The 132,863-nt window shown below is 44.7% G+C and overlaps 7 protein-coding genes across 10 annotated transcripts; 5 read left to right on the plus strand and 2 right to left on the minus strand.

Moving 5' to 3' along the window:
• Positions 1–14,679: 14,679 nt before the first annotated feature.
• Positions 14,680–15,476, plus strand: LOC139532940 (octapeptide-repeat protein T2-like). The gene is made up of 2 exons (XM_071331090.1): positions 14,680–14,689; positions 14,917–15,476. Exons 1-2 carry the CDS (start codon positions 14,680–14,682, stop codon positions 15,474–15,476), a joined length of 570 nt encoding a protein of 189 aa, XP_071187191.1.
• A 22,701-nt stretch (positions 15,477–38,177) lies between these two features.
• On the plus strand, positions 38,178–41,463 carry LOC139532179 (frizzled-7-like). Of its 2 annotated transcripts, none has more exons than XM_071329436.1 (2): positions 38,178–38,536; positions 38,866–41,463. In XM_071329436.1, the coding sequence occupies exon 2, from the start codon at positions 38,878–38,880 to the stop codon at positions 40,555–40,557; it is 1,680 nt and encodes a 559-aa protein (XP_071185537.1). In that variant the 5' UTR covers positions 38,178–38,536; positions 38,866–38,877; the 3' UTR covers positions 40,558–41,463. The 2 variants fall into 2 exon arrangements, with proteins under 2 accessions (XP_071185537.1, XP_071185536.1); XM_071329435.1 differs by having other exon boundaries at positions 38,179–38,536; positions 38,761–41,463.
• Positions 41,464–43,390: 1,927 nt separating this feature from the next.
• Positions 43,391–46,893, minus strand: LOC139532181 (small ubiquitin-related modifier 1-like). Its single transcript, XM_071329437.1, has 5 exons — positions 46,728–46,893; positions 46,040–46,114; positions 44,953–45,030; positions 44,753–44,824; positions 43,391–44,475 (listed from the first exon to the last, which is right to left on the minus strand). Exons 1-5 carry the CDS (start codon positions 46,737–46,739, stop codon positions 44,407–44,409), a joined length of 306 nt encoding a protein of 101 aa, XP_071185538.1. The 5' UTR covers positions 46,740–46,893; the 3' UTR covers positions 43,391–44,406.
• Positions 46,894–50,076: 3,183 nt separating this feature from the next.
• Positions 50,077–68,264, plus strand: LOC139532187 (mitogen-activated protein kinase kinase kinase 2-like). The gene is made up of 15 exons (XM_071329474.1): positions 50,077–50,457; positions 54,076–54,154; positions 54,379–54,497; positions 54,620–54,760; positions 59,258–59,371; positions 59,778–59,874; positions 60,107–60,237; positions 60,845–60,924; positions 61,054–61,214; positions 61,364–61,576; positions 61,790–61,938; positions 62,013–62,144; positions 62,363–62,492; positions 62,762–62,939; positions 63,887–68,264. The coding sequence occupies exons 2-15, from the start codon at positions 54,103–54,105 to the stop codon at positions 64,104–64,106; spliced, it is 1,917 nt and encodes a 638-aa protein (XP_071185575.1). The 5' UTR covers positions 50,077–50,457; positions 54,076–54,102; the 3' UTR covers positions 64,107–68,264.
• Positions 68,265–71,737: 3,473 nt separating this feature from the next.
• On the plus strand, positions 71,738–87,492 carry LOC139532188 (sterol 26-hydroxylase, mitochondrial-like). 3 transcript variants are annotated; one of them, XM_071329475.1, is made up of 9 exons: positions 71,738–72,033; positions 74,347–74,537; positions 77,731–77,930; positions 78,161–78,358; positions 78,700–78,863; positions 82,915–83,081; positions 85,830–85,911; positions 86,086–86,292; positions 86,693–87,492. In XM_071329475.1, the coding sequence occupies exons 1-9, from the start codon at positions 71,767–71,769 to the stop codon at positions 86,807–86,809; spliced, it is 1,593 nt and encodes a 530-aa protein (XP_071185576.1). In that variant the 5' UTR covers positions 71,738–71,766; the 3' UTR covers positions 86,810–87,492. The 3 variants fall into 3 exon arrangements, 2 of the variants coding, with proteins under 2 accessions (XP_071185576.1, XP_071185577.1); XR_011666520.1 differs by lacking the exon at positions 85,830–85,911; XM_071329476.1 differs by lacking the exon at positions 78,700–78,863 and having other exon boundaries at positions 78,161–78,354.
• Positions 87,493–88,058: 566 nt separating this feature from the next.
• LOC139532191 (transmembrane protein 198-like) lies at positions 88,059–106,026 on the plus strand. Its single transcript, XM_071329493.1, has 5 exons — positions 88,059–88,450; positions 100,476–100,766; positions 101,276–101,860; positions 102,622–102,827; positions 103,069–106,026. The coding sequence occupies exons 2-5, from the start codon at positions 100,601–100,603 to the stop codon at positions 103,231–103,233; spliced, it is 1,122 nt and encodes a 373-aa protein (XP_071185594.1). The 5' UTR covers positions 88,059–88,450; positions 100,476–100,600; the 3' UTR covers positions 103,234–106,026.
• Positions 105,702–112,335, minus strand: LOC139532189 (desmin-like). Its single transcript, XM_071329477.1, has 9 exons — positions 111,443–112,335; positions 110,152–110,212; positions 109,673–109,768; positions 108,479–108,640; positions 108,113–108,238; positions 107,575–107,795; positions 106,991–107,034; positions 106,566–106,654; positions 105,702–106,239 (listed from the first exon to the last, which is right to left on the minus strand). The coding sequence occupies exons 1-9, from the start codon at positions 112,051–112,053 to the stop codon at positions 106,198–106,200; spliced, it is 1,452 nt and encodes a 483-aa protein (XP_071185578.1). The 5' UTR covers positions 112,054–112,335; the 3' UTR covers positions 105,702–106,197.
• Between the last annotated feature and the right edge of the window lie 20,528 nt (positions 112,336–132,863).

A 132,863-nucleotide genomic window follows, 5' to 3' on the forward strand; every position in this document is an offset into this window, starting at 1 on the left:
CTTCCCTGCTAGAGCTGCCCCGGTCAACTGTAAGTGTTGTTATTGGGAAGTGGAAACGTCTAGGAGCAACAACGGTTCAGCCACGCTGTGGTAGGCCACACAAGCTCACAGAACGGGACTGCCGAGTGCTGAAGCACGTAGAAATCTGTCCTCAGTTGCAACACTCACTACCGAGTTCCAAACTGCCTCTGGAAGCAACGTCAGCACAATAACTGTTCGTTGGGAGCTTCATGAAATGGGTTTCCATGGCCGAGCTGCCGCACACAAGCCTAAGATCACCATGCGCAATCCCAAGTGCCGGCTGGTGGGGTGTAAAGCTCGCCACCATTGGACTCTGGAGCAGTGGAAACATGTTCTCTGGAGTGATGAGTCACGCACGCTTCACCATCTGGCAGTCCGACGGACTAATCTGTGTTTGGCGGATGCCATGAGAACGCTATCTGCCGCAATGCATAGTGGCAACTGTAAAGTTTGGTGGAGGAGGAATAATGGTCTGGGGCTGTTTTTCATGGTTCGGGCCCCTTAGTTCCAGTGAAGGGAAATCTTAACGCTGCAGCATACAATGACATTCTAGATGATTCTGTGCTTCCAACTTTGTGGCAACAGTTTGGAGAAAGGCCTTTCCTGTTTCAGCATGACAATGTCCCTGTGCTCAAAGCGAGGTCCATACAGAAATTATTTGTTGAGATCGGTGTGGAAGAACTTGACTGGCCTGCACAGAGCCCTGACCTCAACACCATCGAACACCTTTGGGATGAATTGGAACGCCGATTGCAAGCCAGCCCTAATGCTCGCGACTGAATGGACGCAAGTCCCTGCAGCAATGTTCCAACATCTAGTGGAAAGCCTTCCCAGTAGAGTGGATTTTGGAATGAGATGTTCGACGAGCAGGTGTCCACATACTTTTGGTCATGTAGTGTATATTGTTGTAAATGGCTTTTGTCCTTCCTGTCATCCTCCCCTTTTCTCTCATGAACTTAGAAAGACTTTTGTAGCATGGCAACCGTGTTGTTTTGTGAAGTTACTACATTCCTAAGAGGCTCCTCCAGTCGTACAGACTCCATCCATTATCATCCCACTGACCGTCTCTCCTCTAAGACTGCAAGCCTGGACCTCCTGAAGACTGGCTGCTGCAGGGCCTCAGCTGGTATGTAATCTACCACTACCCCATGTTTTAACTCTAGTATACTGTAAAACAAACTGAAGACACAGGACTGGGCTGGCACAAGACGGAATGTATGTGTGTGTGTGTGCATCTTTGTGTGTGTGAGAGAGCTAGAGGGGGGAGAGAAAGGCGTGCGTGCGTGCGTCGTGTGTTCGCGTGCGTTGTGTGTGTGTGCACATCTGTGTGTGTGTGAGACATAGATAGCGAGAGAGCAGAGAGAAAGGTGTGCGTGCGTGGGGGGGGTGGTAAAAGTTGCATAACCGTGTAAAATAAGACATGTCCAGGTGATGAACAACTCTGACTTCCTCTTCTGTCATAATCCCATTTCACAACACTATCCCCACTGGCTGGCTCTCATGTACAGTATTAGGTTTCGTACTTAATGAATAGACACCAGGTCACCCCAGAGGGAGAGATGGAGAGCAAGGGGAGAGGAAATTGAGTAGAAATATGGGGCAATGTTATGTTAACTTACAGAGTCTCTGTGAGAAGCAAGAGAGATCCATTCTCACATGTCCTGCGTTAACTCCCTAGTCTGAGGGTTAAGGAGTAAGGTGCCCTTAGGGCCTAGATGCTGATCTGGGGTCAGTTTTGCATTTTCCCCCACTAATGGTTATGGTTAGGATTGGGGGAGGGGGAGCTAATCCTACATCTGTACTTAAGGGAACTTCATCCCCCGAGCGAGGCTTTACCCTAAATGAAGTTGTTCCCTCCCATCATCTGAGGGCACTGTATCTGTTGGCCACTAGGGGACACTGCAAGCTATGCATGTCATCCCCTTGAGACCGCACTGGTATACAGGTGGTTGTTATGCTGACAGTTTTATCGAGAAGTTCACACACACACACACACACACACACACACACACACACACACACACACACACACACACACACACACACACACACACACACAGATGGAGAGGGTACATTGCGTTTATTTGAGCAGAAACTTATCCCAATGGAAGTGTTGCGTTGCTTTGCCAGTTCACCGGGAGGTGTGACAAGCACAGGGGACTGAGGTGCCAAACCCCCGGCTCGGGCACATGACACCTAGCTAGCTTGTCATCACTCTGTACCATGGAGCCTGTAGTATTTCTGAGCCAGCTCTCGATCAGTTTACAGCCAACAAAGACAAAATGGTCCTATAACTACAACAAAGACGGAGAATCAAACAGCCAACCGTGACGGTGAGGTAAGACTCCTATTCAAACAAGCTGTTCTCCAGAATGGGGGATGTATGTGTTACTATGTAACATAAACCTAGTCTAACAAACTAATGTTGATCTAATGTGATTTACTATGCTTAGTGAGCCACCACTAACTGACATGTCCCTAACTGATGATTGGCAGCTGCTTCCTACATTCAACAGCCCCTAATCCACCTCACACCCTCAGCCTCCTTTTGAAGGCAAGACAATGTAATGGGATGATCCATGCCCAAACACCATCTTCCCCCCCTGACAAACATCCTATGAGTATTCCTAGGTGTCCAACCCTTCAACTTCCCTACTCAAACACTTTCACATTTGGCCCGTTTAAGTTGCCCGCTGGCTGAGGTGTCACTAGGCATTGGGGGACCTCCACACTCACACAGCACTAGACCGGATCCAACCAGTCAGGCTAAAGCAATACGAACCCAGAGAACCGTAGAGGAAGGGCCTGGGATGGTGAACTTGAACCCTGGCTGCCTCACTCAGTAACAGTTGCTTGCTTAGCACATGTGACTTCCAGGCGTGTGTATGAACGGTCCTGTGGGCAGCGGTGAGAGGGACCATATGCTCTGGGTCTGGGAGCGGAGGTCTGGTCCCACAGCGTGGTCAAGCCCTCACAGCATCCACACTGACCCCCTCTCCACAGGGACAGACTCCCCCCAGCACCACGACCTTTCCCTCCGCGCCGCCTTGCCAGCTATCAACCACTGGGCTATAGATAAATGGTCTCTCACTGGCTTATGCCCCCCCCCACTCAATCGCTGTCTTGTCTATTTTCTCATCCTCTCTATTGCTTCGTCTTTACACCCACCTCTCTTCCATTATATTAACTCTTTCTCAATCCAATGAAAATGATGATTGCTATGACAGTATTTGGATTCATGGTTGCATTTTGTGTATTTATCATGCATCAGTTGTAACTGAGTAGTTTAGCTTGTGTTACACAAGCTGATCATCTATTTTTTTTCTCCCAGAAGGAGACATGCATATCTTCCATCCCTGCCAGATGTCCATAAAATCACACACAGTGTTACACAACTAGAGGAAGAAGGGATTGGGGTTGGGGGGAAGAGAGCAGAAACGTTTTTAGGAATTCCAGGAGGCATACAACATTTGAAATCAGATCTGCAGAGAGTGCAGTATGAGGGAGGTAGAGAAGCAGAGTGCAGTATGAGGGAGGTAGAGAAGCAGAGTGCAGTATGAGGGAGGTAGAGAAGCAGAGTGCAGTATGAGGGAGGTAGAGAAGCAGAGTGCCGTATGAGGGAGGTAGAGAAGCAGAGTGCCGTATGAGGGAGGTAGAGAAGCAGAGTGCCGTATGAGGGAGGTAGAGAAGCAGAGTGCAGTATGAGATATCCAGGGAGGACAGGAAAGACAGGAAAGGAAGACGCTGGAGAAGGCAAGTGTTTTTACAGACACAGACAAAGGAGATAGAGGAGATGGAGCGTTTCCTTACAAACGCTGTCAGAGAATGGAAGGAAACTAAAGGCAGGAGTCGCTCTTCCATTTTGCACTCTGTTTCCCTGATGGAAAATACCACGGGTACGTCTGAAATTGCACCCTATTCCCTATGTTGTGCACACATTTTGACCAGAGCCCATAGCGTCAAGAGAAGTGGACTCTAGGGTGCCATTTAGAAGACTAAAGTCTTACAATTGTAAAGTGTTGTCTAACTGTTGTGTTGACAACACTTTTATTGTAAAGTGTTGTCTAACTGAGTTCTGTGTGATAATAATGATGATCCTTCACAATAATTCATCCTATCATCGATAAATGAGAGAGCTAAGGGACAGATTGAAATGTACGCGGGGGAGGGGCTGGTCCAACTCAAGGTGTGCTAAAGAAATGCATCCCCCACCCCAACATTAAAAGATTTTCACATGACCCTCCCACTGTACTGTAAAATAAATTGAACAGCCCCATCCCCTCCATATAATTAACTCAAAACAATGTTTACGACCGAAAATAACAATAACTGTAGCGACCCTGTGTTTATGAACGTGGATATCGACTTTGCCACTTTTTGTGGCAAAGATTTTTAAAAGCGACTGGGACTGCACAATAAAGTCAAAAACATTCTCAACCTCCAGATGAGTATGAAGGGGGAGTTTAGGTACAATTCTTACAAGCTTGTTTGGCTGGTAGCTTATTTTTTAGATGTTTGGAGCTGCTGGTGAACCATGATGTGCAGGCAAAATCAAAGTGACACTGGCCTAGTGCACTTGCCATAGTCTTCAGGGTGTCTATAGCTAGGTTTCCATCCAACTGGCGACAGGTTTTCATGTGAATATTCAAAAGATCTTCATAAAAATTATATGCCATTTCAGAGTTTCCTTTAGAAAAAGTTAACGCTGGACAACATGACGGGGAAGATTTTAATTTACCGGACATTTGCGAAATTTAGCGGACATCCATATGCATTCAGATCCGACCTGGCGCAGCCTGCGCCACCAATAAATGAGGGATATTGGCCAAATGAGCCACATTTACATCTCCTTAAAAGATACGCGTATATTGTTAGATTATAGGAGTAAGTTTGGTAGGCCTGAAACAGACTTCCTCAACTCAGGTTCAAATGTCGGAGTCAGTTGGAGCGCCAGGGCGCACTGCCTTCATATCATAGACCTGCAGCAGCTAAAGCTTCATAATAGCCACACCATACCAAACCTTCACAAATGTTTCTAAACTTTATTAGGGTAATATCAAAAGTAGGTCAAATCATTGTTTATAAGGAAAATACAAGCAGAAGAACGAATGTAAAACAGGGGAAAAAAACGTACTATCCTTCCCTGTACCCAGTAAAAAAATACCCGACCCTCCCCAAAGCAAAAATAAAAAGTTTGACAACCCTCCTTTTAATTATTTTTTTTAACCTTTATTTAACTAGGACGACGCTGGAACAATTGTGCGCTGCCCTATGGAACGCCCAATCACGGGCCAGTTGTGACGCCTCTAAGATGCAGTGCCTTGGACCCCTGCGCCACTTGGGAGCCCCCTTTTAGACCAACCCTCCCCCTGAGTAAATTTCGATCTGTCCCTAAGGGGGATCCAATGACAGCAGGTGTCAAATTGAGTCATTGAAAGCACAATGCATACCTCATTATTTTAATCCTATTCAAAACATTATCTCAGAGGAAACAGGCTATTATACGAACAGGAGGCCTCAGTGTTTTGTGATGCACACCTGCAGGGACTGGAGCTCAGGGGCCCTGCATTACATTAGCATGTAAACAGTGCTCTCTTTTGCATGGAGATCCCATGGCCTGATATGGGCTTAATTCAATTGTCTAGGAAAATGTCTATTGTTTTCTCTCTATCCACTTAAGGGATAGCGAGGGGGCAGGGAATGGTGCTAGACACAACTCAAAGTACCTGATTCAAATTTGAGCCAGGGTAAGATATTATTTTGTAAGATCTTCAAAATGATTCCCTGTTTATTGCACTTTTACTGGGCTTTCTGGAGACGGATAGAGGAGAGGTGGCACGGGGGGTGGGGGGGGGTCACTCATTCACTCTCTCTCACAGAGCTAGAATGAACGGCCGGGTGGCTGTGGATGTTTGACTGTGTTTGTCATTCACGCTCAACTTCTACCTCTGTCACAGCAGATGGGAGCCAAAGGGGGAGGAGCACTTTGAGAGGGGGGACCAAAGGAATCTCATTTCCCACGCGTGTGTGTGTGTGTGTGTGTGTGTGTGTGTGTGTGTGTGTGTGTGTGTGTGTGTGTGTGTGTGTGTGTGTGTGTGTGTGTGTGTGTGTGTGTGTGTGTGTGTGTGTGTGTGTGTGTGTGACCACCCCCACCCACTACTACCCTTCCCTGTAGCTTCTCACCCCTCCCACCATTAGCATAACACCTCCAGAGGAGAACAAATCTCTAGCCTGGGCCTGGTGTTGGTCCTCCCCCCATGTGAGAACACACACACACACACACACACACACACATAAACACACACACACTAGCCACGAGGAGCCCCCACAGCAACAGATGTCATCTGACTGAGAGACGGTAAATAAACAATAAACATAAACACTAGACAAACAGGACTCTGTGGAGACGCCAGAAAGAGAGAAAGAGACGGAGAGAGACAGAGACGCAAGAGAGAGGGGGCCAGACCATACAGACATGTTATAAATAAGAAGACGGCTGCTCATTTTCCAACGCGGAGTTGAATGAGTTTTTGGAGACTGATTTCCGATAAACTGTAAGAAAACTGGCTGGCCTTGTCAGTCCAAGTGGAGCAGCAGCCTTCTCTTTAGAATGCCAGGGATATTAGCTGATCATTTAGAGAGATGCACGGTTTCCCTGTCTCCTCTTTGGGACTGGTTATGATTGTTCTCAGCAGACAGAGAGTGAGTGCGTCCCAAATGGCTCTCTATCCTATTTAGTGCACTACTTTGCCGTTTGGGACATTTTTTGTGTTGTCCTTAGCCTATGGGGCTTAAAGCAGCTGAGGCAGGGCAATGTGGTACATCCGTATAGCGTGTCAGACCTCAGGCCATGGAAGGCTACCGTGCCAGCTGCATGGAACTCTATCCAGTACACCTGTGGTTATAGGAGTTTTATATCAGCACAGGTGTCTGAGCCAGGTGTGGGAATATTGATGTCAATGTTGTTTTATCTCTCTCTCTCTCTCTCTCTCTCTCTCTCTCTCTCTCTCTCTCTCTCTCTCTCTCTCTCTCTCTCTCTCTCTCTCACTCTCACTCTCACTCTCACTCTCACTCTCACTCTCTCTCTCACTCTCTTACTCTCTCTCTTCAATTCAAGGGCTCTATTGGCATGGGTAACATATGTTTACAAAGCAAGTGAAATAAATATTTAAACAACAGTGAAATAAACAACAAAAAATGAACTGTAAACATCACACACACAAAAGATCCAAAGGAATAGAGACATTTCAGATGTCATATTATGGCTATAAACAGTGTCATAACAATGTGCAAATAGTGGAAGTACAAAAGGGAAAAATAAATAAACATAAATATGTGCTGTATTTACAATGGTGTTTGTTCTTCACTGGTTGCCCTTTTCTTGTGGCAACACATCTTGCTGCTGTGAAGGCACATTGTGACATTCCACTCAATAGATATGGGAGTTTATCAAAATTGGTCTGTTTTTTTGTTAATTCTTTCCAATGTGTCAAGTAATTCTCTTTTTGTTTTCTCATGATTTGGTTGGGTCTAATTATGTCGCTGTCCTGTAGCCATGTGGGGTCTGTTTGTGTTTTTGAACAGAGCACCAGGACGAGCTTGCTTGGGGGACTCTTCTCCAGGCTAATGTCTCTGTAGGTGATGGCCTTGTTATGGAAGTTTTGGGAATCGCTTTCTTTTAGGTGGTTGTAATTTAACGTCTCTTTTCTGAATGTTGATAATTAGCGGGTATCGGCCTAATGCTCTACAAGCATTATTTGGTGTTTTACGTTGTACACTGAGGATATTTTAGCAGAATTCTGCTGCAGTCTCAATTTGGTGTTTCTCCCATTTTGGCAATTCTTGGTTGGTGAGCGGACCCCAGACCTCACAACCATAAAGGGCAATGGGTTCTATAACTGATTCAAATATTTTTAGCCAGGTCCTAATTGGTAGGTTGAATGTTATGTTCCTTTTGATGGCATAGAAGGCCCTTCTTGCCTTTTCTCTCAGCTCGTTCACAGCTTTTTGGAAGTTACCTGTGGCGGGTGCTGATGTTAAGGCCGATGTATGTATATTTTTCTGTGTGCTCTAGGGCAACGGTGTCTAGATGGAATTTGTATTTGTGGTCCTGGTAACTGGACCTTTTTTGGAACACCATTATTTTGTCTTACTGAGATTTACTGTCAAGGCCCAGGTCTGACAGAATCTGTGCAGAAGATCTAGGTGCTGCTGTAGGCCCTTCCTTGGTTGGGGACAGAAGCACCAGATCATCAGCAAACAGTAGACATTTGACTTCAGATTCTAGTAGGGTGAGGTCGGGTGCTGCAGAGTGTTCTAGTGCCCTCGCCAATTCGTTGATATATATGTTGAAGAGGGTGGGGCTTAAGCTGCATCCTTGTCTCACCCCACGGCCCTGTAGAAAGAAATGTGTGTTTTTTGCCAATTTTAACCCGACACTTGTTTTTTGTGTACATGGATTTATAATGTCGAATGTTTTCCTACAACACCCCTTTCCATCCCTTTGTATAGCAGACCCTCATGCCAAATTGAGGCAAAAGCTTTTTTGAAATCAACAAAGCATGAGAAGACTTTGCCTTTGTTTTGGTTTGTTTGTCAATTATGGTGTGCAGGGTGAATACGTGGTCTGTCGTACGGTAATTTGGTAAAAAGCCAAATTGACAGTTGCTCAGTACATTGTTTTCACTGAGGAAATATACAAGTCTGCTGTTAATGATAATGCAGAGGATTTTCCCAAGGTTGCTGTTGACGCATATCCCACGGTATTTTACATTCAAGTAAATATATGTGTATGCTCTGGGCGTGATGTCCCATCCGGAGTGGTGCAGCGGTCCAAGGCACTGCATCTCAGTGCTAGGTGCGTCACTACAGACCCTGGTTCGATTCCAGGCTGTATCACAACCGGCCGTGATTGGGAGTCCCATAGGGCGGCGCACAGTTGGTCGGGTTAGGGTATTGCCGGGGTAGGCCGTCATTGTAAATAAGAATCTGTTGTTAACTGACTTGCCTAGTTAAGTAAAGGTTACTTCTTTTTTTTAAAGAACTGAACACACACTAGGCTGATGCTGACACAGTCGAGGTATTTATGACTTCAGGGCTGTGAACGCCATGGCATCCCATTCCAGCAGACTACTCTTCTCTTCTCCCTCAGTGGAGCAGGAAGAACCCCCCATTGACCTGGGGATCCACAATAGCTCGCTGGGAGAGAGGGCTAGAGGGGGGGATGGAAAGAGGGAGCGGGGAAAGAGGGAGGGAGGGAGACAGGGAAGTAGAGAGGGAGAGAGGGATGGAAGGAGAGATGTAGAGCGGAAGTGAAAGAGGGAGGATTGTAAAGAGGAAGGGGGAAGCCACACACTCTCTCCCTCTCTCCCCCTGTCCTGTGACCGGTAGTTGAACCTACTGTTTCTATACCCAGCACGTGTTGCCATAACACAGGAGCAAAGCCTTGATCTGCCTGTCAAGCTGACTAAATAAGAAGGTCTGGGGTCAAAGCTTTGCCGTTTAAAGGGTTTAATTCCATTAGGCCTTTCTTGTGTGAACTGTTGAATTCCAGGGTTTGTTGAGTATTAATTTAGAGCTCTATTCAATTCGAAATTCAGCGTTCCAGCTTGATTTGAAATTGATTTGATTTGAAATGGTCCTGTGTTAGCGGAGACGACATTCACGGTAAGCGTAGCAGATGTCAGCTCAATAGGAAATGACTTTTACATTTCTAGTGTGCTATCTGTAACACTTCAGCAATACAGATTGAATAGAGCCCTTTCTGTTCCAGAGATCAAGCTGTTCTAAGCCTTTCACAGGCACAGTGAGGTGCCTCGAGTGAGTCTCTGAAATCACTCTGCTCAAACACACTGACATGGAGCACACAATTTAGAATGCAACTTCTGGTAATAACAGGGGAGGTTATGTGTGTGCCTGCTTGTCTGCCTGCCTGCCTGTCTGAAAAAGAGAGAGAGATCAACCAAAGATGCCATGCCCAGATGATGTCTTTACTGAAGCCTGCCTGGCAGTATCTATGTGTGTCTTCTGCCCTAATCTCTAATCCCATCTCTAATCCCATCTCTGTCTTCTCTGAGTCTTGCTGGGGGAGGTGGAGAATGTGGAACGTTTTAAATTCCTCGGCGTACACATCACAGACAAACTGAAATGGTCCAACCACACAGACAGCGTGGTGAAGAAGGCGCAACAGCGCCTCCTCAACCTCAGGAGGCTGAAGAAATTTGGCTTGTCATCGAAACACTCACAAACTTTTACAGATGCACAATCGAGAGCATCCTGTCGGGCTGTATCACCGCATGGTACGGCAACTGCTCCGCCCACATCCGTAATTCTCTCCAGAGGGTAGTGAGGACTGCACAACGCATCACCGGGGGCAAACAACCTGCCCTCCAGGACACCTACACCACCCGATGTCACAGGGAGGCCAAAAAGATCATCAAGGACAACAACCACCCGAGCCACTGCCTGTTCACCCCGCTATCATCCAGAAGGCGAGGCCAGTACAGGTGCATCGAAGCTGGGGCCGAGAGACTAAAAAACAGCTTCTATCTCAAGGCCATCAGACTGTTAAACAGCCATCACCACATTGAGTGGCTGCTTTGTCACCACATTGAGTGGCTGCTGCCAACATACTGACTCAAATCTCTAGCCACTTTAATAATAAAAAATTGTAATGTAATAAATGTATCACTAGTCACTTTAAGCAATGCCACTTTATGTAATGTTTACTTACCCTCCATTTCTAATCTCATATGTACAGTCGAAGTCAGAAGTTTACATACACCTTAGCCAAATACATTTAATCCTAGTAATAATTCCCTGTTTTGGGTCAGTTAGGATCACCACTTTATTTTAAGAATGTGAAATGTCAGAATAATAGTAGAGAGAATGATTTATTTCAGCTTTTATTTCTTTCATCACATTCCCAGTGGGTTAGACATTTACATACACTCAATTAGTATTTGGTAGCATTGCCTTTAATTGTTTAATTTGGGTCAAACGTTTCGGGTAGCCTTCCACAAGCTTCCCACAATAAGTTGGGTGAATTTTGGCCCATTCCTCCTGACAGAGCTGGTGTAACTGAGTCAGGTTTGTAGGCCTCCTTGCTCGCACGTGCTTTTTCAGTTCTGCCCACAAATTTTCTATAGGATTGAGGTCAGGGCTTTGTGATGGCCACTCCAATACCTTGACTTTGTTGTTCTTAAGCCATTTTGCCACAACTTTGGAAGTATGCTTGGGGTCAGTGTCCATTTGGAAGACCCATTTGCGACCAAGCTTTAACTTCCTGACTGATGTCTTGAGATGTTGTTTCAATATATCCACAGAATTTTATTTCCTCATGATTGCATCTATTTTGTGAAGTGCACCAGTCCCTCCTGCAGCAAAGCATCCCCACAACATGATGCTGCCACCCCCGTGCTTCATGGTTGGAATGGTGTTCTTCAGCTTGCAAGCCTCCCCCTTTTTCCTCCAAACATAATGATAGTCATTATGGCCAAACAGTTCTATTTTTTTTTCTCCAAAAAGTACAATCTTTGTCCCCATGTGCAGTTGAAAACCTTAGTCTGGCTTTTTTTATGCGGTTTTGGAGCAGTGGCTTCTTCCTTTCTGAGCGGTCTTTCAGGTTATGTCGATATAGGACTTGTTCTGCTGTGGATATAGATACTTTTGTACCTGTTTCCTCCAGCATCTTCACAAGGTACTTTGCTGTTGTTCTGAGATTGATTTGCACTTTTTGCACCAAAGTATGTTCATCTCTAGGAGACAGAACACGTCTCCTTCCTGAGCGGTATGACGGCTACGTGGTCCCATGGTGTTTATACTTGCGTATTATTGTTTGTACAGATGAACGTGGTACCTTCAGGCGTTTGGAAATTGCTCCCAAGGATGAACCAGACCTGTGGAGGTTTACAATTTTTTTTCTGAGGTCTTGGCTGATTTCTTTTGATTTTCCTATGATGTCAAGCAAAGAGGCACTGAGTTTGAAGGTAGGCCTTGAAATACATCCACAGGTACACCTCCAATTGACTCAAATGATGTCAATTAGCCTATCAGAAGCTTCTAAAGCCATGACATCATTTCTGGAATTTTCCAAGCCGTTTAAAGGCACAGTCAACTTAGTGTATGTAAACATCTGACCCACTGGAATTGTGATACAGTGAATTATAAGTGAAATAATCTGTCTGTAAACAATTGTTGGAAAAATTACTTAATGCACAAAGTAGATGTCCTAACGGACTTGACAAAACTATAGTTTGTTAACATTAAATTTGTGGAGTGATTGAAAAACTAGTTTTAATGACTCCAACCTAAGTGTATGTAAACTTCCGACTTCAACTGTATATACTGTACTCTATACTATCTACTGCATCTTGCCTATGCTGCACGGCCATCACTCATCCATATATTTATATGTACATATTCTTATTCATTCCTTTACACTTGTGTGTATAAGGTAGTTGTTGTGAAATAGTTAGATATCATTTAAAAAAAAATCTTTATTTAACTAGGCAAGTCAGTTAAGAACAAATTCTTATTTTCAATGACGGCCTAGGAACAGTGGGTTAACTGCCTTGTTCAGGGGCAGAACGACAGATTTTTACCTTACTGCACGGTCGGAACTAGAAACACAAGCATTTCACTACACTTTCATTATCATCTGCTAAACATGTGTATGTGACCAATAAAACTTGATTTGATTTGGATCCCAACCCCTGCAGCTCAGAGGCCCGACACCCTGCAATCAGCCCTGTCTCATCCTCCAGACATCTCTTTCTCCACCTCCACCATGAAGGTAGTGATGGAGGGTATGGTAATCTCATTGGTAAAGGAATGAGCCAGTCATATCTCTTCTCTCAAGGGAATCACATCCCTGTGTGACTTTCACACCAAATAAATGCCACTGCAGTATGTGTTTTATATAAACGTATGTAAACTCAGCTAAAAAAGAAACGTCCCTTTTTCAGGACTCTGTCTTTCAAAGATATTTTGTAAAAATCCAAATAACTTCACAGATCTTCATTGTAAAGGGTTTAAACACTGTTTCCCATGCTTGTTCAATGAACCATAAACAATTAATGAACATGCACCTGTGGAACGGTCGTTAAGACACTAACAGCTTACAGACGGTAGGCAATTGAGGTCACAGTTATGAAAACTTTGGACACTAAAAAGGCCTTTCTATTGACTCTGAAAAACACCAAAAGAAGGATGCCCAGGGTCCTTGCTCATCTGCGCGAACGTGCCTTAGGCATGCTGCAAGGAGGCATGAGGACTGCAAATGTGGCCAGGGCAATAAATTGCAATGTCCGCACTGTGAGACGCCTAATACAGCGCTACAGGGAGACAGGACAGACAGCTGATCGTCCTCGCAGTGGCAGACCCCGTGTAACAACACCTGCACATGATCGGTACATCCGAACATCACACCTGCGGGACAGGTTCAGGATGGCAACAACTGCTCGAGTTACACCAGGAACGCACAATCCCTCCATCAGTGCTCAGACTGTCTGCAATAGGCTGAGAGAGGCTGGACTGAGGGCTTGTAGGCCTGTTGTAAGGCAGGTCCTCACCAGACATCACCTGCAACAACGTCGCCTATGGGCATAAACCCACCGTCGCTGGACCAGACAGGACTGGAAAAAAGTGCTCTTCACTGACGAGTCACGGTTTTGTCTCACCAGGGGTGATGGTCGGATTCACGTTTATCGTCGAAGGAATGAGCGTTACACCAAGGCCTGTACTCTGGAGCGGGATCGATTAGGAGGTGGAGGGGGTCCGTCATGGTCTAAACGGTGTGTCACAGCATCATCGGACTGAGATTGTTTTCATTGCAGGCAATCTCAACTCTGTGCGTTACAGGGAAGACATCCTCCTCCCTCATGTGGTACCCTTCCTGCAGGCTCATCCTGACATGACCCTCCAGCATGACAATGCCACCAGCCATACTACTCGTTCTGTGCGTGATTTCCTGCAAGACAGGAATGTCAGTGTTCTGCCATGGCCAGCAAAGAGCCCGGATCTCAATCCCATTGAGCACGTCTGGGACCTGTTGGATCGGAGGGTGAGGGCTAGGGCCATTCCCCCAGAAATGTCCGGGAACTTGCAGGTGCCTTGGTGGAAGAGTGGGGTAACATCTCACAGCAAGAACTGGCAAGTCTGGTGCAGTGCATGAGGAGGAGATGCACTGCAGTACTTAATGCAGCTGGTGGCCACACCAGATACTGACTGTTACTTTTGATTTTGACCCCCCGCTTTGTTCAGAGACACATTATTCCATTTCTGTTAGTCACATGTCTGTGGAACTTGTTCAGTTCATGTCTCAGTTGTTGAATCTTGTTATGTTCATACAAATATTTACACATGTTAAGTTTGCTGAAAATAAACACAGTTGACAGTGAGAGGACGTTTCTTTTTTTGCTGAGTTTATGTGTGTGTCTGCATGCATCGCTCTCTGTGTGTAATGAATAGTCAGGGAGAAAAAGGTGTAGATTCACACGCAGATCGCGGTAGATGTTTATTAAGCCTTCGCAGAAGGCAGGAATCGTGGTCGCAGGCAATGGTCAAACACAGGTAGGCAGTCAAAAACAAACAATACCTCACAACCATACAAACAAAAAGAATTGGACTAAATAGGGAGCTGATGAGACCAGGTGAGAAATGAACACAGGTGAAATCAATGAACAAAAATGGAAGACAGGGCTACGTTCCAGAACACAAAGAAAAATAACACAAGGTTGACTAAGAAAAGAAAAGCAGAACCTTACACTGTGTGAGGTGTGTGTGTGTGTCGCTCTCTCTCTTTGGTGTGTATGTGTGTATGTGTGTGTGTTTATGTTCACATTCTCGCTTGAACTGCATGTAAGGGTGGGTGCTTACATATCTGTGCCTCCTCAGTCCATCAGCCCAGAGCAGGCCAGAGTAGCCCAGAGCAGGCCAGAGCAGCACAGAGCAGGCCAGAGCAGGCCAGAGCAGCACATAGAAGCCCAGAGCAGCACATAGAAGCCCAGAGCAGCACAGAGAAGCCCAGAGCAGCCCAGAGGAGCAGCACAGAGAAGCCCAGAGCAGCACAGAGAAGCCTAGAGAAGCCCAGAGCAGCACAGAGAAGCCCAGAGCAGCACAGAGAAGCCCAGAGAAGCCCAGAGAAGCCCAGAGCAGCACAGAGAAGCCCAGAGAAGCCCAGAGAAGCCCAGAGCAGCACAGAGAAGCCCAGAGCAGCACAGAGAAGCCCAGATCAGCCCAGAGAAGCAGCACAGAGAAGCCCAGAGCAGCACAGAGAAGCCCAGAGCAGCTCAGAGGAGCAGCACAGAGAAGCCCAGAGCAGCACAGAGAAGACCAGAGCAGCACAGAGAAGCCCAGATCTGCCCAGAGAAGCAGCACAGAGAAGCCCAGAGCAGCACAGAGAAGCCCAGAGCAGGCCAGCGAATCCCAGAGTAGCCCAGAGCAGCACAGAGTGAAAACTGTCCAATTAATAACCCTGTAATTGTCCTAACCTAGACGTGTGACCTCTTTCCCAGCAGAGGCTAGCTGTTGTCCTTGCTAGTCCATGTCTGCAGCTCAGACAGTTCACACACTTCGCATACTTACAGTTTATGTATCATTCTTCCTATAGTAGAGTAGTGACATGGGAAAAGTTGTTAGCTGCTGTCATGTGCTCTTCTCTCTCTATTTCTGACCCCAACTAAAGACGAGTACTCATCACCACAGATGTGTGCACTCATCATCACCGTGACAGTGCAGAGATTTACAGCAGTGTTTAGGTTGACTCCGACCGGACACATCCTCTACTCCCACTGAGCTTTATCATGCCACTAAAGACCATGTGGTCAAGTTGCTCGTATAGAAACAATTGGCCGTTTGAACATCCTCCACACCCCCTTACCTCTCTCCCCTCCCCCCAGCCAGAGGTCTATGTTTAGGTTGCCCTACCCCTTTGAGCCCCAAGCCTCTACCCCTCTGTGCCTGTGGGAGGGAGAGGGGAGAGGGGAAGAGGGAAAGAGGGGAAGCAGGGGGCAGCTAGTAATGAACCCAGGGCTATTTCTGGGAGGACAGCTCATGTGTTTTGCCTAATGGCGCGTTGCGTCTCCTTAGACTGTGATTGGCTGCACTCAGGGCTCCCTGGCACATTCCTCTGTCCATCCACCAGGCAGGCAGGCAGGCAGGCAGGCAGGCAGGCAGGCAGGGTCCTGAAACTGCCCCATAGCAATATGGGTTACAGTTAAACATAGAGCAATACAAGGATTATTTTGCAATGGCAGCTGAAACTTTAAAATGGATTCTCAATTCCTCCCTCCCTCTCTAAAACTCAAACCACTTATCGAATTCCAGCCCCTTCCTCTCTCTCTCCTCCTCTAGCATCTCTCTTGGTGTGCTGAGTGTGTTGCTCTGCTCTCTGCTTTCTCACACAGGGGCGTCTCAGTGCCATGACTAGACTCACACTGCGAGTGACCAGGCGTCAGGAAGCCTCTTCGTGTTCCCTCTCCACTCAGAGCTTAACCCAGTCACTCACACAGGAGGAGACTGTGCCTCCGGGAGTCATAGACACATACACGGCAGCCACACACTGATAAGCCGTCTAGACACACATTTGTATCAGATAGAAATGATTTGCATGTGTTACCTCCCAAGGCCTAACTCCCTCCCAATAGAAAAGACATACCGGTACACCAAGGCACCAAATTGAAAAAGAATAGGGATGGAAGAAGTAAAAATGAAGGCCTGAATTCAGTTGGAACATGAACCCTGTTCAACTGAGGAAGTGACAAAGATTTATTGAGAAGGGAGGACACATCTCCGATTTCAGAAGACGGAGGAGAACAGAGAAGAAAGAGAGAAGAAAGAGAAAAGGTCTGCTCTGCTTTCCCTCCAAAATGGCCACTGCACAATTCAGTCAAAGCCTCTACCCATGACCCTTTGACCCCCAGTGACCTCTGCGGGTCAGCAAATGATGCAAAAACCGAGAAGTGTTTTGTCGTGCATGAACTGTGGCCAGGGCCTTTGGGCAAACATCTATAAAGAAAACAGAGGGGGGAAAGAGAGAGGAGGTGGGGAGAGAGAAAGCGAGTGAGAGAGGACGGTGTTTGGCTACAACATTTGCCAGAATCTAAACTTCAATAGGAGAGGGTGTTGACGGATAAATATTGATGAATTTGGGAACACTTGTGGTGTTGTGCAAGACTGAGGTTTGTTTGTGTAAGATGAGTCAGTAGGATAAGTGGAAGACCGAACAGAGGAAAAATACAATTAAAATCTCCAAGATTTACATGAAAGAATTTACAGTGTCCTTATTACTGCTACTAATTAATGACATGCATTTCATTCAAGGGATATTAGCAATACTAGTTGTATTAGCGACTCTTCAAATCAAGTAAAGATAGTCTGTCATTTGAGGTTGTGTGCAAACAGTGCACGTGAATGCATCCACAGTTGGACCAGTTGGCAACTTTCTCCATAGAACCGTAGTTTATATAACACAATCTCAGGGTCCTATAGCTCTAGATGCCTTTCAGACCACTTTTCAGTCTGCGTCTCTCCCTCAAGTTAGTCCGCCCACTCAAACTCCTCTTTTTTGTATCCCCTGCCTATTCTACACTTTCTCTTTGTCCTGCTCTACCCTTTTCCCTTACGCCAGCCCTACTTCTCCCTCTTTCTCTCTTCTCTCTCTCTCTCTCTTCTTTTTTTCTTCTTCTTCTTCTCCTCTCTTCTTTTCTCTCCTCCTCCCTGTGACTGACCTGTGGGAGGAGCTCTATTGTCCGGAGTATCCCAGGGTGCACTGGGCCCCCCTTCAGGCAGCTTGTCATGTTAATGTGTGTGAATGGGATGGTAATGGGATGTTAATATCATGTGCTCTTTAACATACCATCAACAGTGCAGGAATCCCCAGTACCCTTCCTGCCCTTTTTACGCAATATCTTTTCTTTCATTTCAAAGACTTCATGGCATAAAAGGTGCTCTCTGAAATCCGACAATAGAGAATCTGAGAATGTCTAGAGAGGGTGTTGGGTGGATGTTTGTAGCTGGGGGTGTTGTTGTCACTCTTGTCCCCCACGAGGCACTCTGTTTAACTCCTCAATATGTGAAGGTTAATGGAGCCAATGTGTGGGTTGAAAGCACAACTTTCTCCATGTTCTTTGATCTTACGAAATCAGAGATCAACGATGAATAAAGCCAGATGAAAAAAGTCCCCTCTGTGATCGTATATGTCATTATGAGATTGACTGATCGTGTCGCAGGGGTCTTGTCTTTGATTATATTATCTTTGGTAATTGAACTCCGGTGATGTCATGTCAGTGTCACAGTCTACTGGCTTCATTTCAGCTAGTTGCATCAGCTTCTCAGACAGGGCCAAGAGCCTCACACATTGTCTGTGACAGCAGTTGATTCTGTACGCACTACATTCCGTATCCACTACACCACGGTCTGTATTACAACAGTCCAGTCAGTCCAGTCAGAGGGCCACAATCACATGCACCCTTTCCACCCTAATGAAAGCTGGACGTATAATTACCAGCAAGCAAGTAACCCCTTATTAGTGTAATCATCGGAATACGACCATGTCACTGCTACAGCCTTGTAGCAATGGTGGGGATGAATAAATTGGGTAAATGTATCAGAAAGTAGAGATCTAGATTCTCGGGGATCATCCAAATCACACGTGACACAGATCATTCAGACGCCTTGTTTAAGCCAGTTACAATATGGTTCATATCAGTGGATAAACCCATTTTTTGAAGACAAAGCCCTGACTTTAAGTGGTTGTTTGAAGTGGTGGTTATCAGATTTGAGACGTACTGCTGTTTCTTCCTCAGAGCCACTCTCCCATATCTAAGCTCTCCTCCTGAAACGGTCCCCTGGGAACCTTCACAGAGCGGGCATCAAGGGGACGAGGGAAAGGGCTAAAGAGATAAAGGATGACTCTTTCCTTCACTTCATCCATCTGTCTGAGGCGGTCAATGGTATCACGTGACCAACGCAAGACCTGTGGAACAGCAGGGAAACACATCATCAGCTGAGCAACACCGACACAGTCGGACCATAGCGCTGCTGTGCTGGGAAACCAGTCCATGGGTATATATCCACTTCTCCCATAGGTAAATCCTTCTCTGGTTATTGTAGACCTCTGGGTCACTGCATTGCACTAGCAAATCCAAAGAGATGCTTGTTGACTTTTCCAGGATCTCTACCAATTTCACATCGAGTGATGTATCCGTCCCGAGTTACACTTTATAGAGTTACTCAAGTCTTCTGGATGTGTATTTAATAATCATGAAATTGGCGAAAGCCATAATCTATCTTTATGTTGGTTCATCTCTGGGATCTTTATGTTGGCTCATCTCTGGCTGTCATTATGGGAATATTAGCTGTGAAAGAGCTTTGTGGCTCAGGGGCCCTTCGCTCTCACATCTGGCAAACGAATCAGAGAGACAATGGACAGCATACATCCCAGTCTGATATGTGATCCAGCAAAGGGAGCCTACAACTCCCATTAAATGACTATTATAAACTGGGTAGTTTCGGTCCTGGATACTGAAACATCATTCCAGCCGTGTGTATATCAGACAATATACCACGGGTATGACACAACTTGTTTACTGTTATATTAGATATGTAATAGCAATATGGCACCACATGAGTTTGTGACATATGGCCAATAAACCACTGCTAAGTGCTGTATCGAGGCACTCCGCTTCGCGTCATGCGAATAAACCACCCTTAGGCGTGGTATATTTAAGCAATAAGGCACGGGGGGGTGTGGTATATCAAGTTTATTTTATATAGCCCTTCGTACATCAGCTATTATCTCGAAGTGCTGTACAGAAACCCAGCCTAAAACCCCAAACAGCAAGCAATGCAGGTGTAGAAGCACGGCGGCTAGGAAAAACTCCCTAGAAAGGCCAAAACCTAGGAAGAAACCTAGAGAGGAACCAGGCTATGAGGGGTGGCCAGTCCTCTCCTGGCTGTGCCGGGTGGAGATTATAACAGAACATGGCCAAGATGTTCAAATGTTCATAAATGACCAGCATGGTCAAATAATAATCAGGAGTAAATGTCAGTTGGCTTTTCATAGCCGATCATTATGAGTATCTCTACCGCTCCTGCGGTCTCTAGAGAGTTGAAAACAGCAGGTCTGGGACAGGTAGCACGTCCGGTGGACAGGTCAGGGTTCCATAGCCGCAGGCAGAACAGTTGAAACTGGAACAGCAGCAAGGCCAGGTGGACTGGGGACAGCAAGGAGTCATCATGCCCGGTAGTCCTGACGCATGGTCCTAGGGCTCAGGTCCTCCGAGAGAGAGAAAGAAAGAGAGAAGGAGAGAATTAGAGAGAGCATACTTAAATTCACACAGGACACCGGATAAGACAGGAGAAGTACTCCAGATATAACCAACTGACCCTAGCCCCCCGACACATAAACTACTGCAGCATAAATACTGGAGGCTGAGACAGGAGGGGTCAGGAGACACTGTGGCCCCATCCGATGATACCCCCGGACAGGGCCAAACAGGAAGGATATAACCCCACCCACTTTGCCAAAGCACAGCCCCCACACCACTAGAGGGATATCTTCAACCACCAACTTACCATCCTGAGACAAGGCCGAGTATAGCCCACAAAGATCTCCACCACAGCACAAACCAAGGGGGCCAATATATGGCCAATATACCACGGTTAAGGGCTGTTCTTAAGCACAACGCAATGCGGAGTGCCTGGATACAGCCCTTAGCCGTGGTATATTGGCCATATACCACAAATCCCAGAGGTGCCTTATTGCTATTATAAACTGGTTACCAACGTAATTAGAGCAGTAGAAATAAATGTTTTGTCATACACGTGGTATATGTTCTGATATACCACGGCTGTCAGCCAATCAGCTTTCAGGGCTCGAACCACCCAGTTTATAATTAAGCAATAAGGCATAAGGGACTGTGGTATATGGTCAATAAACCACGGCCAGGGTCTGTTTTATTCACGACGCAACAAGGAGTGCCTGGATACAGCCCTTAGCCGTGGTTTATTGGTAATATACCACAAACCCCTGAGGTGCCTTATTGCTATTATAAACTGGTTACCAACGTAATTAGAGAAGTAACCATAATGGTTTGTCATACACGTGGTATATGGTCTGATATACTATGGCTTTCAGCCAATCAGCATTCAGGGCTCGAACCCCCCAGTTTATAATTAAGTGATAATGCCCGAGAAGCCGGTGTTTGGAGTATATATTGGCACGGGTGTTGTTATATTGGCAAACTGTGCCAATATATCCCCCAAACACCAGCTTCGAGGGCATTATCACTTTTATACAACGGGTCACCAACATATTCAAATAATGATTTACATATTTTAATAAAAAAGTTATTTGGATTAATTTATTCATACTATTTCATCCTTCCACAAGATATAGTCCCGACACACTTCTAGGGTTGTTACCCAAGCCGGCTGGTCGTTTGTTCTATCGGTTTGGTTGCCAGAGATGTGACCCAGTCGTTCAGTCTTTTTGTTCTGTATCTATGGACGCGACCCAGTCGTTCGTTCTAAATGTTCCATTGCCATACTGGCTGGCAACGTTCTTATCCCTTGCTTGCTAGCTAGCCAACTATGGCTAACTTACAGTCACATCGAAAAGCATCCAGAATAACAGCAGAGTGGCTGCATTTGCGTTTGTTTAAGCTGTTTTCTAGTGACATTTATTTGGATACATCCATAACAATGAGCTAATGATGTGCGATTTCACCTGGCTCTCTCGTCAGGACACTGTTCAGAGGAGCTAGCCAACAACACAACTAACACAATCACTTCAAACTGAAGCTGGAAAGACTGCAAACTAGCTGCATTTCGTTTAGTTTGACCTGTTTTCTATTGATAGTTCTTTATATATATCTGGAAAATTATGCTGATTCATGATTTTCTACTGGCTGAGAAAAGCTGCCTGCCTGTCTGTCTCATCTTGACTCCCGACACGTTCATTACTATAGGACAGCAGGAGATCGATTTTGAATATTGGAACAATGTTGCAAATGTCGGAGAGACAGAAAGCAAGGTTTATATAAATCTCCAATGTTGAAAACGAAATGTTAGTCTAAAAGAAATGTGAGATAATGTGTAGATGCTTTTTATAGTGCAGATCAAGTTTATAAATTGCCTGGCTGGGCTGATGAGACAGTGGATTGCGCAGTAAGATGGAACAGAGTTAATAGGCATTTTAATGCATATATTTAACTGGTGGTAACTTCTGGAATAGACACGGGCTGGAATGCGGTTTTAACCAATCAGCATTCAAGATTAGACCCACCCATTGTATAATGGCCATTATAAACTGGGTAGTTCTAGCCCTGAATGCTGATTGGCTGACAACCGTGGTATATCAGACCGTATATAATTACGTTGGTAACCAGTTTATAATAGCAATAAGGCACCTCAGGGGTTTGTGGTATATGGCTAATATACCAGGCTAAGAGCTTTGTACAAGCAGTCCACGTTGCGTCGTGCCTAAGAACAGCCCTTAGCCATGGTATATTTGTATTTTGTATTTGTATTTATTATGGATCCCTGCCGAAGCAGCAGCTACTCTTCCTTGAGTCCAGCAAAACTCAGGCAGTTTATACAATTTTAAAACATTACAATACATTCACAGATTTCAGCACACACTGTGTGCCCTCAGGCCCCTACTCCAACACTACCACATATCTACAGTACTAAATCCATGTGTATGTATAGTGCGTATGTTATCGTATGTGTGTGTGTGTGTGTGTGTGTGTGTGTGTGTGTGTGTGTGTGTGTGTGTGTGTGTGTGTGTGTGTGTGTGTGTGTGTGTGTGTGTGTGTGTGTGTGTGTGTGTGTGTGTGTGTGTGTGTGTGTGTGTGTGTGTGTGTGTGTGTGTGTGTGTGTGTGTGTGTGTGTGTGTGTGTGTGTGTGTGCATGTGTCTGTGCCAATATTTGTGTGGCTTCACAGTCCCCGCTGTTCCATAAGGTGTTTTTTATCAGTTTTTTTAATGTAATTTTACTGCTTGCGTCAGTTACTTGATGTGGAATAGAGTTCCATGTAGTCATGGCTCTATGTAGTACTGTGTGCCTCCCATAGTCTGTTCTGGACTTGGGGACTGTGAAGAGACCTCTTGTGGCATGTCTTGTGGGGTATGCATGGGTGTCCGAGCTGTGCGCCAGTAGTTTAGACAGACAGCTCGGTGCATTCAACATGTCAATACCTCTCATAAATTAAAGTAGTGACGAAGTCAATCTCTCCTCCACTTTTATTGGCCATATACCACACCACCTCGGGCCATATTGTTTAAATATACCACACCGAGGGATCACGTGACCCCTGAACGAGATGGCCGCATGAACTAGGAGCTCCGCACAAGTAGTTTCCAATTCCTAATCTTACCTCCACTTCAAGTTTAAACTCATTTAGCTTTAGTCAAAAAGTCATGGCGGCTACAAAAGGCGACACTACAGGTGACATTTTTACCCGGACTCGAGCACTAGCGACGGAAAAAGCCTCCAAGAAGCAGCTAGCTTCAGAAAAAGCTAGCGCCATTAGCCAGGAGCAAGAGGACCCGTTCCCCCCCGAGGCCCAACGAAGGCCAACCTCGCACTCTGTTGAAGACATCTTTTCTGAGCTGAGATCCCAACGTACAGAACTCAACACTAAACTAGATGCCATTAACGCTCAGCTCAGTGCGATAGGGGGCAAGGTGACAATCCTGGAAAATGCTTTGCCTGACATAAACAACAAGATAACCATAAACGCGGGGCGCCTGGACGAGGCAGAGGGGCGAATCCTATCCACGGAAAACTTATTGACAGACGCCATGGAAACAATAGCATATGCTAAAAACAAAATAGAGCAGCTGGAAGATAAAACAGAGGACCTGGAAAACAGGGGGCGAAGGAATAATTGTGTTCTATTAAATCTGGGCGAAAAAGAAGAGGGAAACATGCCACTGATCCGCTACCTGCAAGACAAACTTCCCGAGTGGCTCCACCTGTCCACCGACAGACCCATAGAACTCGAGAGAGCTCACCGAGCACTGAGGCCCCCACCAGCAGCCAGACAACCACCGCGCCCAATCACCATACGTTTCTTGAGATTCACCGACAAGGAACGAGTCCTACAGGCGGCGAAAACCAACACCATTACAGTGGGAAACGCCAAACTCACCTTACTCCAGGACCTGTCAGCTGGAATACGCCGAAAGCGCCGAGAGTTTGACGAGGTGAAGAAATGCTCCATTGACCGAGGCATCTTTAGGGGATTCAAATACCCAAACGAGCTCAGGATTCTTCACCAAGGAGCCCTGCGACACTTCAAAACTCCCGAAGAGGCAAAACGTTTTTTGAAAGACAACCCCGGTCAATGAGAAATGGACCAATGACTAAATGCGATTACTATTATTACTAAAGGAGGTAAGACAACATATAGCCGATATCCAAAGACCCACCCGCCCTGCTAAATGTCATTATAGCCGTCTAATCTATATTTATGTTCCTTTAGCTGAGAGGGATAGGCTCCATATTATAACCTAGGCCTACTATATGTAGGCTGGGCTATTGATTTTATTTTCTCCCATTTTTAATGTGGTCTGGACGGGGGCTACGTTGTCATTTACCCAATGCGGGGCGGAGAGGATGAGGCATTTCTTTGGTGGGGAGGGGGAGACGTTGTGCGTTGCTAACTGTTCCCGTTTTTTTTGTTGTTGTTGTTGGAACACAGAATTGTGACTGAGCGGGGAGGTAATAGATCCAACGGGATATGTCGAGTTGTTTGGGAACTCGGCTGGGGTGTTCAGAGACTGTTATTTTATGTAAACCATTTATTTTCCTTTTATGTGAACGCAGCTGTAACTACTATTCACCTTTACCCAGAGATGACTTGCACTAAAGTTCGATTACTGTTCGATGACGATGACTAGTACCTTAAATCTATTGACATGGAACTGCCATGGTCTAGGTCATGCAATAAAACGGAAAAAGATACTATGTGCTCTAAAAAAGGAAAAAGCAGACATCGCGCTATTGCAAGAGACACACCTCTGTGATGCTGAACATGCCAAACTCCGCAGAGCTTGGGTGGGACAGGTGTATTTCTCATCTTTCAAATCCAACAGTAGAGGCACAGCCATACTTATCCATAAGAATGTTCCATTCATAATTGACAAAAACATATCTGATCCGGAGGGGAGATTTATTTTGATAACTGGGTCACTGTATGGCCAACCAATTACTCTCTTAAATATATACGCCCCTAACACAGATACTCCTGCTTTTATGTCGAAAATGATAACCCTGTTCAATGAGCATTGTGTTTCCTTTGGAGTGTTGGCCGGAGATTTTAATTGTACCCTGAACCCAACCCTAGACAAATCATCTCAAGTCCCCACCACAAATCCTAGATCTGCAAAGATGTTGAACTCTCTTACTAAAGAGATGGGACTGATAGATATCTGGAGAGAGACTAATAGCTCATCTATGGACTATACATACTACTCTAATGTCCATAACACCTACTCCCGTATAGATTACATTTTTATCCCAAAGAGTTTCATAAATTCAGCCACGTGTAGAATCGGACCCATAGCGCTTTCGGATCACGCCTTTGTCCACCTCCGCTTTGACCTCTGCAAAAACATCCCGAGGTCAAAGAGCTGGAAATTCAACACCTCCATGCTATCAAACGAAGCATTCCATACATTGGTAACTACATGGATAGACAACTACACACAAGACAACAAAGATTCTCCTGTTTCTCCGGCCACAATGTGGGACGCTGCTAAAGCCACACTAAGAGGTCATCTAATTGCATATGCTTCCTCTAAGAAAAAAGCAATGGAAGCACACAGGCTAGATCTGGAGAGGGAGCTGGAACGCTGTGAAAAAGTACATAAACAATCCACAGACAGCACCTCCTGGAGTCAACTTAAAGCAGCCAAAGCCAAACTGAATTTGGACTATACTCGGGAGATAAAAAAAAAAGTTTTCTTTACTAAACAGAAATACCATGAGTATAGCAATAGGCCTAGTAGATTGCTTGCTTATCAATTAAAAAAAGAGCAGTCAGAGCGTACAATTATGGCTATCCGAACAGCAGAGGACGAGGTCACATATGACCCAAAAAAGATCAATTTAACTTTTCATGATTTTTACTGCAAACTATATACCTCTGAGAGAAAACACACGGAAGCAGAACTCCACTCCTTCCTAGAGGGAATCTCGCTACCTAAACTATCAGAGACTGACCAAGAAGATCTCAACTCCCCCTTCACTCCTGAGGAGATCCTGGAGGCAATTACCTCCATGCCACCTAACAAGTCCCCAGGCCCAGATGGATTCCCCAGAGAGTTCTACAAAGCTTTTTGGCCCCAGCTTAGCCCTATTTTCATGCCAATGCTGGAGGATTTTTGCAAAAACGGAGTTCTCCCAGACTCAATGCGCACAGCTCGCATTACAGTGTTGCTCAAAAAAGACAAGGACCCCCTATCCTGCTCCTCCTTCCTTGTTCCTCCTAAGCTTGTTGGATTTCGACTACAAAATAATTACCAAATTGCTGGCCAAAAGACTAAACACTCTTCTTCCCAAAATAATAAAAGCGGACCAAACTGGATTTATTAGAGACAGATACTCTTCTGATAACATTCGCCGTCTTTTTGATATTATTGATCAAGTAAACGCACAGAAGACCCCTGTCCTGCTGGCTTCACTGGATGCTGAGAAGGCGTTCGACAGGATGGAGTGGAGCTTTTTGTTCTCAGTCTTAGAAAAGTTCAATATGGGCCCAAACTTTATTAAATGGATCAAATCACTATACTCTCATCCAAATGCCATGGTGACTACTAACGGACTGAACTCTGACAGATTCCCTTTGGGACGGGGCACAAGACAAGGGTGCTCGCTATCCCCCCTGCTCTACTTGTTGGGGGCGGAGCCTCTGGCAGAGTTGATAAGGAGCAATCCAAGTATTACAGGTGTTCCTGCAGGCGGCCTGCAGCACAAGATTTCGCTTTACGCGGATGATGTCTTGCTCTACATATCCAACCCTGAGAAATCCCTTCCTCCCATTTTAGACACAATTGCTCAGTATGGCACGTTTTCAGGTTATAAGATAAATTTTAACAAATCCACTGTCTGCCCTCTCAATATTACACTCACCAGTTCTATGAAGACACTATGCCCATTCCAATGGAAGACACAGGGGTTTCAATACCTTGGGATATTCATAACACCAGATCTGAATAGGCTTTTCAAGGAGAATTATCTTCCACTCCTGGATCGAATCAAAAACAACCTCCAAACCTGGATCTCCCTCCCAATTAGCTTAGTAGGAAGAATTAATGTAATCCGTATGAACATCCTCCCTAGACTGAACTATTTATTTCAGATGCTCCCATGCTATCTCCCAGCTTCCTTTTTCAAAACAATTAACCAAAGCATCACCAAATTTATATGGGGCAATAAAAAACCTAGGATCAAGCTCTCCACTCTATCGAAACCTGAATCTAAGGGCGGTCTTGCCCTTCCCTCCCTTCAATTGTACTACTGGTCTGCCCAAATCCGCAACATGCTAACATGGATCACAAACAGACAAGAGTCAACGTGGATCCAGATAGAAGCCCAATCCTGTGGTTCATTGCCACTAAGCTCAGCTATATTCATTAATAACTTTAGTGAAGTGGGCAACATAGCCAAAACATTTGTGATTTACAGCACCCTACTAGCGTGGAGGGACTGTAAGAAATACCTGGGCATCTCCTCCCAAATATGCTCTCACTCGCCTATAGTAGGCAATCCAGACTTGCCAAAAGCCCTGAGGGATGCCAACTTTAATCTTTGGCATACTCTAGGAATCAGGACCTTTTCAGACCTATTTCATCAGAAGACCACTACACTGAAATCCTTTCAAGAGCTCTGCAGTGAATTCAATGTGCCAAGATCCCATTTTTTTTAAATATCTTCAAATTAGACATGTCATCTCCTCATTTACTTCCAAGAGGAGGTTTAGAACTCAGTTGAACGAAGTTGAAACCCTTCTTGTCACAGCACAATCCATTAAAGGCAAAATATCCTATATCTATAGACTCCTTTCTGAGAAAGGAGGCTCCTCCTTTACTCCTTTGAAAATAATCTGGGAAAAGGACCTTGGTCTGACTATCAGTGATGAGTTATGGGCGGGGGTTTGCGACAGGGTATACTGCTCCTCTACTAATGTAAAAATGAAAGAATCGAATTACAAATTTTTGTACAAATTTTATTACACTCCCTTGAGACTCCATAAAATGAAAACAGACATTTCTCCTAACTGTAAAAGATGTACCTCTGAAAGTGGAACCTATATGCATGTATTTTGGAGCTGTAGAGAGATTGCCAGATTTTGGCAATCTATACATACTGCTGCACAGAAAATACTAGATGTACAGTTTGATATGACCCCGTGTCTCTATCTTCTTAATGCCCAGCAGGACTTTGTTCTTGATCCTGACAGAGAAAATTTGCTCATGACCATTACATACTTTGCTAAGAAATGTATCCTTCTATTGTGGGCCTCTAGTACCTCTCCTACATTTAAAATGTGGATTGACCAGATTGTTGACTTTCTCCCTCTTGAAAAGCTCACTTATGACCTCCACAAGAGACAGCCCAAGTTTGATAGACTCTGGTCTCCACTACTCCACTATATCTCAAATTGGACAGAGTGAATGGGGGGATCGGGGAGGTGAGCAGATGCGTGTTGTGTAAGGTGCTGTAAAATCTAAAAACTAATCATTGGCTCGTCATCTCAGCTAAGGCTGGAAATAGCAAATAAGAACCTTGATAGTGCTGCTGCAAGTTCTACATTTTAAATTTTGTTATAATTATTATTTGTGTGTATGTGTGTATGTATGTATATGTAGGTATGTATATATGTATATATATATATATAAAAAAAAAAATATTTTTATTATTATTATTATTATTTTTTTTAAGTCTGTCACATCTGTGAATGTGGAATGTGTTTGGTTGGTTGTTTGAAAACTTAATAAAACTTTAAATTGAAAAAAATATATATATACCACACCACCTCGGGCCTTATTGCTTGAATATACCACACCACCTCGGGCCTTATTGCTTAAATATACCACACCACCTCGGGCCTTATTGCTTAAATATACCACACCACCTCGGGCCTTATTGCTTAAATATACCACACCACCTCGGGCCTTATTGCTTAAATATACCACACCACCTCGGGGCTTATTGCTTAAATATACCACACCCCCTCGGGCCTTATTGCTTAAATATACCACACCACCTCGGGCCTTATTGCTTAAATATACCACACCACCTCGGGCCTTATTGCTTGAATATACCACACCACCTCGGGCCTTATTGCTTAAATATACCACACCACCTCGGGCCTTATTGCTTAAATATACCACACCACCTCGGGCCTTATTGCTTAAATATACCACACCACCTCGGGCCTTATTGCTTAAATATACCACACCACCTCGGGCCTTATTGCTTAAATATAACATCTATACAGATCCTATGTAATCTGTGAGGTTATGGTATCTCTGAGGTGGGCAATAACATAGGCCCGATGACCTCCAGTGTGTGTGTAGGTGTGTGTGTATCAGAGGGAGGAGAAGGGGAGATGGAGACACTGAGAGAGAGAGAGGGGGAGAGAGGGCAAGGGAGAGAGAGAGATAGAGAAAGATCTGTTGGAGAGGAGAGGCCTGGTTTTTCTCAACACCACTTTCTCTGGAATTTGGATGACGGGAGGATAATAGAGTGGGGGAGATGAAAAGATGGAAGGAAGGGAGAGAGAGAGAGACTGAAAGAGTGAATGAGAAGGAGAGATATGCTTACTGGCAGGAGGAACGCAGGTTACAGGGGTCCAGTTTGTGGGAGTAAGAGAAGCACTAATTAACAATGATTACTGACTTTAGTTGAAATAGTATCTGTCACTATGGCTGAGTAGCAACAGGCAGATCCTACATGGCCATGGATTTGTGAATAAAACAAAAATGTAAATGGTGAATGTTATCAATGTGTGCGTGTGTGCGTGCGTTCATGTGTATGTGTTTGTGTGCGCGTGCATACAGATAAATATATGTCTGAGTGTGTGCCCGTAGGTGTGTGTGTTCATTTGTGCCTGTCGGTGTGTGTTTCAGAGAGGGAAGGGAGCTGGATAAATTCAACATGAGCCAGCCAGAGCGGTGTGGCTGCCGGTGCTGCCTCGGAATATAAATGCATTTTCATTCGCTTTTATCTTCCATACTGAGAGTGGTGAGTAAGTAATCGCAAGACTCCTCTCTAGAGACCGACCCCCCCTTAGCCCTCTCCCTCCAACTCCTCCTCCCCCTGCCCATCCCCCATTCAGTTATTTAATCCCTGTTCTCTATCCTTGTCACTCCATCGCCCTTGTAACTTGTTTTAGCGCTCTCTCGCGGTTTCTTCTACTAGTATGTTTCACACGTACGTACACATACTGTACACGTGTGCATGGACACACACACACACACACACCACCTTGTTGCTGAACCCATGGGGTGCGCTGGATTGATGTTCACAGGTGTTAACCCACAGACACGCTGTACAGTACATCACAGTATGAGCTGGATAACACACATTTAACACAGACACACAATCTATCATCCCAGGTTAATGTAAGCTTAAATCCTCAGCTGTCTCAAGCAACCCTATGTTTATAAAATCCTCCATCTAGACCTGAGGCACAGCTAGTTTTAACAGAGCCAAACTCAAGAACCTGAGTGGGGTTTTCTCTCCTCATTTTGTTGGGATGAATCCAAGATGGCTGCCTGACATACCACTTAGTTTACACAAGGATTGTAAGACATCCAGTCATACCCACCCTCTCACTGCCCTCTGCACCTCACACCCACTTACATTTCCAGTGGGAAATATCACACATTTGTTCAGAATTTGTAGAATTTTCTTTTATAAATGGGGTTAATGCGTGGAGCATTGTGTGTATGCGTGTGTGTGTGTAAATGGTGTTCATGCATGGAGCATTATGTGTGTGTGTATGTAAATGGGGTTCATGCATGGAGCATTGTGTGTGCGTGTGTGTTTGCATGTGTAAATGGGGTTCATGGATGTGTGTGTGTGTGTGTGTGTGTGTGTGTGTGTGTGTGTGTGTGTGTGTGTGTGTGTGTGTGTGTGTGTGTGTGTGTGTGTGTGTGTGTGTGTGTGTGTGTGTGTGTGTGTGTGTGTGTGTGTGTGTGTGTGTGTGTGTGTGTAAATGGGGTCCATGCATGGAGCAGCCATGCTTCATATTTGTAAGTAATAAATCATTCTGTCATCACCACTTTTTCCCTTACCCCTGGTTGTTCCCAAGTGTGTACCAAATGACACCCAATTCCTTATTTAGTGTACTACATTTGAGCAGGACCAATAGGGCTCTGGTCAAAAGTAGTGCACTATATAGGGAATAGGGTGCTATTTGGGATTCAACCCAGTGTTTTGGGAAGGAGATGTACACCCTTGCCCCTGTACTGCAGGGGCCCTGTACACTGTAGAGGGATTTGAGCCAGCTACACTGAACCCACCACTCTCTTCTACATTCTCAACTCAATCAATTCATCACTACCAATACTCTACTAACCAGTCCGATGAAGCATGTGGCTGTATATGGTTTTGTAACTGTATATGCTTGAATTTGTGTGTATGCTTGTATTGTATGCTGATATGTTTAAGCTAGAGAAAAGGAGAGAGAGAAATTGAGAGAGAAACAGAAAGCGAGAGGGAGGGAAAGCTAGAGATAGTAATTGAGGGAGAGATTGAAAGAGAGAGAGAGAGGTTGACAGATCCACACCAGCCTGCTGCCTCCATGTGCTTGATGCTGCAGAGCCTTCCACAATGTTTTGCCTAAAAAGGTCCTTTGCGGTGGGGTGTGTTTGGGTTAGTGGCATGGTATGTTTACGTTCCCCGCACATCTCCAGCGGTGAAACAACGACAGGGTTGTGAGATATCCAGGGTCAGACGTGTCTTGCCGACAGCTGGCCTCTTGAGTTAAGAAAACAACTGGAGAGAGAGAGAGAGAGACAGAGGATAAAGAGAACTAGAGGGAGAGAGAGAGAGTGGGAGAGAGAGAGAGTGGGAGAGAGAGAGAGTAGGATAGAGGGAGAGAGAGAGAGAGAGAGAGCAAGAGAGTGGGAGAGAGAGAGCAAGAGAGAGGGAGAGAGGGAGAGAGAGAGCAAGAGAGTGGGAGAGCAAGAGAGAGAGAGAGAGCGAGAGAGAGAGAGCGAGAGAGAGAGAGAGAGAGAGAGAGAGAGAGAGAGAGAGAGAGAGAGAGAGAGAGAGAGAGAGAGAGAGAGAGAGAGAGAGAGAGAGAGAGAGAGTGTGAGAGAGAGAGACCAAGAGAGTGTGAGAGAGAGAGGGAAAACCCCTGTACAGCAACACAATTAAACCCAACCAAATTATGAGAAAGCAAAACGATAATTATTTGACACACTGAAAATAATTAACAAAAGAACAGAGCAAATTGGAATGCTATCTGGCCCCAAACAGAGAGTACACCGTGACAGAATACCTGACCACTGTGACTGACCCAAAAGCCTTGACTATGTACAGTCTCGGTGAGCATAGCCTTGCTATTAAGGGAGGCTGCCAATGGCAGACCTGGCTCTCGAGAGAAGACAGGCTATGTGCACACTGCCCACAAAATCATGTGGAAACTGAGCTGCACTTCCTAACCTCCTGCCAAATGTATGACCACAGTAGATATACATATTTCCCACAGATCCCACAGACCCACAAATAATTAGAAAACAAATCAAACATTGATCAACTCCCATATCTGTTTGGCGAAATACCGCAGTGTGCAATCACAGCAGCAAGATTTGTGGCCCGTTGCCATGAGAAAAGGGTCACCTGTGGAGCACAAACAACAATGTAAATACCACCAATATTTTTCTGTTTATTTATCTTCCCCTACTATTCATAACAACACAATGTCTTTATCTTTTTGAAACCTTTGTGAGTGCAATATTTACTGTTCATTTCTAATCGTTTTTTGTTGATGTTGTTTTGGATCTTCTCACTTTTGCTTATTGTTTATTTCACTTGCTTTCTCAATGTAAACACATGATTCCCAATAAAGCCACATAGAGAGAGAGAGAGAGAGAGAGAGAGAGAGAGAGAGAGAGAGAGAGAGAGAGAGAGAGAGAGAGAGAGAGAGAGAGAGAGAGAGAGAGAGAGAGAGAGAGAGAGAGAGAGAGAGAGAGAGGCTAAAAGGAAACTAGAGAGAGCGAGACAGTGGGAGAGAGAGGAGTGCTGAGAGTGAATCACAATACAAAGACTGATGGCATGACACCCCCTGAAAAAATGTCCCATCCCATGTGGGATTTTTCAGCTGCATACGAAGCAGTATTTGTGGACGTGTCATGAGTTCGATCAATAAAGCAGGAGGATGAGGAGGCAACATTGGTTCAAAACATTCCAGATGTCCATTCGAGAGCCCTGACCAGGCTATCAGTAGAGTGAGGGAAGCAGTGCGACCCCATGACCCTTCCATGACCCTACATACCCCAAATTCCCCCTGGCCACAGGTTGGGTCTGAGAGGAGCCCTGCCGCTGGTGAAAGAAGAGAGGGAAGAGTGGGGGGGGGGGGGGGGGGGGGTTGTCTTAATTCGCTAATTAAAGCCAGAGTTGAGTCCCTAACCCCCATCCTACCACAAGGATAAGCAAAGATACTCTCCCCCCACAGCAGACCCTCGGTAGCATTTGCATCGGAGAATTCTAATAAAGAATATAATATTTAGGCCAGAGAATCAATGATTGTGCTACGACACAGGTGGAAAGTGAATTATCAGTCAAATATCAATGGAATTTGTGAGCAAATCAAGGTCAAATGTTCTCTAGTACGCCTCAGTGTTATCATCTAATATACTGTACCGTGAAGACAATCAAATTGAATAGGAAGGAACTGTTTCACTGATTCCAGTGGGCCAGAGTCAGACACATAGCTGTCTTATGTATGAGACATTCTCCTCCTGAACAACTGCCATCTCCAAGCTCCAAGCTGCTCCTTCAGTTGAACCCTTGGTGACCCAACTCTGTGCAATACTCTGTATGCAGTTCAGATACATCTATCAGGACCACTGGACACTAGTCAGTGTCTTATATTGTACATAGCTACCTCACGGAATCTCAGGAGGTATGCTATAATAAACCTATTTGAGCAATTACTGCCAATTTTGACTTCAGCGCCACTCAAGGGCTGAGAGAAAACTGAAAGAAACAAAGGCAAGAAAATGGAACTGGTAGAGAGAAGGAGAGACAAAGAGAAAGAGTCAGGGAGATGAGAAAGAGAGAGAGAGAGGGGAGAGAGAGAGAGAGAGAGGGGAAAGAGAGAGAGAGAGTAGGAGAGAGGAAAGAGAGAGAGGAGAGAGAGAGAGAGAGAGAGAGAGAGAGAGAGAGAGAGAGAGAGAGAGAGAGAGAGAGAGAGAGAGAGAGAGAGAGAGAGAGAGAGAGAGAGAGAGAGAGAGAGAGAGAGAGAGAGAGAGAGAGAGAGAGAGAGAGAGAGAGAGAGAGAGAGAGAGAGAGAGAGAGAAAGCCCCAGGACAGCAACACAATTAGACTCAAATTATGAGAAAGCAAAAGATAACTATTTGACACACTGAGAAGAATCAACCAAAAAAACAGAGCAAATTGGAATGAGTTCAAATGGCCATTCCCTTTTTGGCCCTCTAGGCTCTGTATGATTGATGTTGGGAGCTCAGAGTGAAGTATACTCACCTCTCTCCGTCTCCAAATTTACATGGAGAACGCGAGCGTGCTGCTGCTATACTATGATCTATTTTTTAAAACCCATTCCAGGGGTAGGCCGGGAAAGGTTTTTAATCCATGGAATACTGTAAATTAATCAATAACCGAACAGCATCGGTCATTGATGATGAGCTCTAAGACATGATTAATTGATTGATGGGTTAGATTTGCATAGATATCTTGCAGTGATGGAAGCCTGCATGGTTTGAAGTGCAGATAGTGTTGCATACTTCCTTAACGAAGTCTCCTCTCTGTGGAACTTCAGTTAGTGTCATCAGTTCTTCAGTTCAGCTCAACTTAATCTCTCCATTTCATCAGATGGCTATTTCTTTTTCAGTTGACTTTTTCAGAACTACACTACCAGTCAAAAGTCTTAGAACACCTGACCAAGAAGGAGAGTGATGGAGTGCTGCGTCAGATGACCTGTCCTCCACAATCCCACAACCTCAACCCAATTGAGATGGTTTGGGATGAGTCGGACCGCAGAGTGAAGGAAAAGCATCCAACAAGTGCTCAGCATATGTGGGAACTTCTTCAAGACTGTTGGAAAAGCATTCCAGGTGAAGCTGGTTGTGAGAATGCCAAGAGTGTGCAAAGCTGTCATGAAGGCAAAGGGTGGCTATTTGAAGAATCTCAAATATAAAATATATTTTGATTTATTTTAAAATAGTAAAAATAAAGAAAAACCCTTGAAAGAGTAGGTGTTTTAAAACTTTTGACCAGTAGTGTATGTATTGTTGTGGTTGAATGGAATTAAAATATACTGCTTGAACTGTGCACAAGAGAAAGTATTGGCAAGCTCTGGCATACTCTACATTGATCAATAGAGACAAAGGCACTCTCACCAACATTTCCCATCAATGTTTCAAGATTTAGCAGCGAGATATTCATTCTCACTCCCTGGTAATAATCAATAGTCACAGGATGGCAAAAAGGAGAGGCCACCTACTTAGGTTCTGTAGCAGCCACAGCATAGTGTTAGGTATAACACAATGTTGCCAGTAAAGCAGAGCAAAAACAGAGCTTTCTAAAACCCATCACCCAGATCTGGAGTCTGCATCACAAATGGGCCCTGGTCAAAAGTAGTGCAGTAGATAAGGAATAGTGGTGTCGCAATTAGATATCATTATAATGACACACGGCATTAGATTATCTGGTGAATAAAAACCCAATTAGATTGACCTTCCACAGCGTGAATCAGCATGCGTGTGTCCCTAGATACGGCGTATTATGCAGATCCCAAAGACTGTATCTGTGTAGTCATTCATAACAGATTACAAAGACTGTAGCTGTATAGTCATTCATAACAGATGGAGATTGGGGTTAAGGTCTATAATGTGTTCATATAGGAGAGGGAACAGTGGTAGTCTTTAGGCTAGTAGGGCCCATTGAGAAACTGCAGTGACAGTTGAGGTATAAACACACACATGTCCGCCCACACACACACACAGGCACGCACGCGCACGCACACACACGCACACAGAGCTCTCTCTTTTTTAACGCAGCTTGCTTTCAGCCCTGAGTCAAAAACATTCCCATATGGTTTGCTGCATAGATTCAGAGGGATGGTATAAATACATAGCTGTACTTTCAGACCTCGGGGGTTGTGTCCTGCTGGTCTCTCTGAGGGGAACAGGGGGAGGACGGGAGGGGTAGTACGGTATGGCTTTCTCTGCTCTGGGAGCCTCGATTGAAAAACAGAATGTAGAAGAAATAAAGAGAGAGAGAGAGCAACAGCAAATCCATATGCTGGATGGAAAACATCAAGGCATTTACTCCCTATAAGCTCTCCCAACTCTGTGGACCACCATCTCTACAGAAAACAAACAGTCATTATATTACACACACAATACAAAACAGCAAGCTTCATGAAAACCATGTAGGGAAAATCTAGACCCACACTCTTAGAAAAAAAAGTTCTATCTTGAACTTAAAAGGGTTCTTTGGATGTCCCCATAGGAGAACCCTTTGAAGAACCCTTTTCGGTTCCAGGTGGAAACCTTTTGGGTTCCAGGTGGAAACCTTTTGGGTTCCATGTAGAACCCTTTCCACAGAGGGTTCTACATGGAACCCAAAAGAGTTATCCTATGGGGACAGCTGAGGAACCCCTTTGAAACCCTTTTTTCTAAGAGGATAGACTACTACTATGTAACTACATAAATGATACATCACATGGTTACATCATATAGGCTATGTGCTGCTATCTCATGATAATCACTGTTGTGGGTGTGAAGATATCCAATCAATAGGAAAATATGAAAAATGTTTAGGAATAAGGAGAGGCTAATGTTTTTATAATAGGGTACAATTGTCACCCTATACAATAGGGTACAATTGTCACGCTTGCTCCCGCTCCCCCTACCTGGCGCTCGAAGGCGCCAGGCTCCCCTGCATTACTCACTCCTGCCACCATCATTACGCACACCTGCCATCCCCCCGTCACGCGCATCAGAGATCACTGGACTCACGTGGACTCAATCACCTCTGTCATTACCTCCCCTCTGTCTGTCTGGTTTCCCGCTCTGTTCCCGGCTTCAGCATTAACTGTCGTTTGTCGTTGTGTACCCGTGTGCTGACGCTGTTCCTGTTTTGTTACCTGTCTGTTCCTGAATAAATCTTGACTCCCCGTACCTGCTTCTCATCTCCAGCGTCGGTCATTACAACAATAGCAGCCCATTAGTTTGACTCTATCACTGGCATGCAAGGCCATCTCTAACACCCTCCAAAAAAACGACCTGACATCCACCAAGAATGACATTATAAGGACATGTTTGTTTTGAAAAACTCAACCAAACAACTAGAAATTATATTTGATGAATAAGCCATGTGCAAAATTCTATAACATACTTAATGGAGAATCAAGTCATGAGTAAAATGTTTTTGGCTGCCTAACAGTTTCTGCAGTCCATAAACCAAGATGATTTACCAGAAACTATAGGCTCCACTCTGAAATAAACAATACCATAAATATGACAATTATTGCTCTACTTTGTCACAGGCCTGGCTTACGAGTTTAACCCTGGACACTTTCCTGACAAACAGAATGAGATATAAGGCATGCAAAATAACATAAATTACTTCATGTAGGTCTAAGAAGCTGAAAAGAGTAGGATAGGTGGTCTAATGTTATTTTTCAACTTCTAATGCTTGAATGTCTCCTAAATTATCTATAGCCCGCTCCCAACATAGAATATAAAACGTTTATATTCTACACCATTTTAATTGAGTAACAAATCATCTTAAAAAAACTCATCCAGGTTATCGCTGAAGATAGCATAAAACTCCACCCTTTTCACTTCACTCCAATTAATGACGAGATGGGAGAGAAAACAAATCCTTCAATTGGTGGAGAAAGTGTGGTTTCAAGGCGCCCCTAAAAAGACGCATGTGTGGGCACCAAGAAACCGATCAAACTCAGTATGGTGTGGGGAATCAATCTGGCAAGTTTCTCCAGAAAGGCAGATCACGGTCTTAGCGGTGTGGGAAGAATTAGTTTGACGAGTAGTATACTTTTTGAAGAGATTTGACTTTTACCTCAGACTTTGAGCCGGGTTAATCGTAGTAGATAGCCTACTAATGCGCCTCGAGCTGAACATTGGCTGAGTTGTAAAGGCGAGATGGAAAACCATGAGGTTTTTGCAGACTTCAACTTTGCTTCAACCTATAATGTGATGTAACGAAGATTTGTGGGAATCTGGAAGAAATTAGTCTACGCATTCCATTTTCAAGTCATACGGTTGTTTCCAATACGAAGGTCAGTAAAGGTACGAACTTCAACAACAAAAAAACTACTCTTTATTGGAATTTCCCAGGTTCTCAGTGGTTTGATTGGAATAAAAAAATCCCTCACCAGCAATCCTCCATTTTCTTGGAGAGTTCTATGAACACTGGCATAAGGAATGTGGGGAGAGCGACCGAGGGCATTTTTCAAACATTTAACTTTGTTTTAACTTTAGGCTCCTCTCCCTTTTTATATAGACGGAGAAGAGAGGACATTTCAACCTTTTTGTGGACTGAGTTCGACTTGGGCTTTTTGCAGCTCCGGTGTAATATTCTTAAGACACTTTTTTGTTCTGAACACAGGGGGCTGCTATCATGGCGGTAAGGATAACCTGTGAGTGGATTTGGATAACGGGGTGCGCGCTGGTGACTGTTTGCCTTCTGCTGGAGCCGTGTACCGGTCAGTATCATGGCGAGAAAGGCATTTCTATACCAGAACACGGTTTTTGTCAACCAATTTCCATTCCCCTCTGCACGGACATTGCCTATAATCAAACCATCATGCCGAATCTTTTGGGACACACAAGCCAGGAGGATGCGGGGCTGGAGGTCCATCAGTTTTACCCGCTCGTGAAGGTCCAGTGTTCCATGGACCTTAAGTTTTTCTTGTGTTCCATGTACGCACCGGTGTGCACAGTTCTAGAACAGGCCATCCCCCCATGTCGATCACTGTGCGAGCGCGCACGCCAGGGCTGCGAGGCGCTCATGAACAAGTTCGGGTTTCAATGGCCAGAGAGACTCCGCTGCGAGAACTTCCCCGTCCACGGCGCTGGGGAGATCTGTGTGGGTCAAAACACTTCAGACACGGACATCGCTACCTCGGACCCCACTCCCAACCTGCCAGAGCTCATGACCTTACACCCAAACATCGGTCGCCCTGCTGCCCAGCCCTTCTCCTGTCCCCTACAACTTCAGGTCCCAACCTACCTCAACTACAAATTCCTGGGGGTGAAAGACTGTGGTGCCCCATGCGAGTCCACCAAGCCCAACGGACTAATGTATTTCCGCGAGGAGGAACTGAAATTCGGCAAACTCTGGGTGGGTATCTGGTCTATCTTGTGTTGTGTGAGTACACTGTTCACTGTGCTCACATACTTGGTAGACATGAGGAGGTTTCGCTACCCGGAGAGGCCCATCATCTTCCTCTCAGGCTGCTACTTCATGGTGGCGGTGGCCTATACAGCAGGCTTCTTCCTGGAGGATAAAGTGGTCTGCATAGACAAGTTTAAAGAGGACGGTTACAAGACAGTGGCCCAGGGCACCAAGAAAGAGGGCTGCACCATCCTGTTCATGATCCTCTACTTTTTTGGCATGGCTAGCTCCATATGGTGGGTCATCCTGTCCCTCACCTGGTTCCTGTCTGCTGGTATGAAGTGGGGTCACGAGGCCATCGAGGCCAACTCCCAATACTTCCACCTAGCGGCTTGGGCGGTACCGGCTGTCAAAACCATCACTATCCTGGCCATGGGGCAGGTGGATGGGGATCTTCTCACAGGGGTGTGCTACGTCGGCATCTACAACGTGGATTCATTACGAGGGTTCGTCCTGGCCCCCCTGTTCGTCTACCTCTTCATCGGAACCTCGTTCCTCCTGGCCGGCTTCGTGTCTCTGTTCCGCATCAGAACCATCATGAAGCACGACGGCACCAAGACGGAGAAACTGGAGAAGCTGATGGTGAGAATCGGCGTGTTCAGCGTCCTGTACACCGTCCCCGCCACCATCGTCATCGCCTGCTACTTTTACGAGCAGGCCTTCCGCGACCAATGGGAGAAGACCTGGCACATGCAGACGTGTAAACGCTTCGCAGTGCCGTGCCCGGCCAACAACTTTGCCCCGATGACCCCGGACTTCACGGTGTTCATGATCAAGTACCTGATGACTATGATCGTGGGCATCACGTCTGGGTTCTGGATCTGGTCGGGGAAAACATTGCAGAGTTGGTGCAGGTTTTACAAGCGGCTCAGTAACAGCAACCAAGGAGAGACGACCGTATGAACTTTATAGCAGGTTAACGTGGAGGAGTTATACATGTTTAATTTTTTTATTTTTATGAAATCGACTGAGCATATCCGTTCCCACCTCCTATAGGACATAGGACATTTGAACTCTGAAAAAAAGTGCTTTCCCTTTGAGAATGTCCCTCCTGACAACCTTATGAGCCATTGACTGAACATTTGTTTATTATTTGGGGGGGGGTTAACTTTTCAGTAACCCCCATAACATTTTTAAACATTCTATAATCTCATTTAAACCACAATGTGCCACCCAGTGATGTAACAGCAGCAACAAAGAAAGTGTCTGTTTTGCCATGACCTTTTCAATGTGAACTATTTTGTATTACGAAGTGAGTTTCTCATCCAAGGAGCAACAAGGGTACAGGGCTAATGTCTGACAAGACCAATGTATGTTATGTTTTGCAAGGAATTACAAAGGTTTTTGGAATCTGCATTCCATTCCTTGCTTCTGTACTTTTTACATTTTTTATGTGCCCGTTTTTGTTACGTGTGGCTGATGTTACTTTTAGACTAACTCGCAGACATCTGAGAACATTCATCTTGGCACAGAGAGAAATGTCTAACACACTCACTTTTTTTAGTTGTGTATAGTGTAATATGTCCCAAATGGCACCCTATTCCCTATATAGTGCACTGCTTTTGACCAGAGCCCTGGTCAAAAGTAGTGAACTACATGGGGAATAGGGTGCCATTTGGGACTTGGTCTAGCTGTAAGATGTTGCTATTAAATTGCCACGTTACAGGCCACATTTTGTAATTATTCACTCTTTTTCAAAAGAACATATGTATTTATAAGAATTATAATCTTGCTGTTTCTACTTGATGTTTCCTAATGCAATATGGCTTGTAACTTGTACAGTTTCACAGAATAAAAGTATGTTTTTAACCTGCTGTCACTTGAACGTCATTGCTGTTCATTTTGGATGCTTTAAGCATATGTTTGTCTAAAACAAATCCTTGAACGAGGCAATGTAAAACCAGCGAGATTGTGATGACTTCCTAAAACGTATCCAATGAGTTGAGAGAAGGGTATACTCTAAATGAAGGCCTAGAGATTGTTTTAACATTGTTTGGAATATCAACAATTCCACACCTAACGTCCTGTTACTTTAACATCTGCTTGCACAATACTCCCTATAAGGCTGTAGTGTGGACACATTACCCTGTTATACAGTGTTGCAATTTAGTTTCTCTGGTTGTCTCCTCTTCTATCCTCCAGGTCTAACTTCTGCTTGCCTGTGGAATAGTATCTCTCCAATGGTGTCAGGTCAATATATCAGAGCCATTGATAAAGATATGGTATTTCTGTAGAAAACAAATAACTAGCATGATGAGATAAAGGGGGATTTGCCCTTAAAGCTTACGAACAGGAAATCAACACACAGCCTTGAGCAGATCTCCTTTCCTGCTGAAATGTGAGATCTCCTTTTTGGCTTTTCTTGTTTTGAGTTCACCTCTCCCCTTTTTGTTTTGGTTGTGTGTCCTAGACAGGGCGGAGTGTAACAAAGACTTTTTCTTTTTTTTTAGGCAACATTTTGCGGTATCTATTCTGTATCTATTACGTGTTGTGTTCAACTGGAGTGTCAGTAAGCCTACAATAATGACCTGAACGTGCATTGTACCGTATTACTGTTGCATTTGTTCAACGGAAACGAAGAGTACCTAATCCAACAAGCGGACATGATTTTGTTGAACAATATAAAGAATGTTTGGGGAAAAACATACTATTGCTATCTTATTAGCTTTAAAACGGCAAAGACCGAAATAATATTGCCGTCTCCAATCAAGGACGGATGCCTGCAGTCAACGTAATCTGATTGAAAGAGTATGGACTTTTTGCATGTTAAAAAACATGCAAAAACATCAAGCTAATTATAGGTCATTATCTCTTGCTGTGTTTCACATTTTTATAAGGTGATGTAACTGGTCAGGGTTGGGTGTGTCAGGATCCACACATTTGAGCAACTTTCAGTGTTCTGCAAGCACAATGGCATAAGGCTGTAACTGAGTTGATATATTGCATTGAGACACGTTCACTCTTCATATCGTGAGTTCGCACACCATCCCCTCCCCCCAGTCTCCTGGCTGGCCCACATCTGGTAGTGTTTTGCCACTGTGAGGTATCCCAGGTTTAGAAACCAGATCTCCTCCAGGCAGTCTTAACCCAAGGCCTGGACCCTGATACAGTTTCCTGACCCTTAGTCTCTCTCTGCCTGCCCCCCCCCTGCACTCTCTGCTGTTTCTCTTACCCTGTCACTGGTCAATGACTCTACTCCCCCACCTCTTCCTTTCCCCCCTTCAAACTCCACGCCATTCTCCCTGCCCTGGGCCTCCATGAAATCGGACGCTTTACAAATAAATATTGGCTCCGTCTGCAGCGCAGTGATGTACGCAGGAGGAACCTCCCTCTCTACAGTTCCACACTTGCCTTTTCCAGTTAAGATAGTGAGTAAACATACATTGAGAAGCATCACTGCTACATATTGGAGTAAAAGTGACATTTCGAACCAACATTCATAAAAATAAAAAAAACACAACCAACCCCACACTGGACATTTCTTTTAAGACTATCATTTCACTCTTTCCATTGTCCAAGGCCTTGAATGGAGGACAGGCAGCACAGTAAATTCCCTCTGCATGTGACTATGTACATGGCCAAAGTTGTTTTCATAATGTGAGATGTCAAATACTCACTCCTTGTCATAAACATGGCGAGAGCGCACTCTGGTGGACAGGAATCCAACCTGCAGTCCGAATTCAAAACATTGTTTGGTCTGCAATGGTATACAAGTGTCAAAATTGGAAACTATCAGTCCTGTTTTTGTTAAACATTTTATTCAAAAAAAAAGAAACGTTATTTGCTTCAAACCATCCGGATCAATGCCTCCATAAGGAGTCATTTGTTGCATTGACATTACTGTGTGTGGCTACTGTTGTGGTTCAATACAGCAAGACATATTTTGATAAAAGGACAGACAAACAAGAAAAAATATTTAAGTCCAATTAGAGGCCAGAGATTAAACAGTGAAATTCAAATAGAAATAAAAAGAACACCTAGGAAAGGCATCAACTAGATTCAGCCGCAGGCCAGAAAATAATTCCGAATAATTTGTAGACTGCAAATTGACCCCAAGAAGCCCAGATATATTTGACTAAAACAATCATTTCAAGCCTTGCTTACATTTGTATATGATCACATATCTCTCTTTGAAACAGATATCCAAAATTAAAATCACTTGTAGCAGGCTTGCTGGTGTTTTTACAGTCTTATGTCCAACAATTAAAAATGTTTTTGGCCCGTGGGCAAATAAAATTACCCGCGGGCCAAATTCGTCCCGCCAGTTGGGGGACCCCGAACATGAATAATTATTACACACATACTGGATGCAAAATATACATCATGATCATAAAAACATTTGAAATATCATTACACCATATCCATCAATGGTAGGAAACTGAGATTGTTAAACAGTTTCAAAACAATGCTTTAGCATTCATAGGTGGTATATTCCAACTTTAGGTGCGAAAGAGGCATGTGTAGCAGAGTCTAGAGAAAACCAGTCATTGTATGCATGCCATCTCTCAATAGGGGACATTCAGCTATGACACTGTCTGCACTACAATGTTACCTGCATTGTAAAAGGAGGGAGAAGAATTCATTGTGCGAGGTGTTTTTAAAGGAGAAAGAACAGATCGTCTACCCATTCTAACACAGTCGTTCTTTGTGCCCTCGCACATGGAAGCCCCAATAGAGTGTGTGATCCAGATGGCGCAAAGCACAAAAGCAAAATACATACAAAATTCAAAATGAGAAAAAAATATAGCAAGTCTAATCATTCCAAAGTCCACCGGTCTGTTCCTGATACACTTCAATGACATCCTCATCTTCCATTCCAAGCTGGGGAGGGAGAGAAAGTCAGACAAAGATGCAGAGGAAAGTTTTATCTGCAAGCATGTTCAAGGTTCACAGAAAACAAATTGAAATGTCACCTAAAAAAAATGTAATAAATTAGAAAATTATTATTTTAAGAGACACAGTGGTGGTTGTATAACCTGGGAGCCAGTCTGTTCAGGTTTGGAATTGCCATTCCATAAGGGTTTGGCAAGAGAAACAGCCTGGCACCCAGGCTAGTGGTTGTATGGATGATACAAGGGAAGAGGGATGGGTTGGGTACCTCTTTGGGGGTTTGGTTGTCTGAGATTCTCTGTCCTTCAAACAGAAACCTTAGGGTGTTCATTGGTACACCCTGCAGGAAGGAATCACACATGGTTGCGTCAGATACTGGGAACATGATGATATTATTTCTGAAATTCTGACCAACATTGTCAAAATGAGATGGGACAATCGTTTGGCTTCATAACTCAACCACTCTACCTGTCTTTGACTGTACGATTCCTTTAGCTTCTTTAGATGTGTTGTCATCTTCACTTTGAAGTGAATTTCACTGTTGTCCTGAAAGTAAAGATAGAATTAGGCCTTTTTTTTCTCCTAACTGGTGAACACAACTCAGTCTTGTGTGCCAGGCTTCTAGGGGTGCTTTCCCAGACACTATCAGGGGTGAGCAATTCCAGTCCTCGAAGGCCTGATTGGTGTCACAGTTTTGCCCCAGCCAACACACCTGACTCCATCTAATCATGATCTTCAGTTTACAATGCAATTTGATTAATCAATCAGGCACTCGAGGACTGGAGTTGCACTAGATCCTAGTACACTAGTCCCAGACTAAATAGCAAGATCAATGTAGAATTCCCATTTAAAATGCTTTTAAGTCCAGGATGTGGCCTTTTCTCAATTGGATTTTAACTCAACTCCTGCATCCTCTCTCCTCCGTCCTCCTTTTGAAAAAGGTCAAAGGTAATCGAGGAGAGGCGGCGAGGAGATGGAAAGTGGACGGAAATGCACTTGTATGAAATGAGTCTCCAATGGTGTGTCATCAGGCAAATGACATTTACAGGGCGGAATCCCAAAATAAATGCATAAAGTGATAAAAAAACAAATTTAGCTAGTTGTGAAAGACATTCTATAGATAAAAGGATAAGTAGCATATGGTTTTTAAATGTTTGCATGCTTTTCTCCTTTGAGAAAACAATAGCTGATTCAAAGGGGGTGTGGCAGATTTCAAAACTCATTCTGGAAGGACTCAGGTAGGATACACCTTTGCCACAGAAAGAACAATGAGCTAATTATAGAAATCTTTGCTTGCGCTTACTTGCCAAAAGGAGGCTATCGAGGAAGGGAGGACCCTCTTCTATTTGTCAACTAACGAATTGACACTCTCTTCGACCACTTATCAGTTTCCGAGGAGAGAGGGCCTCCGAGAGAGAGTACAGAATCTTGCCCAAATGAGAAAAGGCCTATGGCTCCCCCAGTGTCCTTTCATATTACATATAGCAAAGGAATAGAGGCAAGGAAGGGAACTCTCCTGTCTGAGATGCATCCATACTTCTCCATATTCTCTTACCTGACCAATCACCTTCAGTTTAATGTACTCTCCATCTTTCTTCTCACTTCCATCTCCACTTGAGGGTTTTGTCTCCTGGAATATACAGAAATGAACAACGTTAGACTCCTGTAAGAAAAGTGTCCCATTGACATGTACATACAACATTACATCAGCATAGTCAGCCAGCCTACTGCACTGTCAACATGTCATGAATCCCTCCATGGTCGCCAAACAGAATATTGTTTTTTCTCCCTTTATTTAACTAGGCAAGTCAGTTAAGAACAAATTATTACTTACAATGACGGCCTACCAGGGTACAGTGGGTTAACTGCCTTGTTCAAGGGCAGAACGACAGATTTTTACCTTGTCCGCTCAGGGATTCGATCCAGCAACCTTTTCTGTTATTGGCCCAACACTAGGCTACCTGCCGGTAACGTTACGTAGTAGACCAAATGGAGAGCCATGTGACATATAGCTAGTTACAATTTTACAAAAGTAAAACCTAATGTTATACCGTTCGTGCATTGTCCGTGGCACTATTTTCGATCTAGCTACCTACAGTAGCTAGCTAGATAGCTTGTGTTAGTAAACACAACTCTTCTCGGCCCACATAGCGGCTAACGTAGCTAGCAAGCATTGCTCAACCATTATTGTCTCTTCAACCAATTCACAGACAAGCAAGACGTTAGTTAAACTGTGCCCCTACCGTGTCTGACATGGTATTGCTCTTGTGATGTTTATTTTATTCCACAAAACGTTTAGTTAAAAATGTAAACACTGCCTCGGGATTCTTGCTGTTTTGAGAAGCAGGTACCATTAATAAACTGACCCGGAAAGTGAATAGTCTTCTTTGTCTATAGTTTTTATATGGCGGTTGGGAACCAACTTCAAGGTGCTTTACCGCCCCCAGCTGGACTGGAGTGTGGACCAAAGACAGGGAAGTGCTCAATTATACCAATTATTCTCGTCTCCTTAATTTTAAGGAAACTAAGTACATAATTAAACACTACACCTCTGAAGATTTTCTCAGCAGTTCACTTAAGCTTGGCTCTTCAATACCATTACTCCTTAAATATAATTACTCCCCTTTCCCTCCCATATTGCTGGCACTGAAATAGCATGTGTTCCACTGTCTCCATGATTTTCCTGACTGTGTTTACACCTCCCAGTTGTATGTTTTTCTACCAATTTCAATGTACTGTTGAGCCTTGTGTGTCCCAGTCTCAGCTTTGTGATTACACTTTCCTCCCTTCTTCTCAACCGGTGGACATCCCTGCCCCCACCTTTTCCTGGATCTTACACAGGTTTCTTCCCTTTCCCTCCCTGTTCCACATTGCTTGCCATTTCTTTTTAACCACTGTTCTTATTAACACTTAGCTTCTGCTTTACTGATTGACATGTCCGTATCAACATTAGGATGTCAGAGAGCCTGCTTGGCGAGAACATCCACCTCCTCATTCCCCGCTACTCCTACATGAGCTGGTACCCAGAGGAACCTCACAAATAACCACCTCTGTCTCACCCTAAACAGGCACTGCAAAATCTCATACAAGACATCTTGTCTGCTTTGTGACAGAAATTCATTTAAGCTCATCAGTGCTGCACGAGTCAGAGCAGTTGACTACCCTGTCTGGCCTCACCTCCTCCACCCACTCTGCAGCCAAGAGTATGGCCAGCAACTCCACGGATAAATGCTCTTTTTGTCACTGCCACCTGAAACTCAGGAACACTAAAAGCTGCACCTGTCCTCCCTGTTTTAGGGTCCTTAGATCCATCAGTGAATAGAGTATATTCAAGGCAGCATAGTACCCCCCACAGGGGGGCTGAACTCCTTCCCAAACAGTCCCGCCTCTCTCACTATGCCCTTACCTAACCACCCAAAACTTCTATTCAGATCAGGTTTATGCTCCCAGGACTCTAGGAGCACCTTCTTTTCCAGCAGGATGTGTGACCTTATATCCTTGAGGATTTACCCAATATGTCATGGTTAGTTATTGTCTTCTCAACTTTAAAGGCATCTCTCAAATCAAATCAAATTTTATTGGTCACATGCACATATTTAGCAGACGTTATTGCGGGTGGTTGTGTTCCTAGCTCCAACAGTGCAGTAATATCTAACAATTCACAACAATAGACATGAATTTAAAGTCAAAGAATGGAGCTAAGAAATCTAGAAATATTAGGACGAGCAATGTCTGACTGCTCCACAACATATTCTTAGAGCTTGAGCCTGGATTACATCTAGCTTTTTTAAAGATGTCAGAGCTGCTGATGCATATGCTACACTACCATAGTCCAGTGATGACCTTGATATTGCTATATATAACGTTTTTAACGCCAGTCTATCCGACCCCCCCCCACTCCAATCCGCACAGGCAACGCATCACATTCAATATTTTATTTCCTTTGATAACTTCTGTGTTAATATGTTCCGCCCATGTCATTTGAGTGTCAAATCAGACCCTCAGGAACCTAAACACTTCCACCGTCTCCACCTTCCTCTTGTAGAGCTTCAGGTATATTTCCTCCTGAATATTCCTTCTAGTAGAAAACCCAGTCTGTGTTTTCTCAACTGAGAACTTGAAGCCCCAACTGAGAGACCACTGCTCAACTTCTCTGATCTCTTCTTGAACTCTCTCGGCTGTATGGGGAATTTTTCTCCCTCTCTTCCACAGCGCCCCGTCATCCGCAAACAATCACTTCCCAATATCTGATCTCACCTGATGAATACATCATCAATCATAATGGAGAACAACAAAAGACTAATCAAACTTCCCTGGGGGGTACCATTATCTACCTCATAACTTTCTGACATGCAGCTCACCACCCTCACTTGTATTGATCGTCCAAAAAGAAAGTCCTTCATCCAGTTAAAAACCCTTCCTCCAACCCCCATGCTATCCAGTTTGATACGCAGGCACCCTTCCCCATCATATCATAGGCCTTCTCTAAATCAAAGAAAATGGCTACCCCCACCTCCTTATTTGCCTGTGCCTTCCATATGATTGACTAGACCCAGTACAGGATGCATCATTCCCCTGCCTTTCCTGAACCCACTTTGACCTGGTGACATTAGTCCTCTGCTCTCCAGGAAGTACGTCAGCCTTTCTGTTATCCTCCTTTCCATAGGTTTACAGACATGAGATGTCAACGCTACCGGTCTATAACTTGATGGATTAATAGGGTCTTTCCCTGGTTTCCGTATTCCGTCCTGCCACACCTTATTGTAAAGGCCCAGTACTTTTCCCATGATGGAGCACATCTCATCCTTCTCTCCTCTGACCTTCTCTTTCCAACGCTGTCCCTCTTCCGTTAGATTATTTGAGCGGTGCACCTTCACAAAATTCTGAGCTATCATCTCTGCCTTCTCCATGTCTCTCATTGCAACAGTCTACCCACTTTTCAGCACAGGGAGATCCCGATTTCATCTGACTCCACTCATCCTCTTAATCATCCCCCATACCTCTCCCACAGAAGTAGTCCTGCCTATGTTTCCACAGAAAGTGAATAGTTGGTTTTTCTAAATAAGAGTCCTTTTAATTTTGTGCTTCGGCCTTTGCATCACTAACTATTCACCAGCAGGAGACCTGGTGGCACTGAAGAAGCAACCTGGAATTTTAAATGTTGGAGTAAAAACAATTACACATTTCATGCACAAAATCATACACATTACACATTATTTAAGTACTGTAGCTAAATTGTATTGCACAAGTGTGAATGCCAGGGTTAAATTGCAAAAACGTTGGGAGATTGAGATTGGAGGTGCATGGCAATGCACATAATGAGATAGGAGGTGCATAGCAATGCATTTTGACCTATTATGAATCAAAACTGAATAATGTGAGATTTCTATAATATTGTATGGACATTTTAACTATGAAGTGCAGGACTAGGAGTGCAAGTTATTAACAAAGATATATATATATATAACTCAATTTTTCTTTTTCAAGGTTACCCCTTCTGTCTGTGTTATTAATCTGACAGCCAAATCGAACGACCACATATTTTGATGACGAAACCAGAAGCGCACACACATTTCTCTGACATCAACAAACTTGTGTTGTGGTTGGACTCTTCCAACTAGGCTTGCTGTTATTATTGGGGGAAGATTGCAGCTGAGCTGTGTTGGTAGAACCGTTTTCATGTACCTAGATTTACAAATCAAACAGAAGTGTGGATTAAGTTTTTGTCAACGGATAGATATTCAAATGCTTGTTTTAATTAGTTTACATCGCCACTGTCAGTTTTCACGTCGAAGAACATCTTGCACAACACAAGCGTTAGTGATATCTTGGCCTGAAACTCGGGGCCTTGGACTCAAGTAAAGTTCGAAGCGGACTCTAAACTTCTGCTTTCTCAAAGACCGCTATCCGCGGGGCCGGGGCTCTTGTCGCTGGCCCTGTGGATGAGGAAGTAAAGATACAGAATCCACCCAGGTAAATTAGAAACATTTTTGTTACCCGTTACAATTTACAGAAAGAAAGTACTTGACTAATTGATTTGCACGATGTGTGTGGCTCACGTCACGTAGCTAACTAGCTACGTACCGGTAACAAGCAAGTTAATCGAGGAAAACATTAGCTAGCTAACGTTAACCAGCTAACTCGACAACTTCCCTGTAAGGCGATGTAATCTAACGTTAGCCATCCTAGTTAGCTGTCGTTTGCAAATTGTTGATTGTTATCAAATAATATCTGTTTGCCAGCACAGATACATGTCTACGTCGATAACCAACTAACACGTTAGCTAGCTGTCAACTTCTGTCATGAACCGACTGTGCAAGCTAGTAATTTAGGGTGTCTTGTGTTGATTTGGATCGCAGTGTTTAGTTAGCTAATGACCATAGGCATAGATCCGAATTTTATAGCTCAATTAGCTATATAAGCTTGCATTACTACATAGCTTGAACGACAGCCTCATATGGGTTCGTTCCATTTGATTTCAATCACTTTTTGACCGCACCCCATTTGGTTTGAATGACACTTTCTATATAATTGCCAATGGTAGAGGTGGTCCGAATGCTAAAACATTAACTAGGTAGAGGGGTGCACAAATTTGTCAAATTTTGCATACGGGCAATTACACTGTAACCGTGACACTGCAACCGTGAGACTCAGATTTGTCAGACTCAGAAACGACTAACGTTAACTACTTTTAACAATTTCCACTGAACGTTTTACAAAAACACATTCACTTAAAAAACAGTGCAGATGCAAAGTTTAGTAACAGAATGATGGCACAAACCGTCATCCTGTTACCAAAGTTTACATCTGCACTGTTCTTCAAGTAAATGTGTTTTTGTGAAATGTTAAGTGAAAATTAAAAGTAGTCATTGTGCATAAAGTTATGGGTTGTTTAGCTTTGCAATTATTGTTTTTTGTTTGACATTTTAATGTGAAAATGTCTGTCACACTGTTATTGTGGAATTACACATACCCCTACATTGCCTAATAAATCAGACTTTGATACCAATTATTGGTATACAGTCTGTAACAAAGTACTGCAAAATCGTGGACATTTTCCTTACAAGCCAGGATGTTGAATAGAATTATATTTGAACTTACTCTACCGGTTGTCTGTGTGGTTGGTCTTTCAGCTGCTCAATTTTTTTGTGAAAATATCCACAGGAAACTATTGTTACCGAACTTACTGAAGTTGAATTTTCTATAACCTGCCACATGCAAGACCATGTAAAGACCTGTTAGTATAAATGAGTGTATGTACTTCCGTCTTGTGCACGTGCCTTCGGTCATAAGCAAACCCATTTTGATTGCCACACACACAGACCCATGTTTTGAAGTCTGTTTAATAATACTTTCCTGTGGATATTTTGACCAGCTGAATGACCAACACCACTGAACAATCGTCAGAGAATGTAATGAAATATAATAAAATATAATTTTATTCAACATTTGTTGGCAGAGAATGTCATGTTAATTTCTCTACCATAAGCCGCCTCCAACATCAATTTACAGAATTTGGCAGTATCTCCAACCAGCCTCACAACATCAGACCATGTGTATGGCGTTGTGTGGGTGAGCGGTTTGCTGATGTCAACATGGTGGGGATATGGTATGGGCAGGCATAAGCTACGGACAACGAACACAATTGCATTTGATTGGCAATTTGAATGCACAAAAATACAGCTACGAGATCCTGAGGTCCATTTTTTTTTTTTAAAGGTATGTCACCAACAGATGAATATCTGTATTCCCAGTCATGTGAAATCCATAGATTATGGCCTGATGAATTTCTACTGCACAAAAATATAAACTCAACACGCAACAATTTCTAAGATTTTACTGAGTTACAGTTCATATAAGGAAATCAGTTAATTGAAATAAATTCATTAGGCCCTAATCTATGGATTTTGCATGACTGGGCAGGTGGCTTGGAGGGCATAGGTCCACCCACTTGTTAGCCAGGCCCACCCACTGTGGAGCCAGGCCCAGCCAATCAGAATGAGACAGATACTCCCCAGTTTTATCAGCTAGTCCGGATGGCCGGTCTCAGACAATCCCGCAGTTGAAGAAGCTGGATGTGGAGGTCCTGGGCTGGCGTGATTACACGTGGTGTGAAGTTGTGAGGCTGGTTGGATGTACTGCCAAATTCTCTAAAATTATGTTGGAGGTGGCTTATGGTAGAGAAATGAACATTAAATTATCTGGTAATAACTCTGGTTGACATTCCTGCAGTCAGCATGCCAATTGCATGGTCCTTACACTTGAGAAATCTGTGGCATTGTGTTGTGACAAAACTGGTTGATATGCCACACCTGTCAGGTGGATGGATTATCTTCGCCAAGGAGAAATGCTCACTAACAAGGATGTAAACAAATTTGTGCACAACATTTGAGAGATGTTTTTTGTGCGTATGGAACATTTCTGGGATCTTTTATTTCAGCTCATGAAACATATAACCAACACTTTACATGTTGAGTTTATATTTTTGTTCAGTATATTTCAATTGACTGATTTCCTCATGAGCTGTAACTCAGTAAAAGCTTAGAAATTGTTGCATGTTGCTATTTTTTTGTTTGTTGCATATTTAGAAATATCATAATTTTGAATGGAGAAGTAAAAATATTTTTAACCTTGAACATCAATGATCAAAAAAACAAAACATTTTCACATATGTTGTAGCTTAGACCCTATTTTACATTTGAGGTGTTTGGGTTGTGCCTGCCATCGGTTGATACACAGAATACTTTTGAATACAGGGTGGGTCAATCATAGATGTATAATTCATACCCCTTCAGACCACTGCAATTTAACTGGTGCATCATTGGCATTTAAATTGAAATTACGTTTTTACTTCCATTTACTGCCACAAAGATGGCAGCTGGTCTACCCACCGTCGAATGTCAACTTAAATGGGAATGTCAGTTCTATTATCTATATTTCTGTGATTTCAATAGGTTTCCTATGGAGGACTGACAGTATAATTTAAAACTAATTATATTTCCATTAAGGTCAACATTCTTTGATGTGTGGACCTCCAATCATCTTTCTGCTACCATTTTGAAAGTTGAAAATAAAATGCTATTCCCATTTTAGTACATTTATCACATCCACCCTGTATTCAAGAGCATGCTGTGTCAACTGATGGTGGGCACAACACAAACATCACAGATGATGTAAAATACAAGTTTTTAGATAATTGACATTAAAGTACGTACATTTTATTAAACTAGTTTGACAACCCTGTTTGTAAGCTTTAAAATGTATATCAAACTGAACCGTTTATCTTTTCCGGTGATGAAGACATGGATGTCTCATGGTAGGGTGGGGGGTGTGCAAAATGTGTCATCTTTAAGCACCTTTATCTCCTAAATGTTTTGGCATTCAGGTCCAAAAAGTTGCTTTCTGACCACTTCTGACATGGGCAAATATTTATAGAAAGTTTCATTCAAATGAAAAAGAGTGCGGTAACAAAGTGAATGAAATCAAATGGCACGACCCAATGTAAACAATATTTAGCTAGAAATGCAGAATGATTCTAGTTTGAATCAGCTTGCTAGTGAGTGACTAATTCTGTTTGTGTGCAATACTCAGATTTTACAGGAGAAAGGAACCCCTTTGATGGGAGAATCCTCTATCCTGGACTCCTGGGTGAATCAACGTGTCAAAATGAGTATGTGTACATCCTCCCACACACTTTCTCCCAACACATAGACACAGTTGTAATACATCGGAACTGTCATGACATTAGGCCATATCTGATCATTTAAGGTGCCCTGGGAATGCTTTGCAATACTCTCGGTTCTATGGCTAAGAACGGAACGTCAAACAACAGAGAATGTTCTATGGCTTCTATTCTGTGTTTTCTGTTCTGAGCTTTCTACCTGCCCCAAACAGATGAACAGGAGGCGCTGAACTCTATAATGCAGGACCTGGCCGAACTGCACCGCTCTAGCCGCCCTGCCATGACCCTATCTGACCTGGGAAAACCCAAGGCCTCTTCACCCAAAAATCAGGTCTGTCCACTTGCCTCCACTTGGCACTCATCAGAGAATAGTCTCAATACAATGAATGGCATTTCTCTTTCTCATCCCCTTTCCTCTCATGGATGCTGGTGTGTGTTGTGTGTGTTTTACAGAACGATGTGCGAGTGAAGTTTGAGTTCAAAGGGGAGAAGAGGATCTTGCAGTTCTTTCGCCCAGTCAGGCTGGATGACCTGGGGAACAAAGCCAAAGTGGCCTTCGGACAGGCCATGGACCTGCATTACACCAACAATGAGGTACTTATCACGATAACGTCATCACCAAGTCACAGTGGGGCTGGGCGGTATAACGTATTTGACGATGTGCCGGTATTGATGCACCGACTAGTTTGGGTTTTAACTTTACCTTCTATAACGGTATTTGAATGTTTGGTTTGTGACACGCCGTGTGTAACGTCCACTGTTATAGTTTGCTACTTGAGTCATCTCTCCATGCCGCTTTCCACACAGACCTAGCCCCCGCCCCCGAAGGAGTGCATTTGTTGTTCCTCGACCACAAGACACTTGCATGTGTATTTGTTTTGTTAAAAATAATACAATAAACCATGAGACACTTGCGTTCAGTCTGCATGGTCGATGCAGCACATGCTACAATGATGTTGACGACAGCTATGATGTTTTCACTTAGCTTCTTAATATAAATCCACTAGTGTTCTATAATTACACTATTAGTTTGTGTTTCTTACATCTGCAAACAGCTAGTTTGTCTTTTGTTAGCAAGTTGGGCCTAAATCTTGTTTGCCGTTAATGGCTAGTTAGCTGGCCAGTACATTTATTGTGTTTGCCGCTAATGGATTGATGCACCGGCGCCGAAAAGAGATGGCCGCCTCGCTTCGCGTTCCTTGGAAAATATGCAGTATTTTGTTTTTTTATGTGTTATTTCTTACATCGGTACCCCAGGTAATCTTAGGTTTCATTACATACAGTCGGGAGGAACTACTGAATATACGATTAACGTCAACTCATCATCGTTCCTACCAGGAATATGACTTTCCCGAAACGGATCCAGTGTTTTGCCTTCCACCCAATACAATGGATCTGATCCCAGCCGGCGACCCTGTGCGACGCCGTAAAAGGGGCAAACGAGGCGGTCTCGTGGTCAGGCTTCGGAGACGGGCACATCGCGCTCCACTCCCTAGCATACTACTCGCCAATGTCCAGTCTCTTGACAATAAGGTTGATGAAATCCGAGCACGGGTAGCATTCCAGAGAGACATCAGCGATTCACGGAAACATGGCTAACTCAAGAGACGCTAACGGAGTCGGTGCAGCCAGCTGGTTTCTTCATGCTTCGCGCCGACAGAAACAAACATCTTTCTGGTAAGAAGAGGGGCGGGGGGGGTATGCCTTATGATTAACGAGACGTGGTGTGATCATCATAACAACACACAGGAACTCAAGTCATTCTGTTCACCTGATCTAGAACTCCTCACAATCAAATGTCGACCGCATTATCTACCAAGGGAATTCTCTTCAATCATAATCACAGCCGTATATATTCCCCCCCAAGCAGACACATCGATGGCCCTGAACGAACTTTATCTGACTCTTTGTAAACTGGAAACCACACACCCTGAGGCTGCATTCATCGTAGCTGGGGATTTTAACAAGGCTAATCTAAAAACAAAACTCCCTAAATTCTATCAGCATATCGATTGTGCTACCAGGGCTGGAAAAACCCTAGATCATTGTTATACTAATTTCCGCGACGCATATAAGGCCCTCCCCCGCCCCCCTTTCGGAAAAGCTGACCACGACTCCATTTTGTTGATTCCAGCCTACAAACAGAAACTAAAACAACAAGCTCCCGCGCTCAGGTCTGTTCAACGCTGGTCCGACCAATCTGAATCCACGCTTCAAGACTGCTTCGATCACGCGGATTGGAATATGTTCCGCATTGCGTCCAACAACAATATTGACGAATATGCTGATTCGGTGAGCGAGTTCATTAGGAAGTGCATTGACGATGTCGTACCCACAGCAACGATTAAAACATTCCCAAACCAGAAACCGTGGATTGACGGCAGCATTCGCGTGAAACTGAAAGCGCGAACCACTGCTTTTAACCAGGGCAAGGTGACCGGAAGCATGACCGAATACAAACAGTGTAGCTATTCTCTCCGCAAGGCAATCAAACAGGCTAAGTCCCAGTACAGAGACAAAATCGAGTCGCAATTCAACAGCTCAGACACAAGAGGTATGTGGCAGGGTCTACAGTCAATCACGGATTACAAAAAGAAAACCAGCCCCGTCGCGGACCAGGATGTCTTGCTCCCAGACAGGCTAAACAACTTTTTTGCCCGCTTTGAGGACAATACAGTGCCACTGACACGGCCCCCTACCAAAACCTGCGGGCTCTCCTTCACTGCAGCCGAGGTGAGTAAAACATTTAAACGTGTTAACCCTCGCAAGGCTGCAGGCCCAGACGGCATTCCCAGCCGCGTCCTCAGAGCATGCGCAGACCAGCTGGCTGGTGTGTTTACGGACATATTCAATCAATCCTTATCCCAGTCTGCTGTTCCCACATGCTTCAAGAGGGCCACCATTGTTCCTGTTCCCAAGAAAGCTAAGGTAACTGAGCTAAACGACTACCGCCCCGTAGCACTCACTTCCGTCATCATGAAGTGCTTTGAGAGACTAGTCAAGGACCATATCACCTCCACCCTACCGGACACCCTAGACCCACTCCAATTTGCTTACCGACCCAATAGGTCCACAGACGACGCAATCGCAACCACACTGCACACTGCCCTAACCCATCTGGACAAGAGGAATACCCATGTGAGAATGCTGTTCATCGATTACAGCTCAGCATTTAACACCATAGTACCCTCCAAACTCGTCATCAAGCTCGAGACCCTGGGTCTCGACCCCGCCCTGTGCAACTGGGTCCTGGACTTCCTGACGGGCCGCCCCCAGGTGGTGAGGGTAGGTAACAACATCTCCACCCCGCTGATCCTCAACACTGGGGCCCCACAAGGGTGCGTTCTGAGCCCTCTCCTGTACTCCCTGTTCACCCATGACTGCGTGGCCATGCACGCCTCCAACTCAATCATCAAGTTTGCGGATGACACTACAGTGGTAGGCTTGATTACCAACAACGACGAGACGGCCTACAGGGAGGAGGTGAGGGCCCTCGGAGTGTGGTGTCAGGAAAATAACCTCACACTCAACGTCAACAAAACAAAGGAGATGATTGTGGACTTCAGGAAACAGCAGAGGGAGCACCCCCCTATCCACATCGACGGGTCAGTAGTGGAGAAGGTGGAAAGTTTTAAGTTCCTCGGTGTACACATCACGGACAAACTGAATTGGTCCACCCACACAGACAGCGTTGTGAAGAAGGCGCAGCAGCGCCTCTTCAACCTCAGGAGGCTGAAGAAATTCGGCTTGTCACCAAAAGCACTCACAAACTTCTACAGATGCACAATCGAGAGCATCCTGTCGGGCTGTATCACCGCCTGGTACGGCAACTGCTCCGCCCACAACCGTAAGGCTCTCCAGAGGGTAGTGAGGTCTGCAGAACGCACCACCGGGGGCAAACTACCTGCCCTCCAGGACACCTACACCACCCGATGTCACAGGAAGGCCATAAAGATCATCAAGGACAACAACCACCCAAGCCACTGCCTGTTCACCCCGCTATCATCCAGAAGGCGAGGTCAGTACAGGTGCATCAAAGCAGGGACCGAGAGACTGAAAAACAGCTTCTATCTCAAGGCCATCAGACTGTTAAACAGCCACCACTAACATTTAGCGGCCGCTGCCAACATACTGACTCAACTCCAGCCACTTTAAAAATGGGAATTGATGGAAATTATGTAAAAATGTACCACTAGCCACTTTAAACAATGCCACTTAATATAATGTTTACATACCCTACATTACCCATCTCATATGTATATACTGTACTCTATATCATCTACTGCATCTTGCCATCTTTATGTAATACATGTACCACTAGCCACTTTAAACTATGCCACTTTATGTTTACATACCCTACAGTACTCATCTCATATGTATATACCGTACTCTATACCATCTACTGCATCTTGCCATGCCGTTCTGTACCACCACTCATTCATATATCTTTATGTACATATTCTTTATCCCTTTACACTTGTGTGTGTGTATAAGGTAGTAGTTGTGGAATTGTTAGGTTAGATTACTTGTTGGTTATTACTGCATTGTCGGAACTAGAAGCACAAGCATTTCGCTACACTCGCATTAACATCTGCTAACCATGTGTATGTGACTAATAAAATTTGATTTGATTTGGATAGATCTCAAATGAGTGCAGGAAATGCAGAAATGGATTAAAATGCAGGAAATGATTTTTGGTTGAATTGAACAGTATAAAAAAGTCAGATTGGAGAAAAACGAATTGAAATCACTTAGAATGTATGTGTTGCCACTTTAGGGTCATAAAGCAAATGTAGAACTTGTATTGTTCATAAAATACCTTCATACCGTCCAATATTCTTTTAAATACAGTGATATGATATTTGGGCCATATAGCCCAGCCTCTAGTCACAATGTTGATCTCTGGCAGTCAAATAAGCACCAAAAGCCAATCATCAACATGTGTGAGCGAGAGAATGAATTGTTCTGTGAGAAACTACCAATACTTTTCTTTTCTATTTCACTTCCTTCTCTTGCTGCCGTTTCTTCCTCTTCTCCCAAGCTGATCTGTCTGTTTCCCTCTCTGTGGTTCTCTCCCCTCCTCCCTCCCAGCTGGTGATTCCTCTGACCACTCAGGATGACCTGGACAAGGCCGTGGAGCTGCTGGATCGCAGCGTCCACATGAAGAGCCTGAAGATCCTCCTTGTGCTCCAGGCCTCCTCTCAGGTTAGGACCAGACAGTTCACGGCCCATATTCACAAAGCATCACAGAGTTGGGAGTGCTCATCTAGGATCAGTTTAGCCTTTTGGATAATAACGAATAAGATTACGTGGACAGATCCTAGATCATTACTTCTACTCTGAGATGCTTTGTGGATATGGGCCCAGACCATATCACAGCACAGTGACTGTAGGGAATCACACACAATCCATAGCATACTACTGTACTGGCTGATTGACCCATCAACAGCTCACTATGTTCAGCACACTTTCTTGAGTATTTACTTTAATGAATCATCTTGAGACCTTTGTTTTAAGCTGACATAAAAGCATTGTTTTATTCTGTAAAGGAAAAGGTTGTATAGTAAAACTGTTTTGATATGGATGGATGGTGTTTAATTCCTCCTCTCAGACCTCCACGTCCAGCATGGACCTGCTGCCCCCACACGAAGACCTGGACAACACCCGCTTCAGGGCCACAGACAATAAAAGCATGCTGGCTTTGATAGGTGGGTCATCAACTCTGTGGTGTTTTCAATGACAACTATATCTGTGTGTGTGTGTAATTCATTTAATTCAATCTGTGAAATTGTCCTTCTAGTAAATACTTTCCATTTCTTTCTTTCTTTCTCCAAATCCATTTGCTTCATGGCATTAGACACATCCAAAACACCTTGTCTTTCACCACCAGTCTAGTAGTAAGTCTTCAGCTAGAAATGTATGTAATTCTCTTTCATCCAGGGTCCCACTCCGGGGACCGCAGCTCTCCCCCTCCAGGCTACATTCCCGATGCCCTCCAGCAGGTGGCCAGAAACGGCTCCTTCACCAGCATTAACAGCGAGGGAGAGTTCATTCCAGAAAGCATGGACCAGGTAACCTCACCTATAGAGATGGATAGAGGACTAAACTACCCGTTTTAGCATTGACATTGTCATTTAGGGCTTCCACCATTTTTAAAGTAGTCAACTGTTTGGGGATTCCTATGGGTTGGGAGCGATCAGCCAATAATCAGAGCATTGTCTTCTTCAAATTGGGTTGCCTATGGTTTGTAAATGGCTTTTAAACTATGTCACCGCCATCTAGTGGCTATAATAAATTAATGACACACACAATTTTGTCCAGGACTGCAGGTGGCGGTAAATCACAAATATTTGCTTCACTCTTTTTTTTATTTTTTATACACAAAATACAAAAATTGACTACTTTAAAATGGAGATGGCCTCAATGGCGATGCCCATGCTGTCACAGACGCCATAATGACACAGCTACAAAGATAAGTCCTCTATCTAGCTCTATGACCTCACCTCAGAGACTGGGGATAGAGACAGGGGCTCAGATCAGGAACAGTCATACCAAGGCCTAGTCCCAACACTCTTGCCTACTCGTAACTGTCCTTCATTACCACTTATGAACATTTTAATTAACATGTTCAGAGTATGACAAATGACAGCAGTCACAAACTCAATCTCTCCTTTCTAGATGCTGGACCCTCTGTCAATGAGCAGTCCAGAGAACTCTGCATCGGGGAGTTGTCCCTCACTGGACAGCCCACTGGACAGGTGAGTCGTGAACATTCAGCTAAGAACCACATAGCCAGCATGCATTGTGGTAACCTTCAACATTTCACCTTCTGAATCAAACAGTTAAAAAAAAAAAAAAACATGTGTTCCTCCTGTATTTCCTTGCAGTGATAACTATCCTAAGTCACGTATGCCCCGGGCACAGAGCTACCCAGACAACCACCAAGTTTACCCAGAGTATGATATCCCAGTGTTTGAGAAGTCGGGGAAAGGGGGCACTTACCCACGGCGATACCACATTTCCTTTGGCCTTCAGGACTACAGTGATGGTAAAGGAACGAACAAAAACACACCCTCTCTAAAACAAAAGTCAGTCAATTCAACCTTAAATCCGGGTGTCCCGATTCTTTACTTTTAGAGTATCACAGAAAACTATTGTTGTTTACCGTCAATCTCCCTCTCCCATCCTCCCCTGCAGGGCGTAAGACGTTCCCTCGAGCGCGGCGGACCCAGGTCCACGGTTTCCATTCCCCGGTCAGTTTCAGCCCCACAGAGCAGTCTCCCAGCACCAGCAGTGGCAGCAGCATATTCACCCCAGACCTGGAGGAGCCCGGGGGTCGCAGACGCAGGGGCAGCGACATCGAGCCCAACCCCACCCTCTCCGTTATGGACATCAGCCCACCCAGCCGCTGTGAGTAGAGCTGGATGGAGGGAGACAATGGGGACGTGTGGGAGGGAAAGGAGAGATTGAGAATGGAGAGAAGAATACTGATGTGGGGGTGGAAGGATGGCAGAATGTTCAGGTGGAAGGATAGCCATGTAGCTGCTAAGCACTTTTGCAACCAGCGTATATCTTATAAACGCACACAAATGACCTGATTTGATTTCCCCCATGTCTGTCCAGCTCCACGTGCCCCTACTAACTGGCGGCTAGGTAAGCTGCTGGGTCAGGGTGCGTTTGGCCGGGTCTTCCTGTGCTACGATGCAGACACTGGCAGAGAGCTGGCTGTTAAACAGGTCCAGTTTGACCCAGAGAGTCCCGAGACCAGCAAGGTGAGTGGAACAGAGATTGTGTGTGGTCGAGAGTTGTGTACTCTGTGTACTCAATATATCTTGTCTATCTGCAGGAGGTAAGTGCCCTGGAGTGTGAGATCCAGTTACTGAAGAACTTGTGCCATGAACGGATCGTCCAGTACTATGGCTGTCTACGAGACTCCAACGAGAGAACTCTGTCCATCTTTATGGAGTACATGCCCGGGGTAAGTGTGTGTGTGTGCGTGTATACGTTTGAATAACTGAACTTAGACCAACTCAAACCTGTCTCCGTCCACCAGTGTGGCGACGTAGGCTGTGTTCCAGGTTGTATTTGTTTCAGTGAAGTTTCACTGCTGATCGGCACGACGCTGCTGCAGTAAAGATGACCTGGAACGGACCCGCGGGTTGCTTGAACTCTCATATGGTCACCCTCTGTCCCCAGGGCTCCATCAAAGACCAGCTGAAGTCGTACGGGGCCTTGACGGAAAACGTGACGCGTCGATACACCCGTCAGATCCTGGAGGGAGTGTCCTACCTACACAGCAACATGATCGTCCACAGAGACATCAAAGGTACAGAAGGAGAGAGGGATAAATGGATTGAATATTGGAATACAATGTTGCTGGATTCTGATAGGAAGGACCATTATCATGACTCATAGAGTTCTCATGTTCTGGTTCATGTAGTGCTTATGACAGAATGTTGATGGATATTGAGGGGAACGTTGCTGTAACTCAAGCAGTGACTTCTGGGTAATGTAGTTTCTTATGAGAGAATGTACCTAAACTACCTCTTTACCTCTTCCTGTTCCTCCCTCTTTTTCCTCCATCTTTCTCTCCAGGGGCCAACATTCTGCGGGACTCTGTGGGAAACGTGAAGCTGGGGGACTTTGGGGCGAGCAGGCGGCTACAGACCATCTGTCTGTCAGGAACAGGGATCAAGTCAGTGACTGGTACTCCCTACTGGATGAGCCCAGAGGTGATCAGTGGAGAGGGCTATGGCAGGAAGGCTGATATCTGGTAAGACTGATTATTACTGAGGCAGACTTATCAGCAAAATAGTTTCCACCTCGTCTCCTTCTCTTTCAAACCACAGGCTGAGACTTAAAGCCCACATGCAGTCTTTGTAATTTTTTAATCACTGTATGCCTAATAAATCACTGTTTATTTCATGAAAATACTTGTATTTTTTTAATCATTTATTTCCCTGAGCCTCCTTTCGCCCTTGCTCTGTCTGATCGTGTGGGTGTTAAGGAACACACATTTGAAGATATTTATATAGACAGCCCTGATTGGCTAATAGGAGGGTCTAGAGCCCACCCCCTTACCCAGATGAACTGTCATTGGTCTATTATAATCAGATCCCATTGTCATAATGTGGGCCAAAAGTTCCATCCCACCTGAACAGGCTGAAATTCCAGGCATTTTTTTCAAACAGCTCTTACACCAAAAGCTCATCACAATTTGTACAATTTCAGACTGTTATTTTGACCTCATAGTGTGGAAATATCATAACAAAACTGCACCGTTAAGAGGTTTCTACCATATGATTTCCAATGAAGTCTCTTTAAATTAGTGGTCAGAAAGGAGAGGGGATCTGGATAGGAGGCTATGGTGGACGAGTGTAACAGCCACTGAGAAAAAGTGTCTCCCTTTTTTTGTAATGTAACTCTTGGTGAGATGAGAACCACTAACGATCTTGATGTGTTGAGGGGAATGTGGGATGCTGTGGAGGCTGGTGGGAGGGGCTATAGGAGGACGAGCTCATTTTAATGTCAGGAATGGAATGAATGGAACGGAGTTTCCGTATGTTTGATGTGTTTGGTACCATTCCATTGATTCCATTCCAGCCGTTACAATGAGACCGTCCTCCTATAGCTGCTCCCACCAGCCGCCACTGGTGGGATGTCATGTCAACTGTTGATGATGATGATGATGTTGGCTAATGTCAGTGGTGTCCTCTCCAGGAGTGTGGGTTGCACGGTGGTGGAGATGCTGACCCAGCGGCCCCCCTGGGCCGAGTTCGAGGCCATGGCGGCCATCTTTAAGATCGCCACCCAGCCCACCAACCCCTCGCTGCCCGTCCACGTCTCCGACCACGGCCGCGACTTCCTTAAGCGCATCTTCGTGGAGACCAAGCTGAGGCCCTCGGCCGACGACCTTCTGAGGCACTTCTTTGTTCACTAGCCCCTTCCCCCTGACCCCTGAACTGCCAGAGATGGCCTTAGATGATTCGCTGTCCCTGCCTCTGACTCCGCCCTCCCAGCTCCAGACAGAAAGCCCCCATTGGACCAGAGAGGACTTGGTGGGAGGTATCCATCTGGTGATTGGATGAGGTGGGTAGAGATGGGGACTACAACTCCTGCGTCTCTGTTTTTAGGAGACTGGCAAGGAGGAATTAATGAATGAACTCATTTAGAGAAAGAAAGTTGCACCTTAATTTCAGAAATAGGGTAAGTTTCCCAACCAAGATGACAAAATAACCTTTTTTGAAAATGTTTTTATGATTAATATCTCCTGCTTTTGATTGTGGAGTGGGACTCAGTCACTCCGTGCTTAGCTCACTGAGTCAACGTCGGTGTTTCTGATCTGGACCTTAGTGGAGATTTGAGGTGACGATCATGATAATCTGGGCCACGTTTAGTAGGCAAGCGTTGTGGAACTTTGCAGATAGAAATGGCATGACTAGAGCCGAAACGATTCCTTACTCTACACGTCTTAGAGGCAGGTTTGTTCTACACGCTATATCGATCTGAACGTTGCACAACGTTGTGTCCTGCTGAACGCACCCCTGGTGGTTAGTGTGGTCCTAACTCGACCCAGAATGTACAGATGAAAACCCATAGCACGCTGCTATCGAATCCACAACCAGAACACCGGATGAGAACACTCCTACCCCCCCCCCCCCCCCCACACACACACACGCACTTCTTGTCTTCTTGTCACACTGCTGCCTATGCTGCTCCCCCCCTCACTTGCACATTCACAGTCCATGTAGAACATCCAGAACTCAACGGTTCTTCTTACTTATACTGTAGACATTCTATGATGGAAAAAAATAATTTTGTTGCTAGGATCCCTCGCTTTACTTCAGTCTGTCCTGCGACTATTGTGAGTGTCTGTCTGTCTTGTCTGCTGTGTCAGTCACGTCGCCTGTCTGTCAGGGTCTGTTGTCAAATCCCCTTCCAGTCTTTGTTCTTTGCCGTGTGCCTTTTTAGCCGTGTAGGAACATGTCTTTGGTTGAAACGGTTTCGCTACGCATCAGACAGGTACCAGCCTATTTACGGTTCGGATCATATCCAAGTGTTTATATCAGTGTGGTTCAGCCAGTGGTGCGCCGAATTGGTCTGCTCTCTCTGATCTGCCTTTTTTCTCTCTGTATCAGACTGGTGTTAGATCAGTTTTGGTACTGTTCTCTGCCTTCTCCTCACCAGGGGTCATAGGTCTCTTACTGACCCCAGATCAGATACAATCGAGACACACCAAAGCAGAAACCTAGAGTGCTCATCATAATGGGTTTGGTGCTTCAGTTCTTAACAGAAATACATCGGAGCTCTGTGATTGGCCGTGTTGTACTGATGCCAGTTGATTGCTCAAAGTTTAGGCAGGCCTTTAGTTGATTGGTAAAATGTACATTATGGTGTTTTAAAACAGGAAGAGTGGAGAACCGCTAGCCAATTAGGATGCTTGTTACTCAGTTGTAGGCATACTGTATGTTATTATCAGGTACTACTTTGTGCTGAAGCACTCTCTACGTTAGCCAGTTTACACCTTGACTAAGATACTACTGCACTGAACAGTACTCAGCAAAAAGCTCTGCAATTATGCCAATATCAATACTCGACAGTGCTGGTGAATACTTAGTTATACTCCACAGTGTTGGACACCATCTGGTACCATTGTGCCCTCTTGCCCTACTATGCCTTGGGAAAGAAAGTACTGGTATGTTGTAGTAGTATGTGGTGTGTCATGTCTCCTCTCAAACACTCCTTTGGCACACACACACACACACACACACACACACACACACACCAGAGCAGTTTTCAGTATGTTTCAGTTGGGGATGGGCTCGAGTCCTCGATTCTAGATTTGCATTGGAAATTTGCAAATGCAACTATTTAGCAGGTTCAAATGATATTTCAAACTTTAAGATGTGTTTTGTTTGGAGTGTGTCAAGTGCACTGAAAATATAGCATAAAAAATGTAATTGAAGCAATCGATAACATACTGCAAACTTGTTTTGCCTTCAGCCCTGTTTTGTGCTTGAATGCCAGTACACAAAATGATTTGCATGAGAGTACTCAGACATTTTTTTTCAATGTCCATCCCTAGTTTCAGTGCTATACTCAGCCACACCTCAACATTACTAACAAGTAGACTTATCTATCACAGCAGTGCTAACTGTTTTGTGCTGCCAGGTACAGAGAATATGTCAGATATATTTGACCCATATTTTCTAGATGCAGTAGGATAGGTGTTTTTTAATTTAATGATGGAAGTGGCTGTCTATTTGACTCCAGGGGGTGTTGTCATTGCCTGTAAGCTAACCCATAGGTACTCAAGGTATGGAAACACAAGCTCTTTTGTGTGAGGGGTTCGGGAAACCTACTGATCAACTAGCCTGAAATATGATGGAGTATTTCTCCCATCGCCTAGGCACTTTCTCCCCTTAACCACAAGTTACTAAATCCGGTGTTTCTCGCGCGCTGAAGGAATGCTGGTTAAGAAAAATAATAGTTATTGACTCCACTATTCTGGACTCTGTTTTCTTTTAGTCTGAGAAGCAAAATGGCGACCCGTGCGTGTTATCATCAGCTAAGCTGGTCCCCAAGAAGTTAGACCCCTTCCTTACCCCCCTGCATTGCGTTGCCTGTAAAAATGAAACTGGACATTTCCATTGGCACTGGGACTCGCTGAGATCAACTCTCAACAGAAATGATGACGCCATATGCACTATTTAAAACTGGTACATAATGCGTTCTCTACCGCTCGCTTCTTCAAGGTTACTCATTGGATGATGGACTTCTACTCTGTTGAGCATAGTCTGTCTTGTGTTTCTGTTAGCGATGACCTTTTTTGCACATTTTTGAGACTATACAGATTTTTTACACTGATTGTAATACTTTTGCTTCTGTGTGTGTGTGTGTGTGTGTGCGCGTGTTGTATGTGATTGACTCAGTGTGGTTGTGTTGCACAAGGATCTTACAGTCAGGAATGTAATGTTTCATTCTCACCACCAGGTGGCCTCATTCACCATTGTGGATTAAAACTCCCCTGTTGAAATGAGAAGTCAAGTCTATTCTGAAGTCTAACTCTGAACACAGACTGGGTGGCTGTCCTCCAGTTGGTTTAATTACACCTCCCCACTTAGAGGGACTGTTAGTTAGTGATGGTAGACGAGGCCTGAATCCCAAACCAATCAATCCCTTGCCCCTGCTCCCTACTTGTGTAGATCTGAGATGATTGGACAGGTGGGTTTGGGATTCGGGCAAGACTATTAAAGTAATAGGAAGTGAACTGAAATACGGTATGATAAGTCACCACATGGTATTCCCCTGCTTCTTGAAAACCAACAAGATACAGACGAACTATGCCAATATGGTACAATATGTGCTTTTTATAAGCCACTGCTGCCACTCCAAGGTGCTGTAAGCACTTCTCTCGTGTGTGTGTGTGACTGTGTGCGCGGCTGTGTGTGTACTGCAATTTGTGCTCAAAGGACACTGGGGGCACCCAAAATGCCTTGCGCATTCAGACTGTAAAAAAAAAGATATAATTGAAGAAGAAAAAAATATGTACAAATGTATACATTTGAAAAATGTACCCCTTTTAAAAAGAAAGATTACACTTATATCCCTCACATTTGTTTTCTGTGTATTGTAAAAGAAGCCATGTTTATAATTCTATTTGGTTTGTGACCAATAAGCCTGTTTATATCAGAACTGTATATCAGTGGTATGCATAATTTTTTAATATATATTTTTAATTTTTAAATGGGAGATTTTATGCATGGTTGGATCCTGAGAGAGGTACAATGGTGGCAGGAGGCCCATTGGTTTTAGCCTGAGTGCCAGTCTGTTTGTGCCAGCCATCATGCTAATTCCATGTCACTCATTGTTTGGCTTGTCAAATGACAGCAATGGAGTAAACAAGAATAGATCTGGGACCAGGCTAAGGCCCATTGGCTCCTCTAAATGAATGCTGAAGAGAGGAGACCTCTTGATGGAAAAGGGTCAGGAGACTGTCAGTCTGTTGGCACTTTGATGTGTTAATAATTATGACAATGAAAATAATAAAATATATTTATTTCACCTGTTTTTCTAAGATGTACATCCCCCCCCAAAACCTGTTTTGTGTGTGTGATTTGTGAGCACAATAGATTATTTTGTAAAGGCAGTGATCTTTTGGACAGGCCTACTACAGGTCTGATTGCATCATGCGAGCCTTTTAGGATGGGCATGTTGTTGACAGGCAAGTATAAGCAGTTTATCCAGTAATGGACAACTGTGAAACTTGACAGTTTGATAAACTATTTATTGTTGTCTTATTTGCTCCATGTGAAGTGTATGAGCTATTAGCAGTGTTTCCCAAACTCTGTCCTGGGTGCCTCAAGGGGTGCATATTTTGGTTTTTGCCCTAGCACTACACAGCTAATTCAAATAATTAACTCATTTAAGCTTTGATTATTTGAATCCGCTGTATAGTGCTAGGGCAAAGAACTAAATGTAGGACTGAGTTTGTAAAACACAATTAGTGTCAGGTCTATTTGAGTCGCACACACACACTGCCCTGACACACCTAAATAAGACGAATACCAATGGTGAGAATGCTGTTCATTGACTACAGCTCAGTGTTCGGCACCATTGTCTCTCTAAGCTCGTCACCAAGCTTAGGACCCTGAGACTGAACACCTCCCTCTGCAACTGGATCGTGGACTTCCTGACGGGCCGACCCCCGGTGGTGAGGGTAGGCAACATCACACCTCCACCACGCTGACCCTCAACACCGGGGGGGGGGGGCCCACAAGGGTGTGTGCTTAGTCCCCTCCTGTACTCCTTGTTCACCCACGATTGTGGCCATGCACGACTCTAACACCAAGTTTGCTGACGACACAACGGGGGTAAGCCTGATCACTGGTGATAATGAGACGGCCTACAAGGAGGAGGTCAGAGACCTGGCAGTGTGGCGCCGGAACAACAACTCAATGTCAGTATGACCAAGGACCTGATCGTGGACTACGGGACACTGAGGGGGAGCGGGTCGGAAGCTTCAAGTTCCTCAGTGTCTAAAACACTAAGAACTTAAAATGGTCCGCGCACAACGTGAAGAAGGCGCATCAGCGCCTCTTCCCACTCAGGTTTAAAAGGTTTGTCACGTACACTCAAATCCTCCAAAGTTCTACAGCTGTAACATTGAGAGCATCTTGACTGGCTGCATCACTGCTTGGTATGCCAATAGCACCACCCTCGATTGCATGGCGCTACAGAGGGTGGTGTGGACAGCCTAGTACATCACTGGGGCCGAGCTCCCTGCCATCCAGGACCTCTATATTAGGCGGTGTGAAAGGAAGGCCCGGAAAATCATTAAAGACTCCAACCACCCAAGCCATAGAATATTTGTTCTCTCTGCTGCCACACGGCAAGCGGTACCAGTGAATAAAGTCTGACACCAACAGGCTCCTGAACAGCTTCTATTCCCATGCCATAAGATTGCTAACAAAATGGCTACACGGACTGAGTTGACCTTTTTGTATTTTATTCTTATTTTTGCACCGTCTATGCACACTACTGCACACAAACACTCACTCCATCATTTGCTCACAAACACACATGCACATACATTTATACTGACTCTATACACACACACACACACACACACACACACACACACACACACACACACACACACACACACACACACACACACATCATCATATACCCTGCTGCTACTCTGTTTATCACATATCCTGATGCCTAGTCACATTACACCTATACATACAGTGGGGCAAAAAAGTATTTAGTCAGCCACCAATTGTGCAAGTTCTCCCACTTAAAAATATGAGAGAGGCCTGTAATTTTCATCATAGGTACACTTCAACTATGACAGACAAAATGAGGGGAAAAAATCCAGAAAATCACATTGTAGGATTTTTAATGAATTTATTTGCAAATTATGGTGGAAAATAAGTATTTGGTCAATAACAAAAGTTTATCTCAATACTTTGTTATATACTCTTTGTTGGCAATGACAGAGGTCAAACGTTTTCTGTAAGTCTTCACAAGGTTTTCACACACTGTTGCTGGTATTTTGGCCCATTCCTCCATGCAGATCTCCTCTAGAGCAGTGATGTTTTGGGGCTGTTGCTGGGCAACACGGACTTTCAACTCCCTCCAAAGATTTTCTATGGGGTTGAGATCTGGAGACTGGCTAGGCCACTCCAGGACCTTGAAATGCTTCTTACGAAGCCACTCCTTCGTTGCCCGGGCGGTGTGTTTGGGATCATTGTCATGCTGAAAGACCCAGCAACGTTTCATCTTCAATGCCCTTGCTGATGGAAGGAGGTTTTCACTCAAAATCTCACGATACATGGCCCCATTCGACACGGATCAGTCGTCCTGGTCCCTTTGCAGAAAAACAGCCCCAAAGCATGATGTTTCCACCCACATGCTTCACAGTAGGTATGGTGTTCTTTGGATGCAACTCAGCATTCTTTGTCCTCCAAACACGACGAGGTGAGTTTTTACCAAAAAGTTCTATTTTGGTTTCATCTGACCATATGACATTCTGCCAATCTTCTTCTGGATCATCCAAATGCTCCAAACTTCAGACGGGCCTGGACATGTACTGGCTTAAGCAGGGTGACACGTCTGGCACTGCAGGATTTGAGTCCCTGGCGGCGTAGTGTGTTACTGATGGTAGGCTTTGTTACTTTGGTCCCAGCTCTCTGCAGGTCATTCACTAGGTCCCCCCGTGTGGTTCTGGGATTTTTGCTCACCGTTCTTGTGATCATTTTGACCCCACGGGGTGAGATCTTGCGTGGAGCCCCAGATCGAGGGAGATTATCAGTGGTCTTGTATGTCTTCCATTTCCTAATAATTGCTCCCACAGTTGATTTATTCAAACCAAGCTGCTTACCTATTGCAGATTCAGTCTTCCCAGCCTGGTGCAGGTCTACAATTTTGTTTCTGGTGTCCTTTGACAGCTCTTTGGTCTTGGCCATAGTGGAGTTTGGAGTGTGACTGTTTGAGGTTGTGGACAGGTGTCTTTTATACTGATAACAAGTTCAAACAGGGGCCATTAATACAGGTAATGAGTGGAGGACAGAGGAGCCTCTTGAAGAAGAAGTTACAGGTCTGTGAGAGCCAGAAATCTTGCTTGTTTGTAGGTGACCAAATACTTATTTTCCACCATAATTTGCAAATAAATTCATTAAAAATCCTACAATGTGATTTTCTGGATTTTTTTTCTAATTTTGTCTGTCATAGTTGAAGTGTACCTATGATGAAAATTACAGGCCTCTCTCATCTTTTTAAGTGGGAGAACTTGCACAATTGGTGGCTGACTAAATACTTTTTTGCCCCACTGTATCAACCTCTATAGGGTCAATATCCCTACACATTTGTAAATATGGTCCTGGAACTGAACCTGCATATATTGTAGTGTGCTTGTTTTATCGTGTTCTTTTAATATCTCGTGTTTTGATTCTACCTTATTTTTAGTATTAAATGGTTCTTTGTGCATGTCATGTTGAAATGTGAAGCTTATGGGCGAGTCCCTGCGGTACGCAGGGCAAAATGTATTAAAAAGCCACAGGTGGCAGAATGTGCCTTTACGCGCTCTACTCAACATGTGTAGCCCTGCTGCAGTGACCAGGACGCTCCGGCTCACAGTTCACCACCGCCAGACACTGTCAGTGGCGCTGGACGGCTTTGTGTCTGGTGGTCGGAGGTTCAAATCCGGAGCCAGCAGACACTTAGGACAAAATTTGCAGACAACGATAGAAACAAGTCCGGAGAAGTACAAAACAATAGACGATCTACGTGGACCTAGTTTGGCCACGACGGTGTATTGGCTGTTCGTGAAGGGATATGCAGATAAGAGCCATGCGATGCAGGTAAAATGAATCCCACAGTGCCTCGCTTAATTTCTGCTGTATGGCTAACTGCATACATGTAGTGAGTGCACGTTATCGAGTGAATTAAGGAATATCGACATTTTTAACGATGTAGACTAAGAAGCTAAATTCGATTTTCCATCACAATTAATGTGAGTTTAAGAATATTTTTTTTGCAAGAGAAAATGTAAGTAACTTTTAAACTATCCAGATCATTTTCCATCAATGGATGTCGATGTAACTTGTTTTGACGACTGCTATGATTAAACAAAGCCCGAGGTGTGGTGTATATACCACAAAACCCCGAGGTGCCTTATTGCAATTATAAACTGGTTACCAACGTAATTAGAACATAATAAATATTTGTGGGTCATTCCCGTGGTACACGGTCTGACGTTATTTTGTGGCAGATGTAAAGACTACAAACAGTTATAAAATGGCCTATTTGCGAGATTGACTTGTTTCAATAGGCATAGGCTACTGACTAAAATCTGGGTTTATAATTGCAATTCAATTTTGACATGGTTTGCTGAGCTAGATGCAAGTAGCCTATAGCCCCCTGATAGGCCAACATCTAATTTCAGGGAAAAGTCCACAATGAAACTGACAAATGTTTAGAATGATACATTTGCAATAGAGCTGTGACCATGATCACAATTGATAACTGCAGCACTCTCAACCGGTGCTCCCTTTTTCAGTCTCACCTCTGCCAATTGAATGAATGTATACTATTGTTACACAAAAATATGGTATAAGAATACCCTGTACTCATCAAGAAACAGCACATACAAACACCAGTACCTGGTTTCCCTTACCTATTGAAATCAAGAAGAAGAAAATAATAATGGTGAAATAGACCAGTTTACTGCTGTGCAATGTCACATGTACTGTATATCAATAAAGACTAGGGTAGGCTAATTTATTTTGGAGATATTCTTAATTGAAATAAATGATCAAGGTGGTTCTGGAAGTATTCTCAGGGTGATTATTGGGTTGTATAAACATGAGTGCTTTCCCCCCACAATGCTGGCCTTCAAATTTGTTTCTAAAATCAGGCAAGACTGGAGAGATAACAGGCTTGAGCCTGCTGCCGGAGGTTCAGAGAAACAACCCTTCTCTAACTGTGTAGCCTAATAGAAACCAGCTCTTTCAAAAGGGCATAATGCTGTCTTGAACTTACATAGTTGAGCCTAATATAACCGTTACAAATTATCAAGTCATTTTGAGAAATAGAGCTCACATGCGAGACGTCACTTCGCAATAGAAACTTTCTCCGTTTGAAAAATATCCTTTTCTATAATTCTCATTTGCACTTATGAATTTACCATGTTAAATATAACTGTACTTATTTATTTGTTAAACGTTAGCTCACAGAATTTAGGGTTTTCAAGCCTTGTACAACTTTTTTTATCCCCTTCACAAACCATGGGCCAGACCAAACCCGAAAGCATAATTGGCAGCAGGGAGATCCAATCATAACATTTGGAATTGAGTAGTACTGTGTAGAAAGCCAGTACATATGGTGGTTAAATCATTTCACATCCATGAAATGTATCATAGCATATTATTGAGGGGGGTCAAATTGGCTCTGATATTTGTGGGATCATGACCCCCCCCCCCCCCCCCCCCAAGTTATGCACCTGGCTTCATGGTTGATTTATGACTAATTAGGTTAATAAGTAGTTTATATACACTGTGAACAAAACATTAGGAACACCTTCCTAATATTGAGTCCACCACCTTCTTCCCTCAAAACAGCCTAAATTTGTCGGGGCATGGACTATAACGTGTCAAAAGCATTCCACGAGGATGCTGGCCCATATTGACTCCAATGCTTCCCACAGTTGGATCAAGTTGGCTGGATGTCCTTTGGGTGGTGGAACATTCTTAATACACACGGGAAACTGTTGAGCATGAAAAACCCAGCAGCGTTGTAGTTCTTGACACACTCAAACCGGTGCGCCTGTTACCTACTACCATACCCCGTTAAAAGGCACTTAAGTCTTTTGTCTTGCCCATTCACCCTCTGAATGGCACACATACATAATCCATGTCTCAAGGCTTAAAACTCCTTTAACCTGTCATATTCCCTTCAGCTACACTGATTGAAGTGGATTTAACAGGTAACATCAATAAGGGATCATAGTTTTCACCTGGATTCATCTGGTCAGTCTGTCATGGAAGGAGCAGGTGTTCCTAATGTTTTGTATACTGGGAGTATATTTTGTGAATCATAAATTCATATTTAATATTGGACTGTCTCACTGTGCATTTCCAGAATCAAAGATCTTCTTCTCTTTTCCCCCAACCCAGGTTGAACACAAGAAACTGTACGGGCCCATCTGGCGCTCGCGGTTCGGCCCGTTTGATGTGGTGAACGTGGCGTCTCCAGAGCTTATATCCCAGGTGATCCGTCAGGAGGGCCGCTACCCGGTCCGGACAGAGCTGCCACACTGGAAGGAGTACCGCGATATGAGGGGACAGGCCTATGGACTCCATGTGGAGTGAGTGGCCGATGAACCACATCAAGGACTATTCCTAGATTGGGTGTAGGAAAGGGAATGGATAATACTTACTTACACCCACTGTTCCCTCAAAACAAAATTGGGGCACTGAGGACATTTTAGTTTTTGTGAGCAGAAACTTTAATGTGAGAATTTTGTGCAACTTCCGCCGCACGTTTACAGTAAACCCTGCAGCTGTACCATTACAGTTTTAGACAGTAGCCAATAGGCTATTGTGGCTATTTGAGCATAATGTAGGTCTACTGTACCAACAAAACCAATGGAGCAAATCCCATAACATTTTCACGTGTAAATAGCTTTTAATTTCTGTGATATAGCTTACAGTAGTCTATATGTGGTGTTCAATGCGGGCCTATATTGCATTTGATTTTTAATAACGTTTTTACATTATGAAACGCTTGATATTAATAATGTTTTACTTGGTCTGTAAAACCATGGGCCAAATAGGTGACTGTAAATTGCATTGTATGATGCAAGAAACCACTTTACAAAATAAAATGTATTATTATTACCATACAGAGAATTAGACAAGTTAGGATATTCAAGCATGTCTCAAAATACAACACTGCCCCTTTAATTAAGATGTAAGCTTTTTACTTGATTAGCTTTTCAAAGAGAGCTTGAAATGTGGCCTACAATAACTCCCCATTGCTGACCTACAGTGCCTTGCGAAAGTATTCACCCCCCTTGGCATTTGTCCTATTTTGTTGCCTTACAACCTGGAATTAAAATAGATTTTTTGGGGGGGGTTTGTATCATTTGATTTACTACCACTTTGAAGATGCAAAATATTTTTTGTGAAACAAACAAGAAATAAGACAAACAGAAAACTTGAGCGTGCATAACTATTCACCCCCCCCAAAGTCAATACTTTGTAGAGCCACCTTTTGCAGCAATTACAGCTGCAAGTCTCTTGGGATATGTCTCTATAAGCTTGGCACATCTAGCCACTGGGATTTTTGCCCATTCTTCAAGTCAAAACTGCTCCAGCTCCTTCAAGTTGGATAGGTTCCTGCTGGTGTAGCAATCTTTAAGTAATACCACAGATTCTCAAATGGATTCAGGTCTGGGCTTTGACTAGGCCATTCCAAGAAGTTTAAAGGTTTCCCCTTAAACCACTCGAGTGTTGCTTTTGCAGTATGCTTAGTGTCATTGTGCTGTTGGAAGGTGAACCTCTGTCCCAGTCTCAAATCTCTGAAACGTTTCAGAAGACAAACAGGTTTCCCTCAAGAATTTGCCTGTATTTAACGCCATCCATCATTCCTTCAATTCTGACCAGTTTCCCAGTCCCTGCCGATGAAAAACATCCCCACAGCATGATGCTGCCACCACCATGCTTTACTGTGGGGATGGTGTTCTCGGCGTGATGAGAGGTGTTGGGTTTGTGCCAGACATAACGTTTTCCTTGACGGCCAAAAAGCTACATTTTTGTCTCATCTGACCAGAGTACCTTCTTCCATATGTTTGGGGAGTCTCCCACATGCCTTTTGGCGAACACCAAACATGTTTGCTTATTTTTCTCTTTAAGCAATGGCTTTTTTCTGGCCACTCTTCCATAAAGCCCATCTCTGTGGAGTGTATGGCTTAAAGTGGTCATGTGGACAGATACTCCAATCTCTGCTGTTGAGCTTTGCAGCTCCTTCAGGGTTATCTTTGGTCTCTTTGTTGCCTCTCTGATTAATGCCCTCCTTGCCTGGCCCGTGAGTTTTGGTGGGCGGCCCTCTCTTGGCAGGTTTGTTGTGGTGCCATATTCTTTACATTTTTTAAATAATGGATTTAAATGGTTCTCTGTGGGATGTTCAAAGTTTCTGATATTTTTTTAGAACCCAACCCTGATCTGTACTTCTCCACAACTTTTTCCCTGACCTGTTTGGAGAGCTCCTTGGTCTTCATGGTGCCGCTTGCTTGGTGGTGCCCCTTGCTTAGTGGTGTTGCAGACTCTGGGGCCTTTCAGAACGTGTACATATACTGAGATCATGTGACAGATCATGTGACACTTAGATTGCACACAGGTGGACATTATTTAATTAATTATGTGTCTTCTGAAGGTAATTGGTTGCACCAGATCTTATTTAGGGGCTTCATAGCAAAGGGTTGTAATGCAAAAAAATAGGAAAAACGCCAAGGGGGTGAATACTTTTGCAAGGCACTGTATATTTATGCAATAAGGCGGCACGGGGTTGTGGTATATGGCTAATATACCACAGCTAAGGGATGATCTCATGCACGACACAACGTGGAGTGGCTAGATACAGCCTGTCAGAAAAATCAGCATTCAGGGCTCGAACCACCCAGTTCATAATTTTGATACGATCACAGAAAAAAAACGTTAATCTATATAGTGCAAACTAATGCGGCGAACTCAGTAAAGTTCAATCTCTTGGGTCTCTGCATGGCATTTCTTCAGCGCGGCAGTCTAAGCGCAGCTTAGAGGGAACATTGCTTACACCCTATGCTTCAAAGATACACTATGACTGTTATTGGTAATAAATCATTGCCTTGGGTAAAAGCAATATTGGTCTGGTTTGAGGAAACCATGGTCCTACAGGTAAACTTGTTTCAGTAGTACCTCCACCTCAACATTATCCGTCTAACCTACAGGTAACTGCCAAAATAAAGGAAACGCCAACATAGCGTCTTAAATGGGGCATTGGGCCACCACTAGTCACCAGAAAAGCTTGAATGCGCCTTCGCATAGATTCTACAAGTGTCTGGAACTCTATTGGAGGGATCTGACACCATTATTCCATGAGAAATGTAATAATTTGGTGTTTTGTTGACGGTGGTGGAAAAAGCTGTCTCAGACGCCGCTCTATAATCTTCCATAAGTGTTCAGTTGGGTTGAGATCTAGTGACTGACACACACACTTTAAACCCCCTTTGCTCCATTGAGAACCCTATTTCAAAGTCACTGAGATCTCTTCTAGCCACGGTAGCCAAAATAATAGGCAACTGGGCATTTTTAGACATGACCCGAAGCATGGTGGGATGTTCATCGCTTAATTAACTCAGGAACCACACCTGTGTGAAAGCAGCTGCTTTCAATATACTTTGTATCCCTCGTTACTGAAGTTTTCCCTTTATTTTGGCCGTGACCTGTAGATATACCTCCACCCCTTTATTCTGAATATCTACTGTAGATTCACTGTCTGTCTCCTGTCCTCTCCTACAGTAAAGACCTACAGTGGTACCGTATCCGTAGTGTCCTGAATCCAAAGATGCTGAAGCTAGCGGAGGTATCTGCGTATGCGCCTGTCATCCACCAGGTGGTAGGGGACCTGCTACAGCGTATTGAGAGGCTACGCCTCCGCAGTCCGGACCACACCACCGTACCAGACCTCACAGCAGAGCTCTACAAGTTTGGCTTTGAAGGTGTGATACCATTGATTCATTCAGTATTTTTTGATGCTTTTAACCCCTTCAGAAACACACACACACCCAGTGGGGTTGGAAGCCAGGGTCTGCCACAGTGCCCCTAGGGCAGCTTAGGTAAAGTGCCTTGCTCAGGGGCACAACGGCAGGAGATGGCATCTAGGATACCTAGAATCCCCACCAGCTCTGTGTAGTCCTCATTATTCATTGTGTTCTCTCCGTCCCTGCAGGGATCTCTTCCATCCTGTTTGAGACGCGGCTGGGTTGTCTGCAGGAGGAGATCCCTAAGGACACGCTGAAGTTCATCGCTGCAGCCAACGTCATGCTAACCCTGTCTGAGACCGTCCTCTTCCTCCCGCTCTGGACACGCAACATCCTGCCCTTCTGGAAACGATTTATCCAAGCCTGGGACGACCTGGTGAATGTAGGTATGTTTGTAAATAATGTCAGGGGCTCCTTCTATTGAGCGACAAGTGGACTTAAATGTGTAGGTGGAAAGTAGACATGGTAGGTTCGACCTCTACAATGGAAGCATATGGTTGTTTCTATTGCCCTGTCAATTGCACGTCAGCCACTGTCAGCCGCTAAGCACTGTTGAGAAGTGTCGGAAATCGCAGACCTATGTGGGAACTTTGTTAATGTGGGAGGCAACCCGTCTGCCTAGGGAGACTAACTGTTGAGCTATGTTCACTATTGAGACTCATTTTGTGTTTGTGTGCGTCCCCTACATGAATGTGTGTGTTCAATGTATTTCTTTATAAACCTTCAGCTCAGCGTCTGATTGACCATAAGTTGGCGCAGATGGATGCCCAGGTGCTTGCTGGGAAGCAGGTGGAGGGGATGTATCTCACCTACCTGCTGTCCTGTGATAAACTGACCCTGGGAGAGGTGTACATCTGCGTCACAGAGCTGTTGCTGGGCGGAGTGGACACGGTGAGAGGAGAGGGTCATGGGAGGTCATACAGAGAGGAGGGTGGTGCCATACACAACAGCAGGTTCACGTTCAGTAGGGTACACCATAAACAAACCGTTTGCAACAGAAAATGAACATGTGAATTTCTCATTGGCAAAATGCTATTATTTCCTCTCCATTTCAAAGTGTTTTCTTCTGTTTTGTGCCTACTGGACACATCCTAGGGAATGGGTGGAGGTGTATTTTGGCTTTAAGATGACATGATTCTCCCCAGGCCATAAATACTGAGACCATTTCCTTTAGTTTGTTGACATATATACAGTGGGGAGAACAAGTATTTGATACACTGCCGATTTTGCAGGTTTTCCTACTTACAAAGCATGTAGAGGTCTGTAATTTTTATCATAGGTACACTTCAACTGTGAGAGACGGAATCTAAAACAAAAATCCAGAAAATCACATTGTATGATTTTTAAATAATTTATTTGCATTTTATTGCATGACATAAGTATTTGATCACCTACCAACCAGTAAGAATTGCGGCTCTCACAGACCTGTTAGTTTTTCTTTAAGAAGCCCTCCTGTTCTCCACTCATTACCTGTATTAACTGCACCTGTTTGAACTCGTTACCTGTATAAAAGACACCTGTCCACACACTCAATCAAACAGATTCCAACCTCCACAATGGCCAAGACCAGAGAGCTGTGTAAGGACATCAGGGATAAAATTGTAGACCTGCACAAGGCTGGGATGGGCTACAGGACAATAGGCAAGCAGCTTGGTGAGAAGGAAACAACTGTTGGCGCAATTATTAGAAAATGGAAGAAGTTCAAGATGACGGTCAATCACCCTCGGTCTGGGGCTCCATGCAAGATTTCACCTCGTGGGGCATCAATGATCATGAGGAAGGTGAGGGATCAGCCCAGAACTACACGGCAGGACCTGGTCAATGACCTGAAGAGAGCTGGGACCACAGTCTCAAAGAAAACCATTAGTAACACACTACGCCGTCATGGATTAAAATCCTGCAGCGCACGCAAGGTCCCCCTGCTTAAGCCAGTGCATGTCCAGGCCTGTCTGAAGTTTGCCAATGACCATCTGGATGATCCAGAGGAGGAATGGGAGAAGGTCATGTGGTCTGATGAGACAAAAATAGAGCTTTTTGGTCTAACTCCACTCGCCGTGTTTGGAGGAAGAAGAAGTATGAGTACAACCCCAAGAACACCATCCCAACCGTGAAGCATGGAGGTGGAAACATCATTCTTTGGGGATGCTTTTCTGCAAAGGGGACAGGACGACTGCACCGTATTGAGGGGAGGATGGATGGGGCCATGTATCGCGAGATCTTGGCCAACAACCTCCTTCCCTCAGTAAGAGCATTGAAGATGGGTCGTGGCTGGGTCTTCCAGCATGACAACGACACGAAGCACACAGCCATGGCAACTAAGGAGTGGCTCCGTAAGAAGCATCTCAAGGTCCTGGAGAGGCCTAGCCAGTCTCCAGACCTGAACCCAATAGAAAATCTTTGGAGGGAGCTGAAAGTCCGTATTGCCCAGCGACAGCCCCGAAACCTGAAGGATCTGGAGAAGATCTGTAAGGAGGAGTGGGCCAAAATCCCTGCTGCAGTGTGTGCAAACCTAGTCAAGAACTACAGGAAACGTATGATCTCTGTAATTGCAAACAAAGGTTTCTGTACCAAATATTAAGTTCTGCTTTTCTGATGTATCAAATACTTATGTCATGCAATAAAATGCAAATTAATTACTTAAAAATCATACAATGTGATTTTCTGGATTTTTGTTTTAGATTCCGTCTCTCATAGTTGAAGTGTACCTATGATAAAAATTACAGACCTCTACATGCTTTGTAAGTAGGAAAACCTGCAAAATCGGCAGTGTATCAAATACTTGTTCTCCCCACTGTATATATATATATATATATATATATATATATATATATATTTGCAGTGTAACTTTTTATTTGTTTTTGAGGGTACAAAATGTACTCGTACACAAACGCATGTAACCACAGACAAACAAACACACAGTAACCATACAAACACAGCAGGACCTACCCGACTGCATTCCCTGGAGCAGTCTGGGCTTGTCTTTGTCAAGCGCCGCTTGCTGCTCTCTGGAAGCTGTTGCTGAGTAAAACACAAGCCTCGAGCTCTATTTATTCCACCTTTTATGTAACGTCATTGAGATAAAAAATGTGTTTTGCTTACTGGGAATCAGTGTTCTCACTTTTATTCAATGACTAGATGTCACTTGAAATGATCTAATGTTCCAAAGTAAATTCCTCAGCTGCTTTGATGATGAATTGATGTCAATAAATGTTGATGATCACTGATAACTTGTCTCTGATACAGCCTCCACCACTCCCTCAACTTTTAATATATATATATTTTTAAACATCAGCATTTTAATTGTCCAAGTCAAATTTCCCCGCAGGGACAATAAAGTATACTGAACAAAAATCTAAACTCAACAATTTCAAAGATTTTACTGAGTTACAGTTCATTTAAGGAAATCAGTCAATTAAAATGTATTAATTAGGCCCTAATCTATGGATTTCACATGACTGGGAACACAGATACGCATCTGTTGGTCACAGATACCTTAAAAGAAAAAGTAGAGCCTGCCGAGTGGCGCAGCGGTCTAAGGCACTGCAGTGCTTGAGGCGTCACTACAGATCCAGGTTTGATCCCGGACTGTGTCGCAGCCGGCCGCGACTGGGAGACCCATGAGGCGACGCATAATTGTCCCAGCGTCATCCGGGTTAGGGGAGGGCGCACGTACTCTGACACGGTCGCCAGTTGTACCGTGTTTCCTCCGACACATTGGTGTGGCTGGTTTACGGGTTAAACGAGCAGTGTGTCAAGAAGCAGTGCGGCTTGGCAGGGTCGTGTTTCGGAGGACCCGTGGCTCTCGACCTTCACCTCTCCCGAGTCCGTATGGGGTTGCAACGATGGGACAAGACTGTAACTACCAATTGGGGTAAAAATAATGATAAAATGAGAGAAAGGTTGGGGCATGTATCAGAAAACCAGTCAGTATCTGGTGTGACCACCATTGCAGCGCGACACATCTCTTTCACATAGAGTCGATCAGGCTGTTGATTGTGGCATGTTGTCTTACTCCTCTTCAATGGCTGTGCAAAGTTGCTGGATATGGGCGGGAACTGGAACAAGCTGTTGTACACGTCGATCCAAATTATCCCAAACATGCTCAATGGGTAACATGTCTGGTGAGAATGTCCCAGTTCTTGCATATTCAGCTTCCAGGAATTGTGTTCAGATCCTTGCGATATGGGGCAGTGCATTATCATGCTGAAACATGAGGTGATGGCAGCGGATGAATGGCACGACAATGGGCCTTAGATACCGTGATGAGATCCTCTGTGATTTCAAATTGCCATTGCTAAAATGCAACTGTGTTCGTTGTCCGTAGCTTATGCCTGCCTATAGCATAACCCCACCACCACCATGGGGCACTCTGTTTACAATGCCGACATCATCAAACAGCTCGCCCACACGACACCATACACGTGGTCTGCGGTTGGGAGGCCGGTTGGACGTACTGCCAAATTCTCTAAAACAACATTGGAGGCGGCTTATGGTAGAGTAATGAACATTCAATTCTCTGGCAACAGCTCTGGTGGACATTCCTGCAATCAGCATACCAATTGCACGCTCCTTCAAAACTTGAGACATCTGTGGCAGTGTAGTGTGACAAAACTGCACATTTTAAAACATACTTTTATTGTCCCCAGCACAAGGTGCACCTGTGTAATGGTCATGCTTTTTAATCAGCTTCTTGATGTGCCACTTGTCAGGTGGATGGATTATCTTGGCAAAGGAGAAATGCTCACTAACAATTGTGCACAACATTTGAGAGAAATAAGCTTTTTGTGATAATGGACAATTTCTGGGATCTTTTATTTCAGCTCATGAAACATGGGACTAACACTTTACATGCTGCGTTTATATTTTTGTTCCGTATATATCATATCACATCACCCTAAGTAAACCCCTCTTTCTTTCTATCGTCCTTCTCCTTTCGCCTCAGACGTCCAACACCTTGTCGTGGGCATTGTACCTCTTGGCTCGCGACGCCGCGTCTCAGGACAGGCTGTACCGTGAGATCATGTCCGTGTGTCCGGGAAGACAGCAGCCCAGATCAGAGGACCTGAGCAGGATGCCCTACCTGAAGGCTGTCATCAAGGAGACTCTAAGGTGAATACACACACGCACGTAGGCACAGATGCATGTACACGTACACACATCCAGGTTCTAAGGTGAACACACACGCACACACACGCACCAAGAACAGCGACCTGCAACTGGCCTCTTGTTTTGAGCATGCCTGGTCAAAGAGTTTGTGTGCTTGCATTTCCCTTTCCCTAATTATACTGATGATGATAATGACTGATAAGTGAGTGCAGAGGGTCAAGGTATGGGACATGCTTTTTGGACAGTGTATATAAGGGGGGGGGGGGGGGGGCGGCAGTGTCCTTATATAACCTGAATGGTGTGTTCAAATGTCATAAAGAACAGGTGTAAACTAACAGTGAAATGCTTACGGGTCCTTCCCAACAATGCAGAATACAATATATATTTTTTATAATAATAATAAATAAAAAAACATTAACACAAGGAATAAATACACAATAAGTAATGTTTACTTGGCTATATACACGGGGTACCAATACTGAGTCGATGTGCAGGTGTATGAGGTAATTGAGGTAGATATGTACATATCGGTAGGGGTAACGTGACTAGGCAACAGGATAGGATAGATAATAGACAGAAGCAGCAGCGTATGTGATGAGTGTGGGTGTGTGTGTGTGGCAAATGTGTGCCTGTGTGTACGTGTTGTCTGTGGGTGAGTATGTGTTAGTGTAAGTATGTGTCAAAAAGAGTGTGCAAAAAGGGTCAATGCAGATAGTCCAGGTAGCTACAGTTGAAGTCGGAAGTTTACATACACTTATGTTGGATTCATTAAAACTCCACACATTTCTTGTTAACAAACTATCATTTTGGCAGGTCAGTTAGGACATCTACTTTGTAGATGACAAGTAATTTTCCCAACAATTATTTAAGGACAGATTATTTCACTGTATCACAATTCCAATGGGTCAGAAGTTTACATACACTAAGTTGACTGTGCCTTTAAACAGCTTGGAAAATTCCAGAAAATGATGTCATGGCTTTAGAAGCTAGGTAGGCTAATTGACATCATTTGAGTCAATTGGAGGTATACCTGTGGATGTATTTCAAGGCCTACCTTCAAACTCTGTACCTCTTCGCTTGACATCATGGGAAAATCAAAAGAAATCATCCACAAATCTGGAAATTGCTCCCAACGATGAACCAAACATCTGAAGGTACCACGTTCATCTGTACAAACAATAGTACGCAAGTATAAACAGCATGGGACCACGCAGCCGTCATACCGCTCAGGAAGAAGACGCGTTCTGTCTCCTAGAGATGAACGTACTTTGGTGCGAAAAGTGCAAATCAATCCCAGAACAACAGCAAAGGACCTTGTGAAGATGCTGGAGGAAACGGGTACAAAAGTATCTATATCCACAGTAAAACGAGTCCTATATTGACATAACCTGAAAGGTCGCTCAGCAAGGAAGAAGCCACTGCTCCAAAACCGCCATAAAAAAGCCAGACTACGGTTTGCAACTGCACATGGGGACAAAGATCGTACTTTTTGGAGACCTGTCTTCTGGTCTGATGAAACAAAAATAACTGTTTGGCCATAATGACCATCGTTATGTTTGGAGGAAAAAGGGGGAGGCGTGCAAGCCGAAGAACACCATCCCAACCGTGAAGCACGGGGGTGGCAGCATCATGTTGTGGGGGTGCTTTGCTGCAGGAGGGACTGGTGCACGTCACAAAATAGATGGCATCATGAGGTAGGAAAATGATGTGGATATATTGAAGCAACATCTCAAGACATCAGTAAGGAAGTTAAAGCTTGGTCGCAAATGGGTCTTCCAAATGGACAATGACCCCAAGCATACTTCCAAAGTTGTGGCAAAATGGCTTAAGGACAACAAAGTCAAGGTATTGGAGTGGCCATCACAAAGCCCTGACCTCGATCCTATAGAAAATTTGTGGGCAGAACTGAAAAAGCACGTGCGAGCAAGGAGGCCTACAAACCTGACACAGTTACACCAGCTCTGTCAGGAGGAATGGGCCAACATTCACCCAACTTATTGTGAGAGGCTTGTGGAAACGTTTGACCCAAGTTAAACAATTTAATGGCAATGCTACCAAATACTAATTGAGTGTGTGTAAACTTCTGACCCACTGGGAATGTGATGAAAGAAATAAAAGCTGAAATAAATAATAATAATTATTATTCGGACATTTCACATTCTTAAAATAAAGTGGTGATCCTAACTGACCTAAAACAGGGAATTTCTACTCGGATTAAATGTCAGGAATTGTGAAAAACCGAGTTTAAATGTTTTTGGCTAAGGTGTATGTAAACTTCCGACTTCAACTGTATATGGTTAACTATTAACTAGAAGCTGTTCAGGAGACATCTCCCAGACTTAGCGCTCCGGTACCGTTTGCTGTGCTGTAGCAGAGAGAAAAGTTGATGATTTGGGTGGCCGGAGTCTTTGACAATTTTTAGGGCCTTCCTCTGACACCACCTGGTATAGAAATCCTGAATGACAGGCTTATAGAAGGAAATTGGCCCCCTCCACTTCTTCCTATATGGTCATAGCCATTTCTCCCGTGTGTCCTTGATTTTCTAATGATTCAAACGCTCAGTAACAGCATCTAGGTCAGAATCACAACCTGCCATTGCCAACTCTCTCTGGTGTTTAGGTGTATTAAAACTTTACCAAATACCAATGCTAAGTACCTTACTACCTTACTGAACCTTCCTAGCCACACAAAGGTTTATTTAAGGCAGTCCCTACAGAGGCTCCCGTGTTGCTGAAGCTGTTCTCTCTTCAGGATGTACCCTGTAGTTCCAGGGAATGGCCGTCTAACCGTAGACAATGACGTTGTTGTGGACAACTACTGGTTCCCAAAGAAGGTAGGGGCAGGCGATGAAGAGAGAAAGATATCAACACCCCTCTCTTTCACCTTTGTCAATACTTAAGAAATCAAAAAAGAAAATCCCCCGAAGGATGTGATGTAATTTCCATGAAATTCTGTCAGTCTCTCTTTACTTCCTATATATCTACTTCCTCCTATTCCCCTCTCCCAGACCCAGTTCCATCTGTGTCACTATGCTGCCAGTCATGACGAGGGGGAGTTTGTGGATGCAGAGTGTTTCAAGCCTGAGCGTTGGCTGCGAGGGCACCCAGAGTCGTACCAACACCACCCCTACAGCTCTATACCCTTCGGGGTGGGCGTGAGAGCCTGTGTGGGCAAGAGAGTGGCAGAGCTAGAGATGTACTTTGCACTCTCCAGGGTGAGTAAGAGAAGTATTTCATTGAGATTTTCAAGGAAGTATTGAGTAATAAAAAGCCATCAGTGCCAAAATGATGTTACCAGACGGTTGAAGGTGATTGTTGTTGGATGATTTTGTTCATCATCTGCGGTGATTTACTAATGGTAAATCCCCAGAAGCAATTGGAGAGAGTGTGGGAACTTAAGTGTGCAACACTTCCAACAGGGGTGACGAACCCCATTTTTATGAGCGGCGCAATATTCTGCTTTTACTGTCCCAGTTGGCAAAATTTGGCATGGGACATTATAAAAGACTTAATTTTATGGTTGTAAACTGATTCTCTGGCTAGAGAGACGTCAGACAACCAGGTGGCTCATTAACACTAAACCCTTGACCTTGAACTCTTGTCCCTCCTCTACAGCTGATGCAGCATTATGAGATCCAGCCAGAGGATGGGGCCCCGACCACAGAGCCCAAGACTAGAACACTGCTCATCCCGTCCAAACCCATCACCCTGCGCTTCCTACCCCGAGCCTGAGGAGGGTGCCAGGGAGTTATAGAAAGAGATTGACAGGAGGGTCTGGTGTTGTGATGTGATAACCTCCAGTCCCCTAGATCCCCTTAAACATAGCCACAGGAAGTACTTTGGGTGGGGGGATGCTGAAAAATAAAGTTTGCTCGTGCTACAGATAGCTTATATTGGTTCGCTAATACAGGACTAGTAAAGGCCCACTTTTGTGAAAAAAAATATATATTTTTTATGATAATTTTTCAGGGGGTGCAGCAGCACCCTCAGCACCCCTATTTCCTGTGGCTATGCCATCAAATCAAATCTGATTCATATCAGGCATATCAGAGGTGTATGACTGGGACCTTTGTTCTGTTGACCTTTACTACGACGCTAATACTTACAGATTGATCTGCCCCTTAATAAATGCACATTGGTGTTGAGGAGAAATGTATCAGTGTGTGTGTGTGTGTGTGTGTGTGTGTGTGTGTGTGTGTGTGAAGGGCAACATAATATAATATCATTAGATGCTAATACACTTTGAATATTTGTCTAGGGTATTGGCCATTAACCCTTTACTTCATTAAAAGTCTCTATGAAATGTGAACTTGTGTGCCCACATTGGTTTGCCCTGTCCTACATTAGCATTTAACAAGTGCTGGAAACTCTGTGGTCCATATAAAGATTAAAAGATGGGTTTTATTTACGTTAAATATTAGTTTGTATTGATGTTATTTATTAGGTTTAACTAAAGGGGAAAAGTACGTTGTGTTAAATACAGCAGGTTGCAACTTGAAATATAGGTTTGTTAATAATCAAACATAACAGTTGGCGTTGAATCATATATTTGGTTTCAACAAATGTCCTATTTTATTTATTTAGAACCTAACTCATTTACTTGCAACTTGTTGAAGCATTTTTTTTACAGTACAGGCCACATAGGCACCAATGCTGTCGGGCAGTTTTATGGATGATTAGGCCTACATTTGACATCTCACATGTGGGCTATATTACAGGCCCATAGCCAACCTAGACATATTTATTAAGTAGCTCATGGACCACAGCCACAGCTACGTAAGGCAACTCAGAACACTGGATGTATTTAGTTGAATATTCATATTTATTTGATGTTTAGAATAGTTAAAAAAAAAAAATAAGTGTGTGCAGAACATCTCACACTGTCCTCCATTATTTTGTCCTATAGAGCGCTTCCTCCCTCTTATCCTCATCCATCCAGCCCTGCACTTTTCCCTAGAATGGTATGGCCCGGCATGAGCCTATTGAGCCTGCTGATGCGATATGTCTCCTCTGTACACCCTGGACGCTCATGTTATTTTTGTCGGCAGCACTCTGCAAAGCCTCGAATGTGGATTGGACGAAGATGTAGGATACATCTCTAAAATGATGCTATACAAGTATAGTATATGTTATATAATGTAGACTAGTCACGGTATATTTTTTGAATTAGGCTACAGTTGTTTTGTGTGCCTGGCTACGTTGGATTACCTGGAGTAGCTAGAATCATCGGTCGCGCCCTTGTGGGCTTTGACTGTCTATCCTATTCATAGGGGGTGAGTATCAAAATGAGGGATGCTGAAGGAGTCGTTTTTGGACAAGATGCGGACAGAATGGTTGGGGCAGTGCTTCGTAGGATGCTGAGGCTTTTCGATGGTGAGTTGCCGCAGACGGGTCGCGTCTTTATTTGCTCATCATAGGAACCATTCGAATGGACATTCCATGCCGCGGGCATCCCAGGCCGAACCGTTTTCCACTGGCCTAGCTACTCAACGGCTGCGATGGCAATTGGTTCGCTATGGTTCGGTCGCTAATGTCAAATCCTACGGAATGGTTGTTTACGTCTAATTAATTAGGTCAGACCTCTACAAGTCCGACGGCACAATAGCATCAATTCCATCATTTAATTTCTGCATTGTCCATGATGTCCACAAAGCACAAGTGTGCAAAGATTCCATTCAATGGTGCTTCTATCACGGGGTCATTGTCCGTTACATTACAATACAAATGTGGTGTAGACGCGTTGCGTGGGCAACATAGCATAATCTATTATAAAGCGCAAACCAGGGAAATGCCACCGCCATACATCCAGTCTAAATAGATAGGTAGGCTAAGCCTATGGAGGTGTGAGTGACAGACTGGGTTTCAGGCCAGGTCAGGGCACCTCAATGCTGTGGAATAGCCCACTGAGCTAAAGCCTAGGCTATTAGCTCAGGGAAACTAAGTCTTTGGGTCTCACTGGTGTGTTGTGGAAAGAACGCGTCCAGTTGTCATTGAGTCACAGGGTAAACACATTGAAGATAATACTACCTGCTCTGTCGCCTAACAGACAGGATATCACTTGTATGGCTGTCTGTGTATTATTATTCTAGTGAGGCAGTCAATCTGTCAACCCCACAGCCTTCATGCCGTGAGATTCTCCTTAGCCTGTTGGTGGTGCACACTGGTTTGAATGATCCTAGATGAAAAACAAACAAACAGACAACATCTTGAGCCTTGTCGACAACAATCTGGCGTCTGTCTCTCTCGTTTCATATCTCTCTCTTTCTACCTCTCTCATGTTTAGTGTAGATTCTATCTCCTAGTGTAAACATCTGCCTTCCAGAGAAATCACAGGCTATGATAACACATGGACATGTTTACTTTCTCACGCACACTGAAAGGTGTGTGGGTGTATGTAACAGTATAGCTTCCTTCTCTCTCCTCGCCTCGAACCAGGGACCCTCTGCACACATCAACAACTGACACCCACGAAGCATCTTTTCCCATCACGTCACAAAACCCGTGGCCCTTGCAGAGCAAGGGGAACAACTACTTCAGGTCTGAGCGAGTGACGTCACCGATTGAAACGCTATTAGCGCGCACCACCGCTAACTAGCCAGCCATTTCACATCGGTTACACTTACACGTGTTTGTCAGTGGTGGAGATGCACGTTGCCCATTGATTTCCATGGCAGCAGTGGAACAGCCGTGCCCTGAAAACAAACATGCCCTGACACTGATCCAATTGGAAAGCTGAACCACCCAGGTTCCACTTCATTATCCTGACCTCTGACCTGTCCTGTTCCAACCCGTTCTCAGAACAGGCCAGGCAAGGCAATGTCAATAGACCTACATAGGAACAAAACACTGTGGCTGAGTGACCATCTAATTAGCGCTGTCTATCTGTCCTCATCGTGACCCTTTGTTGGCATCCTAACTGTCATGTGTTGTCATATCGACCAATGGAAGCATTGTTCTTTTAACAACAAAAACAAGTCTAATTGCATGGATTTATTCCATTAATTAATCACTGTTGATTGAATTGCATGATGGCTTCATTGATGAGGGAGTTCATGAAGACGATTGATTGATTCATGACAGAGGTCGTTGCTGTGTTGTTATTTGACCGTGCTAGTTTAGAGGTCAGGGGTCATACGAGTGTGCAGCCTGAATTAAGGAACTGAAAAGCAAAAGTCCATCCTCGACATGCACACGTACACACAAACAGGAATGTCGTAGTGCTTATCAGACAGGTGTTTTGTTTTACATTCTGAAATCCTCTATTTCTGTGAGTGACCTTTTTGTACACAGATTTATGGAGATTAAGGAATTCGTTTTAATTATGGAGATGAGCGTAGCTACAATGCTCTAATCCCATGTCCTGATGAGCTGCTGAGATATTTTTTAGATTATGTAGGCGTTAAATTAAATAACTTAATTCGGAGAGATATTTTTTTTGCTTACTGTGTGTGTGGTCGAATGATGGCTAAGTGTCAGGCTGCCAGTAGTTTAAGTGCACGACTTCCTCTCATTCCCTTCCCATCATCGCCTCTGAATTCGAGGAACAAATCATCCAGTCATTCATTTCAAACCATTGCGAAGAAAAGAAAAGAGACGAGGAAACACACATTTAGAGGGATGAGGATGTGGCGAGGTGAATCATTATGCAGCAAGATACAGTTCCTGAATGATCAAGAGTGGGATGTCTTTGGGATATTATCGAACTCCTTCCTCGGGGTGCACAGGGAGAGAGTGTGTAGGGGTTCAGGGAAGTGTTGTGAACACTGAGGGGCCTATACCGCAGGAGCATCTTGAAGACGGTGTGGAGACGGAGGCTTTGCTGGCCAACTGTCCCAGTTATGTAACAATGACAACGCTAGGTAAAGACTAATAACAGCGTTCACACTCAAAAGGAGCGAGGGACATGGAGGAAGAAAAGCAGAGAGAACGTGGAGAAGTGATAGAGGAGAGAGTTGGGGAATGGGATGCACATGCATGACGGAATGATAGCAGAAGACGCAATATAAAAGTTGTGGGATACAGACAGAGATGGAGAGAGTGAGTAAGGGAAAGGGAGGTGAATTGAGGAGAGGTGAAGAGTGTATGCACGAGGGGTGTGAATGAGATGGAATTGTAATAGCATTAGTCCAGTCCTCTGCTCTCCTTCCCCCTGGCTACAGATAGCAGGTCCCAATCACATTATCTGTCTTCGTTCAGAACACACACACACACACACCAGATCAGACTGACACAGACTGGGACTAACTGAATCATAAGTCTGAAGAGCATAAACAGTAATACGCTGAATTTAGTTTTACAACTGCCTAAGGTCTAGCCCTTGTTTCTGGACCTCAATCATTTGGCCTAGTGAATAAATGAATAAATACAGGTGAGTCGGTTCAATTAGAAGAGTCAGTAGAGAGAGAGAGACTCTTTTCTATGTGAATAATAAACCGCTGCAAGTCACTTCTAGGTTCACACACAGAAGGAATTCAACTCCCTTAGATTCCCACTAGACTGCCTGGGTCTCTTTTGAGAGATGCGTTAAGTGATCTGTTCAGTTCATTAACGACTCCAAAGGAACTCCATCCCAGAGAGAGTGTAGGAGCTGCAGCCTCCGCAGTCTGCTGGGGAAAACAATTGGTAGCATTCATGGCCATGTCCACTGACACACAAAGCTCTCATAGATAAACACATCGTTCTCTCTCTATCTGCCCCCGGATCCACCCCACCATCACCACCCCCTTTTATGGGCAGAATGAAGAGATTTCTAGTCCATCCAGTCTGATGGGCTAGCTGACCCATTGATGAGAGCCAATTGGGTCTACGTGACAGTTGCTGTCACTACGCCATTATCTGCTATACCAGGCAGGATTTACTGAAGTAGGATCCTATATATTTTGCCCATTATGTGCCACCTTTGGGCCACCCACTGTCTAACCAGGTGATCCCCAGGCCAGACATCCTCGTCTAACCCAGGTCCACACCACTCTGCCTGGGCCTCCACGGAGAAGCTCTGCCTGGGCCTAGTATCAAAACCAGAGCCAGAGGACAAATAAATAGGCCAACAACGAGCCTGAAGTGGCCAAGTCTAACACCATGTCTCCTTTCTCTGGTAGGATTTTACATTTTTAGTTGAATCACTATCTACTGCCCCCTCAAGTGTTTCTCATTGTCCCTATGGTGCCCCGACACAGCAGCCTGGCTCTTACAGGACTGTCTGTCTCTCACTGTGCCCTCTTTATGAAGTTGACATACACACCAATGATCTCTCTTGCCACCACGGCTGTCCTAGTTACCACGGTGGCGCAGCCTGTCGCGTTTCCACAGCGACCACAGTCAGTCAGACATCAGTGATGGATATTGATCGACATGTGCGGGCGGCTTCAGAGGTTCGGGGTTGAATTGAACAGCTATATTGATTGATAACTGTCACTGTTATCGCCGCTAAACCCTTGTGTCCAATTCCACGAGTTATAGCTCTTCATCGGAACTTGGCTCTGATAGGAAGTGTGTGATCTTAATCTGTGAGCTCGGTCTGTCACACACACACCTCACGGAATTCTCACAGTAGTTCTTTGGCCTTCCTTCAGTTACGTGGGCATCATTCATTCATCCTAGCCTGGCTGGTCCCAGATCTGTTTCTGCTCTTGCCAACTCCTTTGGTGTCATTGTCGAGCCAAACATGTTTGGCATAACAATTCCATAAGGAGTTGGCAAAAGAGGAGAAACAGATCTGGGACCAGCCAGGCTTCATTGACCTCAAAACGTTCTACATAACCTCGTGTCTGCTGCACTAGGTTGTTTCTTTTGGTTGTGCCCTTAATTCAATTGGGGAGAGAACAAGAGGTAAGACCGGCGAACCCAAAGATATCTGTAGCTACCGATAGGGGAAGGGAGAGACCGAGGAAACGAGAGAGAGAGAGAATGGAATGATGCAATCTTTACTTGATCAGACTACTGATTATGAAGTTGATGAAGGAGGAGATCAGAAGCAAAAAAGGAACGTGACCGGCTACACAGCCGCCATTTTGTATCTGTGACTGTGGGATTGGACATAAAAATGTAGTTTCACCCGATGGAATAAATCGAACGTGAAAGTGTATATTTCCTGAAGAAAATGTGTGCGCTTGCTTCATTGTGTTTTTTGAAAAGCACACGAATTGTCCTCCTAGCTCCAAAACAGTGAGAGAACATCTGGGGAACACTATGAAGACATTCAGTAGCAGCGACAGACCAGAAGCCCACAGCAGCAATAACACAGTGGGAAAACATCTGGGGAACACTATGAAGACATTCAGTAGCAGCGACAGACCAGAAGCCCACAGCAGCATTAACACAGTGGGAAAACATCTGGGGAACACTATGAAGACATTCAGTAGCAGCGACAGACCAGAAGCCCACAGCAGCATTAACACAGTGGGAAAACATCTGGGGAACACTATGAAGACATTCAGTAGCAGCGACAGACCAGAAGCCCACAGCAGCATTAACACAGTGGGAAAACATCTGGGGAACACTATGAAGACATTCAGTAGCAGCGACAGACCAGAAGCCCACAGCAGCATTAACACAGTGGGAAAACATCTGGGGAACACTATGAAGACATTTAGTAGCAGCGACAGACCAGAAGCCCACAGCAGCATTAACACAGTGGGAAAACATCTGGGGAACACTTTGAAGACATTCAGTAGCAGCGACAGACCAGAAGCCCACAGCAGCATTAACACAGTGGGAAAACATCTGGGGAACACTATGAAGACATTTAGTAGCAGCGACAGACCAGAAGCCCACAGCAGCATTAACACAGTGGGAAAACATCTGGGGAACACTATGAAGACATTCAGTAGCAGCGACAGACCAGAAGCCCACAGCAGCATTAACACAGTGGGAAAACATCTGGGGAACACTATGAAGACATTCAGTAGCAGCGACAGACCAGAAGCCCACAGCAGCATTAACACAGTGGGAAAACATCTGGGGAACACTATGAAGACATTCAGTAGCAGCGACAGACCAGAAGCCCACAGCAGCATTAACACAGTGGGAAAACATCTGGGGAACACTATGAAGACATTTAGTAGCAGCGACAGACCAGAAGCCCACAGCAGCATTAACACAGTGGGAAAACATCTGGGGAACACTATGAAGACATTCAGTAGCAGCGACAGACCAGAAGCCCACAGCAGCATTAACACAGTGGGAAAACATCTGGGGAACACTATGAAGACATTCAGTAGCAGCGACAGACCAGAAGCCCACAGCAGCATTAACACAGTGGGAAAACATCTGGGGAACACTATGAAGACATTTAGTAGCAGCGACAGACCAGAAGCCCACAGCAGCATTAACACAGTGGGAAAACATCTGGGGAACACTTTGAAGACATTCAGTAGCAGCGACAGACCAGAAGCCCACAGCAGCATTAACACAGTGGGAAAACATCTGGGGAACACTTTGAAGACATTCAGTAGCAGCGACAGACCAGAAGCCCACAGCAGCATTAACACAGCGGGAAAAAATCGGGGGCACACTATGAAGACATTTAGTAGCAGCGACAGACCAGAAGCCCACAGCAGCATTAACACAGTGGGAAAACATCTGGGGAACACTATGAAGACATTCAGTAGCAGCGACAGACCAGAAGCCCACAGCAGCATTAACACAGTGGGAAAACATCTGGGGAACACTATGAAGACATTCAGTAGCAGCGACAGACCAGAAGCCCACAGCAGCATTAACACAGTGGGAAAACATCTGGGGAACACTATGAAGACATTTAGTAGCAGCGACAGACCAGAAGCCCACAGCAGCATTAACACAGTGGGAAAACATCTGGGGAACACTATGAAGACATTCAGTAGCAGCGACAGACCAGAAGCCCACAGCAGCATTAACACAGTGAGAAAACATCTGATGAAGTCTATAAAAGACATTTAGTAGCAGCGACAGACTAAAGCCCACAGCAGCAGCAACACAGTAACATAGTGAGTAATGCATTATGACGTGGTTATGTAAGCAAGCACTGGGGAATGGCGAGCCCATTGGTAGATCTGGCCTTCTATCTTTCTTTATCTTGCTTTTATTTATTTTTCTTGTTCTCCTTTTTCACTTTTATTCACCCTTTCTTTTCTTTCCTCTGTGTCGTCTCCGGTCTCATTCATACAATTCACTTCCTGCTCTCACCCCATGTTCTTGGGAAATGCTACAAAGAGATGTAGAGTGTATGCGGGGTCGTACATATGAGAGTTATGCTATATGGCTCCCGAGTGGCGCAGCGGTCTAAGGCACTGCATCTCAGTGCAACAGTCCCTGGTTCGAATCCAGGCTGTATCACATCCGGCTGTGATTGGGAGTCCCATAAGGGCTGCGCATAATTGGCCCAGCGTCGTCCGGGTTTGGCCGGGGGGTAGGCCGTCATTGTAAATAAGAATTTGTTCTTTACTGACTCGCCTAGTTTCAATAAAGGTTATATATATGGTTGGCATTGGAAGCCAAGCCTGTGCTGGGTATCACACGTGTCACAGCTGTTGCCCACTCACTACAGTGGGATGATCATACACGGTGACATGTCCACTAGTGTTCTTCTCACGACACTGTGTCACTGTGAGAACGAGAGAGACTGTCATCTGTAGTGACACATTTGTTTTGTATTGACAAGAACACTGAGATGACTAAATAGGTTAGTGCAATCTGCTAATGGAGTAATGGAGGCAGCCACTCTCCCTCTCACACACACACACACACACCCCCCCCCCCCCCCCCCACACCAAGGTACATACTGTCCTTAAACATATATCAAAAGGTGTCTGTGGAGACGTAGGAGGATGAGTATTATATTATGTCTGCGTACCAAATGGCACTCTATTCTCTATTTAGTGCACTGGGCTCAGGTCAAAAGTAGTGCAGTATATTGGGAATAGAGTGCCATTTGGGATGCAGCTGATGTCCTGCTGGTTGTGTGTGTGTGTGTGGAGACTGGAGCGAGTCCAGTTCCTGTACGGTGGGTTGTGGGTAGTCACCAGTCAGCATGGTTACATCTTTGGTTACATCACCCCCAGACTGCACTGCCAGTATGTAGCACGACAACAGCTTTACAGGAAGAGGAGGTGGCTTGAGTGGGCTGTGCGGGGGAAGGGGGGGGGGGGGGGGGGGATCCGGACTGTGTGTGTGTCAGCGTATCTCCAGTCATTCACTGGGCTACTTATTTGGTACACGCTTTGGCTAGGCATCAGTCACGATGACTGTGGCGCAGATGCAGAAATATAGTCACCCACATACACATTCAGTACTGATCATTGTTGTATCTAAATGAGACTGACGGAAGACTTTGTTAGAATTCTCACCCACATTGTTAGTCAGCCCTCTTCTTGAAGGACATTCTTTGATGACATTTATACAGAAGCACTGACATTTCCATCCTAAACATACAGCCAGTCACTATACTGTGGTGCCACACATCAATCAATCAATCAATCAAATGTATTTATAAAGCCCCTTTTTACATCAGCCGATGTCACAAAGTGCTGTACAGAAATCCAGCCTAAAACCCCAAACAGCAAGCAATGCAGGTGTAGAAGCAGCTAAGAGCAACTCTCTCAGAGAGTACTATAGAGATTGGTCCTGTTCGTGAATGAGGCTTATGAGCGTTGCAGACACGCACACATACAGTCAAACATATTCATCTCCATGTTGCTGAGGCGCTCAGCAAGATGATCTGGGGCTGACTAAAGCCATGGCTTCCTGTCCCTCCTAGCCCCTCTCTCCCCACCCCACTAGAATCAATCAGAAATGGCAGGGCTATTGTACAGAGATACCATCCCTTTCACTGTCATCCCTCTGTACAGACACGCACACACACATATATATATATATATATATATATATATATATATATATATATACAGTACCAGTCAAAAGTTTGGACACACCTACTCATTCCAGGGTTTATCTTTATTTGTACTATTTTCTACATTACAGAATAATAGTGAAGACCTCAAAACTATGAAATAACACATGGAATCATGTAGTAACCAAATAAAGTGTTAAACAAATGTAAATATATTTATGAAGGTCTGTGAGAGCCAGAAATCTTGCTTGTTTGTAGGTGACCAAATACTTATTTTCCACCATAATTTGCAAATAAATTAATAAAAAATCCTACAATGTGATTTTCTGGATTTTCTTTTCTCATTTTGTCTGTCATAGTTGAAGTGTACCTATGATGAAAATTACAGGCCTCTCTCATCTTTTTAAGTGGGAGAACTTGCACAATTGGTGGCTGAATAAATACTTTTTTTGCCCCACTGTATGTCGTTTTCCTATGACAAGGTTGACCTGTAAAGCCCACAGTCCATTTGGTGAAGTCTCTAATTTGACCAGCAGACACCACATAAAGGGGGTTCACAGCAGCTATATTAATGCTGTCTGTTAACATATGGCTGAGTAGATTTGAGCATCTGTCAGATGAGATGATGTCGGCGAGTACAGCTGTCTGCTCTGGTTGCCCCGCTGGCTGAGGGGAAGTCATAGACAGTACACACACACACAGGCCTGTTGGGGATTAACACAGCTGGCTGTCTGCTAGACTAGAACATGATGCTTCTGGGCAGTGGACAGACTCCACCCATCTCACAGGATAGGCTGCTACACTTCACAGCACCTACAGTATATATACCAAGGTTTTATCCACACCACATTGCCCTCTATCATATGATGTTCTTAGATCCTGAGTTTGCCCTGAACCTGTGACCTGACCAGGAAAAACGCCAGTTACTAGATTGATTATGTTCTAAAAATATATGACGTGGAAAGCCGTTCAATGAGTGTGTTTGCAGTTTCCACCCTGTCCAGACAATCACCAGTGGATATAGACACTCCATATGGAGCTTAAATGGCTGGGACTAAATTTAGGATCTAACACTATTCCACACTTTCACACCAGCCTCTAGTTTTGGCATCGGCTTGCAGCCGATTTGATTAATAAAGCTCAAACAAAGTCCATGGTTAGCAAGTGCCTTGGTTCGAATTAATCAAATGTGGTCTAAAGATGGAATGGGTCGTTTGTAAAAATAAAAATAAAAGAATTAAAAGGAATTGTTATCTTCCCTGTGCTAAGTAGACTAAATATGTAGTTTAAAATGTATCGGGCTGAATGCTAAGGTTTCTCATTATCAGTGAAACAATTGCTGCCTACCTGTGTTGATACCGACCATAGCTTGACATATAGCCTAGGCAGGCTACGGCTGGATAACTTGAGGAACTCGGATTTAGAATACTGTTATGTAGAAAGAAGAAACGAGACTTATCTAGTTCTTTATAAACGGCTCAGGTTTACAAGCTACAACTCTCCTCACGTTCGTGAGCTAGCTACGCAGTGTATGTGAATTGACGCTCGCTGCTCTCGCACACCAATTTCACGCCGTTGACGGACATCTCCCCGTGTGATTCGGGCTCACACTGTCACACGCACTCTAGTCTTTTGTCACAACTGGATGAATGTGAGGCAAAATAATCCAGCAAGGCCACTATGTGTGTGTTCTGTATCTTTAGTCATTGTTTACATCTGACATGAGGGGGGACTTGTCAAAGGGAGAGAGCTGAAAGGCTGTGAACAAGTAGACAGGAGAGGACGGAGAGATACTAACCAACAGAGAGGAACAGCCAGACTGGCACCGATTGGCTCTCTGACTGTTGCTATGGTGGTTTAGGCAGCTCTCCCATTGGTCAGACAAGCAACTTGGACAAGGACATGCTCGGAATCCAAACATCCTCCTGTCGTCATGACAATAGACAGGAAGTGGGAATTTGTTATTGTGGAAGAATGCCAAGCTGTTTTCAACTGAACTGTGTTTTTCAACAGATGATCTCTTGTGAACATAGAAACTCTCTATTCTAACCCTGGATCTGCTTCTAGAACAGCTTAGTGGCGTTCCATTCCGCTCTCGGGTGTTCAGCAGAGATGGAGTAATCCACACGGAAAGATGATTATTATTATAACATGTTTGGATGAGAGGAGAGCAGCTAGGGGCTAGATGTGACTTATGGGTTTGGAAGGATTTAGTCAGCGTCAGAAGAAGACAGCGAGATCCTATTCTCCTTGTCCACTTCCATCTAAAATAGCAACCCTGCTAGACATGTTTCTTAATGTAATAACGTAATAGCTAATCGTGTCGTCTACACACCTACTGCAAACACCGAGTCCTGTCCAATCCTGTTTTAGCGCAGTACATGTTGGCGTAGTGCAAAAGAGAAGGCCTCAACACAATTCTATTTTTAATCCATACCTCAGGGAGGATTTCATAAATCGAAGTTGATCCTGTAGAGTCAGCCAGGGATCCATTGTTGTTTCACTAGGTTCTCTCCCAGAGCTCTCCCTTACTCCTCTAATTCCACCTTTTAGAGGACGGTAGACACGGTATCCCACAGAGACCTATTGCAGCTTCAGTTTATTCACATCAATGTGTTTACTCTGCCTCAGACAACCTCTCCCTTCAGGTGGATGACACATCACTTCAGACACATAGCTTCATGCTGGGCCATTGATCAGGCCTGACACTGGCACTGAGCCACATAGAGAAACAAACACACACACACACACACACCTGGCTTTCTGGTTGATGCATATGCAGAGGCCTTGGTAAATGCTGACATGCTAATACTGTCTACCCAAGCAGCACCTTCACCTCTGTGATGTTAAATGGTGTGAAACCTGTTTGCAGTAAACCCCGTAGCTGTCAGAGCCACACCTTCTGGGAGAGAAATAATGAAACCTGCCATGGGAAAGGGAGAGAGAAGGAGATGGAAGGGGAGAGAAAGTTGAGGAGAGAGAGAGGAAAGAAAGTAAGGAGAGAGAGAGAGAGATGCACGGGGGGAGGGGGGAGGTTTAGGTGAGGGTGAGCGATAGCGAGGTGTCGGGGAGGTGAAGTGGTGCATGCTGGGAACAATAAGGAGCTATATATCTCCAGTGAGAGTCAGACTAGCTCACTAACACACACTGGGCTCCTTATGTAACCCAACATCTGACCCAGAAACCTCCTCGCACAGAAGGCTGGAGAGACAGAGAGACGGGGAGAGAGAGAGAGAGAACAAAGGAGGAAGAGTGGGAATGAGGGGAACGAGGTCGTTGGGTGAGAGCTTTAATGAAGCACATGTCGGTGTCTTTGTGTGGGAGAGAGTCAGTCACTGTTCAAATAGAAGAACATGCGTGTAGAGCAATAAGACTGTGTCTCTGATGTTTGTTCCACTGTGTTGAGAGATGATATTCATACTTAAATGCCTGATCCAAACACGAGGGAGCCTGTCCTCTGTAACTCTTGATCAATGCTCTACTTACACACCTGTGTGTGTGTGGAGGTTTTTGCAACAACTATAGTAAATGCATACGTCTAACGTTGTCCTTCTCTCTCTCTCTCTCCAGGTGGATTCTTGTGGATGGGAAATGCTCCCTAATCTTCCCTGCCCTACTCCTCCCTCTCCTGAAAACCCCAATCCCTCCATCTCTCGTTCTCACTTTCTCCATCACTCCATCACTCTCTGGTCGCCATGACGTCCACGCTGCAAACGCTGGGGCTCAAACTGGCCCCGCCCCCTCAGGACCTAAACCCTGAGCGGTTGGACGGCTGCGAGGAGACGGGCCGGCGCTATAAAGTGGTTCCATCCGTCGTGTGCTCCATGTGTTGCCTCTTCGGCATCATCTACTGCTTCTTTGGTGAGCAAAAGGGATTCTTTGTAGCGGTAGTATGGACATAGCTCCTTCCTCCTTGGAAACACTAAGGGTTTTTTCACTAGTCTCAAAGTTCATCTGTCACTGCTGCAGAACCTCTCTGACACTATGATAAACAGGGATTACAAGTGAAGCACAAGTAATGATATTATGTAAGCAACACTGGGCTAATATTCTGGAGAATTTAGCCGCTCCGGGGCTATGCATAGGGTAATCATCTCCTCTCTCTCTCTCTCTCTCTCTCTCTTTCTCTCTCTTTCTTTCTCGCCCCCATCTCTCTCTTTCTCTCTCTCAGATAAAAATGTGTCTCTCGCTTTCCCAATCCAATTTAATTGAGTAAAACTATTGACTTGGTACATTTATGTACATTGCCAAGGTAAACATATGACAGAGATGGTCAAACAAGACAATCTCAAGACCGCAGAATTAAATGGAACACAATATGGTGGATCTCTATGCTCAAGACAAAACTCCCTGTCTCTCTCTCTCCTCAGGGTACCGTTGTTTCAAGGCGGTGATGTTCCTGACGGGCCTGATGTTCGGCTCCATCGTCATCTTCATGTTGTGTTATAAGGAGCGCGTCCTGGACACCCAGCTCAGTGTTGAGGCCTCTGTGGGCATCGGCCTGGGCATCGGCACCCTCTGCGGCCTGGTCACCATGCTGGTTCGCTCCGTGGGTCTCTTCATGGTGGGTCTCCTCCTGGGCCTCTTGGTGGCTGTGGCTACCCTGGTGGGCATGGAAGAGCTGTCGAACAGCCCCCCGAGGTCGGTCTGGGTCCCCCTGGGGGTGCTGCTCGGCCTGGGCATGCTGTTCGCCGTTCTCACCCTCCAATGGCAGCGTTTCTTCACCACCGTGTCCACGGCCGTGTTCGGGGCAGCGGTGATCACCGTGGCGCTGGACTACTTTGTGGAGCTGTTTGCCCTGGAGTTGTACCTGTATGAGAGGGTGAAAGCAGCGCCCAGAGGGAGACCCGTCTGCTGGATCACCTGGGTGGTGCTGGGGGTGTGGCCTGTTCTGACGCTCCTGGGGGTGCTAATACAGTGGAAGGTGACAGCAGAGGGATACTCCCACACCAAGGGTGAGTCTGAGATCTGGGGCTGGAGAGGTTACACTGACGTCAATGCTAAAGGTTGTGGACTTTTTATTTTGAGAGTCACATAGCTATTTATTAGAGAGAGAGAGAGAGGTGCTTGAAAGGAAAGGGGGATACCTAGTCAGTTGTCCAACTGAATGTATTCAACTGAAATGTGTCTTCCGCATTTAACCCAACCCTTCTGAATCAGAGAGGTGCGGGGGGCTGCCTTAATCAACATCCACGTCTTCGGCGCCCGGGGAACAGTGGGTTAAGTGCCTTGCTCAGGGGCAGGACGCCAGATTTTGACCTCGTCAACTCGGGGATTCAATCCAGCATTCCGGTTGCTGGCACAACGCTCTATCCACTAGGCTACCTGCCGCCCGAATGTAAGCAAAGATGAGAATAAGAGTGAGAAACAAAGAGAAAAAGAGAGGGAGGGGGAGAGACAAAGAGCAGGTAGCTTAAGGGGAAGAGAGAGAGAGAGAGAGAGAGTGAAGCAGATTATTGCTTGGTGAACTCCCTGGCTGCCAGATGGTGCCTGGCTCTGCTTGTCTAGTCTAAATAAAAAGATGAACACAATCAGAACACAATCATGTGGAGCAGGGCAACTGTCAAAGGGCATGTTGGGTCGTTCTTGTGCGTGTTTTAAAACATCTGTTGGCTAACTGCACAGTGTCATTGCATGTGTATGTGTGTTCTTTGACTGTGTGTACAGTATGTGTGTGTAATATCTGAACCCCGTCTTCCATCTCCCTCTCTCTCAGTGATAATCAGTCGTCAGCAGCGGCGGGTCCAGCTGATGCGTATCCGTCAAAAGGAGGAGCGGAGGGACCGCAGCAGGAAGAAGAAGAACAAGCAACAGAGAGACTCCACCCACAGCTCTCACCCTCCCAAACCCCTGCACCCCGAGCCCGCCTATCGCAGGAAACCCAACCCTATACGACGCTTTGACGGGGACGTCCTATCGCCTGTGAGTGTACATGTGTGCTCCCTCTCTTTCTCTGTCCATTCTCCTCATCTCTTCTTACTCAGTGTCTTATCAGCATTCATCACATTTTTTTGTCTCTCTTTTCCTCTCTCTTGCTCCCTCATCACTGATCTAACATGCACTATAAATCTCTCTCTGTCTCTCTCTCTCTCTCGCTCTCTCTCTCTTCTCTCTCTTCTCTCTATTCTCTTCTCTCTCTTCTCTTCTCTCTCTCTCTCTACAGAGTTACATCCAGAGTTTCCGGGACAGGCAGGTGGAGGCTAGGCCGTATCCTGGAGGGGGCAGACTGATGGGGGGAGGAGGGGCTCACACCAGTGTGGATGTGGACTATGACTGTGGCTCCACCACGCCCCTCACTGCGGCTGCAGGCCCCTTACTACGAGTCTGAACACTCCCCTAACCACTGGTCCGACCACACCCCCAAAAACCTGTACAGCAGTATGAATCTGGCAGCCACATCACACCCCCAAAAGGTGTGACCACACCCGCAACCCACCTGTGCTGCAGTATTGTTCCGACCACACCCTTAAACGGTGTGACCACACCGCCGTAGGCCTGTATTGCAGTATAGGTCTGACTGACCACTCCCCCACCACAATGCTGGAGCCAATCAGAGTATGTGAATAGTAAAGGCCTGAGCTCCTTTTTCTGTTTCACACGCACACCAGCCACATGCATGAAAATACTGTACACACATCCACAAACACTGCAGTGGAACTGGATCTGGTGAAAAGAGAGAGAAATACAGGGCCTCTAACTGGATGGACAGATAACCGTTACCCGAGGCTTCTCTCTCCAGCCAGTCTCCATCAGGACACAGTTTAAAGAAGCATGGCTCAGGTTTCGAACGAGGCATCGTTTTACCATGGACACCGGATTACAATCCTCTCTCTTCAGGATTTTAAAAAGATTTTAAAAGTGTGTCTATAACTTGGCCGTCTTAATTCTTCAAATCATTCTCTGTCGTCAACAGGCAGTTCCTTTGTACTGCATTTCTACGGTTCCATCCTTCTATGGAGTTGGGACCTTCTGATGAGAACTGACTAGTAATACACACCCCTGCTCTGTGCCATGCCAGCCCGACAACAGATCACCTCCTGGGAAGGAGAAGAATATGTGTCTTTTAAGAGGAAGCATTATGCGTTCTTGGTGCTGGACGATATCCGTCTTTGGAAAGCAGTTTGAACTCCCCCTTCTTTAACTGAAGTTGGGAGATCCGGTGGATTTATGGGTGCCTTGTGATTGCCCTTACTTGGACTGTACCATTCAGCGGTGGGATAGGGGTTATTGGCAGTGGTCACTGACTGAGAGATGTGAGAGACTATATGATAACGTGATATATTATTATAGTGACAGGCAACAAAGTTGTTGTGATAGGAATGAGGGTAGGCCTATGTCTAGCAGAAGAACAACAGTGAACCAATCAGGGAGCAAGTAAGGAAACAGTGGATGGCGATTGGTCTAACATGCCCGAGGCGCTACCAAAAGGAACACTACAGGAAGTCAGCACAGGGTCAGTCAGGGGTCAGTAAAGAGTTCAAAACAGAAAGGGGCCAGAATAAACGATCGACCAATACAACGAGAGTATTGACCGCTCCCCATCCACTCTACAGAGAGGACCATTCAGGTCACAGAGGATAGCCTAACAAAGAACCCCTACATAATGTGCGTTGGTGTTTTGAATATGGGTCATAACATTCTGTCTGTAGTGTATCAGTAAATGACATGATGTCTATGGTTTATTATTGTCTTTGACTCAGACTGTGAAAGGGACTGTGGTAATATAATACAGGCTTGATGTTATTATGATTAGGATTGCCCCATTGGGCTGTGGGTCAGGGCATGGTATAAGAATCCAAGTTCCTTTCCCAGAATCTTCCAGGGGAAACCTACCTGGCTGCATGACTCAGTGGTTCCTTCCTGTTCCTGTCCCCCTCTCTTATCTGTCTCCCGTGGCATTGTCCTCCTCACCTCACCAGACAATGGTTCCTATCCCCCTCTAGCCCCACATCTAACAACCACGTGCAGAGTTCGTAACACTTCTCATGAATGGCTTCTTAATAATGCATTATAAGCACATGTATAATGCCTTATGAGCTATGTATAATGCACTTTAATGCGTAGAGATTCAATTGATATTCATGAGCACTTATTATGCGCTTATTATACATTATGAAGAGCGCATTCATAGGAAGTGTTATCAAATTAGCCCGAGTGCCAGTCTTGTTTAAGCCATCATGTCAACTCCTTGCCACTCAATGTCTCGTCAAACATGCTTAGCATGACAATGAGTGACAAGGAGTTGGCATGGTAGCACAAGCAGATCTGGGACCAGGCTATTACAGAGATGGCGGTACAGCACAAACAGTAGAGATGTGTAACTCCCCACTGTCTCCCTCCGGTGTGCATTCTTCTGACCTTCTGTCTTGTACATAAACAACACTGTTGCTGTACTTTTATCTGTTCCTTGTATTTCTTGCTTGATTTGATTGTTTTAGTTTTTCTCATGGATTTATTTTACGGATACTTGATTTTATTTGTATGAAATAATGTGTCCTTTCTGAAGTACTGTATGTATATTTATTTATCAGGTAATTTATTGACATTATATTATTGACATCTTTTGACTTCTGGAGTGCAGCCTCATAAAAATGTAGGCCGGTGATATTCCATGCTTCTTATTCAAAGTATAATTATTAATACTATTATTATTATTAAAGCATGTGTTTTTATGGGCCTATATATGATAAACAAAGTGATTCTACAATGTCTTTGGCTGTTAATTCAACACACACACACACACACACACACACAGAACATGCTTGACAGGTACAGAGACTGGCAGACTGAATCTGGTGACCGTGTGTCGCTGTTTGTTTTATTTGTTAACCAACCTATAGGTTCACCATTCAGAACAGCATAAGCGATTGTCTTCCATATTCCCTCTTTCCATCTTTCATTTTGTCTATCCTATCACCTGTTTCATACCCCATCTCCTTTTGCCCAGACACATCTCTCCCTTCTCACCCCTCTCCTCTTTCTCTCTGTCCATTGAGAACCCTCCTCATACTAACTTCACCCTTGTGATAGAACGTACAGTATAATATATAGTAATAAATAAAGGCAAACGGTGCACATAGATGTAGTAGGAAATTACAAACAGGTCGGCTCGTACTTGAAGTCACCCAGCTGTTTGACTATTTAACTTGAGGGAATGACCTTTTGTGTCTTTAAAGACTTAACGTCTTTCAAATAAGAACAACTAAGGGCCATCAAGGTGAGTTGTTAAAGTCCTTTTCGTATTTATTTCGTCTTGTCTTCCCGCGGTCTTCATCTTCTCTTCTGCTGTCTGTTACATGATATCCTGCTGGTGCTGTGTTGACTCAGAGACCACCTATAGGGGGAGACAAAGGAGACATTTACTGTAACGTGAGGAGGAGAACGCCGGAGATCGGTGTATCAGACGTGAGATAACAAGCCTGTTATACTATTAGGAAAGATACAATGTGTGTTGGTAGAACAGTATGGCTTGTGAGAATTTGAGTCAGGTGGAAGGGAAACCTTCGGTGGATTATATTGTTGTCAGCGGGGGGAGAGGAATTTTAGATATTCTCTCAAATACAAGTCTGTGGGTGTTTTTAGTGAGCTATCTCTAGGTTCACACTACAAACAGATGTGTCTCTGTCAGAGTGTGTGTGTGCTTGCGAGTGTGTGTGTTACCTCTCCGTCGCGGGTCTCGATGGTCTTGATAAGGACACTTTTCTTTGAGTGTGACTCAGCAACGCGATGATGATGCTCTGGGCTCGTTTCTGTCCAGACAGACAACCGTATAATTAATATTCATCTTCTTTACAACAACTCTGTTCACCTTTTTAATTTGTTTGTGTCACCCCTTAAAATCAATTAATGAATGGTTCTATTTATGCATCATCAGTGAGAGGTCAAGTGAGAATCATTTGAAGTTCCATCCTGTCACTTTTGATTTCTGCTGAAGTAAACCGCAAAAGATTTAGCTACTTGTATCAATTGTGCCCTCTTGTGGCATGATGTTGTAACTCATCTTATTTTGCAGCAGTTTTTGACAAATGCATTGTGTGTGTGTGTGTGTGCGCGCGCGCGCGCCCGTGTGTGTGTATTGTTCTTACCACGGAAAGTCATGGTGGAATAGTTCTGTATGGGCAGGGAAATCCTACAGAGGGAGAGTAAAGGGGGATGTCAGTTTTTAGCAGTGATACCAAATACCGTTGTCATACAAGATAATTCATCACCTCTCTGTCCTCAGCCCTCTCCTCCTTTCTCCTCACTCTATTCCTTCAGCCCTCCTTCAACCCCCTGCCATTGTCTTCTCTTTCTTCCCCCTATCTCCTGCCCTCCTATATCTCTCCATCTCTCCTGCCCTCCTCTACCTCTATCTCTCCATCTCTCCTGCCCTCCTCTATCTCTCTCTCGCCATCTCTCCTGCCCTCCTCTATCTCTCTCTCTCCATCTCTCCTGCCCTCCTCTATCTCTCTCTCTCTCTCCATCTCTCCTGCCCTCTATCTCTATATCTCCATCTCTCCTGCCCTCCTCTATCCCTTTCACCTCTATCCCTTCCTCTCTCCTGCCCTCCTCTATTCCTCTCTCCTGCCTCCCTCCTGCTTCTCTGTCACCTACCCCCACTCCTCCTCCTCCCCCATCGAACCTGCTCTCCTCTCCTCATTCCTCTCTCTCCTCTTCTCCCTCCTCATACCTGCTCTCCTCTCCCTCCAGCAGTTTCCTGTAGGTTGCTATCTCTACGTCCAGGGCCATCTTGACGTTGAGCAGGTCCTGGTACTCTCTCAGGTGCCTGGCCATCTCATCCTTCATGTTGGCGATCTCAGCCTCCAGACGGGAAATGGTGTCCTGGAATCCGCCGGCCTCCCGCCCGTGGCGCTCCTCCATCTCTCTCATCTGCCTCATCAGAGACTCGTTCTGCAGGGAGGGAGAGGGGGTTAGGGGGAGGATGGGAGAGTGGTAGGAGGAGGGGGGGGGGGTGAGGTGGAGGAGTTGAGAGGGTGGAAGAGGGGAGAGGGAGAAAAGGAGGGGGAGAGAAATTAGAGAAAGAGATTGACATGGAGAAGTGTGTCGTCATGTTTCTTGGAAGTGAACTTGCAGACCAGGCAAGGACAAAATGAAGAAAATGAGAAGGAGAGGAATGAAAGCGTGGTGGTATGACTTATGAAAGGACAGAAGGATTTGAGGAGGAATAAAGGGTGTCGTGAGAATAGTATTCAGACTGAGAGACTTACGGTGCCTTTAAGTGAGTCAATCTCACAGGTGTAGGACTGGAGCTGGTGTCTGAACTCCATGGTCTCCATCTTGGCCTGCTTCAGAGCCTCGTTGTTCTTGTTCACCGCCTGGTTCAGGTCTGTCACCTACAGGAAGTACATCACTTTGTCTGACATCACAGTAATTAAGCTCCCCCCCCCCAGAGCGCCAGAGACATTTTCTTGTAAATCAAAGATTTTGATTGATCTCTCTCTCTCTCTCTCATTCTCTATCTATCTATCTATCTATCTATCTATCTATCTATCTATCTATCTATCTATCTCCAAATTCCCTCCCCCTCTCTCTCCCCCTTCCCCCTTTCTCTCTGTCTCCCCCCCCCCCATCACCTTAGACTTGTACCACTCCTCGGCCTCCGAGATGTTCTTGGCTGCGATGCCCTCGTACTGGGCCCTGATGTCCCTGAGGGCAGCTGTCAGGTCTGGCTTGGACATGTCCATCTGGATCTGCACCTGGGTCTCCTGCATCTGGGACTGCATCTCACGGATCTCCTGCAGGTGAGGAGTGGAGGGGGGTGGAGGTGGGGAGAGGTAGAGAGGAGGGAGGGGTGAGGTGAAGTAGAGAGGAGGGGGGAGGTCAATAGGTTTAAAGTGGAAGAAGCCGGAGGAGGAGAAGAAGGAGGGGAGTTGGAGAAGGAGAGAGAGTAGGAGAGGTGAAAAGGTTAAGGTTTCTGCAGATTTCTCTTCTCCGTTGTCTGTTAAGAAGCACACACACACACACACACACACACACACACACACGCACACACACCTTTTATAAGACTGTGTGAGTGTCTGCTAAATAGTTAGTCTGTGTAGCTATTGGTTAACTATTTAACTATCTGCATTGACCCTTTTGACTCATCACATACGCTGCTGCTACTGTTTATTATCTGTCACTTTATTCCTAGTTATATGTACAGTACATATCCACCTCAATTACCTTGTTCCCCTGCACATGGACTCGGTACTGGTACCCCTTGTATACAGCCAAGTTATCATTACTCATTGTGTATCTGTTATTACTTCTATTATTACGTGTTTGACTTTTCTATTATTTCTCTATTTTCTTTCTCTCTGCGTTGTTGGGAAGGGCTCTGAGTCAGCATTTCACCATTAGTCCACACCTGTTGTTTACAAAGCATGTGGCACAAACCTTGATTTGATTTGGTTTGTGTGTATCCACTCCTGTCTCAGAGAGTAATGAGTCTGTTGTAGGAGATTACACAGACCTCGTACAGCAGCCCACAGGCCCAGTGCCAACTGCCCACTGCGCCGGCAGAGATTGTGTGTGTGTGTGTGTGTGTGTGTGTGTGTGTGTGTGTGTGTGTGTGTGTGTGTGTGTGTGTGTGTGTGTGTGTGTGTGTGTGTGTGTGTATATGTGTGTGGTGTGTATATGTGTGTGTGTGTGTGTGTCTTTGTTCATTCCTACCACAGAGAGACAGACAGACAGATGGAATGACCAATGACTAGATGCACTGACAGACAGACAGACCAACTGTAGTAACACATAGCACATTAAAATACACAGACTGAGTAACGCACCTCCTCGTGAATCTTCTTGAGGAAGGCGATCTCCTCCTGTAGCGTCTCGATGCGTCTCTCCAAGTCTAGACGGGCCAGAGTGGCAGCATCAACATCCTAGAACAGGCAGACGTTAGAGTAGATGAATTCAACAGGCATCTCACTGGGCAAAAACTGATTGAATCAACATTGTTCCCACGTCATTTCAACCCCAGAAATAAATGTGATGACGTTGAATCAACGTGGGAAACTAAGGGGCATTTCGTCTTTTTTTCCCACCCAACTTTTAACCTAAATCCAATGATATAGTGATTTCTTTTAGCTGACAAATCACCAAAAAAATCTTAGCGTTGAACCGACTGACGTCTGTGCCCAGCGGTGTGGCAGTTCAAGTGACTATCCGGTCTACATTTAGATTAAAAGGAAGGAAAATACTAGTAGTGAGACATGAACATGTTATCATATTCATAACCTGTGTTGATTAATAGTGTTCAACTCACAGCTCTGAAAGCAGCCAGGTTGTTCTCTGCGTCCTCCCTCTGAAGGATCTCTTCCTGCAGTCTGGATACACAGTCGAACAAAGAGATGGAGTGAGACCCGACCACAACTGTGTCTTTTATGTGTCCGCACCTTTAATTTAGTATTTTTTTTTATTGAACCTTTATTTAACTAGGCGAGTCACCTGTCCAATAACAAGTGATTTGCCACCCGGAAATAGTTTGATATGGACTTTAAGACTGCCGTGTGGATCTAACGTGCAAATGTGGTGATAATCCAAACCCATGTCCCATTTTGAATTCCAGCTGTAGACGCCAAGAGGCCGTACTGACAGATAGCGAGATCTGGATTGTATCTGTCTGAATACAGATGTTTTCATTCCTGGCCTTTTATAGAGTCAGACCCGTGGCGCCGGCAAGCGACGGTAAGGACATGCCTCTGTAAGGGCTAGAGGCTTAGACCATACCCTAATGTGAGAAGGAGGCTGGGTCTAGTCCTTCAGAAGGAGGCTGGGTCTAGTCCTTTAGGGTTAGGTGGGGGATGGATCTTGTTGCCTTAATTAAAGGTCCACTGGAGTTGGGACAAGACTCTCCCACTCTGCTCTTGTGTGCCTCTCTCTTTCTTCGCCAGTCTTTATTAATCCCTCGTGCTTCTCTCCTGTTTCGCGGGCTGAATGAGAATGTCACGGAAGATTCTGTGCTGCCGCTCAACCCCATACATACACTGCGTATTCAATGTGTCATCTAGGCCGACACTTCAACAGCAGAGGAGGCATGCTGATCTCGCAGCTATGCAAATGGCAGTAAGGCGGAAACACTTCCTGTTTTACTTGCTGTAAGAATCCAAATACACATCGTCTTCAACAGCACCTCACAATCAGTCCACTTGTACTGAGCGATATGACCAAGTTTAAAAATACTTGCTGTAACCACAACAAACAAACCAGCTAACCCCCAACAGCTAATCGAGAGGCGCTGACTGAAATCCCAGGGGACTGTATGCATGAACAAGCCGTGATATCAATGCTGCTTTTGGTGGCTGAAATGTCACGCTTACTTTATACTAGGATCTACACTTCTAGTGTTCTCCTCTCTCTAATCTTACCCATGATCCTCTCCTTCATCCACTTATCCACCAATCAGAAACTACACCCCTGCAGTCTAACGTCAACTGAGCAATTATTCAATCAATCAAATGTATTTATAAAGTCCTATTTACATCAGTAGTTTCACAGTAACTTCTAGTTGCCATATTTCTCCCCTACTCTTCCTCCCTTCTCCCCCGCTTTCCTACCTGAGTTTGAGTTTGTCCAAGTCTTCTCCCAGGTTGTCCCTCTCCACCTCGACACGGCTCCTCTGATTGGTCAAGGCCTCCACCTGGCGACGCAGCTCCCTCATCTCCTCTTCGTACAGGTCGGCGATGCGTGTGGGTTCACGCCCCCGCAGCCTCTCAATCTCCACCACCAACGTAGCGTTCTGCTGCTCCAGGAAGCGAACTTTCTCAATGTAGCTGGCGAAGCGGTCGTTCAGGTGCTGCAGCTCGACCTTCTCGTTGGTGCGCGTGTGGAGGAACTCCTGGTTCACTGCGTCGGCCAGGTTGAAGTCCAGCGTCTCCCCCATCCCCGCGTAGGACCGCGAACCGTGTGCGGTCGATGACATCACAGGTCCGCCGAAGTGAGACGAGGTGCGGTAGCCGGAGTAAGAGGGCGAGGCGGAGGTCTTGGTGACTTCGTAGACCCGGGAGGAGATGTGCCCGGAGCCACCATGTCCGAGTCCGAGGCCCCCGCCCGAGCCCCGGCTACTATAGAGGGAATGTGACATGGCAGGGCTGTACCCTGCGCCAAAGGTGCGGCGGTAGGAGGAGCCAGACTGGGCCGACTGAGCAGAGGAGCGGTAGGAGCTCATGGTGGAGCAGGAGAAGGGTCTGGGCTGGAGCTGAAGAAGGGTCTGGGATGGAGCTGAAGAAGGGTCTGGGTTGGAGCAGGAGAAGGGTCTGAGCTGGAGCAGGAGAAGGGTCTGGGCTGGAGCAGGAGAAAGGTCTGGGATGGCTGCTGGAGTGGACTAAAGCAGGGAGGCTGACTGAGGGACACACAGGACTCACTCTGGCTATTTGTAGTACCTACCCCCTCATATCCCCTCCCTCAAATCCTCTATATACCCTCCCCTCTTTCCGTCTCTACCCATCTCTTCCCTTCTGTGTCTCTGTCTCTCCGTCTCTCATCCCCCCTCCCTCCCTCTCCAGAATGGGCTGTCACAGGTCCTGGTGTGGGGTCTGGTATTTGGTTCAGATTGTGTTCCAGAGTGAGAGGAGAGAGGTTTCTGGGAGGCTGTGTCCACCCTGACTGTCACAGCAGCATGACTGAGCTCACAATGGCCAGCTAGACCTCAGCTCAGCTTCTTGTCCACACCCCAGCTCAACCCTAACCTTAGCCTCAACCATAACCCTAACCATAGCTTCTTGTCCACACCCCAGCTCAACCCTAACCTTAGCCTCAACCATAACCCTAACCATAGCTTCATGTCCACTCCCCAGCTCAACCCTAACCTTAGCCTCAACCATAACCCTAACCATAGCTTCATGTCCACTCCCCAGCTCAACCCTAATCCCTGGGTTAGAAAGGGGTCTATACTACATCACTCAAAGCAAAGCTAGGATTATATCAATGCCACTCTTTCGCTCTTTAATTTCTAAATTGATTTGTAGAGTATAATTTGTAGGATTGTTGCTCTGTCTGTTGTAGTTTGATGGAGCTGATTGGTTGATCCAGACATGCTCCAATGACTCATGTTCGTCAGAACATTATATTAAAGGTTTACTGGATAGCTAAATACGAAAGCATAGTCATTCATTGACAGCAGTTAGTACACAATACATCAGTTGAAGTGCTTCCGCAGGGAAGACCTGGCTTCACAGACTTCATGACTGAACAATTTAAAGATGGTTTTTAAATGCTGCATCATCCACACATGGTTAGGCAGAGGGTTCTTCTCGGTGCGGGAGGTTAGGCCAACCTGCCTTAAAAAGGAAAAGCATCCCAAAGAGGAGAGAGGTATGTGCCTGGCCTGCCCTCTCTCCTCCGAGAAAAGAGCAAGAGAGGCATCATCGTTCCTGAGCAAAACGTGGCCTAAACAAAGGGCGCCATTAATGATGATGTCATCATAAACATCTGTCACAGCTCTCACTGGCTGAAGGAAGGGGGCTTTAACTTCCTAAGGACATCGTATGGACTATGGATGCCATGATGGGATGAGAGGGGGAAAAAGCACTTCTCAGGAGACCCCATCCTCTCAGATTACCCCAGACTCTACTGGCTTTTATTGAGAATTGTATGTATTGGTGAAGTCAGAAGACATACTATCCTACTTATGCAAGACGCTTTGGGTTTGGCCCTTGAGGCTCACATTGTTCCTAGGGGGTGAGTGTGATAAGCCACTATCTACCTAGAGAGCGGAGTGGTACTAGAATTATCACAGAATTATCATAGTGAATTATTGTAATGTTTGTTTATTTGTCAATTAATCCCATAAGGGATGGGTTACCAATCGGTGATTTGACACGAAAATTAAATATCTTTAATTAATTTGTCATTCATTCATTCATTCATTCATTCACCAGTAGTATCACATAGGCACAACAACCTACCACAGAGGCCATCACTATTGGGCCCAATGAGTGAGTGAGTGAGGTGTGCAGTGATGGCTCCTCGCCTACCCAGGCCTGGTGGTGTCAGAGATATATATATATAGATCTACCAGACTGAACACTGTGATCACAGTGGAAAAGACCCAAGCAGAGCCGTCTCTCTGGGCTTCCTCAACACTCAGCAGAGAGAGAGTCAACTTGACAAGACATGTAAACAAAGAGCAAAGTGCTACCTCCCTTCCTCCTTCCTTTCTTTCTACTCTCCCCCTGCTCTTCCATCCATCACTCTCTCTCTGTCTCCCCCCCCCTCTCTCTCTCTCTCTCCCCCCCCCACTCTCTCTCTCTCTCTCTCTCTCTCTCTCTCTCTCTCAATTCAATTTTCAATTCAAGGGGCTTTATTGGCATGGGAAACATGTGTTAACATTGCCAAAGCAAGTGAGGTAGGTAATATACAAAAGTCAAATAAACAATAAAAATGAACAGTAAACATTACACATACAGAAGTTTCAAAACAATAAAGACATTACAAATGTCATATTATATATATGCAGTGTTGTAACAATGTACAAATGGTTAAAGCACACAAGTTAAAATAAATAAACATAAATATGGGTTGTATTATTCTCTCTCTCTCTCTCTCTCTCTCTCTCTCTCTCTCTCTCTCTCTCTCTCTCTCTCTCTCTCTCCCCCCACTCTCTCTCTCTCTCTCTCTCTCTCTCTCTGTCTCTCTCTCTCTGCTCTCTCTCTCTCTCTCTCTCTCTCTCTCTCTCTCTCTCTCTCTCTCTCTCGCTCTCTCTCTGTCTCCCCCCCTCTCTCTCTCTCTGTCTCTCTCTCTCTGTCCCCCCCCACTCTCTCTCTCTCTCTCTCTCTCTCTCTCTCTCTCTCTCTCTCTCTCTCTCTCTCTCTCTCTCTCTCTCTCTCTCTCTCTCTCTCTCTCTCTCTCTCTCTCTCTCTCTCTCTCTCTCTCTCTCTCTCTCTCGCTCTCTCTCTGTCTCCCCCTCTCTCTCTCTCTGTCTCTCTCTCTCTGTCCCCCCCCACTCTCTCTCTCTCTCTCTCTCTCTCTCTCTCTCTCTCTCTCTCTCTCTCTCTCTCTCTCTCTCTCTCTGTCTCTCTCTGTCTCCCCCCCCCCTCTCTCTCTCTATGTCTCTCTCTCTCTGTCCCCCCACTCTCTCTCTCTCTCTCTGTCTCTCTCTCTCTGCCCCCCCTCTCTCTCTCTCGCTCTCTCTGTCTCTCGCTCTGTGTCTCCCCCCACTCTCCCTCTCTCTCTCTCTGTCCCCCCCTCTCTCTGTCTCTCTCTCTCTTCCCTCTCTATCTTTCTCCTCTCTCTGTCTCTCTCTGTCTCTCTCTTTCTCTGTCTCTCTCTCTTCCCTCACTATCTTTCTCCTCTCTCTGTCTCTCTCTCTCTCTCTGTCTCTCTCTTTCCATCCTTCTCATACTCTCTCTCTCTCTGACAAGGCATGTAAACAAAAACCAGTGCTCTGTCCTTCCTTCTTTTCTTTCTGCTCTCCTCCTCCTCTTCCATTCCTCTTTCTCTCTCTCTCTCTCTCTCTCTCTCGCTCTCTCTCTGTCTCCCCCCCTCTCTCTCTCTGTCTCTCTCTCTCTGTCCCCCCCCACTCTCTCTCTCTCTCTCTCTCTCTCTCTCTCTCTCTCTCTCTCTCTCTCTCTCTCTCTCTCTCTCTCTCTCTCTCTCTCTCTGTCTCTCTCTGTCTCCCCCCCCCTCTCTCTCTCTATGTCTCTCTCTCTCTGTCCCCCCACTCTCTCTCTCTCTCTCTCTCTGTCTCTCTCTCTCTGCCCCCCCTCTCTCTCTCTCTCGCTCTCTCTGTCTCTCGCTCTGTGTCTCCCCCCACTCTCCCTCTCTCTCTCTCTGTCCCCCCCTCTCTCTGTCTCTCTCTCTCTTCCCTCTCTATCTTTCTCCTCTCTCTGTCTCTCTCTGTCTCTCTCTTTCTCTGTCTCTCTCTCTTCCCTCACTATCTTTCTCCTCTCTCTGTCTCTCTCTCTCTCTCTGTCTCTCTCTTTCCATCCTTCTCATACTCTCTCTCTCTCTGACAAGGCATGTAAACAAAAAACAGTGCTCTGTCCTTCCTTCTTTTCTTTCTGCTCTCCTCCTCCTCTTCCATTCCTCTTTCTCTCTCTCTCTCTATCGTCCTCCGCTCTGTGCGTCCCAGCGCTATATAAGGCCGGGTGCTGCTGGGTCTGATGGTGGTGGTGTTAAATGACAAGCATGAAGACCAGCAGATGGAGACTAATATGAATGAGAAGCAGAGCAGGGCAAGACCATGTTCATGATCTCTGTGTGCTTTGTTAAGATGACCTCAGAACAGAATGATGGGCTAGTTTTCATTCCAAATGTTCAGATGTTTCCACTGTATTGGTTATTGAAATTGTTTTGAACCTGTCTGACACTTCAAACCATCAAGTAGCAGAACAAAGGAGATGGACTGGGCCAGAGAAAGCCTGGACTGAGCCAGAGAAAGCCTGGACTGAGCCAGAGAAAGCCTGGACTGAGCCAGAGAAAGCCTGGACTGGGCCAGAGAAAGCCTGGACTGAGCCAGAGAAAGCCTGGACTGAGCCAGAGAAAGCCTGGACTGGGCCAGAGAAGGTGCATGGGCTGCTGGATCAAGACGATCTGATGGTCCTTCCAGTTATTATCCTGATTTTGGCCAAAGGGCCAGGACATAAGCACAGTTGGCCGTCACCAAGAAGGTTTATCTCCCTTTTAAAGGCCTTTGGACTGATACTATGTGAAATATGCTACTTTTATTGAGATTGTTGAATCAATTTTTGCACTTCCAAACGTTCCAGACAGCAGCACGATTTTCTTTTTACCACTGTTAGATGTTCGTTTACCATACTATTTATATTTGTATTTATTGAGGATCCCCCATTAGCTGTTGCCATGGCAGCAGCTATTCTTCCTGGGGTCCAGCAACATTAAGGCAGTTATATACAATAAAAAGTATTACATGACATTACATTTCATAACACTTTCCACAACACATTAAGTGTGTGCCCTCAGTCCACTACACTACTATCACATATCTACAATACAAAAAATCCATGTGTACGTGTGTGTAGAGTGTGTGTCTTATCGTGTGTATGTGTGTCTGTGCCTGTGTGTGTGTCTCTTCACAGTCCCACTGTTCCATAAGGTGTAAATACTGAGGAGTATTTCTGTCTGTAGTAAAGCCCTTTTGTGGGGAAAGACTCATTCTGATTGGCTGGGCCTGGCTACCCAGTGGGTGGGCCTGGCTCCCATGTGGGTGGGCCCCTGCCCAGTCATGTGAAATCTATAGATTAGAACCTAATGAGTTTATTTCAATTGACTGATTTCCTTATATGAACTGTAACTCAGTAAAATCGTTTAAATTGTTGCATGTTGCGTTTTATATTTTTGTTCAGTGTACTTCTCTTCCCTGTAAGTGTTCTATGTCTGCATTTTGTCCCTTTAACCTGGTTGCACCTTTGTTATATCTCCCGCTCCCTCTTCAGGTGACACCATTGTGCGTCTGAGCTTTATGTTGCCGGGCGACAGGATCCCTGTTCTCTCACAGTCTAAAATAAACACACAGCAGAATGGGAACAAAAGCCCTCAAACGCTTCCAGGCAGCGGCATTCCAGTCAGGCTGCGTCAGGGGGGAGCAAGTCCCTGGTAGGTCTACTGTACACTGAGTGAGCAAAACATTAGGAACACCTTCCCGATATTAAGTTGCACCCACTTTTGCCCTCAGAACAGCCTCAATTCGTCCGGGTATGGACTCTACAAGGTGTCAGAAGCGTTCCACAGGGATGCTGGCCCATGTTGACTCCAATGCTTCCCGCAGTTGTTATAAGTTGGCTGGATGTCCTTTGGGTAGCGGACCATTCTTGATACACACGGGAAACTGTTCAACGTGAAAAACCCAGCGGCGTTGCAGTTCTTGACACACTCAAATCGGTGCGCCGGGGACCTACTACAATACCCCGTTCAAAGGCACTTAAATCTTTTATCATGCCCATTCACCCTCTGAATGGCACACATACACAATCCATGTTTCAATTATCTCAAGGCTTAAAAATCCTTTTAACCTGCACTACCTAAAAGTTACTTTGAAAAAGTGGTTCACTACACCCACACTACTTTGTGATAAATTATCAGATGTGAATCTGAAGTGTCGTAGACCGCAAATTGCAAGGTCACTTTGGGGTGGTACAGACGTAGGATCTCAATCTGAGCCAGTTCGCTACGGCAGGAAAAGAGTCATGCAGCAACAGGAAATGTGAATTACTATGTCAAATGAACAGAATGTATCATTTGGCATGTTAAACTTGAAAACTATGTTTCAGGTGAGAATTAGATAGGTCTGATGCAAAAAAAGAAAGGAAATGTTTGCCTACTTCACTCATATTTTATTTTATTGCAAAAAAAGTTGTGTGTAGTTCCAGTAGTTAGCTACACCTCTACACAGCAAAAAAAACACAAACTACATTTGAATTGAGTTCATCTACCACCAAGCTCCTGCAAAATACAGTTCAATTACTTGCTGAACTACATCTAGTGCACTACTCCCCAACACTGTTGAACACTACACTATAATGCTGATTAAGTGCTCTAAGTAAATGCGTTACAAGGCATATCTCAACCAGTAGATGTCAGTCATGTAACACGTGTGAATGTGGGCTTCATTCATGTTTCTTCTATCAATCAACACGCCCCATTGCATTGATCAAAAACGAACTAAAGAGATTTCATGAACATTTCAGGGGGAAAAAATGCAGGTTTGGTCTTAGATATGTAAAGACCACATGATTGTATATGATTGTCCACCAGATAAGTGCTACAGGGACTCCAAGGATATAGGACCCACAGTACCGACCACCACAGATCTCTCCAACCTTTGTTGAACACCAGAGAGGTTCAGTTTCCATGTTTTCCCCCAATCTGTCATAGTACATTTCATTAACCCCCGAGGAGCACCAGGCTCTTTGAGGGGGGGGTCATCTAACACCCGCAGCTCAAACAGAACCACTCTGACCTTCAACCTACTTCCCCAGCCTGCAACAAAATGATTGTTGTGCTGAATCCCTCATCCTCCATTTGGGGTCTCTGAACTCTCTGTCTGAGGGATGGGAGAAGAAGTGTGTGTGCTTGTGTGTGTGTGTGTGTGCCCGCCAACATGCTTGCGGGCATCCGTATGTGAACGTGTTTAACTATACTTGTGGGGACAAGAAGTCCAAGAAGAACATTTTGTTAGTCCCCACAAGGAAAAAAGCTATTTCTAGGAGGTTTAGGGTTAAGGTTAGAATTTGAGGGACAGAGCTGGTCATGAGGGACAGAGCTGGTCATGAGGGACAGAGCTGGCCATGAGGGACAGTGCTGGTCATGAGGGACAGAGCTGGTCATGAGGGACAGAGCTGGTCATGAGGGACAGAGCTGGTCATGAGGGACAGAGCTGGTCATGAGGGACAGTGCTGGTCATGAGGGACAGAGCTGGCCATGAGGGACAGTGCTGGTCATGAGGGACAGAGCTGGTCATGAGGGACAGAGCTGGTCATGAGGGACAGTGCTGGTCATGAGGGACAGAGCTGGTCATGGGGGACAGAGCTGGTCATGAGGGACAGTGCTGGTCATGAGGGACAGTGCTGGTCATGAGGGACAGAGCTGGTCATGAGGGACAGAGCTGGTCATGAGGGACAGAGCTGGTCATGAGGGACAGAGCTGGTCATGAGGGACAGTGCTGGTCATGAGGGACAGAGCTGGTCATGAGGGACAGAGCTGGTCATGAGGGACAGAGCTGGTCATGAGGGACAGAGCTGGTCATGAGGGACAGTGCTGGTCATGAGGGACAGAGCTGGTCATGAGGGACAGAGCTGGTCATGAGGGACAGTGCTGGTCATGAGGGACAGTGCTGGTCATGTGGGACAGAGCTGGTCATGAGGGACAGAGCTGGTCATGAGGGACAGAGCTGGTCATGAGGGACAGAGCTGGTCATGAGGGACAGTGCTGGTCATGAGGGACAGAGCTGGTCATGAGGGACAGTGCTGGTCATGAGGGACAGAGCTGGTCATGAGGGACAGAGCTGGTCATGAGGGACAGAGCTGGTCATGAGGGACAGTGCTGGTCATGAGGGACAGAGCTGGTCATGAGGGACAGAGCTGGTCATGAGGGACAGTGCTGGTCATGAGGGACAGTGCTGGTCATGTGGGACAGAGCTGGTCATGAGGGACAGAGCTGGTCATGAGGGACAGAGCTGGTCATGAGGGACAGTGCTGGTCATGAGGGACAGAGCTGGTCATGAGGGACAGAGCTGGTCATGTGGAACAGAGCTGGTCATGAGGGACAGAGCTGGTCATGAGGGACAGTGCTGGTCATGAGGGACAGAGCTGGTCATGAGGGACAGAGCTGGTCATGAGGGACAGAGCTGGTCATGAGGGACAGTGCTGGTCATGAGGGACAGTGCTGGTCATGAGGGACAGAGCTGGTCATGAGGGACAGAGCTGGTCATGAGGGACAGAGCTGGTCATGTGGGACAGAGCTGGTCATGAGGGACAGAGCTGGTCATGAGGGACAGAGCTGGTCATGTGGGACAGAGCTGGTCATGAGGGACAGAGCTGGCCATGAGGGACAGAGCTGGTCATGAGGGACAGAGCTGGTCATGAGGGACAGTGCTGGTCATGTGGGACAGAGCTGGTCATGAGGGACAGAGCTGGTCATGAGGGACAGTGCTGGTCATGAGGGACAGAGCTGGTCATGAGGGACAGAGCTGGTCATGAGGGACAGTGCTGGTCATGAGGGACAGAGCTGGTCATGAGGGACAGAGCTGGTCATGAGGGACAGTGCTGGTCATGAGGGACAGAGCTGGTCATGAGGGACAGTGCTGGTCATGAGGGACAGAGCTGGTCATGAGGGACAGAGCTGGTCATGAGGGACAGTGCTGGTCATGAGGGACAGTGCTGGTCATGAGGGACAGAGCTGGTCATGAGGGACAGAGCTGGTCATGTGGGACAGAGCTGGTCATGAGGGACAGAGCTGGTCATGTGGGACAGAGCTGGTCATGAGGGACAGAGATGGTCATGTGGGACAGAGCTGGTCATGTGGGACAGAGCTGGTCATGAGGGACAGAGCTGGTCATGAGGGACAGAGCTGGTGCTGGACCAAGGTAAGGTTTCTCCCTGGGCACATGTGCATCCAACACGGTCCTTAAATGCTGATTTCTCGCATAGATGCACACATTCGTTCAGGTTATAGACCATGTAACTAGGCCTAGGACCGTGTAGGCTACAGTAGTTATGGGTTTCGTAGCAGTGTGTGTGTGACAGATTGCGCTATTGTCCCAAATCCTCCCTGACTCTCTTGGCTTCGTTTCACAGTGAGCATACGGTGAACTGTTCAAGTCCTATTCTCCCAGCAATTGTAATGGGAGTTTTGCAGGCACATATACTAATAACATCCACATGGGACATAAATCTGTCATTTCTATATTTATATTCCATAGTGAACAATACCTATTGTGATTTTTCAGCCGTAATGAGACGCTGCTTCCCCCCTCAGAGTTGCAGATGAGTCTGTACCCTGAGATTGTATTACTCATCCGCCATGACTCACTTATTGTGAAAACACTTTTTGTACCAAATAGTATGGCGTAAACATAATAATTCCTAGTATTAGGCATCAATTTCCATGTTTGTGTCTTTGATTGCCAAGAACTTTGTTTCCATGGTATTATGCTAAATACATTTCTAAGAACGGAAGCTCTATAAAGGGGAAGAAGGATGAAAGGTATTTTCCCGGGGAGATTTTAAGCTTAAACTCAGTGCTTTCTATGGCAGGAAGTGGTATCCATATAAGGAGCATAAGATGCTTTCCTGTTACAGTTTTGTTCAATTATGGCTAATGTTTAAAAAGTCTAAGCACATTTGAAATTGACTGAGTACAACAAACAAATTCACAGTCACTTGTTCATTGCACCAAATTACTCTTTCTATTTGCTGCATATTCAATCTAAGTATCTGCTTTTCAAAATGCACTTTTCTTGATATGATTTTCTTGTCATTTTCTAACGATACCATTTTTTCAAAATATCGCTTTGGTGCAATTTTCACAGGTATGTGGTACATTTTCACAACTCTTAGTAAAAAACTCAAAACAGATCATCAAAAACGCAGCTTGTTTCAAAACTCTAAGCACATTTTAAATTGACTAAGTGCAACACACAAAATCATACAGTCACTTTTCACCAGACTTAATCAATGTTTCATCTAGAAATACATGTTTCACATTGCAATACATGTTCATTTAAAGTAATTGCATTTTACAATGCAATGCTCACAGTACTTTTGATATGATTCTCTTCTCTTTTGTTAAAATATTTAATCTGACTGCTCTTAATTGATGACCACTTAAATGTTAGGTAAACCTATAGAGTTTACATGTCAACGGGTTTGTTTGCTACAGATTTTGTGAACTACATAATGAAAATGTCTGTAAAGTAGAAACAAAAGAAAATAATGATTTAAACTCAAATGTACTACTATGATGAAGACTATTCTGACTTCACAGTAAAGAAATAAAACATCTGATACTGACAAGATCAGATATATGTAACGAATCAATTCAAATCAAAGTTTATTGGTTGCGTAAACAGATGAGCAGATGTTACAGCAGGTGCAGCGAAATGCTTGTGTTATGTGTTTCTAGCTCCTACAGTGCAGTAATACAATATTAATACAATGCAATACCAATATGCAAATAATCCAGAAAGTCCAAAACAAGAATGAATACAAAATATATAGCTTGTGGATGGAAATACCCTCAAATTAAAGCTGACTGTCTGCACTTCAACCTCATAGTCACTGTATATAGTTTGATAGCTGCTGAACACTGTACATCTCTATATTTTTACCTCAAACGTATCAATTTGACATCAGTTTATGTTGGAAGATGAAACCAAATCATATATGGACGTGGCTGTAAATATTACATCATCATTCTCCATCAGCCAGTCTGCTTCAATTGGACAAAGTGGAACGAGTCGCTCTCATGTGCCACCATTTTGGAATTCTAGTGTATTGCACAATGTGCTGCTGAAATACCTGCGTTGTGTATAACAATATATTCCAGTCATTATCTGAATTTCATTGAGACGCTGTCAGCTGATGAATTTTGTCAAGCAGAGAGGCAGGCGATACGGTATCAGTTGACAAGTCACGTAGAAAAGGTGGTCTTGTACATTGTTACATGGGGCAAAACAGACAACACCGAGCTACGTTTTTTCAGTAGCCAACTGCTTTCCAATCCCTCTATTTCTGATGATTTGTCCTATGTACTGTATAAGGATAATGAAAATGTAAGACTGGATTGACTGGATGTGCATGTCAAGTTATAGTCAAGTACTGTAGGGGAAATTATATTTACCATCCACTATTCTTTCTATTCAGCACTTCAAAAATAACAGTTTTCAAATTGCTATTGGATTAAATGGTAGTTAAAATGATCAAATAGCGAGCCTATCATTATCTGATGTCTTGGTGACTAAACAAAATATGCTGATGGTATTTCACAGAACACGTGGATTTTGCATGAATGACTCGTGGGTGAAAGATGTGTGAAAACCCTCATTGCACAATCAAAGGTTCTGAACGTAAAATAAGGGCCATTACAAGTGTTATCAGTTTAGAGTTTTGACTCACTAAACACAAATGTTTTGTTTATAAATTATGTCTGAGTGTTGGAAAAAATGATATAAGGAATTTGAAATGATTTATACTTTTTCTTTGGATACTTATTGTATATTTGAGCAATTACATTTACTTTTGATACTTAAGTATATTTACAACCAAATACTTTTAGACTTTTACTCAAGTAGTATTTTACTGGGTGACTTTCACTTTTACTTCAGTCATTTTCTATTAAGGTATCTTTATTTTTTACTCAAGTATGACAATTGGGTACTTTTTCCACCACTGTATACCACTTACTGTACATCTGAAAAATGTGTCAAAGTGATTGAAAGAAACAGAAGCTGGATGGCCTATAACACAGTATTCTGCACCACAATGTGGGTGTGTGATTTAGTTTAGTTTCATTTATTAGGATCCCCATTAGCTACTGCACACGCAGTAGCTACACTTCCTGGGGTCCACATAAAACCTATAAATACGTATAAAAATTATACACTGAGTAAACAAAATAGTAAGAACACCTGCTCTTTCCATGACAGACTGACCAGGTGAATCTAGGTGAAAGCTATGATCCCTTATTGATGTCACTTGTTAAATCCACATCAATCACTATAAATAAAGGGGAGGAGATAAGTTAAAGAAGGATTTTTAAGCCTTGAGACGATTGAGACATGGATTGTGTGTGTGTGCCATTCAGAGGGTGAATGGATAAGACAACATGTTAAGTGCCTTTGAACGGGGTATGGTAGTAGGTGCCAGGCGCACCGGTTTGTGTCAAGAACTGCAACGCTGGGTTTTTCCTCGCTCAACAGTTTCCCGTGTATACATGGTCCAGCACCCAAAGGACATCCAGCCAACTTGACACTGGGAAGCATTGGAGTCAACCATGGGCCAGCATCCCTGTGGAACGCTTTTGACAGCTCCTGCCCCTGCCCCGACATATTCTGTTCTGAGGGCAAAAGGGGGTGCAACTCAATATTAGGAAGGTGTTCTTAATATTTTGTACACTCAGTGTATATCGGAAAGACACCAAGAGACAACAAAAATACTAATTACACACTATTCATATAGACATATTAACATTCTTATATACAGTACAGGTACGTTTCATCTTTAGAAAGAGGAGCTGTGATACAAGATCTGTTTTGTAAAAGCTAAACTCGCTTTCCGCCTGAGTAACCTCTGGCGGAAGAGCATTCCACGATGACACGGCTCTATGCATGACTGAGTGACGCATGAAATCTGTTTTTGGTTTGGGTACCGTGAAGAAACTCACGGTGGCGTCTCTGGCGGGGTATGCATGTCTGTTAGAAGTGTACGCAAATAGATGATACTATTGGTTAGGCATTTTTCAACGCACAAATGTTTCTTGAGAAGAATGAAAGAGAAGTAGTCCATTTCTCCTCAACCCTCAGCCATGAAAGACTATCATGCATGTTGTTGATGTGTGGTGATGCCTGTGTGGGATTTTCCAAGCATTTCTCAGCATTCCATTTGAAGGGCTCACAACCACAGAACTGGGTTAGTGCAGTCCCATATCCTAACCGATAGACTGAGAAACCTAAAAAGCACGAAATCCCTGCGTACTGTAGAACATCAATGACATGACACTACTTCTTCATATATGGGTCAGTGAATTAATGAGATTGATGGATGAATAGTTGGCAAACGATCAATATGTGCACGTAAATGGCCTGTAGATATTTCAATATGTCTTGCTATACCTCAGAGCAAAGTAACATTCAAACTCAAAGAGCTGTTGATGGATAGCCATTATTGTTTACTACCAATAAATAAGCAGGATTTAACTACTAAGTATAAAAACCTACTTTCTTCATTGTGGCAGCCGTAGATTACCCTTTAACCAGATAAGATTGAACCTTTCACTTGCTTGGACACATTAGAGGCTGCTTTGTAACCTGATCTGACCGTGAAACCGTAATACTGGCTGCAGAGGAAACGAGGAGGAAATCTGATGCCGTAAGAGCCTGAGTAGCTCTGTCCTAAATGGATTTGGGCCAGGCTAGCTGCTATAGTCCTCCTAAAGGAGAAACACACAGACCACCACAATCTGTAGTCTATATGGATGGTAATAAAAACACTTTGAAGATTAACAGATATTTGCATATACCAGTGATGCATTTCAAACTTTGTTACATGGGCTATGTCTGTTTGGTGTTCTATTGCATAGTTGAGATCTACAACAATGACACATTCTTCTTTATTCATTTTCTTTGTTTTTAATGGTTTAATGACAGCTGGCCCTCATGTGCTCAAGTAAATTGAGTTAAATCTATTTATTTCCTCCTACTGATGTTTGTTCCCTGACCACACTATCATCTTTTAGTTTCTCTTACGAGGTCCTTGAGTTTGTTACATGGACTGGTCTGTTCCCTTTGTCTTGTGACAAACGTCTTGGTCAAAAGCTCTTATACTGTGAATAAAATGCTCCTTTGTCTCTGGTAGGTCTACAACCGGATGTGGCATTTCCGTAGCTGTGTTCTCTGTGGTGAGTGTTGGGTAATAGCCATGTCCTCTATGGTATGTGAGTAATGCAAACTCCCCTCTTTCCTGCAGCAGGAATGCTGGCTATGCCAGACGCCAGACCCTCCACCGTCTCCACACCCCACCAGGGCCCCAGCCCACCCAGCCCTGCCTACACACTATGATCATACACACCAGATGTAGTAGTGGGTAAACCCAGAGTGTCGTGGGTAAATAGGTAGGTAAATCCTTGTGCAAAAATACTTCTCTGACTTAATGTGGGTTTACGCTTATCACCAAATTAAAAGGTGGTTGTTTACTTCTGTTGACTTGAGTATCACCCCCCTCCTCTATATCACTGATTCACAGCCACAGATCAAAGGTCAAATGCCAGCAAAGCCCCTCTCAAACAGAAAATTGGGAAATAGTGAATGTGTGTTCTAGTGTTGCTTTGAAGTAACCTTCTCCTTTTGTACGATCCTAATACTGTAATAACATTGTAAGAACATACATGCATGGACTTAGTTGCAGTATTGTTAGGTAAGTCTAGGGGGAACTGGGAATTGGGAAGTCAGAACATAGGGAAGAGAGTTTGCTTTGCTTTGCTGATTGAGGAATGGACAGACCAAATCGACAGATCACATTTCAGAGGTCCTGGGCCAACTATCTCAGGAATTGTAATTGGCAACAAAAACAAGATAGGAAGGAAGTTATTCCTCGATACATCCAAACTAATTTTGACCAGGAATATGGATCGGAGATTTAAAAAATATTAAGAGTTATGGAACATAGCTGAACTCCTTCTCCCCTCTCCCTGGTGTACAATGACTGACTACTTGCCCTACAGTACAGAAACATAATTTACTTTAAGTTAACTAAATAGAAATGACTCAAGTTAACCTTGTGAATTGAATTTAGCTGCTGAGGCCTAGAAAAGAGATCATCATGTGCCAATCAGAATTCGATTCACACCAAAAGGCAGAGGTTTAAAGAACTACTACTGTTGTGTAGTGTGGATTTACATTGGATACTACGTACGTACTAAATTGTATGTTCTATCAGAATCTTTCACTTTGCCGGCTCTATTGTGGATCTAGTATTCTGATACAAGGAACGTTGCTACCAACACAAAGTAGGAAACAGATTGAGTGAGTGGCTGGTTCCTATCAGAAGACAGCTGCTAATGGAATCCAAGCGGCACATGATAGTGTTGTTGTTATGTTTGAAGGGGTGGACTAGGAAAGGGGGGGGGGGTTCCACTGGCAGGGCCTTATAAGGTCAACTGTACATGTACAGTCCATGAATAACACACACACACACATATATATATATATATATACAGTATATATATTTACAAAAACATATATGGGGGATTGGAAATGATGCAGACATTTACATTGATAGAAGCCACAATCTATCAGCAAGAGTAAAGATGATCTACAGGTGTGGCATATGATGTTCTCTTACAATATATATATATATATACAGTGGGGAGAACAAGTATTTGATACACTGCCGATTTTGCAGGTTTTCCTACTTACAAAGCATGTAGAGGTCTGTCATTTTTATCATAGGTACACTTCAACTGTGAGAGACGGAATCTAAAACAAAAATCCAGAAAATCACATTGTATGATTTTTAAATAATTAATTTGCATTTTATTGCATGACATAAGTATTTGATCACCTACCAACCAGTAAGAATTCCGGCTCTCACAGACCTGTTAGTTTTTCTTTAAGAAGCCCTCCTGTTCTCCACTCATTACCTGTATTAACTGCTCCTGTTTGAACTCGTTACCTGTATAAAAGACACCTGTCCACACACTCAATCAAACAGATTCCAACCTCTCCACAATGGCCAAGACCAGAGAGCTGTGTAAGGACATCAGGGATAAAATTGTAGACCTGCACAAGGCTGGGATGGGCTACAGGACAATAGGCAAGCAGCTTGGTGAGAAGGAAACAACTGTTGGCGCAATTATTAGAAAATGGAAGAAGTTCAAGATGACGGTCAATCACCCTCGGTCTGGGGCTCCATGCAAGATTTCACCTCGTGGGGCATCAATGATCATGAGGAAGGTGAGGGATCAGCCCAGAACTACACGGCAGGACCTGGTCAATGACCTGAAGAGAGCTGGGACCACAGTCTCAAAGAAAACCATTAGTAACACACTACGCCGTCATGGATTAAAATCCTGCAGCGCACGCAAGGTCCCCCTGCTTAAGCCAGTGCATGTCCAGGCCCGTCTGAAGTTTGCCAATGACCATCTGGATGATCCAGAGGAGGAATGGGAGAAGGTCATGTGGTCTGATGAGACAAAAATAGAGCTTTTTGGTCTAACTCCACTCGCCGTGTTTGGAGGAAGAAGAAGTATGAGTACAACCCCAAGAACACCATCCCAACCGTGAAGCATGGAGGTGGAAACATCATTCTTTGGGGATGCTTTTCTGCAAAGGGGACAGGACGACTGCACCGTATTGAGGGGAGGATGGATGGGGCCATGTATCGCGAGATCTTGGCCAACAACCTCCTTCCCTCAGTAAGAGCATTGAAGATGGGTCGTGGCTGGGTCTTCCAGCATGACAACGACACGAAGCACACAGCCATGGCAACTAAGGAGTGGCTCCGTAAGAAGCATCTCAAGGTCCTGGAGTGGCCTAGCCAGTCTCCAGACCTGAACCCAATAGAAAATCTTTGGAGGGAGCTGAAAGTCCGTATTGCCCAGCGACAGCCCCGAAACCTGAAGGATCTGGAGAAGATCTGTAGGGAGGAGTGGGCCAAAATCCCTGCTGCAGTGTGTGCAAACCTAGTCAAGAACTACAGGAAACGTATGATCTCTGTAATTGCAAACAAAGGTTTCTGTACCAAATATTAAGTTCTGCTTTTCTGATGTATCAAATACTTATGTCATGCAATAAAATGCAAATTAATTACTTAAAAATCATACAATGTGATTTTCTGGATTTTTGTTTTAGATTCCGTCTCTCATAGTTGAAGTGTACCTATGATAAAAATTACAGACCTCTACATGCTTTGTAAGTAGGAAAACCTGCAAAATCGGCAGTGTATCAAATACTTGTTCTCCCCACTGTATACAGTATATGTCACACCTGTCAGGTGGATGGATTATCTTGACAAAGGAGAAATGCTCACTAACAGGGGGGTTTTAGGTTATTGTCCTGCTGGAAGGTGAATTCACCACCCGGTGTCTGGTGGAAAACAGACTGAACCAGGTTTTCCTCTAGGATTTTGCCTGTGCTTAGCTCCATTCTGTGTATTTTTTTATCCTGAAAAACTCCCCAGTCCTTAACAATTACAAGCATACCCATAACATTATGCAGCCAACACTATGCTTGAAAATATGGAGAGTGATACTTAGTAATGTGTTGTATTGGATTTGCCCCAAACATAACACTTTGTATTCACAAAACGTGAATTGCTTTGCCACATTTTTTGCAGTATGACTTTAGTGCCTTGTTGCAAACAGGATGCATGTTTTAGAATATTTGTATTCTGTACTGGCTTCCTTCTTTTCACTCTGTCAATTAGGTTAGTATTGTGTAGTAACTACAATGTTGTTGATCCATCAGTTTTCTCCTATTACAGCCATTAATTAAACTCTGTAACTGTTTTAAAGTTCCCATTGGCCTCATGGTGAAATCTCTGAGCAGTTTCCTTTCTCGCCGGCAACTGAGTTAGGAAGGACGCATGTATCTTTGTAGTGACTGGGTCTATTGCTGCACCATGCAAAGTGTAATTAAGGCCAGGCACCACAGGCTAATAGGGATTTTTTTCTTCTTTACTCTCATCAGGTTGAAACTTTACGAATTGAAAGTATACATAAATACAATATATTATTGTATTACAAGTTGGATTAATTTTTATATTAAAATATGCAAATGAGGCAACCCGTCTAAAAATATGCGCTAATTTGCATATTACAAGAATTCGTTTTTCAACACATTGCTTCAAGGCAGAATGTTTTTATTTTATTATTGTGATAAGACACTCAATGGTCAGACTTTTACAGATCAGTTTATCAAAATATTGTCATTTCAAAAACACTATTCACAGGTATGACGGATGCATATTTTGTACATAAAATGACACTTAAAATCAAAACGACACAAGATATTAAAAAAAGTCTGACTATAAGAACTAAAAACCTGTGTGTGGAATAATGGGAATGCACGTCCTTTGAACACTGAGAAAAATGAATTGGCGCACCGGGAACATGTCATTTTGAGAAAATGGCCGATAAAGATAGGCTAATGCAATTAAAATGTACTTTCCATAAATATGACAATTTATGTCACATTAATTAAACTCTTATTCATATATCACTTCTAAACTGACAAATAAACATCAAATATACCTTTTACATTAAATACATTAACACGTTTAATACATTTGTTTCAACCAATAGAGCATATGCTTTGAATACTGGTCTGTTGGGCAAATATGCAGTTTTGGGAAAATTCTCATATCACTTTGCTCAATTTGTCAAATACAAGGATTTTGTATGGCTGTTGAAATGTGCAGAACATTAACCAGCTATGCCTGTGTAACGGATGTGAAATGGCTAGCTAGTTAGCGGGTACGCGCTACTAGCGTTTCAATCAGTTACGTCACTTGCTCTGAAACCTAGAAGTAGTGTTGCACCTTGCTCTGCAAGGGCCGCGGCCTTTGTGGAGCGATGGGTAACGATGCTTCGTGGGCGACCGTTGTTGATGTGTGCAGAGGGTCCCTGGTTCGCGCCCGTGTCGGGGCGAGGGGACGGTTTAAAGTTATACTGTTACATTGATGCTGTTGACCCGGATCACTGGTTGCTGCGGAAAAGGAGGAGGTTGAAAGGGGGGTGAGTGTAACGGGTGTGAAATGGCTAGCTAGTTAGCGGGTACGCGCTAGTAGCGTTTCAATCAGTTACGTCACTTGCTCTGAAACCTATTAGTAGTGTTGCCCCTTGCTCTGCAAGGGCCGCGGCCTTTGTGGAGTGATGGGTAACAATGCTTCGTGGGCGACCGTTGATGTGTGCAGAAGGTCCCTGGTTCGCGCCCGTGTCGGGGCGAGGGGACGTACTAAAGTTATACTGTTGACCCGGATCACTGGTTGCTGCGGAAAAGGAGGAGTTTGAAAGGGGGGTGAGTGTAACGGATGTGAAATGGCTAGCTAGTTAGCGGGTACGCGCTACTAGCGTTTCAATCAGTTACGTCACTTGCTCTGAAACCTAGAAGTAGTGTTGCACCTTGCTCTGCAAGGGCCGCGGCCTTTGTGGAGCGATGGTTAACGATGCTTCGTGGGCGACCGTTGTTGATGTGTGCAGAGGGTCCCTGGTTCGCGCCCGTGTCGGGGCGAGGGGACGGTTTAAAGTTATACTGTTACACCTGTCCCATATGTAAGGTTCTCTTTGAGTTGTTGCTGGTGAAACTTTACTTTCTTGACTGCGTCATGGGACCTGCACCTACGCTTGGCACACTCCATTGAAGCAGCATCAGCTCTCACAACTCCTCTCTGATTGCTCTAGTTGTCACCAAAGTGCTTTCAAGCCACAATTTGTTCATCACATTTGCTATAGTAGTGGCTCCCTCATTGAATGTGGCTACTGCCATACTGGCTGCTGCGTCAATGCGGCTTTTGCCCACAAAGACAGTTTTGGGGCATCGCGACCATATTACAGAGTTCAGACATTCATTTGCATTCTGGGTTCCTCTGTGCTACATTCTTTTGAGGATGTTATCATTTGACATCCTATGATATACAGCTACCATTTTCTGTGCAACCTCTCTATTAAAAAAACGTATGGCCTCCAAGGTTTTTGTGACAGGGTGGATCTTCACCATTTTCTATGGCTCGCTGGTACCAGCACCAATGCAGACGCCTATCCCGTAGTTGGAAGTGAATCCTCTCTTGTGCCAAGTGTCATCGAAGGATACATGAATGTCTATGACGGCATCCCCATCCTCCTTCAGCAACTCTGCTATGTCTCGCTCTATATCTGTGTATGCACTTCTAATTACCGTAGCTTTACAGCACTCCCCATTGACTGTAGCTCTCTCTGAATCTCTGCAACTAAAGTGGGGGGAAAAGTACTTATGTCTGTCGACATTACAGACATAACTGCAGGACTAAATATCAGCATGTTACCTTATGTAAATATTAGCATATCAGCATGTATTTACTTTATGTAAAGCTAATTTCTCACTAATCACATTAGGCTACAGCCCTATCACACTGTAGGCCTATGTGACAGTCCCATTGTATAGTTATGTTTTCCTATCACCCTGTTTTGTTAACTTTGAATGCATTCGCTGGAGCAAGGAAATACATATTATTTATACACAGCAAGTCACCTGACAATAATGGGCTACTCTCCCTTTTTATTTACCTGTCATTCTCCTGTCATGTCTCTGATATGAGCTGAGAAGCAAGGGAGGAATCCCTAGGACTTTGCTTATTTTCTTTAGAGGTGCATAACCAAGTCCAAGTTCGTGGGTTAGAAGAACCATCCTCACATTTATATCAAATGCCACATCTCCCCTGGAGCACTCCTGCAGCCTGAAGGAAGTGTATACAATCCTCCTAGATGCATCACGATCACCTTCACAGTCTGCACATTCTATCATGACACAATTACATAATCAATGGTTGGTGAAGTCTATGGTGATTTTCAGTCCAGTGTTTAGACACTTAGGGCAAATCAAATCATGTACAAGTTGGTTTATTTGAGACATATGGAATAAAAGCCACTGTTGGCTGTTTGCTGTCTGGTTGATCGCTTCTAGTTGTCATCTTCGTCTCAACGCGCTGCTGCGGGCTACCTCCTTTTCCTCATCTATCTGTACTGCCACTGCCTCGATCGGCGGATCAGGCACATTTTTTCTTTCATTCACTGCTTTTCTCGCATTGGCTAACTGAGATAGCCTATTTTTAG

Source organism: Salvelinus alpinus, chromosome 10 (assembly GCF_045679555.1).
Source record: "Salvelinus alpinus chromosome 10, SLU_Salpinus.1, whole genome shotgun sequence".
Taxonomy (NCBI): domain Eukaryota; kingdom Metazoa; phylum Chordata; class Actinopteri; order Salmoniformes; family Salmonidae; genus Salvelinus; species Salvelinus alpinus.

Bases quoted from the DNA above. Each gene is read 5' to 3' on its own strand.
- LOC139532179 (XM_071329436.1), top strand. From the start codon at position 38,878: ATGGCGGTAAGGATAACCTGTGAGTGGATTTGGATAACGGGGTGCGCG.
- LOC139532181 (XM_071329437.1), bottom strand. The intron at 44,825-44,952 runs GTAGAGTGGTTG...TCCTTCCTGCAG, and splicing joins AATCGTACAGTCAAAGACAG to GGTGTACCAATGAACACCCT. The intron at 44,476-44,752 runs GTACCCAACCCA...CTCCCTCCCCAG, and splicing joins ACAACCAAACCCCCAAAGAG to CTTGGAATGGAAGATGAGGA.
- LOC139532187 (XM_071329474.1), top strand. From the start codon at position 54,103: ATGGGAGAATCCTCTATCCTGGACTCCTGGGTGAATCAACGTGTCAAA. The intron at 54,498-54,619 runs GTCTGTCCACTT...TGTGTTTTACAG, and splicing joins CCTCTTCACCCAAAAATCAG to AACGATGTGCGAGTGAAGTT. The intron at 54,761-59,257 runs GTACTTATCACG...CCTCCCTCCCAG, and splicing joins TGCATTACACCAACAATGAG to CTGGTGATTCCTCTGACCAC.
- LOC139532188 (XM_071329475.1), top strand. From the start codon at position 71,767: ATGTGTAGCCCTGCTGCAGTGACCAGGACGCTCCGGCTCACAGTTCAC. The intron at 72,034-74,346 runs GTAAAATGAATC...CCCCCAACCCAG, and splicing joins ATAAGAGCCATGCGATGCAG to GTTGAACACAAGAAACTGTA. The intron at 86,293-86,692 runs GTGAGTAAGAGA...CCTCCTCTACAG, and splicing joins TGTACTTTGCACTCTCCAGG to CTGATGCAGCATTATGAGAT.
- LOC139532191 (XM_071329493.1), top strand. From the start codon at position 100,601: ATGACGTCCACGCTGCAAACGCTGGGGCTCAAACTGGCCCCGCCCCCT. The intron at 101,861-102,621 runs GTGAGTCTGAGA...CCTCTCTCTCAG, and splicing joins GGGATACTCCCACACCAAGG to TGATAATCAGTCGTCAGCAG. The intron at 102,828-103,068 runs GTGAGTGTACAT...CTCTCTCTACAG, and splicing joins ACGGGGACGTCCTATCGCCT to AGTTACATCCAGAGTTTCCG.
- LOC139532189 (XM_071329477.1), bottom strand. From the start codon at position 112,053: ATGAGCTCCTACCGCTCCTCTGCTCAGTCGGCCCAGTCTGGCTCCTCC. The intron at 108,239-108,478 runs GTGATGGGGGGG...TACTTCCTGTAG, and splicing joins AGGAGTGGTACAAGTCTAAG to GTGACAGACCTGAACCAGGC. The intron at 107,035-107,574 runs GTATGAGGAGGG...CTCCCTCTGTAG, and splicing joins CTGGAGGGAGAGGAGAGCAG to GATTTCCCTGCCCATACAGA.